We start from the raw sequence: 144,179 nt of genomic DNA on the forward strand, positions 1-144,179 counted from the left end.
TCTTTTCTTGTCGGCCATGGAAAATGGCCGCCGGACCTCATTGTGAAATCATGTGTGATCCGTGATGTCGATTATTTCTGTGAAGAGGAATTAACGCGCTTGCCGCAGGTAGCCTGCCTGGTTTACCGCCCCCGCTCAACTCTACCGAGGCGTTGTTAGAATGGAACAAAAAGCCCTCTGACACTGCATGTAGTCTGACTCAAATGATTCAACCTCCGTCATCCAGAAAATGTGGAAACAAGACGTCTCCAGCTGACTGAGTGCACCCCATCTGCGGACCATCCGTCGTTACACGTTTTCCTGCCCTCTTGACTCTCCTTGAGCGAGAGCAATCATTTCTTAAACCCGTGCTTATGCATTTATTCTGAACTACATCACAAATGCCCCCCCTCCCTTGTGATTTCCATGCTGCACATCTGAAATCTTTATCAGTTCCTCAAAGGAGGCTCTGGTCTCTCATGTGCGATTTTAACATCACCCATGGGAAATGGAGGCAGGATTGAGATCCCCTGGTTATGGATTGTTATCATAAGATTGACTGATTTTAGGTCAACTTTTGGCTTTGTAGGCAACATCAAGAGCACCGGAAGCCTGGAAGAGTCATTGGCCAGGTGCCAGAAACTCCTGTTTTGGCCGTTTGAACCACAGGCCGGGGAGTACATCTGTTCACGGTCCTATTCAGGACTGCCTAATTGCTAAAAGATGTTCACGACGCTGCTCAATATTAGCGGTGGGAAAAAATGTGCCGGAAACAAGGCATATTTGGAGTCGCTTTCCATCTGTGTTTAATCCAGCGGTGCATACACACAACAGCTGGCGAGTCGGAGTGCAGCATGACGTTCTCTTCACACCACAGCTGTCATTTTCACAGCTTCTCCCAAGACGTCAGACACCGTAGGGAGGGTGTGCGGTTTTAGCATGACTGCGAATGGAATCTTATGTTCCAATGCTCTTTTAGTGCGACCAAACCATTACGAAGTGAACTCACCTCAACGCGAGGATTACTAACGCGACTTTGATTCACGATTCACATTCAAGACGCGCTCGCCAGGAACACCCCCGGCCTATGTCTTGGAGACAAAACACACCCTGTCATCATCAACAAGGCGGACTGGCTTGGGCCAACCCGTTCGTAACGCTGTAACCACTCAGCATAACAATGTGGAGGCATGATGCAATGATGAGTTGTATCAGGGCTGTGTTTATATTGCTCTCCAGAATAGAAATTTCTTGTATGGCGTGGCAATTTACTATCCCATCACTCCATTTCCCATCAGCATTTGCTAATGGAGGAAGTGATTAAGAAGCAAAGCATCCCAAGGATCTCGCTAACAAGTGTGCGTTACGCCGGCGTGAGAGATCACAGCCGCGTCGCCTTGTGAATGGTTTCCATGGAAGGAAACAAGTGTGTCTTTGGGAGGTTCTGTGAGACAAACCCTCAATAGAGCTGGAATGGACTGTGGGATGTGTCATGAGCTTTGAAGTGCACACCTGCACCTCTTGTTTGCATAGAGCTGCTACCGTCGGAGCGATGACGAGTCATAAGTGTATGATATACTCACTCCATTCTTTGTCTGTGTCAGCTGATATTCATTGCACTGATTATTTACCTTATTATTTAACAACTTTCCGGCAAACTCAGAGTTAGTTTCCTGTTTTTAATACAGTTGAAAGCTTCAAAGTGAGCATCCGTAATGTTAGACAATTTGGAGGTTAAACTAAAATTTCTGAAAAAAATATTTGTCAAAAACCGTATTTTTTAATGCTTTATTGACCCTTTTAAACACAATTTAACAGTTTATCAAATTCTGTTCAAAAAGTAAACCATTACATATATTGTGTTATCATGATTAAATAAAATTGTCGCAACAAATGACAAATGTAAAAAAATAAATAAAATACACAGTAAAATCGGAAAACTGTCTTTGTATAAATGTAACTGAGGTTTTAAAGGAAAAATGCTTTCAAAAATATCAATATATTGTTGCTTTTTTGTTGTCAATTAATTTAATAGAGTTAAATATGGATTTTAATTCAATCAGGAAAGGGGGGGAAGGGATTTTGAGAATTTCTGTTTGTGAATAAATTCTTTTGCATAAAGAATGATGAAATTAATTAAATATTCAAAATTGTTATCACTTGGATTAGTATGATAGCAAACAATGTCAAAAACCGCATAAAATCTTCCCACGTCCAACTATGATGTCACATGTGACTTCACGACCGCGGATCGACTCACCTTCCGGGCACACGCCGCAACCTTCATTCAGCGTAGAGTTCATGTCAAAGACATCACTGAATGTTTTACTGTACGCAGGTTATCTGATTTTTACAGTTGTTAAAATATCCCCTGACTATTTCATCAAGATTTATATGACGTGAGTTGCATTGTAAACCGTGCATATTAAGGTGTACCTTCCAGGAACGTGATGTATCATAACTATTCAATCTTCAAATGAGGTCAGGAAAAAGGAAATGAGCTGGTTCAAGGATTACACTGCATAAATGCTGAGTTCGCGCTTTGGCTGAGATTTGAAAATGTCAACAAAGCCAGAACAAGATGCCTATTTGTGCACCATGCAGCTCGATAGGCTCTCATTGCTTGACGTCACCTTCCGAGCCTCCTGCTCGTGTGCTTGTATCCGCTCGGACTTTGGCCGTAGGCCGAATATGCATGCAATTTAATAACCTCGTCCTGCTGGGGCAATCAATGCTCTGACCTCCATTGTGAGGAAATCATTTACGCTGATGAGCCAACCAGGCTCCACCCTTCCGCACTGTAGTGCTACTTTTGTCTTTCAATGCCACAAAGGGGAATTCCTTCCTGTGTGTGTGAAAGCAAGTCGGTAACCTTTTTTTAAGTGCTGAAAGAGGCAATGCGTGAGTCACAATTGTCGAAGCTCCTTAAGTCTTCCTTCATGTGCCATCTCGCGCAAGCCTCCCCGTCTCCCTTTATAAGGTGCTTCCTGAGAGTGATTACATCCTGACGCATGCAAGCGGGGGGCTGCAGAAAAAACGAGTGCCAAGCTGTCGTACCTCACTTGCTGTTGTTGGAATATGTTGCGATAACAAGAACAAACTGCACTGTTACAACACTTCCATCTTTTATATCATGAATCACACTTAAAATCGAACATTCATGACTAGACTACAATGCATCCCCTTTCTGGCCTCTGAGGAATCCCAGAAATGTACTCAAAATTAGAAAGGCCCTATGTCAGGGCCCTCAATGTAATGATAAGCCTTTGGGGTTTAGGGGCCCCCCCCTGTGCCCAAGCTGTAAAGCATTTACAAACGTAGACACAAGTACACTCTGTTCTCTCAACACACACACACACACCTCAGCTTTAGGCCACTATTGATTCAACACATGAGGTGATTGTCGCTATTGTTTGGATGTGTTTGAATAGCAAGCGTGTCACTGCGCGGGTTTGTTTAGCCTTGTTCTGTAAGGGCAACATAGTTAATAAACCACTGCGTCACTGTTAAGTAGGCAGCACGACTGTGAACTGACAGTATGGGAGCGTTGCATGTCACGACGGCCACAAGTGAAAGATAGCCATTGAACAAACTGTCTTGAAAGCCTTTATTGATTTTCAAGCTAATATTTTAACATGACTGACTTTCATATAAATTTAAAGGGGAAGTCAAACCCCAAAAATATTCTTCACAATAATATCTTCCATGCTGCCCCACTTGACTAAACACAGTATTCTGATTAATCTTGTGTTTGTGGAATATGAATTAAGCAGCAAAATCCAACCGTATTTATCCATCTCAGAGGCGGCCATTTTGCCACCTGCTGTTGATTGAAAATTACATCACAGCTAAGGTTGAGAATGTCACACAGCCAAACTTTAAAAAACGGGAAACTAATTAGAGCAGCTTTAAGTAAATCTAAGTCGTGGTGCAGGTTTGATTTATTTGCGATAAAATAAAACATGGCATCCAGAGGAAATACACCATTCAAAAAAAATATTTTATTGAACACATTTTCTATTGATGAAAACAAATTATATCAAATTATCGCCCAGATCTTGCCCAGGTGTGGTAACGTAATTTTGGTGCATTTGATCTGAAGATTCTGCACTCCGCCGATACAATATGCATTTCATCGTATTTTCACCATCATTCGAAATATGATAACAGTCTGCAAACCCTCTGAAACATTGTAGAAGTCAACGAATTGAATGCATTATTATCATCTTGAATATACTGTATTTTTAACGCATCCCCCCCTGACCACAGCACAACTATGCGTGTGTTTGTGTTTGGCTATTACACACAGACGCACAATCATAGGTGGAAGGCGATCTCCAGGTGGCCACTTCATAGCAGCCAACTTAACATCATCTGCAAGTGGAACTCTAGTTGCAGTTCCACCAGCACAGATCTACGAGAATACAAAAAGAAAGAAAACTCCACCCTTGCGCACAGTTAGACTTGCGCTGGCAATGAAAATAGAGCCCAGAGTCTTTACTGGGTTAAATCAGTCTGCTAACTTCATTCATGCTATTAAATTTAATAGGATGTGGCGTAACGTTAAATTAGGCCAATAGCGAACAGGATCAGCTCAAGCAAAAGGCTTGGGGCGATCAGATAAGCTGTGCAGCAAAACAATGTCGGCTTTGTGCAGCTGGCAGCACACTGCATGTGTGCAGGTACAATCAGTGTGTGCTTTTGTGGTTGTTTTCATTGTCGCGAAGCCATGTTGGAGGGAAAAGTTATGCATCACATGTAAATCTTGCTCCGAGTGGAGCAAAACAAGCAAGCAAGCCCTGTGTATGCATACTTGGGTGAATAGCATGTGAAAATTAAAATAAATAAATAAAAAGCTACTTGGGTGATTAGCATGAGCAAATGTAAAAAAAAAGAAAAAAAACAAGCTAACGATTCGCCTTTTTTGTTGCGGTCGTCGTCTTGTATAAACGCCACTGAATGGGACGACAATGTTTCACCTTCGGAATTAATATCAGAAGTGGTATTCTTTCTGCGTGAAAGGCAATTCTGCAATGTCGCAAAAGGGGTGTGAAGTTTAACAGCCGACACTCAATCCTCTCGCCCGATTGTCGCTGTCCCTCAAGTATTTTATACGTCACACCCGAACCTGACGCAGACCTTATCTACCTATCTGTTTGCAGGTTGCTATGTGACTGGGTAAAAGCCAAAAAGACAGATAATTGCTTGATCTCTGTGGAGAAAAAAAAGATTATTGGCACTGTTCATCCATTTTCCATGAAGCAGGAAGGTTTAACACAGACTGCATTCTAGTTATAAATGGTTATGATACCGTAGATAATAGGCTCGGCACAGCAGCTTTATATATGTAACACATTTTATACTCATAGACAATTCAACGTGCTTCACACAAGCAAAGACGCAACTTCTACAAGCATTCACAAATACAATTGACAAGTTTCAGAAGCAAAGCGGAGAAAACAAAAGCAGCCTTCAAAAATGTCTTAACGATTTACTTGGACAACACTTAAACACATTAACAGTAAACTTTGAAAACATTTAAAAGTAAAATTACAAAAATAAGTGGAGGTTTGTAAAGTAACTCAAATCAAAGGGAGGGGGGGGGAAACAAAGTGTTTCATCTGAATTTGATAGCATTTTGTTGGCATCTTATTCCATTTGTGTGCAGCATAACAGCTAAATGCAGCTTCACCGTGTTTACTTTGAACTTTGGGCTCCACGAATTGAAGTCTGCAGCTCTCAGAGCCCTACTGGGTTTATATTATTAATATAAACAAATTATTATAATTCATAATTTCTGCCAGGGAACCTAAGCAATATTTGAATTTACATATTCCTAGATTATATTTTTCATCTATTTTAGTCTCATACTCTATTTAAAAATAAATCAGACGTTACTCACTCAACACTTAAAAAGTGTTCTTCTCTGGATAGTTACCCAAGTAATTATTTTACTTGAATCATATTATTCTAAAGTACAAGTACTTTAACTTGCATACAGTTTTTGGCCCAGCTTACAACATTATCAACTGAAGTCATTATCATCTTTTTTTTCCTGCAGCCTCTTGCATAATTTGGCGCCCTGGTGATGTGCTTCAAAAAAAAAAAAAAAAAAAAAAAAAGGACGTGCTGCGCCTTTAAGGGCGAGCGTGCGACAGTGGGGAGGGCCAGGGCGTCTCTCGACTGGAGCTTCTGCCTTGCGGCCTATAAGACGTCAGCTCGCTCCCATTCAACACTTTATCCAAAAGTGTCACATTGTGCAAGGGTGGGAGGGGGGTGCGTCAGCCATTCGTAGGCGTCTGCTGGTTCCCGATGTTAACTCCAAATTATCAGCACGTTGCAAACCAGCCGGAGCCGTTTTAGGAGCCTGACTAGGAGTTTGAACGGAGCGTTACAAAAAAGGCACTTTTTAGGGAGGGGGGCGATCTTGGAGGAGTTTTTCTTGGTGAGTGCTGCAGTTTTGAGTGTGTGCGACTTTGTTTGTTTCACCATGTTCGTGTGAGTGAGCATGTGTATTGATGTCAGGCGTCATCGAGTGATGCTTGTGGGGGGGTTCACAACAACCCCCTCCCTGTTTTAGGTTATAATTATTTTATTTAATTCGCTTTTAATTACGAGCGTCCAACCAAGCCACTTGAACAAACAGCTTCAAAACAACAGTGATGGCAATAATAAGAGATACATTATTACAGCACAGTATGCTAAAACCTCAATTAACCTTACATTTAATCATTTATTCTACAAATGATGCTCCTCAAACCGGCAAGCGATCTTGTATGTGCTATTCATGTTTTATTACAATGTAATTGCTCTCAATTGTGCATCCTCAACGTGTGTGCGTGTAGCCAAATGGCTGAAACGTGTGCGTGTGTTCCGTGGAGTGACTCAGCCCGGCTGCTAGAGGGCTTTTAACCACGATTGTCTCAATCCGGTAAAGTGAGGGGGTGTGCGCTGCTGCGTGCTTGCCTCACAGGTAAAGCGGGTATGGTTGCTCGGAAACCGCTGCAGGGGTGTCGTGCAGCGGGGGCGGCAACTCCCTCTCTCTTTCTACCTCTCTCTCTCTCTCTCTCTCTCTCTCTCTCTCTTTCTGCTAGGCAGAGCGTGCCTGATTTGTGGTCAATAGCTACTAAGAGACAGTGTTCGCCATCCTACTATTACAACTTCGGAATACACCTGTCCGGTAAAAGCAGGTACCCCCTAGAGCTCCTACTTGCAGGGTTTCGTTTTCTAATTTGGACACCACCACTAAATTACTCTAACACACCGAAGTAAAATTAAAAAATCTGTAAATCTGTGCATAAGAAACATTTGCATACCAAAATCAAATAGGGGGGAAACAGTAACGTATTCCTAACGCCACTGCACAAACTAGTAGTTCGCTGTGTGCTGTTCGTAACCTCAAAATATTTTATGTTGGAAATGTTGTATACTGAGTACAAAACAGTCGTAGATGCCAATGATTTCTGAGATTGTACATTTTAAAACCCTTAATCAAGCACCGAAAAGAGTGCCTAGGAGGTAAAAAGTGTAGCACCTAATCCACCATGGTTGCATCATTTAGAGACTGGAACCAAATGACTCACATAACCCCTGTTTCGTCACCATATATGTAGGATAATTTGTACCTAGACCATGTATGGGTACAAGAGCTGCTCTTGTTTTATCTGAAGCCCCAGAAGGCCAGATGATGAACATGCACCTGCATTTGTAAGTAATGTCACACAGATAGAGTATGAGAAAATGCCTCTCAGTATAAGATTTGGTAACAACACCAGAAGACTTCGAACCGCTGTTTCTTCATTTTGTATACTTTTGCCCCTGCGAATGGGTACCTTGGACTTGAATACGAGGCTTTATGAAGTTGAATGTTAGCACTGCAGTATCATAGAGTACAGTTGTACAGTGTAGTTCATTCTTTTTGATCATGTACTGTATGTCTTTGGCCTTGTGGAGGACATATTATGGTTCACTACCCAGGCCTGATGGGATTATTTTAGGGTGAATTGTACTTAGGAGGCCCTTATTCCTTGACTATGTTCTGTACTTTTTTGGTTTTGGAAAATGTACTTTGAACACAATTAACCCAATTTGTGTACCCCAGTTGTACTGAGCATGTCGGGAGAATCGCTATTTTTAAAAAGAATGGAAAACCTTCCTTTTTCAGAAAGCTTTTTCTGCCTGATTTTATCTGTTGAGTGTTTTTATTAATTCAGTCCTCTTATCTGTTGTTCGATTTTATTGCTATTCTGTTTACTGTTGCTTGTACTGAGCACTTTGAGATTGGTGTGCAAATGTAAAGCGCAATAGAAATCAAATTTATCAATTTCTTGATTGCTACCTCATTGGCCCTGGCGAACATGTACTTCCAACCCCAGTAATTATCTTTATGATGTACATTCGGTTACCAACTAGGACACTTGTGGACTTCTTGAACCCTTGTTGCTTGACCGTGTACCTTTTGGGCTCAGGAAAATGTTGCTTACAGTGCAGAGCGGAGACCATGAGCGGGTCTTTGCTGACCATGTATTGTTTTAGCCTCAGAAATAGATACCAGGAAGTCTAGTCATTTCCACAACAAGGTAAAGAGAGATGGATTCTACCCACAATGATGCTAGTGGACTCCTAGAACCCCCTTTTCTGGTAAAAAAAAACACTTGGGAAATGCTACTATGGAGTATACTAATCAGACCTTACGTGGAACGATATGGCTAACAACACCAGAAGACGTTAGTACCTCGAGGAACACAAATCGACTGCATATCACCTCATTCTCTTGCCTAATGATCCGAATGAAGTGCTTCCACACTCTGCATCCCGCTGCCTGTAAGTGCTCCGGTGGTTGAGTGCCAGGATGAACTGTCTTTGCACCTGTTGCAAGAGGAAGCACAAGCCCCTGGGGTTCATTATCAAGGATCAGATTGCTTCCCGTCCCCCCCACACTGGCCCGCCGAAGCTAGTCAACAGACCCAGGGGGGGTGGGGGGGGCAGCCTTGGGTGGATGGCAATGGCGTGCCTCGTTGGCGCAGATTGGCTCGGACCCATGCCCCCGTGCTTCCTGTTGTTTTAGGGCTTTGTTTCCTAGCAGCTGACATTGCTGCGCATAAATATGCCTCACGGGAAACAAGGAATGAGTTTTTACAAGGGGCCGGAGTGTTATTCTCACTCATCACGCCGACTGCTCGTCTGTAGGATGCTACACAGGTGATGCCAAATAAACACATCCACAAAAAGCGCTCTCATTTGCTGCTTTCTGTTTTTTTTTTTTTTTTTACTGATTGTGAAATACTAAACAGGGTAATCCTGTCAAATCGCATCTGGATTTTGGCCTCTGGTGTATTTCGGACCCCCAGTAAAATGGCAGGGGGACAAAACCGATACGCCGCTCGGGTCTCCTTCCCCACTGAATATCGTAGACATAGTTTACTCAGGCCTGACACATACTTGACATGACACAAACATTCAGGTCATTTGACATGAGGAGTTGTTGCAACATCAGGTGCCGTTTTGGTAACAGGAGGAGCCCCCTTCCTCCGCACTTCAGGCCCAGCCGGATTGCAGCAACGGACGCACTCGGCTACTTTTAAAATTCTCTCGCCAGTCATGGCAGGCTGAATAGCGACTTAGTCTTTTTTTTTCATTTGCTAAAGTCAACTCGTATACCACCCTGGTCAATATGATTCAGTATTTCCGATGCATGGACGTGCTTTCCATCCAAACATGTCTTTCCCGCTCTTCACCTACTTTAGCATTCAAGTTTCATTCTTTCCTCTGTCATTTATGTATTTCGGGGCTGTTGCAGGTACAAGAGTGGCAGCCAGCCGGGCCGACGTTCCGAGCGTTTCCTGGCTTTGATGCGACCCGAGTGTGCCTGGAGCATGTCCACAGTGGGCCTGACTGCCCAGGAGACATCTTTTCCCGTAGAACATCCCTTCCTGCGGGGCAGCTACTGTCACAGCATGGCTGGATCGAAGTCATCGTGGAGCTATACCCCCCACGACCTGGACAAGTGAGTACGCTGGGAGATTCCTCCAGAGGACGGAATGTTACGTGGTTGAAGTGGGTGGTAATAATCGCTTTTATCCTTGACAGCTTCTACTTCACAATGAAATCTGCGCACACAGATTACGGCGCTCACGGCCAGCGCACGAGTCCGCCATCGCTAAGTTACGAAAGTAAGAGTCATCCCTTTGTTATCTTCATCCATTCTACCCTCTGTCACACAAATGCGTCTTTGATTTTCTTCTGTCATTGGCTCACTATGCTTGTTTTTTGGAATATTGCCAACATTAAAATTGACTGGTGACAACAATAGGGACAAGTGCTTTATCTAATAAGATCTAAAACAAAAGGTAAGAATGCCCAAAGTATCAGCAAGGTAGTCATGAAACAATGCAGTTGTTATGATTGTGGTTGTAAATTGGCTTTTCATATTTTGGTGACCTTAATGTAGTGACATTATTGGTTAGAAGCACCTCAAGGAATGCAAACAACCACAACCACAATGATTGAAGGGATTTTTTTTCGTGTGTGTGCAATGAAGAACATGGGTCAGAGCGCGTTTTGTTTTCTGTTTGTGGCGAGATCTCAACACAATTCCAAATTGGTATGTAATGTCATTTTCCAATCTTGGTGATGCTCCAATATTTTGCCCACACATATTCATTGAAATTTGGCTTGCATTTGGACCATAGGTGGCACTAGTGTGCGAGATAGCAGACGAGAGTTGGAGTTTATGTAGGAGTAAATCCCACAATCCGGGGTGTAAGTCGGTCTACAATTGCCCAAGTCGTAGACGGCAGATCACATCATCTGCGAGGGGAGATTTTGAGATTTTACTCGTGCGCCTCTGGGCGCCCTGACTTTGATGCAAAAAGGGACACCACTCGGATTGGCTGGAAAAAGACTATTTTCATCCCACAATGGCACAAAAAGGTGCAAAATCTCCGTTAAGACCAATTCTATCACCGCAAACTCTAGCAAAATTCAAAAAGAAATAAAAATCCAACCAATAAAACTGCGCTTTGAAAATGAAAGTAGGGGTAAAGTCTTGATTTCTTTAATTGTCGACAGTAATTCCCTGCATATTCGCTGTTCACTGTTCAGGAATTGAGAGAAAGTGGCAAAATGGCCGCCCCCTGAGATGGATATAAATTATAAGAAATAATTATAAACAATTATAAATATGAATTCTATTCTATTCTATTCTATTATATTGTTGGTTTGTTTGTTAATTGTTCCTGTAATAGCACCTTTTACCATACTGAGCTTTTAAAATGGGGACAATAAACTGTTTTTTTTAACATAGTGTGTGGCATGTTTACAGTTTGAACTACCAATGTAGGCAATCTTTTTTTTTTTTTCAGGGGGAGTCATTAATTATCCATGTTTTCTTTGCTTTATGACTACACAGATTGTATTGTTGTGCATGTGTGTTTCCATGACTAACATTCTAATGTGTCACTGTGGCTCTTTTGCCAGGACATAAACACAGTTCCAGCACCCTGAAATTACCTCCCAAGAAGTCCCGGCCTTCACATCTCTCCCTGTCCTGCAGCGCTGAACCATCCACGCAGAGCCCGGCTGATGGCGACCCGGTGGTCTCCTCATTACAACGGCTCTCGGTGTACGAGTGCAACAGTCCGCCTCAGACTCCCGGCAGATGCTCCAAGCCTCTGCCGCCCATCCCGCTGCGGACTGACATTTCATCCGAGCAGGCCATGGACAACGAGGTGGAGTTCTTCACCAGCACGGACGAGACCTGCTGCCTGGTGTCTCAACAGTGTTCCAAAACCTCTCCATTTCGGACCGGAGTTCCCAGTCGGCGAAGCTACAGGGACTGCGGACAGATTAACCACGCTTACTACGATGGGCCTTTAGGGCCGCAAAGCCCGAGGCAACCCCAACCTCAGCAGCTCCCTGTGCATCCCCCGCAGCGAAAGGAAGTACAAGAGCATCGGCGTCAGGAACGGCAGCGGGACAAAGGTCAGAGGAGACTGTATCGTTCTCACTCTGGACCAGCCGGATCTTTAAACAAGCCTTGCCTGCTGCGCCTCAATCGCTCCGCCTTCAACACAGATCACAAAACGGAGGTTCCTCCGCCGATTCCGCCACGGACAACCAAGACGGCAGATTCTGCACATTATCAGAGAGGTAATCATTCAACATTATGATTATTATAATCGATGTTGCAGGTATGCTTTTGATATTTGTAATAATCATCTCCGTCAAAATTTGAACATTATTGCGGTACGATGTTTGCCGTGCATATTATTCAAAATCTGCAAAAAAAAAAAAAATATATTAGGCCTCCTCACAATGTAGTATAGGACTTAAGACCAAATGCAAGAGCAACTAAGACTCCTCAAATCTGATTTTTAGGGCTGCCTGTCCACACAATTTTGAGCAAGTGTCCAAATTGGATTTGGCCTTGCTCAGACTTCATAGACCCAACTGACAGGTTGCTATAGCAACGACATCAGAACAGAGACGCCCTCCAGCACATGTAGTGTTTGACGTCATATAATTGCGACAGTGGTAACACACAAAATACTTTTATAAATGGACTTGTTTTGACACCTACCCTCGAGCGTTTTCTCCTCTCACCAGGACTGTAGTTTTCATTTTTTTTTTAATTCATATTTTCAAATTTTCCTTTTTTTTTTTTTAATCGGGGCCTTTTTTCAGGCCTTTTTTATCTGACAACATTGTCATTTTTTAAAATTCTGCTGATAGGTTGCTACATGTAATTATGCTGCTAAGCAACACATTCTCAGATGGACACCGTTCAATGCAATAAATAAATAAAGGTGTGTGTGTGGGGGGGATTTCTTGTGCCCCGCTCTGGTTCTGCTGTCTCTGTCTTTAATGAACCCAACATGTATGCCGATACTTGCCAAGAATCACCCCAAATTTTAGTTGTCTACTAATTAAAATGAGTCACTTTCTGACTGAAACAAAATTCTCATTTCATTTTCAATTACAACCAATGTTTACAAATTGCAGTGATGTGCATTTCGAAGGAGGGTTACTAAAAATGGTTGAGGTAGCAGACCAGGATTCGAGTTCATGTGGGAAAAATTTTTTATGCACATTTCATGATTGGCTGCAATGTCTTAATCTGCAGATCTGGTCAATGATGTCATTGATTGCCTTTGCGAAATAAGCCATTCCAACTGCAGTGTTTCCGATATATACATGTCCCTGTGGCGATGAATACATTTTGGCAGCTGCTTGCCGACTTATAAAATGTCACATCAACCTACCAAGCGACTACAAATGGAAATTAGTCAATGGCTATAATCAATAATAAAGTTTTCTGCACTTTTAGAAAACACTCTAAAATGCTGCCCAAGCCTTGTTTAAATAGGAATTGGTGTCAAGGAAGTATGCTGACACTGATAGCTCTTGACAGAGAAATGTGCTTTGTGTCAAGAAGGAGTCTGGTTTGTTAGTGGAAGTTACTGACACACACTTCCAGTGCACCTGGAACTCAAATATTCACATTGCGTTCTTTTTTGCAGACACTCGCCGCTGGTCAGCAGAGGTGTCGTACAGCGAAGAGGACAAACCTCCGAAGTTGCCCCCGAGAGACCCCTTGTCCTTGGGCAGCTCCCGCACCCCAAGCCCCAAGAGCCTCCCGACATACATCAACGGCGTGATGCCCACCACTCAAAGCTTTGCACCGGACCCCAAATACGTCAGTCGGAGTTTACAGAGACAGAACAGCGAGGGCTCACCTTGCATCCTGCCTATCGTGGACAAGGAGGGGAAAAAGGCTAGCAGCACTCATTACTACCTTCTGCCTCACCGGCCCACCTTCGTGGACTCCAAGTCCGTGGAAAAATTCCTGCGGGCCTTGGACAGCCCGGACTCGGACTGGGACTGGGACACCAAGCGGAAAGCACCCGTGGATCTAGTTTGAGGGTCCTTGCCGCGCTCCAAACTGCTGCTTTTAGTTTTGAACCTGTTAGGTATTGAAGGACACAGGGTACGAGCGCACTGTTTCCAGTTACTGCTGACGCGGCTCACCGCAGGTTGCGTTCAACGACGTTGAAAGATTTACAGTCCGGAAGGTGCAAGCGGGCCTTGGACCACCTCACTTTCAGTGTTTTGCGTCTGGATGGTTGACTGTGATGTGTTGGAGTTTTTTTGTTTTTTTTTAAATGCTGCTTTTTATCTCAACCGGGAAAAAAGGTCAGTAATGTAACCATGTGACACTTACTAGGGATGGGCATACGCATCGATTAGTAGCTCGTTAGTTTAAATGACTCAAAAAGGCAAAAATAGAGTGCGCTACTTTGCGGCAAACGACAGGGACGGCGTTCGTTTGGTCTCTCCTGGTTCTGCTGATTAAAGCAGTTGAGCACAAGCTACTTCAGTGATGCTCAAAAACATTTTAAACCACCCCAAAAAATGAATAGCGCTGCACTTACCACCATAATAGCTCAAATTAAAATGCAGTAGCGTAGTAGACGTTCGTCAAAAACAAGGCTGGTTTTATTTTTAAAAAGTATATTTAACTCCATTCAAAGCCACTATATCGTAATACACATTTTAATATTAAGTCTGTACTTAAATATAGGGAATTAAATAAAAAAAAAAAGAGAAACAAAAACCCAATTAAATGGAGTACACACAAGTAAAAATTGTGCTTAAATGAATGATGAAAATAATTGTATTTTACAGTTACAATGCAACTGTACTTAACTGAAACATGATCTCTACTGGATTACAAAAAAAAGTTAAAGCCACTATAACTTTATGCACTGTTTGAACATTTAATTCAGTGATTCATTTACATACCTGCATAATCACTGTTTTTCACAATATGACACAAACATGGAAATAGGAGTTAAGAACATTTATTTGCCCCCAAAAAGTTAATTTCAAGAAAATTCAGCCCATCCCTAAAATTTGACATGATTTTAGGGTCAAATGACGTGTTTTAGCACTCAAGTATCTACTGTATGTAATGATATGATAATCATCATTTTTTTTTTTTTGTTGCTGACGTTTCCTTTTTGTCGTTTCTTTTCCCAACTCGCTCGTCGACTAGCGTGAAAGTCAAGTGAGTGCAGCTTCTGTAGCCTCAAAAACAGCCGTATCAGATCCGTAACAGAACTCTTTGTGTATCGTCTGCCCCTTTTGCTTTTTTTTTTTTTTTTTTCATGCGCAACTTAGCAAACAGAGAAATTTTGCCATCGCTGTGTGATCGCTTTCACATAGAAAATGGTTTGTGTCAGGCGTTAAAACTTTACACGTCCGTGTCCCGCCATTGTGGCAGAATTCATTTTGAGTGGCTATAAAAAGTCTACACACCCCTTGTTCAAGTGCTAGTTTTTTGTGATTTAAAAATATAAGAGTGGGAAAAATCATTTCAAAACAGTGACTTATGACTTACAACGCACCTGAAAAAATTTTTTTTATAGAGGAAACGTAACAAACTGAAATCACTTGTGGGTCAAAAATGGACCAATCATATTCGAACGATGTTAAATGAGAGTCAGCATACACCTGACGCTATTTGGAGTGCTTTTGTTCAACCCCAAATAATTTTCCTGACAGTTTTTTTTTCTGCTTCGAGCAGAAGCCTCAACATTTCTGTGCGACTACGCTATTTGAAATTGAAAATCCTTCTACCTTAACTAAGGCCCCAATTACATCTTCTGAAATGATTTTATCTTTAAAACAAAATCCAAATGTGGTGTGTAGACTTTTCAAATCCACTGCACATTGGCGCTGTTATGGTTCTGATACTACCTCCAAAAGGCAAAAAAATTGCCCATATTGACTCCATCCACCCATTCCATGGGCAGAAAAATCCCGGCAGGAACAACCAGTGTCTGTCGTTCCCTGAGTGTCGTTTGTGTTTTCCTGCAAACATACTTGTTACTGCATTTAATTTTTTTTTTTTTTTTTTTTTTGGAGGTTGCACAGAGAGCGTCGCCTTGAAGCTGGACATACACTGTAAAATAGAGGCACACGTGACACAGTTTAGAAAAGCACATTACCACGTTAGAGTTGTCTTTAGCATTAGCATTCCTAGCCCACCTATGGCCGAAAATGCCTTTTGTTGATTTTGTTTTGACAGTTGGCGATTTACTGACACCCACAGAGCTTAAGCGCTCCAAATGACCCCTTCGATCGTTTGCTTTGACGTTCTATCGCTGCCAATGAACTCAGTGTGAAAGTTGCAATTTCAAATTGACGCTTTGCACAGTGTATGCCCAGCTTTAGTGAATGTATTCTTACTGAAATTCATTTTTTTGTATATTTAGTGGTCAAGCTGTGAGTCATTGTTTGGAACACATTTGCTACCTCCCTCGATACAAATCCTCCATTTCACATTATCCGCTTTTTTGGGGGATGATCTTTTTTTTTTTTGTTGGAACAACTTCAAAGGAGTATTAGGGCCACATGGGAAAATGGAGATGAAAAATAAAGTAGTAGTATCCCCCCCCCATAAAAAAAAAAATCACCTTCAGTTCAAATAAAGTTGAATAGTTGAGAATAAAGTAAGAGTGGGCATCTCGGGTCCTCGACTCTGCATGTTTTAGATGTTTCCCTGGTCCAGCACAGCTGATTTAAATGATCAGATCATCAGCAAGCTCTTTTTTTTTTTTTTTTTTTTTTTTAGCGCAAATGTATTTTAAAGCATTTTAAAAAAACTTTCTTACGATAGTTCTTTTTTTTTTATTTTGGGTTTTATCTCAGAAAAAAATATATTGGAATAAATAGTACTTTAGTCTTGCAAGACATATGACAACTTTTTGTCAAGAAAAAGTATAAGCTTTTTTTGCGGGGGTAATTTGACTTATTTCTTCGAATATTTTGAGGTTTTTTTTGAGGACTTTGGCTTTTGTTTCCTTTTGATTTTTATTTTTTTTTTTACTGATTTTCTGTAAAAAAAGACCTCTGTGTCAGTATCATGATTGAAGTCGCCTTTATTTATTTTTTTACTTTTTCCCCTCATAAAAATATGCCTCTGTTCTCATAATAGGTTTTTTTTTGTTTGTTTTACTTTTTAAACCAAACTTTTCGCCATTATTTTTGTCACCCCCCCCCAAAAAAAACTTGACACAGTAATTTATTTTTTGGGGTATTTTTATTTTTCTTATTCCCCCCCTCCCAATTTTTTAAAATATGTTTTCTAACAGTACTGTATTGTCATTTTGTTTTCCCCATTCCATTGTCACCCTAATACTCCTCGGTAAACCAAAACAACGACAGATGTATGAGGTTCATTGTGTGCATGCGAGTGAAGTGAGGACCTCTGTGAAAATGGAGATGGTCTTAAACACTTTGCAAGAAGACGAGTGTTCAGGGTTTACCTCCAGCGCGTGGACAGTCTTTCCTGTTCTGCTCATGCATTCCTGCCTGACATGATTGCAGTGGGTGTGGCTTGAGAGACTTTGGCTGCTGGCAGCCGACAAAGAGAGAAAAAAAAGAGAGAATTATATCCAGTATATAGATGAGTTTTTTTTTTTTTTTATTGTTCTTGCATTACCCAATGGACACATGAGGATGATATTGTAAATGTAGCACACGTATCGAAGAACACGGTGTTCACTTTGAGGGGGGAAAACTGCTAACTAAGGTCAATCGGTTATTGAAGTATACATGTTTATTTTTATTTTTCTAATTTCTGGTCACAAACACAATGTTGCTTTGACTTCAAAAGTCAGCCCCACCCCTCCTCTGAGAAAAAAAATGTTTACATCATACACTGGTACTATTTAATCTTAAAAGGTATTCAAATGTCTTATAATAGGAAATAATGTAAAAAAAAAAAAAAAACGACAACAACAACTGAAAAGTAAATAATTTCTCTGCTGTGGTGAAGACATGCACTGGGAGAGTTCAGTATGCTGTGTACAGTATTTAACGATTCCATTTGTTTATTATACATAGTTGTTTTTTCAAAGGAAAGCAAAAATAAAACTTTATTTATATGAATTGCTCTGAGTCTGCTTGGCTTGTAATATCACACACACACGCAACACACACCCTGCTGTGCTTCATTGTGTCTGGCTTCCATCCAGAAAGTGACTTATAAAGGTTGACTGACAGGTGTACGACAGCATTGTCATCCACTTCCTGGTTCACGCCCCACCGGATGCACTGCGCACTCACAAGCACGCGCGCACACCCATACACACACACACCCCCACACACATAAATGTGTAAAAAAATAAATAAATAATGATTATGATAATAAAATAAATTCAGTGTGAAGAACCCAATCAGCGCTGGGGATTAATTTAGTTTTGGACCTGCACAGCCTTTTATTTGTTGGCCTCACGAGGATGGAAAATGGTAACAGCTGGCTGGTTACCCTAACAACTTCATAACAAACTCATGTCGCCAACACCGTCTGTGGTTCCCAGCATTGGGGAACCATGATCCTGTATGGCTCCCAGCTCCAGCTCATCCCTTTGCTTTCCAACCCTGGAACCTTCTCTAATCTCGTTGCACACTTGAGTACAATGACAATAAAGGGATTTCTAATTCTAATTTAGCGTTGAGGTTTGGTTGTGGCTCGGTCTTGGCTATTTGGGTGGACATCTCCTCCAACTTTTGGTGGCTGCTGTTTTGGCCCTTGTTTGGAGATCCTAAGTCCTGGACATTGAAAGAATGGTTGGAGCTAGTTTCTGAAACGGCTCTCTTGGGAGTCCATATCCAACGGCTCACAGAGAGGAGGTTATCGTGAGCCCTCTTGTTCTTTTCCACCACCGCATCCATCAGTTAAGCACTACGGGCAGGTTTATAGTTTAGCTGTAGATTATTTAGCTGAAAAATGCTAATAACAATACTAATATATATGTATATATATATATATATATATACATTAGTGCTGTCAAACGATCCGTTTTTTTTAAAACTAATTAATCACAAAAAATGCCATAATTAACAATTAATCACAAATTTGAACTACCATTTTTACGAAGCCTGTAACATATTTACATCTTCACCGGCATAGAAACAATTAAAAAAACGTATACACTACTTTCAGTTCTTCCCACAAGCACCACACTCGAGCAGTGTTGGTTTGGAAGGCTCAGAGGTAACTTCAGCAAGGTGTTTTTTTTCTGAGATGATGTGCTGAAAATGTACAACTAATATGTTACAAGTCCCCCCACATTATTAAAATATAGTGCATGTATTTCTCAACGTGAACGTGCGTGTGTTCAGGTAATATGTCCCTCAGTGATGTCGATGTGGGTTGGACTCAGTTAATATTTAACACGACATAACACTGCAAACTGCAGCTGCCTGGTTAATCATTTCCCTGCCAGGTCAGGAGAGAAAAAGATCATTTGCACGTTCATTAGCACAAAATGCCTCTCATAGTAGCCAACGCCTTAAGGACGCTGACTATCATCATGAAATACAGTCCGTCCAGAATATTTTTCACGGCATTGGATTCAGCTGGAGGTCATCGTTTCAGTGAAGTTATTTTATGGGTCCAGTCTGCCTTCTAGTGATGAAAACGTGTTATGACAGGAGGTGCTGGCACCCACGCCTAATTTAGGACTCCCTAAAGACTCTCTGCGATGTCACAACGCTTTGTAAAAAAGGCTATCAAGCAGGTGTATTCTCTGACTTTTAATCAAGTCGAACATAATATACAATGTACAAAAACAGTCTCAGTGCGCTGCTGTGACATCACAACATCACACTTCCGCCTCCACTTCTTTTTCCGCTTCTGCTTCTGTCCGTGCCACTTGGGCTCGCCGACGCTCCGCTTCCGTCACTGTCATGGGATGGAGGGGGAAGAAGCCCGCTAAACCTGACGGAAGAAAAACGGTGACTTTTAGAATGTCTTAAGAGTCGATCTTAAGAGTCCATCTTGTGTCATATCTTTCAAATGAATGAGTTTTCTCCTTACAGAGGAAGAAGGTCCAATCATGGGTCACAACATTAGGTACGCCTAAAGACTAAGGAGTTGGCATCTGCCTTTAAGAAAGATGCTCAATATTCATTGACAAGGTCAGAAGACTGACTAATGTTTACAACGTAATGTTACAGCTTTTTGGTTTATTTTATTTATTTTTTTGTATTTTATTTTTGACAGTATTTTCACTGTTGTAGTTTTCTAGCACTTTTGTTTCGATGATTTGGTTGTTAGTATAATAGCTTTTTATTTAGAAACGTGTACATTTTATATTATATTGTTTTTTTCCAAACATGTTTATTGTTGCATAACTTATTTACACAATTATTACTTATTATTGTGAACAGGATTTTATCATATTGTAGCTTTTTTTTTTTTTTTTTTTTTTTTTTTTTAAAACATGTTTAAGATATAAGTTTAGCTTCTTCAAGCAAAATATTATTTATTTTAGCAGTTTCTTTTTAATTATAATTAGTTTATTGTTGTATAACATTTAAATTTTGAACACATTTATTATTTTAGAATATCTACATTTTCTTTCTAACAAAATGTTCATTGAATAGCTTTTTCCTTTTAAAATACAAACTTTAAATTTGCATTCTATTTTCTTTATTCAAATTTAAACAATGCAGTTATTACTGTATTAGATCTTTTTGCTTTTTTTTTGTCTTTAATTTTTTTAAAACATTGTGGTTATTGTATAATGCAGTCTAAAGTTAGCATATATTGTTAGCTTTTTGTTTGTTAGCCTTCTTTCATCCGGTCATAAACATCTGGCGGGTTTAAGACAATATAGGATGTATCCTTTATTGATCTGAAAGGCCGTCTCTTGTATGCTCCAGATGCTAACAAATGACTCAACGTAGACGCACCTAAAAGTTTAGCCACTGGCATGGAAGGGTGCGCGCCGCAGCCGATCCAGTACTTGATGCGATCCGAGTTGAAGCTGACCAGCTTCTCGTTGTGCACGTTGGGCAGCGGGTCGTACGTTCCCAGCTGCTCGATGTACTTGCCATCCCTCGCCCGCTTGTTGTACGCCGCCACAATGCGGTAGAAGGGGCGGTTGGCTTGCTTGTGGCCCGCCAGAGCCATGCGGATGACCACATAACCATTGTGGTAACGCTTTAAGAGCTGCGAGGCTGAAACAGGAAATACAGTTTCACATTATTTTTAATACCCCAAGAGGCAAAACACATGTAGGACAAAGAAAACCCGTTTATTGCGGGGAATATGTTCCAGATCAATCTACATTATGTAGGTGAGAATCTTTAAGCTTTAACCATTCGACATGATTTACATGTTTAAACTTAACACACACTTTTTATACGTGTAAATATATATTTATATTTCAACAGACATTAATCTATAAGAAATGGTTTAATAATAGTAAAAGAATGTACAAATGGAAGCCCAAGTTAAGTTAAATACATAAATGCCTCAATGTCTCTAGATGAGGAAATACGGTATTTGTTTTAATAGAGTGATGATGAACTTTATTTTAGTCCACAAAAATAAATGTCGTCCCCAATACAATATTTAGTAGCTATAGTTTCACGCAAACCTGATAAAATTCACGGAGGAGCAGACAAAGGGTTCATTATGTTTTTATGCAATTCACTTATTTGGAATAAAATAAAACAAGTCGAATGGCTTTATATTTGTTATGGCTTTTTAAAAAAATAGTAATTAAAAAACAATTGTAAAATAAAATGACTACAATCAGATATTTTTGTATGACTGAGCCACATAATTAGCATTGGGGATTCATATTATGTGCTTATAACGTTATAATGAATATCGAAAATATTGAACCCTTTATTATTTGATTGTTTTTATTATTGAACTTTTCGTGTACAGCAATTGCTCATTTTTCGCAATACAGGGGGTCCTCGATTTACCAGGCTAGCGACACTAAGGCATCGAGGTTCCGGCTGTTTGATTAAGTTTTATCGAAGTATTTATTACGGTGCATCTGCCTTAGCGTATGCTGCGACCTCCGTACAAAATCGAATTAGTAATGTCACCAGGGGAATTGAACACTGTTGTAAACCGAGGACCCCTCTCCCCTCTGGAGGTTCTTCGAGATTCTACACGTGACGGCAAAATCATTAACATTCATGTACTTAATAGATACGATACTTACAAAGATGGACCATGCTACCTGCTGAATATTTGTAAGAACCTGCAATAGAGGAACAATAAAAAATAAAAATTGCGTTCAAATGCTGTTGTATTGTTTACATCGTCTGTAGCTCTGCCAAGCTAAACATCAAACAAGGCAGTGGAAAATTAAACGGAATACCTCTGAAGTCTTGAATGGGTTGGAGCAGCACAATTTATCCAGGTAAGACGTAGATTTAAAGTTTTCGGCAATATCTACAGCTTGTCTGAGTCTCGTTGTACAAGACGAATGTGACATTTCTCAGGGCGCAGCCATGTTTCAACCGGAAGTTGCGTAGTCCTTTCCGGACAATAGGTATCCAAGGCGGTAGAGGGCAGTGTTGTACTGCTAAACCACATTGGTCGGAGCACGCTTGGAAATAGCCCCAAATGCACACGAATAAGTATATATATTTTTTCAAACTAAGAATTATAAATAATATCATATATATTAGTATATTCATTAATTCAATTATACATTAAGGGAAGAATATCTATATTTTAAATCAGAGTTCCAATTAAACTTTTTTAGTTGAATCTGTTCTTGTTTTTATTTCTCCAGCACGTCAGGTTTTAATAATAACAATAATAATAATAATAATAATAATACGTTTTTTTAATTATTTTAATGGGTACCAAACATATGTTTAGTGGCACGTAAAACCATCGCTGTTTAAAATTTGTTGTTGACCTGCAGTGTCATAGTGAAGGCAGCAGGATGTGCTAGTGGTTAGCACGTCTGTTCTTAGGTTTGAGAGAGGCTCAAACCATTTAGAAGACTGGCGATTTATTTAAATAGGGAGTTTCAAATGGAGATTTGAACGTGAAGTGTAAATATTTTCTTGGAAAAAGGGGAAGAAAAACAACATGTCGATTTCCTTTCTCTGCTTCCTTTCACTGGAATTAAACATACCTGATTTGTTTTTTTATTTAATTATTATTTTTTAATAATGAATCAATCCTACTACATTAAAAAAAATGCATTTTAAGTTTATTGAAGAGTGAAGACTAAGATGTCCTAAGGTGTCGCGTGTGTGAATACGCTATATGTGCCCTCCGAGTGACCGTCGACCAGTCCGGGGTGTATCCCACTTCTCTCACCCAAAGTCACGCGATATGCTCCTGGTCACCGGCAGGCGTGAGAAAATGGATAGCTGTTATTTAAAAAGTGTCTACAGGAGTCCAGAAAGTTCTGCAGCACAAACATAAGAACGTGACATTATATATTAAAGTGTAAATCCCGAACTCCCATCCGACTGAATGTGACCGTGTGCATTCTGCAATGAGACCTCGTTTTCTATTTGTGCCACAAAAACAAGAGCCCGTTGAAAGAGCTAATTAGACAAAAGGCAGGGTGCTGGCAGCCCGTTATTTATTGCGTGCCTGTGAGTGAATCCAAGAAGCAGTGGTGATTAGCAACATATGCACCTGGGGATCAACGCAACACAGTACCAACCGCGCTGCTCCAGCTCATTTCCATACATTAATTCGCTCGTGTACATTTGCTAATTCCGTCCAGCATGTAGCAAAGTGTTGGATCACACCGTGGAAATGTTTCAAAGTGGCCTGTGACACTGAAATAAACACGATTATTAATATCTCAGGATCTCACTGTTTTAACTTACAAATAGATCTTCTCATTTTAACCATGGCACAATGCTAAACCACACCCAAACAGACTGGCCAATCACAGTGCATAATAGAACACCTGACCGCACAACTTTGAATTCAAATTAGTATTATTATTTTTTGCGATTTTGTGATATTTAATTATTGTTAAGAATTCTTCAAGTCGTTTAATGTGTGACGTTTAATTTTCTTATTCTGAAATGCGATTCTTTATTTTGAAGGGTCGCTCCGAATTTCCGTTTCCTGTCTAGCGTTTTCGTTCGTCATTCAGCTCATACCAGTGCAGTAGTCACTGACGATATACGGTATAATTCTGTGTATACATGTACGCACAGCTGCACAGCGAAGCTGATTAAAGTGTTGAGTTCATCTGAAGATTCTATGCTCTTTTACCGGAGCCCCTGCAGTGGTCAAAACATCCAGATAACCAGTTTAGAGGTCAATCCTCAACAGTTATAGTTCAGCGACGTGATGTGCAAATGCAGATTTTGGATTAAGCGATGCAACCAACTGCATAGTCATTTAAATCAGCTAAAAATCTAGACACACCTTTGTCTCATCGGAGGTAAGCTTTGTGTTATCATACACCGTGTATTTCATAGACTACATTTTAATCTAAAAAGACGATATCTGGTGCCAGTAAAATGAGAGTAAATTTTACCCTGTATGAAATTTACTGTGTATATTTTTATTTATGCTATATGTGAAGCCTAGCTACCATGCCAACCTCAGCCAGCTAGTCTGACAAGGGTTGCTCCTCCTTACAAATTCATTTAGGCCTCTTGCTTCATAAATGGTTGGAATAGCTAGCCAGCTTTGTAGAGAAACTGTTGCTCCTTAATATATTCTGTCTCTGTCATCAGGCCCATGCGATGGTTTATTTTACCTTGTGATCTGATTGTGGAACAGTGGTCATCCTGCATGGTCCAAACCTTTGGGTGAGAGTGACGTACGCTGCCCACTGAGCCAGCACAGACAAACTAGCATCTTATGCATTAGGGTGAGCTTCCATCTTTGTTTAACATTATTTATGTGTCCCTGATACATGAATAGAACTTTCAACAGCATAGCTAAAACCTGGAAATGTTATGTGTAGTTATGTAGACACTGGAAGCTCCATTTTGAAAGCTTGTTGCACATGAGTGCATACCAATTATGAACATCATAACCCATTTTTTGAAAAGAGTGAGACGAGTGACGAGAACAAAAAAAATAACCATGTGAGTGACAATCAGTTACATCCTCCCCTATACTAGATGATTTTAGTAGTACCAAGACTGACCCGTAAGAGGCAGCGTGGTACATTTCCACCATCAAACAGGATACTATTTCAGGGACATTCAATTATGACTGAGAAAAAAAATGCTCAAATTACGTGCACCTTACTCTTGCAAAAGTAACTAAGGGGATAAGTATGAGCAAAATGACACCACTCGGAAGCTAAAACCAGCTGACATTGGAAGAAAGGCGGGTCACATCTCTGGACAAATAGTCTGGCAATAACAAAACAAAATTTGCATTGTTGAAAGAACAAACACATACGTTTGTTCTTTGCTTCTCATCAATGGATTTGTTGTTAAGTTCTTAGTTCTCACTCATCTCACACCTGCTTTATTTGGTTTTGCTCCGAAATACCTGAAGGCTTTCTAGAATCAAACCTAGTTTAACGGGTCCCAGAATGTAAAAAAACAACAACACTTTTTAGCGAGGCATGGACAGAAGAGGGAAGAAAATCCTCCCTCCGAAATGAGGGAATTTCACAAATTGCCGTTTTGTCGCAAAGTAATCCTGTTACTATTGCGAAGAATTTGAGACGGTGTAAACATGGAAATAAACTGCTCATGTGGTTGTAGCTTACAAGCAAACACTCTGCTCACTCCAGATATATAATAGCTTGCTGCAATACAGCAAGAGATTACAATTTAAGATTTTGATTATTTTTTTTTTCAACATGCAATTTTCATGAGCCTCTTCTCCAAGAATTTTGTGACAGTTTATACAAAGAAAAAAAGGGGAAAAAAAATCACTTTTGGATTATGCTAAAATACAAATATAAACACATTTGATTTTTTTTTAAATAAAATAGTGACTTTAAATATATTTATTTTGGTATTGCCATACAACCAAACAGAAGAGGGAAGATCGAACATTTGTTTGGAAATTTTTCTTGCTTTGTTGCGCAATACCGATGACCTATTTCTGTTCCCGGCATTCCACAAATAAGACAACAAATATATATATAATACTAAAACATATAAAACCCATCGTAAAACGAAGTGTTTTCAGAAAAAAAATTTGTCAAGTTTTAGCATGGTGGAGGATTGAATTGGAGGACCCAAATGCAGGGAAGCCAGGCAGGGAGGGAGTGGTTAATTACCAAAAGCAAACTAAAAGGCAAACAAAAATCTAGGAAAAACTAAAACATGAAAGTACCTAACCAGGATAAAAGTAACAAAACAAACATTTAAAGCTCTATACACCGGCACTTTCCCCGTTTAAGGACCATTAAAGGTACGGACGAAAACCCACTTCCGGCCTTGCTTCGTCCACCCTTTTGAAAAAATGATCGTCCTTCGTACTCTGTCCAAAAAATAGCCGTCCTTCCCTGAGACAAAATGCCCATCGCTGACGGCAAACATTAAGCAACATTCTCAGTGCAGTTACCTTTTGGTACCTTTTAATTTTCACTCCAACTCACTCCATGTTGTAACATTTGGGAGAATTTCCTCATCTCTGTGCACAAGCTTGATCTTCTTGTCGCTTTCACACCTAGGAAACCACACAATGAGTGACAAGCATATCATCAAGGCTGCATCTTGACGCTAATACCTTCTGTTGCCAAGTGCCCAGGTGACAGCTGGGTTGACTGTCTGGTGAAAGGGGGGGGGCAGACGCAAGTTCGGGAGGGTGGTGACATTGCCGCTGGTGCACCTGGGTTCATGGCGAGACAGACATACGATGGCGCCAGTTGAATGTGTTTGTATACAGTCCGTTCAGACCCAAATCTTTCTGGAAAAATATTCCTCAAAGTTGGGACTGAAATACTCAAAACCTTTGCACTTTTTCAGATTTTTTTTTCAGTGTTATGAGAGCCCGCTAATCATCGTGTAGATGACTCAATTTGTGTTGCTTCTGTTAGGTCATTTTCAGTTCACTCGTCACCATTTGCGTTTTTTCTGTGGAACCTCAGTTGATGGCACAAGAAAGCAGCAAAGACGTGGCTAACATGACAGTAGAAGTCGGTGTCAAGGACGTATGTGGTAGTGATACGTGTTTTTTTTTTTGTAAGAGTCGGGAGGGGCCAAATTCAAGTTTAATGAGAGTCTGATGCCAACTAGAAAATAATCTATAAATCGATAAATCTGTAAATCATTTACTTTTAAACAAACCATTCCAAACAAAAATCTCAATGTGGACTTTTGTTGAAGCACCACGATTATGCAAACGTCCACTAAGTTCACATTTGATTGGTCGTATCCAAGCTGAACCAACAAAAGGAACATTAACATTCATAATCTCGATTCCTTTTCCGCCGCCTGACAAATGACTGTCAGCTGCAGCGGATGTATTACAAACGGAGGCAGCACATGAATGTGTTGTATAAATGATTGCGTATGTGCGTAGCAACACGAAGCCCAATTGCCTTACAGTCATTTCTTGATGCAATAATCTGCCCCCGCCGTACTATTTTACTCCAATGAGTGCTTGTCTCTATTAGGAGCCTTAATGCTTCGTGATGTGGCCTATCTTCAAACAGGAATGCTGATGCTATGGCCCTCAAGCGCTGTGATCGGGCCCAGGCCCGGCCCACTCTGCTGCATAGAGGGCAATAAAGACACAAGGAGGATTAGTGTTGTGTTCCTAACAAAGTGGATGCCAGAGAGCGAGAGGGCCATGCCCATGGGCTCCGGCGTTCAGCCCCTGCACTCTTTGACACCCCCTCTCCGAACGCAGCTACTTGGGTTTCCCCGAGGTCCGCTCTCTCTCGGGGTGCTCTGTGGATGTGCGATAGACTCTCGAGTGGGTGAACTCGTGTCGTCGCTAAAAGAGGCAGCGAGGACGCAGACAGATAATCCACGGCTTAAGCAGGCAGCTCTGCAGCAACTTTCCCCCCTAAAACAAGGGAACATGTGTTAAAATAGTTCAAACTTAATTCAATCACAGAACCGCGCGGCGGGTATCCGCTGCCAAACACTTTCCCACAAGCCGGCAAAAGAAGCTCACACTCTCGACGAGAAGGTGGAAAAATCACATGCGCAAACATCATCGTGTTATTTTTGCCTCCAATTATTGTCCAGCACACACTTAACAGTCCAGCGGAGCAAATATGCAACATGTTAAATTGAACACAATAGGCAAACTTGCCATCTCGATGATGTAGCGACAGGAGCTGCGATTGATTTTCACCGTTTTACAATTCATTTGTGTAAATGTGATCTGTAAAATTACACGGCAGGTTTTGTGTTTCACGACGTGACATTTTAAGCTCAAGCTGCGTCGTAAGAATAAGTTGTCACGCGGTAAAATAAGTCACACTCACTTAAGGCCGTGTTTATTGTCTTTCATTGGATTGTTTGCTCTTCGTAAACTGGAACAGTTTTTTTTATACAAATACTTACTATTATAATGACTTCACAAAATTACAAACGGCTAGCAATGAAATCGTGCGGATTGCGTAGCACCGTAGTAAGTCAGTGCGTGCCATGAGAATTCATGCTCAATTGCCTATGCAATAATTATGTGCTGATAATTATTATTAAAATAATCAGCAAAATTAATAGTCAAAACATTTTATTCATATTTATCCACTTTTTCAACAATATACTTTTCAGAAGGGTCTGCTGTTCATAACCGAAATACGAGGTTTCCAGGCTTGTTTGATTATTTTAGTGTTTTGCCTATAAATAGTAACTGTAATTCTGACTTTGCTACTGCATTCGTGTAGTATTCGTGAATGACTACTGAGCATCATGAACAACAACTCGCTGTGTGATGTCAACAATTCGTGCTGTATTGTCCGATAAAACAACGTGTACAATTGTGCTTTGCGATTATAGGGAAAAAAATACTCCTGAAACAAAATCAGTAAAAGTATAATAATAATATATTAAAATGATAGCTATAAAAAACGATAAATGAAAATATATAGCTGTTGTTCCTGCCATGCGCTCGTTGGCCTTTTGTGGCATTCATGGAGATACACATTGAAAATTAAAAAATAGAGGAATTTTTTTTCAAAGTTTATGAAGAATAATATGCCTGTGACTATTTTTACATTACCCGTGCGTAGATGTTCCTACAGCATTTGCGTATGAATATTCATTATTTGAACGAATATGCCTCCCGGAATTTAATGCTAATTTTCTATTAGCTTGTCAATAGCATTTTCCATTCATTGCTAGCATTAGCATTGGGGATGATTCTAAAAATGCTGTTTGTGTTGTATTTAAGTAGTCAATGTGTGTAATTCTTGTTGTGTGTTGAGTTTTACAATAAACTCCAACTCAATGCTCTGTACTAACTGAAATACATTACTGGGTGAAAAAAAAAAGTAAACAGCTGCTAACCACATTTTGCCTTGGAAAAAAATCTCAGCATGACAGATCGCTGTCTCGGGCTAAACGCCTGTTAAATGCTCCGTTTTATACAGTAGGTAATGGCATTGACACTGCATATGCGCACATATGGAGGCTATTAATGCTCGCTCGCTGTAAGGCCCCATCCCGACTCGTCTGTTGTGGGTTGTCTTCACTCATCGAGTTGCGTGCGGCGGCGGAAGCGTTCGTTCGGGGAACAAAGGCCTCGCTCCGCTAATACTTGGCTAAGTTTACATGTTCATTCACACTTGATTACGACGGGAGGTCCTGACATGCGCAATTGTTTCAGTATGTCAAGTGGTGCTCCATGGAAAGAGGCCTTCAACGCGACTTCAGTGGGATGCGCAGCAGCGCTCAGCGGCGCACTTAACCTCCACTAAGGTGTAACTGTTAAAACAATATGGTGGAGTGTTGAGACTGTGGTTTTTTTTTTTTTTTTTTTTTTTCCCTTGTGTACTATGACAAGAATAAGACGGTAGGCTGTGAATTCCTGCCGCAACTTATAAACGCCATGTTTAAATCCACAACAACTGATCATAACGTGGAGTAAAAAGAGGATGACGTACGGTGATTGCATTGTACCATTTTATTTATTTTTTTATTTTGCTTCTGTGGTTATGTTACATCAACAATTGACAGATCATAACTTGTTTAATTCTTTTTTTTTATTGGAGGAGGGCTGTAGGTGTCAGTTCTGTTGTGACACAAGTCAAAATGTTAAATTGCTTGAACAAAAATTCTTTTTTTAATTGTTTATTTTACTTAATAGATGAGTTTATTTGTGAGCTACCTTTCTACTTTGTTTATGGAAAACAGTATATAATATGAGGATTAGATATGGACCGGACTCATATTTTTCATTTTGGTCCAAAGGGAATAGTTCCATCGTGACCGAAACAGAATGAGGGAAAATTCATTTTTTGTTGATTAGTTAGAACGATTTAAGATACTATTTGTAGAAATTTTTTTTGTCGTGGTGCAGGCTGCATCAAGCAAAACGATTTTTTTAAACATTGTGGAGCAGTGTTGTTTTTTTTTTTCTTTGTTTGTTAGCATTTTTTTTTTCTTCTTTCTGGAGAATTGATTCAAATAACTAGGTGGACGGGACTCGCCTATTTGCAAACCTCTATTATATCTCAATAGAAAACAATTAATTAATGATTTGTGACATATTATTTTTTTGAGGGGGAACATTTCCGTCGAGACCAAAACAGTAAAAAGTAAAAAAAACTAAAAGTGGGAAAATATAAAAGCGCCACATTTGATCCATTTATGGATTGGATAGACATGATTCGCAAAAAGAAACCCAAATTCTCTGATAAACCTTTTTTTTCTGCCCCCCTCACCTATTTGGAGGTACAACAAACAACCATTTAAACAAACTATGGCATATTCTTGAACACGAAACACCGCAGTTATTTCAGCAGAGTACATTTATTCCTATTCATTTTTACTTTCTGGCAACTCAGCAACATTCAAGGTGCAACAAATTATGGAGATGAATTCTCAAAGCTTTCCCCTCCCCCCCGCAGCACCGAGGCGGTAAAAGGCATGCAGGTGTCGTCTATATTTACCTGAGTAAGCCTTTATAGATTAGCACCGTTTAGCAGTCCCTGTGCTCTGCTTTTGCTTTAGCTCAAATCCCAAATTAAGTGCAATGCATTTGCTTAATCCCGTCCTCTTTACAAACGTGTATATACAGACATGCTGAATGTCTACTATATTTTCAAACAATTTTGTTTGAAATATTGGAGTGAAAATGTCCGTTATTGTTGTCCTGGGCGGAGTTAAGAAAAAAAAAGTCAATGTAATCGGAATAGGGCCCATTATTATTATTTTATAATCATCATTAGTCTCCGTCTTCCAAACTATTGGCACACGTTTGATTTGGACTTGAAAAGGGTAGCGTGATGTGTCCCTATGACTAGAAGTGTTCACAGCGCTTCTAGAAGTGGCACTACTGTCCCATGCAGATAAGAGTTGCGAGTGCAATTTGCTCACAGTGTGGCCATTTTTGAGAGAAGCCTTTTTTTTTTTTTCAAATATCAGTGTGGCTGTAACATCAGTGAGGTGACATTCCAGGCCGCCGCCATCAAGATCCAACGGTGGCCATGCTGCTCCCGCAATCAATTATCCATGCATAATACCCCCCGCCAATGCGTGCGACATGAATCGGTCTCCTCCGCCTTGATTCTCAAGAAAAAGACAGACCCTTTCATTTGACCCTTGAGAGGAGTTGATAAGACTCGCAAACATGGAGATATTTACTGAAATCATTCCAGCAGACAATTAAAAAAAGGATGCGTTCTTTGTAACACAGGCTTGACCACAGAGGGAAGAGCTGTGGGTGCGTGCGTGTGCGTGTGCGTGTGCGTGTGCGTGTGCGTGCGTGTGGTGGAGAAGGAGGAGGAGGCGGAGGAGGAAATAGATTTCACAGCACATATTGCTCCTATCAGACTTTGAGACCACTTGAGTTGTTTTATGATTGTTATCATGCTGCAGCACACATACAGGCTCCACACTCGTGTCCCTCGAGGCCTTCCCCAAATCGGGACCAAACGAGCCTAATTTGGATCAGCACCGCGTTGTACACCTAAACCAATGAGACATGATTCCCTAAAAAGGCAGCCTGTAGCTTCTCATCGCCCCCCATTCCGACATCCCAACAGAGTTGGTGCACCCGGCTTCCCTTGTGCATATTCTCCAAAAAATCAAAACGAATAAAATAAAAAAAAAAATTAAAAAAAAGAATAAAGGTGATTTATTTTTTCTTTTTAAATGCAGTAACGCGCTATCAAGGATGTGAATTGCCCTGATCGAATACAGCTAATTAAAATGAGGTTTTCCTCATCAACATTCATTGCTAATAACTTAAGCATATCGACTTCACTGTGTGCGTTCATTCCCGATCTCCTTGCCAATGGTCCATATTGAGTCTTGTGTCCATAATGATGTGGTGGTCGTCAAAGACATGCTCAAATTCCATCATTTCCTTCTTTTTTTTTTTTTTTTTTGACGGGCAGAAAGCTGAGCCAAGTGAAGTGGGTAGAGGGGGGGGGGCATGCCATTTGGAGCGGCATGTTTTGATACGGACCTATGTGGAGTGAGCAGGGAAAGCGGGCCTCTGTCTGGGAGAAAGGGCTGCGGCTCTGCCATGGAGCTTAAGTCTCCATCTCTCCTAATAAAAAACACTTAAGCCAAACAGCCCCCCTCTGCCTGCGTCTGATCCCGCCAGCTACCTGCAGGCCCTCCATACAGCGCATTTAATAAGAATAATAATAGAAGAAGAACGCTGTCCTCCGCCAGCAGTGGTCGCCGCGCCGTATTCCGGGAAGGCTTCTCTGGATTTTTGAGATTTCTTTCTTTATTTTTGAGGCATTCCAACAAACTTCGAGCAACACATTTTGTTTATTTAGTTGGTCCCTTTGTCACCCAGCCTTCTCAAGCTGCCTTCCGCCTGTGTAATCCTCATCTCTGCTTCCACAAAAGCCAGAGCGGGGATGTAATGAAAGACTTTTTGCTTTTTCCACAGGAATATAAAGTGGCATTTTTATTTGTTTTGCTTCGTGTTTGATTCCCAGTAATGCAGACAATCATCAGGCATAGGGGGGAGTTAAGTGCATTATAAATCAGCCAGAGAGAGAGAGAGAGAGCCACCTCGATTCTTCTTCTTCTTCTTCTTGGAGCTCATCCTGATGCCTCTGCCGCTGCCACTTTAGGTTATGTGAGGAGTAAAGTACTTTAGCGGAGAGCGTGGAGCTGCTCCACGGCAGCGCTCCTTTGCATATCAAATAAACGGCGAGGCTGGATGGCGCTGCCAACCAGGACAGCTATATGTGCACTGAAAGGTGCCCTCAAAGAGTGAAAAGAATAGCGATGGTGACGACGTGCGATGCGTGAGAGTCGCTAGCGATTGGAAACATCACAGGTGAATATGCTAATTGCCGCCATTCAGCACTGGCACTGTCGTTTGTGACTTTTCACGTTTTTGATGAATGAATATATTTGACTTGCTTCCTTTATTGGGGGGGGGGGAGCGAGATCTGGATTTTCCAGCGTTTTCAGTCCCCCCCCCCCACAACCCCTTCTTCTGTGTCCTCAATCCACGAGGTAAAAAAATCCACACACCACAAAGCGTCCCAGGGTCCGGCAAACAAACAGTTGTACGGATGTACCATTGATTTCACATTCACACGTCTGGACTTAAAGGGACTATGGGATTGCCCGTAGTGAATCCCCCAATCTTTGTGCGACTCACACTCTGTCAAGTTGACATCCTCTCCCTTCTGTAAACTCGCAAGATTATTCACTCAACAGGATCTCCCTCTGCCTTTCATCCCGCCAACGACAGGCCAATGCGGCCGCTGACAGCCCAGCGATAGCATACACATGGAAATGAGCTGGGGTGTGTGTCGGGGGGGGGGGGCATGTTGGGCGCTATTTGTCAAGAATGCTGGAGGAAGCTTTCGGGGTTCAAGGAGGAGACGGAGGCACCGAGGCATTCTCGTTTCCACTGCGCGGTACCGGCTTGTTTCGGAATCGGCATCGTCGACTCGTTCTAACGCGTGAATATACGACGAGTGAAAAACGCACATTAGCTTAGCTGTGGTATTCTACTCCGCAGTCTCCACTTTGCTGCACATTTCTTGCTGGCATCAGCATCCTGTCAGATTTCGTTAAAGTGGCCACCGCTGGGTGTGTATTGGTTGAGCAGATATGTCGTCATTATATTTGAGGATGCACATCTTGAAATGACAAAAGCAAATTTGCTTTATCACAGTATTGTCCTCACCAACCTCCACTTTGCATGCAGCCTGTTTTCTTGCCCTTTTGAGTCTCCGATCTGAAATTTGGACAATTGCAGGCATTGTGCCGACTTCTCATTGGCAAAAAACTGAGTCTACCAAGTACTATGAGGTACCTTGGTGGTGTATTTGAAGAAATCTAAGAAATGAAAGGAAAAAAACAATCATGTTACACTGTATGTGTTGTAGTCCGCAGTCTCCACTTTACTGCAGTGAAGAGTCCCATTTTTTTGCTGCCCTCTGTGTCCTCTCAAATGAAATTTGGGCTGCCCCTTTTCCACTGCATGGTAACTACTCGGTTCAACGTTCTATTGGCAAAAACAGAAACTCCCAAATACTGAGAGATAATATTTCTAGTACCTTGAAAAGCAGGATTTTGAAGCATGCAGAGTAGATACCAAAGAATTTTGCTCGCTCATAAATTGAGCAGATTTGTCATCATTTAAAATGTTTAATACATGGCAAGAAGTTACAAAAATAAAAACAAGCGCTATACAAGCCGTGCTGCAAGATTATATACTCCACAGTCTCCACTTAGCTGCAGTGGTCCGATTTCTTGCTGCCCACAGTCTCCACTTGGGTAAAATCTGTTGCGTGAACATAGCTAAGACATAATAGACCAACAGACAGCGGCTGCTCGAGCATATTTGTCATTATTGTTTTTGTGTTTAGAGAAGAGATAAATAAACACGTGCTAACTTTAGCTTAGCTAATACAATCCGCAGTCTCCACTTTGCTGCAGTGTCCCACTTTCTTCCTCCCTTTTCAGAGGATATTCTGGCAAGATGTCATCATTATAACGGGTTCATTTTTGCTTGGCACCCGCATCCACTCTCCTCTCAGATTCATTTTGTCAAGATGAGACCATCTCGTCGTTGTTATTTGTTGGAATGTCTCGTTATATATAAATGATGCGTTCAATGCCACGTGTTTTTAACAGTTTACTGCTGTGTATTTGGTAATGGAAATCCAGCATTTCCGAACCAAGATGAGTGCAAAGGAGAAGCTTCAAACGTGACTGACTTGTTTTGACCCCGCCGTTGTCACTGAAAGAAAGAAAAAAAATTGCATTTGACTGGTCATCACTCGTGTGTGGGAACGAGCATCATCTGGCGGCAGGATCACCGACATGGAAGGATGGATTCAGTTGAAAGATCCAGCTGTTAGGCCATCCGAACCCTGGGAAAAGTCTGACGCTGCTTTTTTTTTTTTTTTTTTTAATGTACAACGATCACCTCGTGTTGAACGTCAGGCCGACTTATAAAAGCCTCCTAACATGTCGGAACAGGTGGAAGTGGGGGGTGGGGGTAGCGGTGGATGTGGGGGGGGGGGACTTCTTGGCAAAGGCTGCAAACGTCTCAATGCCAAGGGACTTCTGACTGCCAACATTATGTGTCCGCTTTCAACCCCCATCCTGTCCCCACCACCCATTTTAAACCTCATCTAATGCACTAAAACACGTCATAAAAAATGAATTCACCGTACAGGGAATATTTTAAGTAACATTCATACAAGTGTAAAAAGAAGCTAACTACTTAGTTGTAAATGTCAGCATTGTAAAACATTTGTCTTCACAGGCATGTTTTTTTTTTAAAACAGCATTTCAACATTACTAAGAGGCATGTAAGTGTTAAAAAAAAAACAATAAAAAGTTGATTTTAACTTAAGTTAAAGGGGGAGTTTGCAATCACGACCTTACATTTAGAAATGACTGCAAAAAGTGAACAAAAATGACCAAAGGTGGGGCACAAGAGGGAAAAAAAAGTACTGAGATGTCATTTGAGCAAAAGAATTAGGATACCATAAAGACAAAAGTATTGGGTCGCCATAATGAGTTTTACCGTTTTAAGTCTGATCACTTCATCTTAAAAAAATGACACATTTTAAAATGAAATACAACATTTAAAGACATTTAAAAAAAACGACATTTCAGCTTTAGAAAATTGTAACATTCCGGTGCCTGGGTGTCCAACTCTGGTCCTCGAGGGCCCCTATCCAGCATGCTTTTAGATATCGCCCCCCCCCCCCCCCTCTCCGCCTGATTCAAATAATCATCATCAGCTAGCTTGGAGAAGACCGAAAACGATCATTCGAAGCAGCTGTGTTGGAGAAGGAGCTAGATGGGGGACCTCGAGGACCGGATTCGGACTCCCCTCTTCTTGTGTATTTTCTTTTCAGCTCTTAAAACTGCTTGTTGGAAAACAAAACAAAAAGCAAAACCAGAAGATTTGCTGACACTGCTGCGACCTTAAAAGCAAAAGAACTATTCAAATTTTGAATGGTTTGACTCAATGGAATGGAACTTTTTAGCTTTTTTTTTTTTTATTGTATTAGTTTTGTCACAAGTTCCTTGTGGAAGAGGAGGTGTACTAAAAGTCAAGTTGCAATGCGGCAAAGTGCTTCGGTGGTGCAATGCAGTGGAGGCCATGTACATCAGTGTCTATATTGACTCTTTCTTTTCTGTAATGTTTCAATGAATACAACAAACAGCCGCCGCCTCCATTCCAGTTCTATCCATGACCTCTGAAATGAGACTTTATGTTTCATACAAACGGCATCTTGGTTACATCAATAATCCTGCAAATGAAATCGATTTCCCCTCCTGCTCTTGCAATTCTGATCACAGCTGGGCTCCCCATATGGAGTTTTAATGGGGTGGAGCACCCTGAGCCTGATCTAAAGCTGGAGAATTCTGGGCACACCACAACATCAAATCCCGCTGTAATTACCTTCATGCAAACACGGGGGCCCTCTCCCAGCACAATATGGGCTGAAGAAATGGGATTTGTGCTCATTGTTTTTGAAGCAGGAATTGATCTTGAACATTGTTTGTTGCAATTTAGCCCGACGCTGAGGAAAATGGCGTGTGTTGCGCGTGACACACAAGTGGAGCACAATGCCGCTCGCTTCTGGGTGGCTCATCTCCATTTTTGACAGCAGTGACTCTGCGGCTAATCGCCGCCTTTTCCATACGGCGACGAGATCATAGATCTTGACATGCGTGCGTTGTCGTCACCTCGTCGTCATTCATCTTTCGCAAACGCGTCTTTACACTCGGCTCGTGGTGAATAAGATAGTGTTTTTGTTGTTGTTGTTGTTGTTGAGTAGATTATGCTATCTGACACCAGGCTATTGTCTGAATTCCCTTAAGGGGCTGCGCTGGAGCGCAATGACGGAACATGCAAGGGAGGCCAGGCGCTATCCTGTCTTCCAGATATCCCTATCCCATCATGCACACCCCGGCCTTGCTTCTCCTCCAGCAGGTGGGGGTGGTCATGCACCATGCAACGCGGTTATGGGCTTAAGTCTCAAATCTACATACTGAAATGACTTGGGCTTTGGAGCACAATGCCAAACTTGCTGGAAGTCTGATGAGTTTATTTTATCCATTCCCAGCGCGGATGGAGGGGGAAGCGAAGTAGACGTCGCACGCGGGGAACTTTGACGAGCATCCCCGGCCCGCTGCCCTTCGGTGACTCGCCGTCCATCTGCTGCGGGGTGTCAGGTGTGCTATCTCCCGACGCGCCCCTGGGAACTCCCGGCAGATGAGTTTGTCTATGCCGTTCGCTGGCTCTTGTAAATGACTCGCTAAACAGACCAGGCCTGGATTCCGCATGCGGGAAAAAATCAATTACTTGCCCGCTTTCCTCCCCAAGTCCCCTTCCACCCTCCCCCTTTTACATTTTACAGTCCATTTTCAGCATGCTGGGGCCAATTACGGCCAGCAGAAAGACTACTCTTTACGTCAGTCCCGCGATGACCTCCATCTTAATGCGCCGACGACGAGTGTCAATGCGTCGCTGTCCCCGTGCCGTGAGCCACACACCCAGTGGCGGCGGAGTGTCCGGGGCCTCGCCGCCCCTCGGACGCCGCCCGACGCTTTGACAGGCCCCCCTAATGAAAGCTGATTACCAGGAGGCATCTATTAATTTGTCCCTAATCACGACAAAGAGAGTGTGTGGCTAACAGCTGTGAAATGGCAGCCGCCGCGCGGAAATGAGGCTCGGGGACGAGGGGTTAGGGCCCCCGCGCCGTCATTAAGCGGCCGCCATTGTGCGCGTCGGCTCAGGGCTTAGCCACAGGTAACTCAATAAGATAACACTGGCACTCTCCTTTTGTGCGCAGAGCCACAGCTGTGAATCCCGGCTCGGCCCCGGCCATGAATAGAGGGATATTGCTTTGCATGCTCCGAGCGGGAGGCCGCAGCTCCTGTGATGCAGGTGAGAAGCTGACGGAAACGCTTTTAAGCCTGTGCGCTGCGGGCGTCTTAAAAGGGAAAGTCAATCAAACGCACCGACACCACCATTTTGTACAACCATACATGTCGATTGACATGCAAAAGGGGAACGGTGATAGAAATTCTGCCGTCTTTTTTTTTTTCGATTGACACTGTCACAGAGCGGTTCATTCAACAATATGTTTTGTTATTGTGTTGGGCTGACCAAAGAAATATAAAGACCATAACTGCAATTTTTCACTTTTCATTGTTGATGTACTTTTCCAATTGAAATCAATTGCCTTCCCTGTATGTTTTATATGTCTTGCCTTTCTGCTTTAGAGGTGGTAGTGATATGATTAATTTGTTTGTATTTACATTTGAGACTATGCTAAAAATGTTTTAGAATTATTCACAGGACCATGATATTTCCCATCTAATCACTGATAAAAAAGTTGTAATCAAACAAATGGTTGAGCTATAAAAGCAAGGATTATATTTTCATTTGTACAAAAAAAAAAAAATATATATATATATATTTATCTATTTGTTTATTCGTTCAGGGCTCGATGATGGACTGGTTACCACGTCTGCCCTACAGTGCAGAGGTCGTGGGTTTGAATCCGGTCGCGGCCTTCCTGTGTGGAGTTTGCATGTTCTCCTTGTGCCCGTATGGGTTTTCTCCGGGTACTTCGGTTTCCTCCCACGTTCCAAAAACATGCATGGCAGGTTCATTAAAAATTCTAAATTGCCCCTAGGCGTTATTGCGAGCGCGAGCCACTTTATTCTGCGCTACGATTGGCTGGCAACCAGTTCAGGGTTTGCCCCGCCTACTGCCCGTAGTTTGCTTTGATAGATTTCAGCATGCCCACGACCCTCGTGAGGAGAAGTGATTCAGATTATGGACGGATAAATGTATTCATTCACATTTTGAAATATAAATAAATTATATATTTATAACCTGTACTCGTATGTATCTAAGTTTCCAGAATATACATACAACAAAATTAATTTCATGTTTTCATTATTATTTAAAATTATGTATGTCCAACCATATTATTGCAAATATTCATTTGACTTTATGATTCATTTTGTAATGTATTCGAGTGTAATACATGATACATTTACCCTAAATAATAATAACCTTTTCTATGATAGCAAAAAATGCATTTGACTTATTGACTGGATTAATTCGTGTTACTATATGATCATGTACAGTATGCGTTTCCAAAAACATCCGAGCAAAGATTTGATTCAAATAAAAATAATTACAATTAGGTTTATATGTGTTTATATCGCAATCATGACAAAAACGTAATTAGTCGAGATATTCCCAAGAAATTAATTGCATTCAACAGTAGCATCAAAATGTGTGCCGCCTCTCATCAGTTCAACTTTTTCCTGCACTTTGGATATTACTCATATTCAAACTAACTATTCGCGCATCCAAGATGCATGTGATGGAGCGTCGGAATTGAGCGTTAATGTCACAGTGGTATTTTATCGGGGGGTTGCCGAGTCCAAGAGTGCGCCTGCCCCGGCAAGTTTGTAAAGTCCAATTTGCAGCTAATGTGGAGGTCGCAGCAGCAGGCGCAGAGGGCGTAGTACGACATAATGGCTGTGCGAGTGTAAATATTGCTTTTAGGCAGGGACACAATTGGGGGGTAAGCGGAGAGAAATTTCCATAGAGTAGATCTATATACGCCGGCGCCACTGGAGGCCTTTCGCTGGGGCAGAATAGATTTTCCATTCCGGTGTGTCACATTAGATTTTCGGAGGTGCTCAGTGGCAGGTACATGTCATTAGTAACACTTTAGCGCCGTAATGAACCTTTTTATTTATCCGCCGCTCCTCTCATGAATGAATAAGGAGCTGCTCCCCGACTGTGCCCAGCCGGGAGGAGCGGGCAGAGGCGACGTGGAGCCCCGGGGAACGCAGGGGAGGGTTAAACCGCCATTACTGTGACACACACACACACACATTCACGCTCTCCCCACCTCCGCTCCCTGGGGTCCTGATCTGACACTCTATTTACACACACATTTACACAGTCGACTCCCTCCCTTTATAAAGCTGACAGCCACTTAAGCGCTACATTACTCGCAGGCAGCTACCGGCCATTGGCGGCCTGCCTTGTCCTCGGTAACGGCGGCACAGAGAAGCTGTTAATGGCACAACAACAGATTTAACAGAATCTTAAAAAAGGACAACAACACGTAAATAGGGCAACATTTCAACGGAGAGGTTATAATTCAAATCATACGTGGCATACAGTGGTGACTTAAAGAAAGGAGTTTAGTCATGTCCACTCTCACGCAAATAGAAATGTCACTGTTGACAAACTTAATGGAATCACGTCAAGTCGAGTTTATTTGCATAGCCGTTATTCGCAAGGGTCAACTCAAAGAGCTTCACAGATGCGCAGTGGACAAGGATAGGCCACTTCCTGGGCAACATTTAACATGTAATTTGATGCTTGCAAAATGTTAATTAAAACAGTAATGGAGTCCATTTAATGAAATGAAGAGCTGCAGGTTGACACTTTCGGGAAAGTGGTTCCTCTTCACCATCTGACCTGGTCGGTTGAAGCCTCCATAGCAACGCCTCCGGGGGAATAGTCTACCTCACCTCGAATGCAAGTGGTGAATAAATAAGTCTCTCTCTATATATATATTTAAAAAAAAAATTCATTAGCAGTCTTTGGTTTTGAATTAATAGTTCCGCTATTTTTCAGATTTTCTTTTGTACAATACATAAAGGTATGTTGTCATGCCTTTTTTTTTATTTCACATGTAATTCCACTGCCTACCACTAGATGGTGGTGCACAATTTACTCTGACGCTGTAAATTGGACTCAAGAAGAAGACTGAAAAAGGGCCGTAGCGCATTTCATCTCACACTCGTTTTGCTGAAGACAATTGAATTTCATTCCTCTTCCATCCTGCTTTTTACGCCTAGAGAAGGCAACAACTGCTGGTTTATTTTCGAATGTGCGTCTTTGGGCATGATTATTTTTGTATATTGTGTGACGTGAGTTGTTTGTTAGTCTTGATGTTAGAAGTTTGTTGCTTGGAAGGAAAAAAGAGGATAGTACACTTCCTCTCAACCCGAGAGCGGAACTGAGTCACCAGTATAGAACATTCGTTTCTGTCTTTTACTGCCTTGAGTTAATTAGTCTCTTTTGGCTATCTCAAGCGCAAGGGTCCTTCACAGACGAACAAACTAGTGTTGCTGATCACTGAATGTGAGGAGAGTTTCCACTGTGTCCTTGGTTCAAGTCATCCCTCTCCTGGAGCCAGTTACAGTGTACGTATCCGTCTTGGCTCACTGACTTTGGCCATTGTTACACAGGTGGCAAAAGCTCCGTCTCAGCACCTCCTCCTCCTCGTAGACTCATCTGCGCTCGGTGCAGCGAGGCGGCGAGAGTGGCAATGGCTGGTCAGGGCCCCCGTGTCACCCCCTAGCATCCACAGTGTTCATTTCCCTTTCATCTTGAGTGTGAAATCGCTGCCGGTGCAGCGCTGACCTGAGCATTAAGAGGTCAACTATTGAAATCTGATGTGCGCCTCTCTGGCTGAGAGACTCTGACACACGGAGGGCATAGAGAGGGAAGGGAGGGAGCGGGAGATGGGCATAAAGAGTCATCCCAACTTGTTACAAGTTGTGTTTTACTGACAACTTTTGGGTAAAAATAACAAAGTTGCACAGAATCCATTTCATTTTCCCGGACCTGTAGATGACTATTACCTCCACCGGGGAGGTTTGAGCACCAGCTGTTTGTTTGATTGGGGTGAGGCAATGAACAATTCCAAATGATGCCTGGCAACCAGTTCAGATTTTTACCCCACCAAAGTTAGACGGAATACATTTGAGTTTAGCGATAACTCTGATCAAGATTAAAATAAATGACTGATTGCCTGGTAACCAGTCCAAGTTTTGCTCATGTTGGCTGCTGCAAACTGCCGCTCAACTTTGACTCTGAACGGGCAAAGAGGAAGAAATTCTCATACACAGTCCCCATAATTATTGGCACCCCTGTTTAAAGTGTTTTCTTTAGCTTCTAATACATTTTGTTTTCTCAAATATGGAGGACTAAAATTTCATAGGATGGAATGAAAAAGGGATCTTCGACCATTCCCATTCCTCTTTGCACAATTTCTCTGGATTTGCGTCCTCTCCTCTGCACTCTCCTATTTCGCCCCCTCTACAAGGTTTCAATGGGGTTGAGGTCTGGGGATTGACATGGCCATGGAAGGAGCTTGAGAGTGTGACAAGTTAAACAAGATTCACTATGTGAGTGCTTCTGGAATAAAAATGAATTCATTTTCAGGCTTTGAACACATCTTAACCAATAATTATGGAGGGCACTGTGCACATTGATTGGCGACCACGCCAAATTGTTTCACCCACCAAAATCATCCATATTTGGATACACGTCCACATACATTTTAGTGACAATTGGACATGTTTTGGTTTAGTATGTGGCGAAATGTTGCCTCCCTACAAAGCACACGTGGACATCAACCTTACGACGTGACGATTATCCAAAATATTTTCAGAGAATGATTTTCACATGCCTAGACCTGCGCACATAAATTTTGGTGACAATCACTTCTGTGTTTGCCAATTATGTACGCATTGTCTCTCCGCCCCTTTCTCTGAGGGAGACCATGAGATCTAACAAGAAGAGAGATATCTAAATTATAGGATCACCTGAAGACGCCATCCAACATTTTTATAGCACAACCGGTCAAAAAGTCCGAAATGAACAGTTTAATGTACAGCGCGCGTGATGTCTCGGGAATCGTGTGAAGCGGTCCAAAATGGCTAATAGGGCTGCGTACAGCGTATGTCATTGTTTTGATACTTATTCAGCTTAAAACGTTTTTTTTTCAGGAACTCAGCTGGCATTGATGTTTGCACTTTTTTACCTAATAATACTAATTGACTAAATGAATGCTGTAAATTGAATTTTAACCGTTCTGTTACTTTAAAAGACCGCAAGTCAAAGATGTTAATAAGTTAGCAACTGTCCTAAACTATATATATATATATATATATATATATATATATATAAGTTGTATGAGTGACCCTAAAACATTTCTGCCTAAAATTATCTAATTGTTTATTGTAATTTGGATTAATTAATTGCATGGCAGGGGGACCTTGAAAAAAAAAAATTGCATATTAAATCACCATGATAATATTGAGGGGGAAATGTCATTTTTCAAAATCGTACATCCCAAGTATATACATACTGAGAGGACGTTCTGTGTTATATTGTGAAGAACAGAATGAAGGCAATTTCTCAATCTCAACGTTTAATATAGGTTCGCACGCAGACACGACCAGGATGCAAAGTTTGCTGTGCATCTGTCTTGCAAATGTTCTCCCCACAGCCAGGGCATTTGCATGTCTGCGCTCCCAAAAAAAAAAAAAAAAAGAACTTTTTGGCCGCCTTCCACCCGCATATGTCTCCAACGCCAGGTTGTGCCTTTTAAAGTCGATTCGACACCTCTGCTTGAGCGCGAAGGCATGCGTGATTCGACGGGACTCTTGTCTCATCTCTCCCATGGGCTACACTTTCATCCCTCTTTCTGTTGCGGACCACCCTAAGCCCAAATAAGGTGTTTGTGCCTTCAGTTCTGCCTTCTCGTCTCTGAAGAGTTCAAAATGTGCCAAAACTTTGCACCAACCCCGTCCGCCGCACCCACACACGCCCCTCTACACACACGCACACGCACACGCACGCTTTGACTCAAAGAGTAATCACAAATAAATAGCATTTCTGGCGAGGAGCACAAGGAGCCTATCTCAGGAGCAGATAACTAGTAGATGCGATTCCTTAGATAAGAAGCAGTAATTTGGCTTTTAGAGATCGCCGCGGGGGCCGGCGCTGATTTACTGTGTATACGCGAGCTTGTTTTTTTTTTTTTTTTTACTCACATTTTTTTATCTCTCCTGTTGAAGAGCTTTTCATCTCTGCCTTTTTTTTCTCATATGTATTTTCCCCCCAGAAGGAGGTGAGATCACAAGGCAACACAAGGCGAGAGAGTGGTGCCTTTTAAAAAGCGCGCTGGACAAAATACAAATATTTGAAAATGTATTTCATGGCAATTATGTCAGGTTTCATGGCCTTGGCACAGCACTGAGGCGCAGCCTGGATGCCTTAATTTGTATAGAAATTGTAATCATTTGTTCATTTCAAGGTGAAAATTGCATTTTTTAATTTAAATTGTATCCTGCGTGATAGGCTATTATCTAGAAAAATTGTCTGTGTGTATGGCGCTCTGTGCCCCGCCGTCACGCCTGTTTGGTGCTCACTTCTCCCGAGAAAGGGCTTATACATGCGAATCTCCTGACTGAATGCGCCCAACTCACTCACTTGGCGTCCTCATTTCCATTTGGGTTATTAATATTAATTAGTTGGCGAGCACACAGGCTGCCATTTTGAATAGAAATGGAGCCGACAGAGTTCGGTGAGATTTTTATCTTTGCACTGATTTCTTGGATTTACAACTTTACTTGGACTTTTCATCTGCTGATATGTAAAACGACCACAGGCCATAAATAGTGGAAGTTTGGTTGCTGGTACAGTGCGACATATGTACTAATGGTTTAGTAAATGATATTTCCATTAAGCTATCCAATATATTGCTGGCGTTGGTCGGAATCCTTGTATCTCCAAAATGGTCTGCATCCACAACATGAAGCATTTTCAAAAATGTGCTTTATCTCGTTCACAGTCTGAAGGCTAACTTTTTATTAAGATTATTCTCATAAATTGTGAACAGACACCAAATCCTTGATACCAGTCAGCGGCATATGTATAGAGAATAACACTTTTTACACTTTTCATCTATTTGACATTAGTGGAAAAAAACAAATTCGTTCAGATTTGCAAAACAAAAATAACAGCTATCCAATAGATCCACATTTAGATTGGATCAGCCACCACGCCAACATCTGATGTTGATGTTTAGATATTGAATTGCGATATCAATATTTTAGGATCAACAATTATTAGAATTTTGTGAAATTGTTCAAAAACCACGGATCCCACAGTTTTCTTTATAATAAAAACTATAATAAATGAATTATTATTTTGCCGTTTGACGGAGGGGGCATCAATATTTTTGTGGTATCAATATTTTGGTGTTAAGTATTTTAACCAATTTTTATTTTTTGTTTTTTAGCACAGACAAAAAAAAAAAAAAAAAGATTCCGCAGCATATAATCAAAAGTTTCGAATAAAAATCCACGGTTACTTTGAAGTTGGACAGCGACATTATCAACATGATTTTCAAGACTATATCGCAATATTGATATTTTGATACTTAACATTTTACTCTATTTTTCAAAATGTACAAAATTCCACCCAAGCATCATAATGACAATCAAGCCAATGTGCAAAATGAAATGGCATTAATCTGTGACAATGCCTCACTCTAAGCTTCATCTTTTTTTTTTTTTTTTTTTTACTCTCTACTTTTTACATGACAGATTATCTATGTGTAATACTCCAGAGGGTTAACCTTGAAATTCAAAACAGCCCGAGTGTTTCCCGAAATAAGATTTGCTTGGCCGTATGCAAACGAGAAGCAAGCAGATATATATATGCGCGTCTGCACGGGATCCTCGGAGGTGACGAGCACAAAGCCGAGGCTCAGGTACATGGCATATGCTGGCATAATTACAGGATTTGTGGGGGATTATTATACTGTAAGTGCTTTCATGGCGACAGCTGGGAGCTTTTTTTTTGCTCCCCGCGACACATAATCTCGGAGAATAAAACCAAGACCCCCGGAGCATCTCTTAATCATTTCTTAGCATACCTGCACACGGCTGTAGACTCTCACACTTGGGAAACGAGAATAGAATCAGCAAATACGATAGGTCCGTCTGGGGCAAAACAGAAACATTTTTCTTTGATAGGAAAATGTATCAACATGACACTGAGCTAAAGTTTTAAATTTGTCTACTTCCTGGTTCTTCTTTAGAATTTCAATGAGTCCCATTAAAGCTTATTTGCGTGCATATTTTGACCTTTTGACATTGTTCTCGAACTTTCCGAGGGCCGTTGTGTGGTTGGCACGCTATAATATCGCACGTTATCAAACTGTGCAGTGATGACATCTTTGAAAATTAATCTTAAGAATGAAACAGTTATTGACATTTTTGGTGTGTATCTCTCCGGCGCTAGTATAATCCAGACGTAGACACGCACTCGACAAAGTGTTTCACAACTGACTGGTCATTTTTCGCAAAGGTTAAAGAATATGTGCTCGTGAGTATTATTACGTTGTTGCGCCACCGTTTGTGTTCAAATATCTTTTGGTTTAATGGTTTGACACCACAACACAGACACTATTCGTTAGCCCATCCATGGCATTTTGCTTTTTTTTTGAAAAATTGTTCAAAATGTATCAAATTGCAATGAGTTGAGTTGAGGTCGCTGCCACCCAAAATTTTGCTCGCAAGTCAAAGCAAAAGATAATCGCTTGATAAGTTTGCAAATCGCACAAAACTCAAAAGCCATGTCACTCATATCTCAGGGCTCAACTGGGCTAAGCAGTTCACGTTTTAATGTCTGCACAGTGGTACCTTGAGATTCGAGTGACCCAAATTGCGAGATTTTCACGATACGAGTTGCCAATCAATTTTTTTTTTTTTGCATTGACTCTCAAGTGCGAACTTGAGATACGAGCGCCATTTAGTGCTGCTTGTCTCGCACATATAATTAGTAAATATTCTTCAGATGTGAGGCTTCATGCTGTTTGTTGCCACTCGGTTTAATATTACTGTCAAACTCAAAATAAAACAGAGATTTACGCAAAGTGAATTTAAAGCAACCACTTATCCTCCGTTATCTGAATGCTAGCATGCCACTCCAGATGTGCTCACGCAATTTTGTTTCCCTTTAAGCATTGAATACCTCAAAACAATCCTGACTATTTGGTGACAGAAAGTAGACCCTAATTTTGAAGCAGGTCTAATTTGTGGAGTCACACAAGGTGGAAGGCGGTCTTCAAGCGCATGCTCCACAGTGGCCAACTTTTTGTCATCTGCATCTGTCATCTTCTGACCTTCCTCTTTCTGCACAGAATTTAAATGGAATGAGCTGCTTCAATAGAAAAGAAACATCACTCACGTGCAAAGTTCGACTGCACATTGGTTTGGGCTTAAGCAGGGCACAAAAATTGTGCTCATATTCTTTATCTTCAGCAAAGAATAACTAATATTACCGCTGTTGTGGAGCTTAGCAGACATTATTGTACACCCGTATGGCCCTAATTTTGTCCCCGCACACACTAGAATGAGTAACGCAATTGAGAAAGAGAAAGTGTGAGTAATTTTATTGTAAATAATTATGTCATTACTCTGTTTTTATAATGTATAATGCTATTGAGTGATATTTTCTTTATTTTTTTGGGAAAAACGGTTAATGGCGTTTCTTCATGTTCTGAGTTGTGAGTATGGCCATGGGACAAACTATTTTTTTTTTTACTTTGGCGAAGTACATCTAATAAAACAGCACCAGTGCTGAGCTAATATTTTTGCACAGTGCTTTTTTCCATCCAGACGTGGTCCCGCTTCCTCCCTGCGTGGTTAGTGTCCTCCACGGCATGGCTGTCAAGCAGGCGGCAGGTTACTTATCAAGCGGGACCAGGTTCAGGGGCCCCAAATGAGATGAGAATCACATCTCCCCCTTGCACGGATCATTTCAGAGTAACTATGACCGCGCTGAGTCTCCGAGCGATAGAGCCCTCCTGGCCTTTCCGTCGGGGCTCAGGAATTTTTTTTCAGCCCATATTTCCATCCCTGTGATGTAAACAAACCCATTACCGTCAGGGGCAGCGCACGAGGCCCCCGGACCTGAGGACGCGGCCTGCAGCTAAGCTACCGTGGCACTGAAACACGCGCACACACACACACACACATACTCTACTACATCCCCTCCCTTCCTCAATGGCCGCATGTCCACGTCAAGGCGGTAGAGGAGGAGTCAGGATGCCCGGGCACTTTTATCTAAAACCTCCCTAGAAGAGAGGCGAGGGGAAAAGGGCTCTTGTTGATCCTCAGCTCCTGTAGTCAATCAATTATTGGATCAAAGCGGGCGGTGGGCCAAAGCTCTTCAGCGCAGTGATGCCTGAGCTGCAACCTCGTCCACTTGGAGTGACAGGAGCGCGGAGGAGGAGGGACAAAACTGAAGGGACGCCATACGGCTAATCTGCTCAGGCACGACGCTAACTTTGAGGGGAAGATATGAAGGGTGACACAAGCGACAAACAATACACGGCGCATAGTCAAGGCCAACATTGCGCATCTGCTTTGGACTTGCATCCATCTCATTTCTGTAACGCTTGTCCTCATTCAGGTCGCGGGTGAGCTGGAGATTATGCTAGCTGACTTTGCAGATAAACCCTAGATGCCCGTCAATCACAGGCCTAAAACACACTGGCGGAGCTAGGATTTTTTTTCCTTAGGCGTGGGGGGGGGGCACGGGCAAAGGATAACTCCAGGGGTCTGCACAACGAAAAAATTGTTTTTACAAACCCAAAATATTCAGCAGAAAACTTTGAGAAAATAATCTTCATATGTTTTATATGGGTGATGGGCAGAAATGTAAAAAATAAATACCAAGGGGAAAAAAAATCTGAAAATATCTATCCTAAAGTCAATTATCTTGTCTGGCACATTGCATGTTGTGGAAGTGGACGTTTGAAAATATGAACATTTGCCGAAATTTAGAAATGGGTATATTCCTGTAGTTGATGCAGCGGTTGTTGTGCCCATTGTTCTCTTGTTACTTTTGTTTTGATTCAAGTCTCACAATTTATCAGTTTCCTACCTCATTGCTGATAAGTCATAAGTCATTAACATGATCCGTGTCTTCACATAGATTCATATTACTAATTGTTACTGATAACATAATTAAAAGTATTTTGAGCAAATGTTTTATATTTTATGTATGCATCAAACTCACCCTTAACGACAATCAGTACCCTTTTAGTTTCAAAAAGGTTGGTGACCCCTGCTTCCCCAAAAAAAATAGCCCTGATTAGAATATTCTTTTCAGTTGATGAGTAACAAGGGTTTATTTGGATAAGTGTTTCCCATATTAGATTTCTCATCTCATATAAAGTGTTGAATGATTGCATTTGCTCTCTTCCATTAAAGTGCAAATGAACAACAATACGTGTTGAATTATTTCTCACTACGTAAGCATCTCTCAACCAGCAATCACGACCCGATTTGGGCTAATCAACGCACGATTCTAATCATGATAATTAGATAACGTGGCTCTGAGAGCACTTAAAGGATGATATGTGATGCGGGCGACAAGCTGCGGTGGCGATAAAATAAACACTAAGTGAGCTCAGATGTAGGACATGCAACATAAGACGTGTTGCATTGACAGCATAGCGGACGGATTTGTAGACACCATTCTTGTGGTTACACGCTGATTGACGTGCTACAGCTGCGCCATGTTCTTACGTACGTTGCAACGCACTTATTTCCCGGTCATCATTCATTTCAATGATTCACTTCCGTTGTCACAAAATAAAAGCAACAAATGGGAGAAGTTCAAGTGTGTTTTTCCATATTCTAATTTAGTTTTTGTCACGTTATGAATGAATTCTGACAAAATTATATCATAACTTTATCCGAGTAATGTTGTAATTTTACTCGTGTAAAATGGTCACATTCTAGAACTTTTTTTTCCTATAAATGATGTCTTGGATGCATGATAATTTTATGCTCCTTAAAATTCTGACTTCAAGCGCATCCCAAAAAAATCCTGTCAAGTTTCATTTTATAAAACAGCGTCATTTTAAAAAAATGTTCATCTTTTTCTCAAAACACTTCAACTTACCATTTTTCCCATTGCTAGCTTGAAAAAAAAAAATTCGTTTTTCAATTTTTCATCATTTTTTAATCTATATTATTATTATTGTCATTACTATTATTATTTGTAGTAGTATTATTATCACAATTTGTATGTTAAATGACTGATTTCACTCTCTTTGTTATTGAATTATTTTATGTAGTAAGATGTAAGTTAGATGTAATAAAGTAGTAGTAATAAAGTATTAGTAAATGTCGCAAATTTATGTAAAATCACCTAACTTGTTCCTGTAACAATCTTTCTTGTCACAATTTTTTTTTTTTTAATCAAATTGTGTCTTATCCTCAGACTATTTGAAGAACAGGAAACACGAGCAAACAACGAACATATGTAGCGAAACAACAGAATGAATGCTTTGGTGTTACAGAACACAAAACCAAAGTCAGTTTCTAAAAAGGAAATAACATGCCTGAAAATCAGAAACTAATAAATATTTTAGAGCAAATCCGAAAGCCTATATGCTCAAAAGTATATTTATGTGTAGCATACGGAATATTCGCAAGGTTAATGTGTGTTATAAATTTTAAGCCTAGTCACGTGATTTAATTCATCAGCAACTCCATATATGATGTATGTAATCCCCACTGACCTCCAATGTGACTATACATGTCGAGTCATTATTAAATGCTTACAAAATTAATTTCATGCTTTTCAAAAAAAACCAAACAAATGTTTTGCAACAGTTTACAGTTTGATTTGAACTGGGATCTTTATTTGATGACAGTTACGCCAGTGTTACAGTAAACACACCCACAGGCTGAAGGTCGTAAATACCAATACAAGTTTATCCCACTAGTCTAATATTCATAGAGCAGAATAAATTATACCATGATAATATACACACACACACACACACACATGCCGAACAGAAACTCAGAAAGCAACTAAACTGGTTAATTCAGCTCATCGGGGAGGAATAAGACGCTTTAAATATCCAAATGTTTATTGAGAGTTAGAAATGAGTTTGATACACTAAAGACAATTCTAATTCTTTTTTTCTTGCCTTTTTTTTTCTTCTTTTTTTTTTTTTTTTAAGTATTCACAAGTTCACGGGAGAAGCAGGCGATTCAGTGCGTACAAATCCAACGCCTCTCAGTTTTTGTTGTTGTTGTTGCTGTTGAGCAGAGGGTGCGTAAACATGAAAGTGGTCCAGTCCTGTCTGGCCAGCAGGTAAAAAGCTCCACCAAGTGCTCCCGTCGGGGTCCATACGAGCAGTTTTTGGTCCTTTCATTTGGACCGCATCTCCAGGGGAATTAATTCCAAAGTGTTTACACATTCTGCTTCCCGAAGCGGGATTAAAACGCAATTAAATACAAATTCCAACAAAACCAACAGAAAGCCAGCACACAGTCAAAGTGAAAGGTAAAGTTTTGTTTTAGTATAAAACATAGTCTTTAGAAACAAAGCGACTATGTACACATTTCAAACGTTTGACCCCCGAAAAAAAAAAAAGAAATGAGATGACACATGAGGTGAAAGTTTCGTGTACATCTGGATGTGCGGAGAGTCAACCAGAAAAGTGGCAAATTAGTCACAATAAGAGCTCGTAATGGTTTTTTTTGTGGTTTTTTTTTTGGGGGGGGAGAATTGTGCCTTCATTTTTCATAAAAATTATTTCTTTTTTCTCGTTCTAAGTTGCAATTTTATTTTCGACAAATCGTGATTTAATGTGTCAGAAATTGACGTCCTTTTCTTTTAATAGTTGAACTTTCTTAGTTACAATTTTAGTTGTGTAAAATTGCAATCTCATTTTTGTGAAATTACAACTTCTTCTACCCAAATGACTTTTTCTCTTGTAATATTCCAACTTTACTCTCGTGATTTACATAAACTCAACATTTTATTTGAATAAATTGAGTTGTTTACGTTTGTCAAGCTAATTACAACTATTCTTGTAGAATTCAGTTTTATTTTATTTTAATGTAATGGAACCGGAACGTTAAGCACATGAAGAACACCAGAATTTCAAAAAAGTTGGAAGACTTCAAGAAAAGATAATCATTATTTATTTCGTAAATTACAACTTTTTCTCGAATTTTAAACTTTTTTTCTCATCACATTTTATTTTTTTAATATTTAGGAATCATTTTCAAAATATTATGACTTTATGGTCCCACATTTGAGTATTGTTTTCTCATACTTCAACAATTTTTGGAAATTAAATTTTTACTTTCATCAATTCGAATTTTCAAATTAAATATTTTAAGAATAAAAAAAGAAAAAAAAATATGATGGGGTAATATGTGGAGTAGTATTCCTGAATTTTACCCCCAAAAAATACATGTTCCCAAATGGCAACATTTTTCTCTGAAAATTGTGAACACTTTTCTCTTTTAATTCAAGTAAAATGACACATTTTTCACGTATGTTTTATGAAAAATGACAATGTATTCCTCGTTCATTTTGGTCTTCCTTTGAAATCCGACACTTCATTTTCATCACAATGTTTTTACCCTCGGTTCGACTTAATTTCTGTAAAACTTCATTGTCAAAAAGTGATTTGGGTCAAATTAAACCAATTTTCTCTGACTATTCCACCTTATTCAAAAATATAGATTTTTTTAGTGATCACTGTTTTCTCCTTGTGATAGTCCAAATGAATTCTCCTCAATGATAACCATTTTAGTCATTGCTGACTTCATTGTTGTTTTTCTCTTTTACTTTTTTCATAGCAAGACATGTTGTTGGAATGCTCTTCAGTTATTTTTATTTTATTTTTTTTTAGTGGAATGTTTTGGAAGGAATGCCTGTTTGGTGTGGGGCCATATGAAGGTGCCTAATTTCACATTTGTGTGATGTAATCTGCTTTGCACAATGGCAAACGGGATTTAGCGTAATGTTGTCTGGCTTCCATATTTTCCCCAAAAATACATTAATGTCCCCGATTACTTTTCCCCCAAACAAAGCCCCCCTTCCCCATGGACCGCAGCTAAGGATGTGATGGAGGTTAGAGCGGGACGTGGATTCGAGGGGGGAGGGGGGCTATTGGCCGCCGAAACACTGCTTAAAATTCCCTGCAGATTCCCTCCAGCCAGACTTCCCACAGAGTGGCCAAGTGCTTTTGGAATGTCAAGATGGATATGAAAGCGGGAAGGTCAATTCGCCTCCACCAACCCAAAAAAAGAAAAAAAAAATGGCGCTCAGGGAAAAGAAGAGGAGCTTGAGGGTGTGTGGGGGGGACAATCTTCCTCCTCCTTGTGTTATCAAAGAACAACATATTAACAACATTCATACAGCAACAATAATATTAACAGTATGAAAAAAAGCAGAGAAAGTCGTTGAAATGATATTGTTAACTACTATCAACATCAAAGTCAAAGTGGCTCCAAAGTGTTGGTCCAGCGGCGCGTCGTCCTCAGGAGGCTTCAGTAGGCCTGACCTGTCTCCACCTGCAGCAGTCCCAGAACGGCCGAGTGGTCGGCCAGCTTCATCCTCCTCTGGGTGGACAAACTCACGTTCTTGGCCAGGTAGTCCACGGCAGCTAGCAACGAATAACAAAAAAATTTGCTCCTTTCAGTACATGCAGGGCCTCAGTGGACAAACGGAAATATGAACTTGACTTGGAGAGTTGTTGCAAAATGTAAAATTTGGTATAAATTCTGTAAAATATTTATTTTTTTAAACTATCTGGTAATTTTACTCAATTCTCGCAACTATACAAATCTTTCACATAATAGTACACATTTTTTCTCTTCTAATTTACAATGTTATTTTCGGAAAATTATTAGCTTTTCGCAAAATCATGAGCATATTATGTAAAATGTACTTTAAAAAATATTTTTTGGAAATGTCCAACATTTTTCCTAAAAATAGTAAAATAAATTCATATAAATTTCAATTTTATTTTTTATAAAATTTACTAAATTATTCGTTGCAACTTTTGTAAACAGTTTTAAATATATTTTTTTTAATTTTACCAAACTGTTTTGTAACATTGCAATCAAATTAATGTTTTCCTCAAAGTCTATTTTTTCTTGTATGAAACATCCTTTTTTTTTTTTGTCTCTGTCTCTCCACAAATCTGTGTCAGTCCTGTGATTGACCTGTGCCATGCACGCCAGTCATCAGGGTCATGTGACACACAATTCACTCTCAGTGATTAATGTGAAATAAAGTGTGTCAGTGAGTGAAAGACACTTTTAAAAAAAAATGTTGGCACGCCGCTGGCACAGTGCAAGTGCAGCATGATGGAGCCTCCGTGCTGTCACTCAGCAAGCCCCCCCTACACTCTCCACCCGCACCCCACACTTGAGTGTGCGTGCCAGTCTTCATTACACTTGGCATCTGCGATTTCATGCCCTCCACACTCCACATGGCCGATCATTTTCATCATCCGACGGCGGCTCCCCTTCCATTCATTAGCCGTCCACTGCGCTCAATCAGCGTCTTAATTAACCCGCCATCAGCTCGCATCCGCTTGACGCCACGTGACGCATCCGTGACGCAATGTGCACGCACAGGGAGGTGGGAGAGAGCTCAGAGAGGAAATACAAACAAATGGCGCTCGGGGAGGCGTGCTTGGTTTTACCTTGGTGAATGGCCGCGACAGCATCAGTCAATTATGCTAATCTAATAAAGCTAACTCTTTCCTGCCTCCGGGCGATACTAATGTGTGTGTGGGGGTGCGTGCGTGTGTGTGCGTGTGTGTGTGTGATGAAGGCGAAAGGAAGAGGTGGGCAGGAGGACATGGCGGCCCTGAGGGCGTGCCGCTCTTTGAAGTGGCCCTCTTGCTCTTTCCCATCCGAGTGGAGAGGGATGTGACTAAGGTAAGGTGAGGGGTGAAGGGGCGAGTGGGGGTCTTTATCAAGAGCACGTGTCTCGGCCTCTAAGGTGCAAAGGTCAAGATGGTCTCTGCTCTTTTGTGTTTTACCATGACTGCGTATTTTTGAAAAGCATTTTCCAAGGACATTTTTGTATGAATTAAATATATTATATGTGTTTAGATGTGTTTGCATTATATATATATATTATATATTTTGTGTTATTTCTTTTATCGTAAAATTGTTTACAATTTTTCATATTAGATTGGATATTTTTCATTTTATAATATTTAAAGTATATAATAAATATAATAATTTATAATTATTTTTCTAGTTTTGACATTGAATATTTTTTAGGTATTTAGGCAAAAGTATAGGTAGTTTACTATTTTTATCATATTTTTCATTTTTTTCTCCAAGTAATTTCAAAATTTCAGCAAAGAAATGTGAGTGGTCAGAGAGCGCTTACTCTGGCCATACTGGCTGTACTGGTAGCCAGCGGCAGCGGCGACGGGGTCCACGCTGTAGCTGGTGGCGCTGTAGGTGGGGGGGCAGTAGGACTGCGTGGAGGCCAGGCTGTCGACGCCTTTGATGGGGTCCGAGCGCTGGCTGCAGCTGGCTGAGATGGGGTTGGAGGCGTCCAGGCTGCCGTGCAGCGGCGAGATGGAGAAGTCGTGCTGCGGCTGCGAGGGCACCGCGCTCCCGTTGCTCAGGATGCTCATCACCTGTGGGAACGCCAAAAAAACAAAAACATGCTATTAGGCTAACAATTTGTAATGTATCGAGGGACGTCCTGGGAGCAAAATTTGGTCGATGTGGCAGGTTGTTGAACACATTCATCTATTTTCACTAGCGTTTGCCCTCGTTAGTGTCATGAGTGATCTGCAGCCGATACCAGCTGAGCTTGAGCGAGAGGTAGGGTATGCCCTGGACTGGTCGCCAGGACGGGTCAGTCACTTCCCTTTAGATGTCCCATTTGAAAGCCGTAGTTTCCACTCTGAACTGAGCAAAAAAGAACGAGGCAGCCCATCTTTTTCTTAAGAATGAGTCGGAGGCCGACGGGGGTTGAAGGGAACAAGAGCGACTGTTTCCATTAGCTGGCGCTGTCACCGAGTGTTCCGTTGAGGGACACCGGGGTCCCGGGGCGATAATAGACTCGCCGCCCGCGCCAGACGGCCCCCATCCCGCGGCCTGAGCCGGAGCCGGCGGCACAACAAGCGCAGAGGGAGTCTCTAATCCCTCGCCCCCGAGCTCGCCGTCTCATGAATAGTAATGGACTTGGAACTGGTAAATGATCCCCTCAGATCCCCGCGCGGAGTCGAAGAGGCCCGCTGATACTGCAGGTTAGGGCTCGGCCCCGCAATATGACGGAGCGCGCATTATTCCCACTGCATAAAGCTTCCAATTCAATATTCTAGATTATTGTAATAGCATGTGACATTCGCCAGAGGAAGCGCTCGGAATGTGTTCAAATGGAAGAGATTACCGCCAGTTGTGCTCCACTCAAGCACCTTGTTAAAGAGGCATAAGGAACGAGGCTGGATTTAATAAAAAAAAAAAAAAAGTTTTGCAGTATGTGTCTAATTTTACAAAATATTCATGTAAAAAAATAGCAAAAGTATTTAATATAATTTTTTAAAAATCCTAGAAAATAAAATAATAAAAATAAATTATCATTTAGGATTTTTTTCATTATTTTATTATTTTTTTAAAACTCTATATGCAATTACTAAAAGTGGTACTAAATAAAGGGGGGGGGATTCCACGCAAAATGTATACTTATTAAGCAGTTATTAGTTAAAATGCTAAGAATTAGTAGAAGTAAATCCTTAAAAAAATGCACACTGGAAACATTTTTTTTTTATGGGAATTGAAAACCGTGTTTTTAAACTACAATGGAACCAGTGACAAACGTTCCTTTTCATGAACAATTTGGCTTCCGCACATTTATGTAGAAATAATACCTCTACTTAGCTCCTACTTTTTGAGATACCAACTGTCTCGGCATGGACGAGAGGAGGGATCTACGGTATGCTGACTTTCTTTTCATGTTACCGAACGCAGTGCTGTAAACTGAAAACTAGTTGTATCCCTTTCGAGACGTTCCACCTCTGCATTCTTGACCATCCAATCCCAAATCTAATGCGGTTACGGTTGTGAAAGTATTCTATTAATTTTTAACCCCCCCAGTAGTTAAAAATAAAAACTATAACTTAGTTTGGCAGCTGGAACGGATTAATGGCATTTCCATTCATTTTAATGGGGAATGTTCCCTCAATTTATGAACATTTCACATTACAAATGTGAAATCCTTCCCAAAAATATAAAAAAATGACAAGAAATAGCCTCAAAACAATTCACAGCCGTCACCGTTTGTATTGGGCGAGGGAAGATGATGGTTTAAGAAAAAAAAAAACAGACTTCTGTCCCACACATGGTTCCCTCCTATAGCGAGCAGGTCTTCCTCTCAACATCAGGTTCATGTTGAGTTTGGCTACGCTACGCTGACCTGTGACCCCTCAGCTGCTAAACCAATTAGGCCTTCGCACACACATAGACGAGCGAGCAAACACACGATCGAGACTTCACTACATTCATCACATCCTTTGGAAGCGCTCTCACAAATTGCTGCGTTCATTCCCACATGTGATGCGGAGATTCACAACGAGGGAGCGTCTGTGAGACGCTTGACAAAGCGTCCTGCAGGGAGAGTATATTTTAGCTTTTAATTGAAGCTCGATTGCATCGCTCGCCCCTGATGAAGCGCAATGGCCAACAATCGCTGCAATTAATATCCACGCTCATAAAAGTTCTTCAAAAGAAAATGGATGCCTTATCTCCAGAAATGGCCGCTCTCGCACTTTTTTTTTTTTTTTTGCTATTTAAGTGGATCGGGATGGGTCAGACGGAGCCGCCAGTACTAAAAAATTTGCCTGTAATCGTTTTATTTTTGCTGAAGCAGCAAAGATAAGCACTTTTTTTTTTTACAGTGCCCCCTGGAAATTGTGGTTAAAAATACGAATACATGTAAAGGGCTGAATTTAGTACGTTTTCCAACAAAAAGTCATCAGAACTGTTGTTGTTACTTGAAAAAGCAAATTTGAGCCAAAGTATTAGTTGTGGCTGGTTTCCACAGCCCCCGCGACCCTTGTGAGGAGGAGTGGTACAGATAATGCATGGAAGGTTTCCACAGTTTTGATTTTGACTTACATTTGTGTCCCATGACGGGGGAATTTTGCATGATTTGCAAATTTTGGAGGGTAGTTGAAAATGTGTGTTTTTAAAGTGTTGTAAGTAAGTAATGACTAAATATGTCGTTGATGTGCTTTTGTGTGATTTCCTACTGAAATGTATTTAAGTTAAAAGCTTCAATGTAACTTTTCAACAAAGTTGTGGAAAAATATTCGGTTTTGAGAGTTTACGCCAATACAAAGTTTTTTTTTTTTAGAATTTCGTACTAAATGTGGAGACATTTAAAAAAAAAAAAAAGGTCAAATCAACAATGAGGATTTATAATGATCACGTCTTCAAAATTATTTTCTGCTGACATTTCAGTCAAATATTCAACAAAGGCCCACAATGTACTTCTTGATTTATTTTATGTGCTGCATATTTAGCATAGTTGGACAAAAGAATGACAACCAGATTTGATTTTTTATTTTAGATTTTTTTTTTTGCCATACTCTTCACAGAGCACCCCCAATCTCCTTCCTCTTTCTCAGCCGCTCGTTTGTTGTCGGTACTGGTGCGAGTGCTGCTTGGGGAGATAATGCGAGCCAGGACTTTAGTTTAAAGGACAATGCTCCGGGCTGTTCCCTCTAACCCAACACCCCCCTCCCCCTCCTTCTTCTACAGATAGATTACTTTAAAAATAATAATAAAAAAAAAAAAAAAAGTAATTAATTCTCTCAAGTTGTGAGCCCCGCAGCCTGCGGAGAATTGTAAATTGATACAATGTGCATCCTTTCAGATAAATAAATGGCAGACTTGAGGCACATAAAGAGCTTCTTTCATAGCTCGCGTCTCATGTCTGCAACAGTCACATTGCATTTTTTGTTTTGTCTGCGCGGATGTTTGACGAGTTACTCTTTGTGCCTTGTTGTTGTGCCGTGTGGAAAAGAACGCAAAAAAAAGAAAGACATGCATGAATACCCTTTTAGATACAATTCTAGAGTGAAATCTGTATTAATTTTCACATTTGCAACAGTTTGAGTGTTGCGGAGGTGTGCAGAAGGAGGTCAAGGGTGCTCGAGACGCGAACAGAAAGTGATATTGAAATGAAAAACTTGTGAATTCTGGAGTGAAATCTTCCTCCCATTCAAACACCTGCAGCGGTACGTGCGTAAAAGTAGAGAGAGGAAATGTAAAGGCCGACAGAAGGATGGCAAGGTGTGCTTGAGACGTGAATAGAAAGTGACATTGAAAAGAAAGCCATCCAATAACACAATTTCAAATATAATTCTGCAATGAATGAATGATTTCCTCTCAATCAGCCACCCGCAGCAGTGTGTTGGGTAACCAAAGGAGAGCAGAAATGTCAAATGGCTACAGTCCAAGTCAAGCAATGGCCGAGTGTGAGACTGAAAAGAAAGACTGAGGAATACAAAACGGATTTATGGAGGGAAATCTGTAGCTTTTCTCGCACCGAAAGCAGAAAGTGTAAAGGAAGGGAGGGAGGAAATATGAAGGCCTATAGGTGGAGGGCATACGTAAGAGAAAGTGATATTGAAAGAACACTTTGATTATTATTATTAGAAAAATAATTCTGGAGTGAAATCTGCAACGTACCACCCCCCCATTCAAACACTTGCAACTGGTGTGTGTAAAAAAAAAAAAAAAAATTAATAAATAAAATAACGAGAGCGGGGCTCGAGAAGTGAATCGAAAATGATGCTGAAATGAAAATCCCGCAATGATCCTGTTTCAAATTAAATTCTGGGGTGCAATCTGCAACTTGTCATCCTGTCTCAACACCTGCAGCAGTGTGTGTAAAAAAAAAAAAAAAAAAATAGAGGGAGGGTGCTGAAAATTATATTGAAAAGAAAGGCGTGTATGAATACTGTTAAAAGTTCATTTCTAAAATGAAATCTGCAGCTTTTTTTGAGCAGCTGTTGCAGTGCGTGGATAAAAGAAGGAAGAGTGAAAAAAAGTGACATCCTATTGAAGAAGATTACGGGTGTCCGAGATGGGAATAGAAAAATAATATTGAAAGCAAAATGGTTATTAAAACCGTTAAAAACACAATTCTGGAGTGATTCTTTTTATTTTTTTTTAGAACCTGCAGCACTGTGTAAAGCAAATCTGAAAGCAGAACTGCAAAGGTGGCAGGAGTGCTCAAGATGCGACTAGAAAATGATATTGAAAATAAAGCTGAGCATTAATACTGTTAAAACACAATCCTGCGGCGAAATCTGGCGCTTTTTGTGCGCACCTGCAGCAGGATGTGTCAAGAAACGGAAGAGTGGAAATGTGACAGCCTATTGAAGAAGGGCAGGGGTGCTCGAGACGCGAATAGAAAGTGATATTGAGTGTGAGGGAAGTGGAGGCTTTCGGGGGGAGGGAGGGGGTGGGGGGTGGAGTACAAAGACTCCTGTAGGACTGCGCTGGCCTGAGGGCTCGCCTGCCTGGAGAGCTGATAGCGAGAGCCCCTCTGTTCCATCCAGCACAGCCGCTGCTCCACAAATACTCTTAATCTGCGCAAGACTGGATTAGTTCCTCTGTCACCGATAGCTGCGGCGCTCTGCCCAAATGAAATGCCCCCGAGATGTACCTTTAAGTTAGGCAGAGGTCAAAGGCGGCCAGACGAGAGGTGGGGGAATAAAATGAGCGCTGGCAAAACACGCGGCAGTTATCTGAACGCTGCAGAATGTAGCATTTTAGCACCTTTGCAGATGGAGAGAGATTACTGGAGAACGGCGCAGGTGACGCTTGAATTGTAGATCAATATTGGGAAGGGCCTGTCCTCAGGCGCATCCTAGAAGTGTGTGACTTTGACAAGGGACGGCTAACTATTCCTAAATGCACGCTACACCATCAGGGAAACGCACATCAGGAAGTACAATGTCCTGTCACTCACAAAATGTTCCACTTTTGGAACCTTTTTTTCCTAGTTGGGAAGCATTTTTGGTCCCGGAAGTTGTTATTGAGTCCAATAATGAGACCCATGGGGTAAATTTGTGTCAAATTTGTGGCGTATTTAAATTTAGACTTTTAAAACCTTCCTGCCAATGCTGGATTATGCAAGAAAACTCAAATTTAGGTTTATAATTTTTTTTAAATGATTCATTAAAAAAGTTCATGTAAGACATTCATTATTATTATTATGGTGAAGATGTGAAATGTGCAAAACGGTTTTAAATGTGCAAATTATCTATGTTGGGAGCTAGACTTTTTTGAATAATTAAAATTTTTTTGGGGGAATAATGTTATTTTTTTTTACATTTTTTTTAAACTCAACATTTCACTAACTAATATTATTGCCATTTTCTTGAGTGTTTAGCTCAGAGAAATCCTTATTGTGGTTCAAACATTTTTAAGGAAGTTATCGTACATGGTTAGATGTTCAATAAAATTACATGTATATATTGTTAAAAAAATAAAAATATTCATAATTTGTTCTGTATTTATTTATTGTTGTTTAAATAATTTATTTTTTATTTAATTAATGTACTGTATAATACGTAGATGGCATCCATTATTTACCCAATATGGTTGTGTATCCTATAAAATATATTTATTAAAAAATGAAAAATATTTAAAACATTTAATATTGTTGATATTTTTAATACAGGTCACTGTATAATTTATATAATCTAAAGTTACCATATATGGTTCCTTATCCTATCAAAAAAAAACATTTATATTGTATATTTGTTTACTAGTGTTGTAGAAATTATTCATTTTAAAAAATTATTTAAGATATTACATAATGTATATAATGGAGCAACCATTTTGACTTACATTACCAAATATGGTAATGTAATGGTCGATACAATTGGTTTTCAGTTATTAACGCCGAAATGATCAAATTGAGGCATAGGCAAGCGGTGGATTTCTCCTAGCGTCCTTGCAGTTGTCCCTACTTTCAATAGGAGGCCCAATCGACCTTATCTAATAAGTCCAACTATCGAGGAGTCAACTCCCGCTCCGCCAAGCGTCCCCCCTCCCCCTCCCCTCACACGAGACGAGGAGGCCCAGCCCAGCGGGCAGTCAGGCCCCTCATCTGAGCAGACAAAATGACTATTTAAAAATAACAGCGATTGCATAAATTGAATTAAAGCGTTTTGGTCATGGTGGAGGTGGTGCGGCGCTAGTGGGGGGAGGGGGCAGGGGGGCGGCACGACGGTGGCAGGCAGCAGATGATGGGCTTTGGCCCGCATGCCACCGCCTTAATTGGCCGCGGCACATTAATAACAAGTGAAAAGTGTCTTCCACCAGGAATGAGAGGTAGTGGCATGGGTGGGCTGAGGGTGGTGGGGGTCTTTGAAGAATGCGGTGTTGGTGGTGGGATGCTAATTGTGTTCAATTAAGTGGCTGATTGGCACTGACAGAAAGTGGGCATTGACACGGGAGGCGCAGATGAGGATGATTAGCAGCCGCTGGAACAAGCTGTCACTCTTCGCAACACCTTTCTTGTGCGCTTCGGCTCAACCGCCATCCCCCCCCGCCCCCTTCACACCCATCCCAAAAACACACAAATAGTGCAACTAATTCAAATTCATCTTACATCCATATTTTAATCAGTTACCTTTGAGTCCAGTTTAGTTGATTCTGTTTATACAGTATTTCTTACGTACATTACGGCTGACTATTGCTGTTGCTATCATTTACAACTGTAGTACATAGCAGCTGCTCTTTTTGCGACATACTTACGATTTTTGCAGCTTTTCACATATTCTGAATATATCTTATGCATGTTAAAATGTGGTATTCAACTTGCATATTATAATTCATGCACGCTCTCACGCTAGTGTAATTTTTAGTTCTGTAAAATGCTGCTGACTATTTCTGCCGCTATTCACATTCGCGTTTCTATATGTGGTCTCCTTTTGTTTCTTTCACTCTGAAAAGCTTATATACAGACTCGTTGACCATTTGGATTACACGTGGCTTTGGCAAACCATGGACAACGTTGCTAACTATTTATGCTGCTTTTGTTTATATTAACATCTGTATATATAGTAGAAGATACAATATACTGTCTATGAATTATTTATTCCTATATACTGCTTTACATGTCTTTTTATTAAATATATAAAAAGAAATCACCATCATTATACATTACATATACGATACATAATTTAGTTTATTTTCACTATATGCAGTCATGTCTGAACAATCGGAATAGAAGCGGGAGGAAATTTATTAGCATTTATCACAAAAATATAATAATTTTTTTAATGCCTTTTTAAAAATTTTATGGAAAATTCCAACAGTATTTCTTAAAAAAAAAAAAAAAAAAGACCTACTATTATACGCTAATGCATCAAGCACATACCTGACCCTAAAACATTCAAACTAACACACATCACGCCCCAACCACACATTTTCATCAACTTTACCGTACCGCTGAGCGAGCACAGCTGCCCACTAACCTCTTAAACACACCACAGTACGAGCTCTAAAGTCCCCGCCCCGCACTAACCAGAGGTTAATATGTCGTCTATTGGACTGCAATTGGAGAATGTGTGAGGAGCAGTCGTCTATTCTTTGCTAGTGATATGCTTGAGTAACTATGGGATGGATTCAGCCACTGGGAACAAGAGAGGCCCCCTTTCAAAAGCGTGCTCGCACACACACACACACACAGACTTCTAAATTAAACGGCAGATATTGTGATTCCAGGAGAGTGGTTTTAGTGCGCCTGTGTGTGTGTGTGTGCGTGCGTGTGCGTGTGTGTGTGCGTGAGCGCGCGCAGCAGGAGGAGGAAAGTGAGGCGGATGGAGAAAAGGTTGGAGGAAGACGAGGAGAATGGGGAAAAGGAGGAGGAGGGGTGGTGATGGTTTGTTTGCTAAAACCAGCAGGGGCCAGGCTTGGTGAAAAATGTCAGGTCAAATTGTTCTTGACAGTGTTAATATCTGCACCTCATAGGCATAATTACATGTAAATAAATAGTGAAATAGCGCACAGCTGGAGGCTGAGTGGGGCGCTGCCGCGGGGCAACAAAACCCAGCTGAGCTGTGGCCCAGTCTGCTCGTTTTATTGGCCGGCCCAATGCTTGCGTTTTGAATAAACTTAAGCGCAAAGGGGGGTCGCCGCCATGAAAGTGTAGGTGAGCAAATACGGGGTAAAAAGTCAGGGCGGTGTATCAATCACATCAATGCACCTGTCAGAGTGGTATCTGGAACTAACAGAAAGCACATGATACGTGCGCACACACACACCCACACACACACACACACAAATAACAACCGTGAGCTGGATGGCAGGTTCATAGCAAAAGCAACTGTGGACATCCCCTCAGAGCCCCTTGCTCTCCTGACCTTTGAACCCCCAGAGGAAGAGAAAGGGGTCACCGCCGACGCTTCACCTGTCCGCCAACCAGCACAAGACAAGTGGACGTCATTGGCTCTAGTGCCGAAAGACCTCATACAATTTTTGCGTGACCTCACATTTATCAGTACTTATTAGCTATACATGATATTACTAAAACATTTCAGTTATTGACGATAATTTCAAGTGGTTTAACAACGAGAACGATTGTAGAGGATCACAAGTTGACTTATTTAGCCTCTCGATTTGAACCTATATAGTGCTTTTTTATTGGACTTCCGTGCTCATCGCGGACCACCCTTCATCAACACCAGGGGGCGCATCTGTCAACCGATCACCACCTCGTGGTGTGTTGGCTGCGATGCCGGTCCAACCTGGCAAGCCTAAACGTATTCGGGTCCACTGTCAGAAGCAGCTTCAACTCCCATTTCTGGATGAACGTAACGATGTCCCAGTTGGAAATGTGGGTCATTGAACCCAAGTGGGGTATTTTATATGCCTTAATTGTTGTGGCAGCTGACTGGACCTATAACTGCGCTCCATGCCTGTTTCGGCAACAATGCCCAAACACATGATGGACCGTCAAGCTGAAGAAGTTCTATGAAACCATTTTAGCTAGCAGCACTTTGGAGCTAGCAAGTGGAATACAACTTTGATTGTTGCTGAGGGAAAAACTCAGACTTGGGAGGAGATTGGTGTAGCCATGGAGATCAACTTCCAGACAGCTGCGAGGAAATTCTGATCCAACGTCCGGCGTCTCAGGAGGGGGAAGCAGTGCACCAGTACGGCATAGAGCTGCTGACTTCAACTTGAGACATTGTGAGTCGTTGGGGAGAATACTTCGAAGCCCTTCTCAATTGCATCAACATGCCTTACTTTGAGGAAGCGGACACGGAGGTGGGTTCTCTTATCTCAGAGATTCAAGTCACCATACCCACCTTGGTGGATGAGAGTTGATCAAACACCACAGGAAAACAGGTGTTTATACTCATAAAGTTGTAAAACGGGTCACGTGACGGTAAATTGATGCAAACAAAAGTCACCTTCAAGAGTGCGAACGAATGAGTCCGAGAGCGCGTATTTCAGATAGCATCCAAGTTTGTGCCACCACTGTAATAAAGTCAGCAGTAGCAGGCCTGTGCACCTTAAACGCATCACGAATGCGTGGGACACACAGCATGTGAATCAGTCGCAGTCATTTTGCTCCTTAAATCCCCATCTTCTAGGATTTGCCCAAATTCATATTGGCTGCCTCGGTGAGATAAATGTAAATCACATTCCCCTTATATTTATTATTTATCGGGATGCGGCAGCTCACTTTCAGCGGGAAATATCTCGCACTCGCACACAAACACCCTTGCATTTAAATAGCATTTTTATTGTCCGCCTTAGCCTTTCATCTGGGCGCTGCCTCTCCAGGGGAGAGACGTTTTGGAGCTTGGGAGGAAGGTGGCGGTGGAGGTGGAGGTGGGTGCGTGGTGGTGGTGGTGGGGGGGGGGGGGTAGTGAGCGCGCCATGACATGCAGCCAAATGGAGAGGAAGGGAATGTTGCTCGGTGAGAAATAACAGCATGACTCCGCCAAGCCAACACCGGAATATTTGGGAGAAACGTCTTCACTCGGTTGCCCGGGAGACATGCAGAGAGCTAAAGCTCCTATTATCAAATTATTATAAATACCGCCAATAATCCTCCAGCAAGCACATAACAACACACCAAATGTTTTATGAAGGGATCATGCATAGGTCGAAAAAAAATTAGGATTACAATTTAGTGAGGATCTGGGTAACGGCGCAGGTTCTTGTATTTATTTATTTATTTATTTTTATTGAAAAGATTTTTTTCTGCCATTGTTGAGATCATTCTTATATTTGTACTTATTTTATGAGTTATTCATTTTTATATTTAAAATACAGAGCTACTGGATATTAATGAAAAAAATTCAAATGATGGTTGATGCTGAGATCATAATGAAAAGGTTCTGGATCAAGGTGCATATCCAGGATTTTTGTTTTTAAACATACTTTTTAAAAATTAATTTCTTCCAATTTCACAATGCGAATAACAAAATATCAACAAAAATTAAGATGGAATAATTTGGACAAGCCTCCGGATTTGGGTGCATATCGAGGTTTTGAACATACTGTCATCATTATTTTCTTTAATTTCTATCCATTTCAGAATATACATTTATATTTATTTATTTATTTTTAATATATTTGGTGTTGGTCTAAATTTGTAATGTTGATGCCTTGGCGGAGGGCGACACTGTACTCGGCACCATTCTCGTTAAACGTGCTGCGATTGAGAGGAGCAGATCTCTTTTACATGTTACATCTCTGCAAATGCGAGCATTTCGCAGAGACACACACACACACGCACCCCCCCCCCCACACACACACACGCACATGCCCGCACGCACACCTCTTGTTGTGTAGTACAAGTTAGTGATGTCACAGGCATCGCAGGTTTCCTCAGAGTTCAGAAGTATTGCGCACACAACAGGCAGCAGTAATAATCTGCGCAGAAACAGTATAGCCACTGGATATGATTTACAGTCCCTGGATTTTCTTGGCAGCTGCCAACTGCGAGTGTCTTGTTTAATTTTTATTTATTTTACAGAAAGCCTCTTACGTCTTCTTTTTTTAAATCGTTGCCAAATTGAAACAGCATTTGTTTTAATGGGACTTCTAATTAACCACTATGTACACCCCCCCCCCCCCCCCAGTTTATGCCCCCCCCCTCTCTTGCTGAGCGAGCGGTGGTGCTGTGAATGCAGGCGGGCAATGTGCTCATCCCCTTTGATTTGTTGTCAGCGGCAGCTGCCAGCTGACACAGTGCCCGGTGAGAGGCTTAATGCCCAAGTTTTAATAGTGTGGGGGACTACACCAATCCCCCCCCCATACACACACACACCACCCTGTCTCTCATTGGTATTCAGGTGCAGGGTGTCTTGTTAGAAGTCAGGCAGAATGAAGCAAGATTGTTCCGTATACTTCACCCCCCTCTTCTTCTCTTCTCTCCATTTTTTGGCAGCGACAAGAGCTCTTAAAAATAATTCATCCCGTCTTTTTTTTTTTTTTTTTTTACAGAAGCGTCTTCGTAGGCTAATGGAGGAGAAGCAGCTCAGTTTGGAGTCTCCCCTGGCTTATCTCGCTCAGACAGTTGTGGGGAGTCGCTGGTGAGCACGGTGTCAGCGTGCGTTGGTGCGGTGCAGGCGGGCAGGCGGGCAGGCCCCGGGACACGGATCAAAGGGAGGCAGGGGTGAGAGCCGCATACTGCCTCTGATCCCGTGTACGTGTGTGTGCGTGTGTATGTGTATGTGTGTGAAGGCCCTGCCCACTCACACAGCCCAAAGGCCCTCTCCATACACACGCATACATCCCTGTCATTCCAAAACACTTTCAAAAAACTCGGGAGGGAAAAAAAAAAGTTCCTTTTCGTCAAACTTTGTCAACTTCCTTCATCAAGACTGCAATGAAATCTCGCATCGCTACGGTCAAATGGCGGTGGAGGATACGGAACTAGGAGTCACTGATGGTGGAGTGCAAGGATGCATTTTTCACAAATTATCTTCCCCATTGAAATGAATTGAACTACAATAGGAAATGAAATAAGAAAATACCACTCTATAATGCAATAAAAATGAAAAAGAAAAATTAAACAGTTTGTGCATCAGGATTAATTAATCGCGGCTCCTGCTGTGTGTGACTTGGCTATTGGCGACCACAATATAAAATTAGTTTCACAATTACTCTAAGTGACTCACTAAGATGTGACTCTCGTGTCGTTTCTGAGGAGGATGAAGAATATATGCCCGTGAGTCTCATTAGCTGTCTGTCTGTGTTGCTCCACCATTTGTATTCAACCATCCATTGCTATAGGGGCCAGAACACTATTAGTTTGGCTGCCCATGGTTTTTTTCATGATGTGTTCGCATTAAAGGACTTAATTTTATTTTATTTTTATGTGGTTGTTTTAAAAAACACAACATGGCATTCTCTTTGTTTTATGTTTAGTTTGACAATAAACGTCAACTAGGGGTGGCATCCAACAGCTTGATGCCTCCGTTTTTGAAGAGGTGATAACTGGCTGTCAAATTGCTGCCTATCGTGAAGTGAGTTGAGTTTATTCCCTTCAATTCCCTTCTAATTAATTACCCTTATTTCAAATTTTTGATTGGAAGTCATAGCACCAAAAAAAAAATAAAATCAGACGAATGATGGATTGCAAATATGCAGCAAATGCTTGCTTCCATCTCCCACCAGGTGTCTCTGCCAAGCAAAAATGAGGAATTTACATCCTAGACGCCGCTTCAGAAAATATGAAAAGTAGCCTCTAAAGCACATGTGTCAAACTCAAGGCCCGGGGGCCAGATGTGGCCCGCAAAGAGAAAATCATGTGCTTCAACTTGCTGCTTCTAGCACATTTTCTTCACTTTTAACAACATTGAGATATGAGATATTGCCATTTATTGCTGGCTTCTGATTTCAAAACTAGCTTTGTATCAATGTGTTGTGTGTAAGTGATAATGTAAGGCGATTTATATGAGTTCACAGTCCAGAACCGCGATGTGGCCCGTTCACAAAAATGACTTTGACACCTCTGCTCTAAAGCCAGTGTAAATAAGATTTTGTTGAAACGTTGCTCATTCCCAGCAATTGCAGAAACAACGATGAAGCCAAAATGAACTAGGATTTTGTGTGCGTGTGTGTTTCGCCTGCCGTGCCTCCAAATAACCAAAAAGCAAAACAAGGAAAAGACTTTTGGAGTCTTTGGTGCTGCCCAGCCATGCACAGCCTCCCCTCGAGCAGCCAAACACATCTCCACAATGAAAACGGCCAGCGCTTTCACTTTTTTGGGGGAGATAGCCTTTCCGCTAGCTGTAATGAAAAAATGTCGGGATAGGTTGCGGGATTGGGATAGATGCAGGGCTCCTGTCGGGCCTCGCTAACGCTGCAGGATTCCATTACGGACTTGGCGGCACGCCACCGCAGCCCATTTGCTCGGAAGGCAGAGTTTTTTTTTTTTCTTTTCCAGCAAAGGGCCATATAGCTCACACTTTGTAAGTCACAAGCGTATCTCCTGCCAACAGACGCGACAATACTAAACACTCATTTCCATTGGATTGCTCTTCATGTGTTTACCTCATCAAGAGCTGTAAATCATGACAAATTAACTCAATTTGCAATCTATGAGAATATGCTTAATTGCAAGCCAGCTGCACTAACTGGTGGCACGTTTGTTTGCGCGCTCGGCAGGGCGTCGCAACCGCCGGCGTGAACTTTGATTCCGCTGCCAGTGGGAAGGTTTCGTTCCCATGCTGAGAGACTGATGGGAATGCCGCGCGGCCTTGCACACAAGCGTGGCATGATGCATCAAAACACCTTCCCCAAAAATACACATTTCACCACAGAAACGAAACAAGAATGAAGCTTGGAACCTCCGCCAAGGTCCAAGAAACCAAATTTGAATCAATTTACCCTTAGTTTGGTTAATTAAAAAAAAAAAAAAAAAAAAAAAGGCTACACCTGTTGTCAATCATCAGCTCAAAAAACATATTTTGCTTCTAAAGTTGTCAGTATGTGGTTTAATAAAACAACCTCTTACGATTGCTAATTATGAACCTCTTTGTTTCCTTTTTTCCAAAATTGTGAGGACTCGATTTAATAAAACAGCATAATGACGAATAAAATATCTTGTCAACCATAAACTCAAAATGTTCTCAGTACTTGGTTTGATAAAACAAAGTAAGTTGTCACTCAACAACTAACTAACTAACAAATTAACAATACACAATATATACAGACTAGTTAGTCGGTATTTGGGTTCCTAAAACAAAGTAATGGCTCAGCTTATCTAAAAGTAAAAATAATAATTAAATTGTACGGTGACTTTAAAAAAAATAAATAAATGAATAAATTTAAAAAAATTATATATATATACATATATATATATATATATATATATATATATATATATATATACATATATATATATATATATATATATATATATATATATATATATATATATATATATATATATATATATAAATAAAATACTTTGGTGTTGATGTTGCCTTCCTGCAGGTTTTGCAGTGGGAGCATTAGCAGCCAAAGCCCCCTGCACCACGATTAACAATCAAACACGCTGTGAGCCGCCGTGTTATCCTCCTCCGTTGCTCCAGCAGGAGAGAAAATCTCTTTTTTGTCACAAAATCCTTAAGTCTTTCTTCTTAAAAAAAGAGTAATACCAAAAATCTGCTTTGAGAATTTTTTTTTTTTCCAATGGGGGTGTGGTGAAAAGGGGGGCGGGGGGGGATTCAAATAAAACACACGTGAACGATGGGGGTAATTGTGGACAAATGCGGCATTGAAATTCATTTTCAACTCTTTACGCACCATTTCAATCTTATTTTCTGCTTGTTAACCGCATCTTGTCGGTGAGGGTGGGCAAGGCTGGCCAGTCTTGATGGGTAATTGTGAATAATTCACTGCGTACACACGATTTGCATCATTTACAAATCATTTCTTTTCTACTTTGTGCCGCTTAAAGCTCAACCTCGACCATGGCGCCAGACTAGGTTAACTCCTGGCATTTATTTTTTTTTTTTACCCAGGAAATAAGAGGGCCTGAAATGGATTTTAATAGTAAAAATAGTCCCCAACTTCTCTGCAAGTGCTTGAAAATAAAACAGAAAGGAAAAAGGAAACTAGAGTCTTGCGGCTGCAGACAATTACACCAAGAAGATTACGGGTCTACATTTTTAAGCTTGAGCTAATTATTTCATCTCCATGTGCTCTGGCTGCGACGTGCAGGATTTAGACATCCCAGGAAAGTGGCTGTTTGGAGCGGCTCGAGCGCTCGCCGTCTACTATCAAGATGAATTTTAATTTGTTGATGTTAATCCAATTGTTTTACCAATGTAGCAATTTGGAGTCGCTGAAATAAATCCAGGCGCTTTGGAAGGCTGGCATAAAAGCCCACATTGGTAGTTATACCGCCGAACATTTTAATTGCACTCAAATACAATGACATCAGAATTGTTAACGGAAGAGAGCAGGAGAAACAGGGGAAAAGATGGAGTCGGACTGACCTGCGGGGAAAGCCCGTTGCCGACTGCGTTCATGTGGTTGCCGGACGCCGAAGGGGTCATGAAGGAATCGGTGTAGCTGGAGAAGCTGTGGCGGTTGGATGACAGGCCGTACGCCGAGCTGCTATCAGTCAGGCCCCCCTGGTGCATGGAGGACGGGGGCAAAGGCTGAGGTCTGTGCAAGGTGCTGCCCTCTGACGGGAATACAAAAAAAAAAACATGCACATGTAAGTTGCGATGTGGGAACTTAGTTCATTTAAAACAAAGTGGCGGCTACACCGACAGTATTGTCAACCATCGGTTCAAAACTTTATTTTCAATTGTTTTTAAAACAAAGCAGTCCATTCTTGGGTTTATAATTGCTACAAATTATTGTCATAACTTGTAAATCTCTTCCTACTTCCACCAACAATGTTGGCAAAACCGGTTTAATACACACTTGGTGAGGTCATTGGCAATAAAATCTCAATACGGCACTTACCCTGCGATAATGTGGTGCCGGGGTAGCTCGCCTCCGGGAGTTGGTACGTGGGTAAAGTGGGCATGCCAGTGGGCGGGAAGCCGCCAGGAAGCAGGTGGTTGAAGGCAGCAAGCTGATTGGCCCCAGCCTGTTTGCGCCATCTGGCCCGTCTGTTGCTGAACCACACCTGAAGGAGAGAAAGCGTTGGGATTTGAAAGTGAGGCTTTTTTTCTCTCCACAAAATGATGGCAATACCGTCTGTCAATCAATCATCAGCTCAAAGTTATTCCTTCATTTTCTCAAGTTCTTGGTTTTTGGTTTATTCAAATAAAGTAACGGCTAACTAAACCTTTTGTGATTCCTCATCAAACTTGCTCTTTTCCAAAATTGTTGGCACTCGGGTTGAAAAAAAACAAAGTTAAATTTATGATCTGATAGTCACCTGGACACAACTTTGCATTTATGTTCTAAAATGTTTCTGTATTCGATTCATTCAAACAAAGTCAATAAGCCGCTCAAACTTTTCATTAATTACCAAAGTTATATCTGTTTTTGATTCTCACCACTGGGTTAATAATACAAAATAAAGGCTAATGGCGATTGGGTTTACCAGTAAAACTTGTTACTACGTGGGTTAATACTACAAAGTAAATGTCAAAAAGTGTCTCAAAACCTTGCAATCATTTTTTTTTTTAGTTATTGGTACTGAGTTCATTCAAAGTAATGGCTTGTCAATGATTCCACAGTCTGTCGATCTCTCAACAGACTCCAGAAAGGTGGCAAAAAGTGATATCGGCGATAGAGATAATAATTATGCTTTTTAAAATGTAACCTCTAAAGCGAAAGCCGAAGAGAAGCGTCTCCGGCTCTAGTCTAGACAGACAGCGCTCGTGAAATGAGCCGCGCACAATATCAACTCCCTGAATGAAGAGGCAAAAAAAAAAAAAAAAGTCGCAGTTCTTTAGAAAGATTTACACATTTTAAAAAGGCTTCAGCTTCAACAAAACATGAATATAATCAGGGCTGGTGAAAGGAGCCAGCAACCTGTTCCATTTAGCCGAGACAAGGCCCGGCCTTCGCTGCGTGCTCGGGGGGTTGAAGGACATTGATCTATGCCTCGCACAGGCAATTCATCAGAGTTTAATACACTGTCAGCGCAGTTCATCTACTGTTGTGTTTCAAACGGCCCGGCCCATTGTGAGCTCACATGAAAGAGGGGCACAAAAGCCCCTCCATACGCCAACCAGAACAGTGGGCACAAAGAGGGGGGCGTCCCTTTTTAAACAGTCCTTCAAGAGGGACACTTTCAAGGGGACTTACACTTGCGGCTTTTTTTTTTTTTTTTAAGAGAAGAGGGGGAGCCTCTTTTTGTACACACAAACATACACATAAACTCGTAAAAAAGAAAAAAAGGGGGCTACACGGGATCTTAGCCGCATTTGAATGTGTGAAAAAAGGGACTTTTGGAGTGGGTGAAAGAAAGGAATTCAGTGAAATCTTCTTCTGCTGTTGCCTCAATCAGCGCCTGCAAAACAAATGTGATGTGCGGCTCCAGTCAAGTGGCTCCTTTTGGGATGTAGTGGAGCGTGCTCGCTGGTCTGAACTATCCAAACTCCTACCGGGCCAGACAAACAGCTGCCTCGCCCACCCCTCACTTCCACACACACAACCCTCCCCATGTCCCCATCTCCTTCTTCTTCTTCTTCCCGCGGTGCCATTTCACCTCCGACCTCATCCTCTCACCCCAGCCCTCTTTTACTTCCTTCCCCCTCATCCAAGAAGAGCGAAGCGTTGCATCATTCCAGCCCCAAAAATGCTGAAATGTTTCACTTGTGTTGTTTTTGCCACGAACGTCTTGCGACGATGATGATGAGGACGAGGCGGATGAAGCCTCGATTCAAACTTCTTCTTACATACATATCGAAATGAAAACTAAAACTAAATGAAAGAGCTACAATAACATAATTATACTGTATTTGGGTTTCTCGCACATTTGTTTATTTATTTTAGTTGTATTCATTCATGTTATTTAGTAGTTAACTTGTATTACAGGTAAAATTAAAAAATTAAATTGCACTATGGTGCTGCGTAATAGAAATTATCATTATTATTCACTTACTTTAAGGCTTGGATGAGCTGTAAAATGTTCCGTTAATATTACATTTATGAATTAATATTGTTAAAATAAATGTGTAATCTACAAAAAATTGTGAATTAAATAAAAAATATTGCATGATAAAAACATTTTTTTTTAAATGTACTTATATGTTATAAAATTATTATTATTATAGATTTATCGAGTCGTACATATTATTCTCGTTTTTTTCCCCATTTTTTAAAGAAGATTGGGAGGTGTAAATTTGCTGAGGTCCCGTTAAAACACGACAAAAGTGATCCAATATACTGTAGTTCCTTTTCAGAACTCTCAAAGTTCAACATGCAAAATAACGAGGCCAAAAAGATGAGCATGTGTCACAGACTGAGGCTCTCTGACACCACAAACCCACGCATGCACACACAGCCCCAAGCCGCGGATTTGAGGCTGCTCTCTGGAACCTGATCACAAAGTCACCTTGGACCACAATTTCTGTGCTCGGCTCTCCCCAATCCGGTTTAATTCTCTGCAGCAGCATAGGGAGAGCTCCCTCGCCACTTGCGTATCTACCTGCACGACGGGCCTCCTTCTCAAAGCGCTAAGAGGGTTCCTGGCGTCTTTGCGCTCTGGACAAGGCAAAGACGGAGGATGGCTTCCGAGCTTAGCTCTGCTGCAGGAATCGCAGAGATGGAGGAGGACCAAAGGTGAAGGTTGTATATCGCATGCAAACCACACACGCTTCGGATACAGTGAGAGGATCCCTCACTATTGGATGCAGGGCAAAAGTGCAGGAATCATCTGACACACTGGCTCACTAATAGTGAAAATGAAATAGGTGAACCTTGTTTATAGAAAATGGGGCGAATATTGAATGTTGTTTTGTGCATCATTAATAGCATAAACAAATCAAAGGTAATGGCGATCCGTCAGTTTTTTTTTTTTTTTTTGCAAGCTTACGTACAATACCCTGTGGCATTATAAGAAAAAAAATTTTAAAACTGTTTACTCCGCGTTGGCAGTCTCACGCTTCCATTAATACGATAAACTATATGTAAACACACACACAAAAAAAAAAAAAAACACTGGATCCTGTCATCTTTGGTAGCTTTTGAAGACATTTTGTGTAAATTTTGTGGAAATATTTCTTCCAGCTCCCATGTCATGGGGCTCCGTCATTGAACTGAACCAGAAGGGAGTGCTTAATATGCTGCCTTAATTGAATGAAAAAAAAAAATAATCACTTGAAAGTAATGGATGCCACTTTGTCTGGCATCTTTTTTATGCCTTCACATCACGACATGTCTGAGCCACAAAGGATATATCCATATTAACCCTCTGGTGGTGGCGCAACAATTGGTGCTAGCCAACAGCTAGCTTGCCAGCTAATAGCTAATAATAACCAAGTAACTTGAAAATGGCTCTTAATAACTACAAATTTGAACAAAGGCTCTCATGTTATAGTTGGGAACTGGACGTTCACCAGTTTAGTAAAAAAAAAAACAAACAAACAAAAAAAAAACATCAAATTGAAATGTGGAAAACAGTTGCTATCATGCTCTACTGCCACAGTTCAATACTATATAGTGCTCAATCTTTGCACACGTTTTCAGCAATTATCTTCAAACACATATAATGTATTTAAAAAACTAATCCCTGTACGGGGTCTTTAAAACATTTCTTGTGCAGTTACTAAAGGTTTTATGCTGGTAACAGTGCTCGTGTGGGCATGGCCTTCGCCTCCAATTCAAAGAAAGACATTTGTCTTTCAATCGTCCATTCACCCTCAGCCAAAAGGATCGATTGATGGCAAGCTGCCTCCGTGTCTCCTTTGATATCGTCACTGATCTGAGATCGTCCTCGCGCTGCGCTAGCGAGCCGTTCGTCTTCAATAGACGGATCATGCGTCCTCCCCTGTAAATTCCCCGTTCAGCCGATCCGCCATGAAGGATGCTGTCAAAAGAAGGCAAGTACACGCCGGATGTGTGACGCCTCTCAGGAGCCAATTTGCGACATGTTGCTACAGATGAATAGCAAGAGGCGAGATAATGACAAAAACAAAATATCCAGCCTGCAACACGCGAAGGGGGGGTGACGCAACCAGCATCAACACACAAACACTCCTTCAGTCTCCTACCACGCAATATCACTCTTCCTCACCCGCTTTTCCTCATCCCTCCCGCCCCCTCCCGTCTTCTCTCCCTTCCAGACTGCTGGCACTATGCTAATTAAAGTAGCTAGGAGTGTGAATTTGAGAGGAGAGTGGGATTAACTTGATAAGTATCAGGAGTACAGAAGCACTGTACCAAAGTCATTTAAATTCTAATAATAAGAAAGTGTTAGAACATTCACTCTGACGCGCGGCAACAATTTCTCCAAACCACAATCTACATAAATCCTATTTGTGCCTTTATGAAACATAAACCCCACACTGGCGGGAATACAGTTTGCCTGTTGGGTTCGGCTGCCGCCACTCGGCTCCATTGTGATCGTCTCTCTTTTGCCGCTGGTGGGCGATTGATAGCGAAACAATCGTTACTTTGTTCGACATCCCTCTTGGTTTGTGTTGCGTATGAATTTGCGGTAGGAGTCTGAGCTGCAAAGCTGCATTTTAGGAACAAAAAGGATGGAGACGTACTTATATAATTAATCAATCAAGAGTTGAACTAGACGTCTTGCAAAACCTTCCCTGAAGAGTGGAAGCTGTTACAGCTGAAAAGGGGAAGAAGAACTCACTTTCCTCAATTTACACGTCCTACAGGTGTGATGATGTGATTGTCCCAAAAGCGATTATGGACACGTGAATTGATCAATTGTCCTAATACTAGTTTCTTAATACAGAACTAGGCTGCTGAGAAGCATGTCATGTACAAAAACGGAGGAGCTAAATCACCAGGTGTTCCATTACTTGTTTTTTTTTCTCTGTTGTTTGTACGCACAAGTTCCTGAGTTGTATTATGGACTTTTCTTAATGTCCATTTGTGAGGACAATCGTCACATAACTCCCCCTTGTACGCCCCAACCAGAGACACAGACCAAGTAGTGAGCACGAGGCAGAGATAAAGTGAGAAACTTAGCCAGTCCCCACCTCACAAATTGATTTTCATGCTTCGTAAAAGCCGATGCATATAACTTATTAGATTCCACTAAGTATAATAGCGACACGCGGGATGTTTATTGGTCATGAAAGAGCATCTCATGTGACAAGGCGGAGTTTGCAGAATCGCATGAGTCTGAACTGGTTCGGTCGAAATGGAAGAAAATGTGATTTGCTTCATCGTAACCTCCTCATTGGATGGTATAGAAATGAGTCTTTCTAATTAACATTTGAAGAATGTCATTGATGGATGCTCTCATTCAAAAAGTTTTTTACTCTAATTTCAGCCACTGAAACTTTCATTTTGTGTGGCCTAAAATCCAGAAATCACACTTTCCCCCACTTCTATGCATTTTTCTATTAATTAATTAATTTATTTATTTATTATTATTATTATTATTATTATTATTTTTTACAAGCGTCTTCCAGAATTGAATTTTCCTCAAAACGTTTTCACCTTGCCCAGCCGTATCCAGATGTGTGGCTCCACTACCAAAGGCACTAGACCTGCCCCTTTGACATTGCAAATATGTAAATAAGTAAACAAGCTTGCAGGACAAATTTGTCCTGCTCAACTTCAAGTCAAGTCAAATGTTGGAATGCACGACAAACGGACCCTGTCTTCCTAACTAAATGTAAAGTACGTTTGACATTGTAATTATCCAAGTGGGACTTTACCAGAGCATTTTCAGCGAGCTGGAATTTAGTTTGGCATAACGACCCCCCCCCCGCCCCCCCCCCAAAAAAGAAAATCCACCATTTTGATACTATCCATGTTCATGTAGACATGATAGTTGATATCTGAAAGGGAAGATACTGCAGGAAGAAGAATTCCCTCCCACTGTGGCGGGCCTTCAACGGCTCGCACGGATCATATCCCACAATTTGTCAGTTGAGGTCATAAAATACGCTGGCGAAGGAGCGCTGGTAGCTGCTGCTGAAAGCGACAGCGGAGGCTGATAAAGATGGATGGGAGAGGATAAGGGGGAGGGTTTGGTTGGCTTGGGGGGGGGGGCTTCTTAAAATGACAGGCTGGGGTAGACACAAGGGAGTATGCTCCCGTTTATGAGGTGGTGAGTTTGTGTTGTGAGTCAAAGCCCAGTGTTGGAATCCCAGAATATATTGACAGCTCAGGCCTCCCGAGTCGCAAGTACTTTCTGAGATCATCCGCATATAGTGGTCGGCTGTCAGGGAATGCAAGACCTCAAAAGCACTGATATATTTAACAATTCTAAGAATTGCTTCATGAGATTACAAGAATTTATTCATGAATCTTTTTTTACCATTTTATTTTATTTCTCTTGGTTGATCTGATTCCACTATTTGAGAGCAGAGAGAACTGCTTGAGTTTTCATGTTTGAAAACCTAATTGAATATACTAGCTAATTTTTTCATTTTTTTTTTTTCAAATTTAGCAGGGTTGTAGGCTTCAAGTATGGTTGTTTTTTGCTCATAACAGAACCCAAAACATCTTTGGCGTACAACAACATCTGGAGGATGCGTCATTGCAGCTGTGAAGGAGAAGACTGGCTTTTCGGGCCAAAGGGTCTGCTGTCTTCTCCCATCATTTGGGCATCGTTGCAAAGGCCCAGCTGGTGCCTTGCTTCACGATGAAACACACATGTGCTTTCTATCAAAATTCACATGTTAAACAACCAGAAGCATAGCCTGGAGCAGAACTCAAACCAGGGCTCAGAGACTTCAGTTCCCTTAAGACAATTAGATGTCAAATTTATTGTATTCTATTGAATTAAAATTTCAAATAGAAAATGTACTCATCATTCACACACCCAATGGGAATGTTAGCCTGTGAGGAAAAAAAATACTGGTAAAATATTTGAGGTCAATTTTAATGAACAAGCCTTGGATCAATTTCCTCTACTCTTAAAAAAACAAACCTGTCCTATAAGAATTGTCTGATTGCTATTAAATTTTGAATAGCGCGTACTAAACAATGAACAACGCCAAAACTGTAACACACATGCGTTTTTGTTAGAGCGCGTGGGCGTCGCATGGCAGCGAAGTTTGATGACTCTCCATAAATCGCTTAAGTCTAATAAGTCCACCCCACAAGGCCAACGCAAACCTCGTGTGCGTGATGAAGTTCCACACCCAGAAGACTTCATGAAATGTATGACGTACAGGTGCAGATAAACTCGCATTGTGTCCTCCATTTTATTTATTTATTTATTTTTTTATTTCCAGTGGAGCAGCTGTATCCTGCACATGGACATTATGTCACTGTCACGGCAAAAAAACCCCGCAAAAAGCAACAAATGCCATCTCATGCGATACAACGAGATGGACAAAGACATGTGTGCACGCTGTTATTCCAACGGATGAACACTTAGCGTGCGCTAACACACTTGGAGGGGTTCAGACAGAGTGTGAATGACTCTGGTAAGAGGAGAGGGCTGCCCCACAATGCCCCCCCCCAACCCCCTCACCCCAACCGGTGGCTGATTGATTAATGTTGTTGGGGCAAAAGGGGTCCCAGGAGAGGATGAGGAACCCTGTGTGATATGTGGAAGGTTTTACAAGCAGCGGCGAGCTTGAAAGTGATGGGATGAGATCCCGGCCAAACGGCCGGAATGAGAAATCCATCAGGAATGCGTTGACTTTCTCTCCTCTCAACCCCCACCAACCACTCGCCCCCAACTTTGGGAGAACAGCTGCCGCTATAACTCTACTGTAAATATTTTCCCTCGCTGACACACAGCTGCGTGGCACCCAAGCAGGCAGGCAGGCTTGCAGGCTCTTTATCCAATTGCACTCCCAACACTGGAGGTTGGTCATAAGCATGGGAAAGTCTTTAAAAGCGCTGTGTAACGCAATCTATGGTGCGATGCTGAGTGGGGCGCATATGAACCTGGGGAGTATGCTTTTTTTTCCACCGTACTACAATAAAGTGTAATTGCACATCCTCTCCAGTAGTTGGCAGTGGCGCTGTCCTTTCCCATTGTGCGCAGCGAGTATTAACTCTAAGGCGTTCGTTTGTTTTGCAACAAAAATGCTATTATTTATAGTTGCGGTGGAGAGTGGGTCGGCACAAATTGTTTAGATTTTTTTTTAGATTTTTAGATTTAGAATTTAGATTGCTACAAGATGGTTTTGTATGTATTACATTATCATCAAAAAAACAAAGTGTAACATGGGTGGACAGGTTGGACTCTACCTGCACCCTGGCTTCTGTCAGCTTGGTCCTCTGGGCGAGCTCCTCCCGAGTGTAGATGTCCGGGTAATGCGTCCTCTCAAAGGCTTTCTCCAGCTCCTCCAGCTGCTCGGCGGTGAAGGTGGTGCGACTGCGCCTCTGCTTGCGCTTTAGCGGCAAGTCGGGCTCGGAATCCACGTCGGAGCCATCGTCTGTGCGGCTACCTGAAGAAAAGGGCGCGTGGAGTTCATTGATGCGATCGAGGGAGGCGGGAAAAACACCAGAATGGTAAGCTGATTTAGGCATTGAAAGATATTGCGGATCTTTATAATATACTAGGTCCTGGAAGTGAGTACAGTCACGAGGGAGCTGCTGCCAGCCACGACTCACAGCCAGGCCTTCACATGCAGACTTTCTGCCGTCACAATCCACAGCACCAGGCACATGAATCTACTACTACGCTTTTGTGTGCCCCAAAATTTTTCAATCAACTTGAACTTCAAACCATTTAATGTTATTACATTGTAATTACTTGAGGAATAGTTATTATGGAAGTTCCACTCACTGACGATGATCTGATACATTGTAAGTAAGTGACAGCAGTCTTGTATTTAACGGCGTGCTCAGAGTCGTGTTTGTTTGTTTGTTAAAAGATTATTTTAAAATACCTATGTAGTGATTTGGAATCATCATTGCTATAAAATGATTCCAGTGACTTTTATTGAACGACAATTCCCTATAAATATATATATCTATATATTGTCAATAAAGACTATGCTTATGTCTGAAATATGTTTACAGTGTGTTTAAAAATTGTGTTTTAATCAACATAGATGTGTTTAAAGCATTTGGAAGATTGCAATTTTAAAATAACATTGAAATAAAAAACTAAAAGTATTTTAACAAACTCAACACAAAGTAGCAAACCAAGCCGGGGGATGGACTCATAAACGGGAAGATGACAGGAACAGCACCAGAAACAACAATCCGACAAAGACAGAAAGACACCGAAGAACTAAATAAATGAGAAACACCTGGACAGGACACGAGTGGTTTGCGGGAGCTGATTGGTTGACACAACAGACCCGAGGAAGACTTGAAAAAGGTACACGAGGAAGCTAGATACAACGTGAAAAAAATCCAAATGTTATCTCAACAACACAAACTGATCATGACAAATAGCGACATCATTTGTCTTTATAACAGCGAAGATCGTCTTCTTCCACTTTCCCCCCCGTGTCAAGGTCTGATTTTTGAGCATATCATATTAGTGATCCTCAAATAACTGCTTTCAAAATCGTCATCTTACCAAACAATTCTCTTGATTTTCTTTCGCTGAATGTGAATATGCAGGGGTGGATCTACTCTTGTTTGATACTGGGCCATGACCACCTCCAAAGTCTGAAAAATCCTCAACTATTTCCTTTGTCACCTTGAACAGAATACAATTTCTCAAACCAGTTGTAATATATACAACGATTTTATGGTGATAAAGCCTAAATAAAATTCAGAGAATATCAACATCCTTTATGCGGCCCTAAGTGGAAAAAGTCCTCCCCCATTTCAGGAATTTTCACCTATTGTGGGTGTGTCTGGAATGTATCCCTCGTGATAAACGGGTGTCCACGAAATACAGCTGTGCGAATATTATCTTAATCTGTGACTATTTATTTGATATAGCAGAGGCCCTGATACACAATCCTGCCTCAGAGAGGGGCGGGGCGGGGGGGGGGCGTCGGGAGAGAGGAAGTTAAGGCGGAGTGCCGAAGCAGGAGAGGGGGCGTAGCTGGGTAGTCGGGTTAATCTGCGCGGGCCACCTTGCTGCTCCTCGCCTCTGCTTGGCCCAGGGCACACTGCTTATACACAGCCGCAATGTGTGTGTGTGTTTGCGTGTGTGTGTGTTTGCATGCAGCACAATATCGCGGCAAAGCCATTCAGCCCAACACTTGTGTTTGCGTCTGCTGTCATTAAGTGAATTAGAACACATTTTACACGACTTTTCAGGCATTCAGCTAAGCCGACTTTTTGCTCGAGGAACGGAGATACGGCACAAAGCGGCACAATCCGGGCCCGACAGGGACGTTTTTTGACAGCAAAACGCGCATTACCATCACACATTACCATTAGAACTGAATTTAGAAAATTGCATCATTTTCACCTCCTCTGCACGTCTATTCAGACGACATGGCCCCTTTCATTTCATGTCACAAAATTCTTATTTTCATAATTTCCTCATTGAGACAGTGACAAGGCGGCGCTGACGTGCCAGTGTTGCTGCGGGCCTTGTTGGATTGCATCACGCACAGTCCAGAAAAAGTGTGGGAGAGGGAAAATAAAAGGGAAGATGTGCAAGAGGAACCACCGCATTCCCGCTCATGACACCATTCAGCTCAAATCAAATCCGGAATGGTCACCTAAGCCATTGTTTCCGTTTGCGGTGCTCTTCAGCGGCATCTTTCAGCACAAGTGGACAAAAGAATACTCCAACGTAGCCTCCGAATAACAACTGTGAGAACAAAAGAGCAACAGAGCTGGCGGAGTCTCAAGGCCGACTCCAGAGTTTAATTAAACAAGGAATTAGGGGATTATATGGAGACTATCATCACAGGCCACTCCACCAACATTTTTTTTTGTCCCCCCTGAGCTCGCGCTCGACGATTCTCTGCGGATTACAACGTGGCCGCCGGACATGAGGCCGCATTCATTAAATCAATTCTTCAGTCTTATCCGTTTTAATAAAGATTGATTCTTGGAACGCGCGCCGCCCTTGAACATACAAAAGTTGAATATGTACATACACCGCGTATCCTTTTGTTGGTTTTTATGCGGATGCGTACATCGGTCGGCCCCCCGCTATAAGTTGCCGTGACGACACTTGAGACTGGGCCCGAATCGCTTTCCAAAGTCACCCCTACCGTCGACGCAGACTCGAGGGGACTCGGAGAAAGTCTCCTTCCACGATCGTCTTTTCCTTTGTCCTTTGCGGGACTTTACTTTGCGGGGAACCTGCCGTGGCCCCCGGTGTCACATTCAGCCCGCCACCGGGCTAATGACTGATAACCCTCGACAGCTGATAGCATGTACGCCGGCTCTCCATTAAGCCGTTCAGAGCCAACACATCTGCTCTTAAACATGAAGCACAAGCACAAGGTCAACAGGCCTGCCTGTAATGAGGACGGGGGAAACGGGAACATGCTACACACCCACACACAGCACGCAAGCAGCGCCCAGCTGGGACTGCATGTGAAAGTAAGAACGGGACTCCCAGCCAAGACCGTTGCAATAAAGTGAAAAATATTCCATTGACCAAAATGTCAAAAGTTTTTCCTTTCGAGTTTTGTCCAGTGAAAAAAGACCACCAAAAAATTTGGGGAGTTCTGTCATTGCTTTTGCTTGTTTTTTTTTTCAAAATTTCACAAGCATGCGGTTGTATCTGAAAAACAACACCTATTTTTGTATGCACTCCCAGAGTTCCTTTTGGAAGCAGGATGTATTAAAGTCCAATAAAAAGCACGCTCTAAATGTTATTTGTTGTTTTTTGTTTGTTTTTTTAACCATAAGAACAATGAAAATGTGTTTTTTGTGTGCGATATATGTGAAGCCTTGGTTGGCATCTTTGCTGTGGATTAGCTAAAGTCCCCGTATGCGCTCCTGGACTTATTTTGCTTGTTTTTTGGGGAGCTGTCCACTAAACGCATGTATCTTCATATATTTTTGCAATTTTATCTAAAAAAAAAAAAAACTATGAAAAATATGTTTTGAACGCAGCTCAAATATCAGAATTTGTCGTCAACGCTATTTCACTCCAGTCCTGTAGGAGGCGATAATGTGCAGCACGCTCTATTATTATCATTTGTAATATTGACTCAACCAGCCCATGTCTCAACAATCAATCTCACAAGTTCTTTGAGGGGGGTAACAACAACTTTCAAAGTAAGACAGCGACAATGAGCAGTCTGCTGTTGCAACAAGAAGTCCGCAGGCACAAAGCGACCCTTTCGGTGTGTTTAGCAGCTAATGAAAACATTTTAAAAAACCACGTCTTGTGTTTGGTTTCGTACTCTCTCTCATTAATAATGACATAAACGAGCAAACAACACTCCCACAGGGGTGTCGAGACCAAGCCGTTAATGGTCTGCGGCGCAACAAAAAGGTACATACTGATTAGACCTTCGCATAATACCACCGCTCGAAGGGTTCATGGGATATTGATAAACCTCTCTCGCGTCTTTCCTTACTTACATAAAGTCCAATTAGAGTCTAATTATGCGCCATGCAGTGGGCACGATTACTGCACAGCGCTGTTCCCCGGAGGGGGGCCCCGCAGGCTCCCCCACCCCTCCACCCTCCGCCAAACATTGATTCCAAATCCTGGTCAGCGCTTTGTTTTGCTAAGTGTTTCATTAAGATGGAGAATGGAGTCGAAGCTGCATTGATTAAGAATGTCAGAGGAAGTAGATGTGATGTGATGAATATTTTCCAGCAGGTGTATCAGGATATTGATTAAAAAAAAGTATTACTACTTACAGAAAGTAGTACGTGCATTTTTCTTTGTCGTGTAAGCAAACACTGACAAGCGCTCTCCCCTCCGGGCTTCGAATGTGGCGTTTTTTGCTCATTTTGCTAGCTTGTGGGTTTAATATTAGCATAATGTGACCGAGGCAATTAGTAGCTTGACATGCTGCAAGAGTCCGATGTACGTGAAGAAGTCGGTCACTTCAAAATCAAATTTCTCAGTCTTGAATCATAAATAAACGGGAAGTACTGCAAGTTTTCTTTTTTCTGCATCTCATCTGTGCGGCCCAACGTGGCCTGGTGATTGGGGTCTTCTGCTCTAGACTACGTTCCTCAATCCACATCCATTTATTAAAACACTGCTAACATTGTTGAGGGGGAGGGGAGGTGGGGACATTTTTGTGTCTCGTTTCCCGGTTCCACCGAGAACCGTTCAGCAAAGCTTGTTTAAAAGGATCGTTTCCAGAACTTCAGGCAAAATAAAATGAGGTCGTGGACGTGCGGCGTCCTAATTTTCTGAGCTTAATTAGGATTCCTGCGGACAAAACAGTGAAGAGATACAAGGTCCAACAAAATGTGGACTGCCATGTTTAATTTCAATGTAGCTTTAAAGCACGGTTGGAGTGTTTTTGAACGACTGGGCTTGCTAGTTCATCGAGTTTGAAGGTGAGCTTGAGGTTTAAAGCAGCCCCCGCAGACACAATGTCTCCCCACACTCCAGATGGGATCCTCATCACCGACAATTCCTCAAACTCCAACACACCCTCAGATTTCTCCACCAATTCCGAACAGCTCTCAGTGTGATGTAGTGTAGTTCCCTGATGTGGCGATCAAAAGTGAACATTTTTTCGTAAAGCCAGATTTTATTTTATTTTCATGCCATTACACAAATTAAGAGGCAATGTGTATTTCATCCCGAGGAACAAAGAAACGTCAGATCATCTGATGACGAGAACCTGGGCTAATTCTTTGGTCTACAACCCTAAAAGCAACGGAATCTGATGGCTAGTTGATTTTTTTTTTTTTTTTTAAATAGAAGAGTACCACGCAGTTCATTGAAAATCAGGATAGAACACCTCTGGTTCGAGTCCGTATTGTAAAAACTGGCCTGTTTATCACAGCGATTATGTGACATCGTTCTCTTCCTCTTATTGGTCAGCTTCAAGCGCAAGACACCGGACTAATTATAATATGGGGAATAGTACCGAGAATTTGGTTAAAACGGACCATAGTGACAGGAATTTTTGATCAAATGCACCTTTTCGTGTTTTAGCAATTCTATAATGAGCTTATTTGGTGATCTTAAGGTTGCTATTAAGACCGAAGGAATGTCTCTGAGGGAGAAATGTATTACACATCAAAATGTAACTTTTGTTATTTTAACATTAAGAGCTGAGAAGGAAAAAAAAAAAACTTTCATTAAAATGTGTCTTTTGTTGTTTTAGCAATTTTATAATGACCCTGTTTGATTATTTCATAGTCTTTTTTTTATTAGACTACATTAAATTCAGTAGCAACTTTATGGGACAGATGTTTTGGTTTTTTTTTTACAACTTTTGTTGGACTTCGCAGGTGCATCTGCAATTACGACCTAAATTCAGTTACGCCGAGATGAGAGAACAAAAACAAGAGAAGCATGTTGACATACATGGAAAATAACAAGCCTCTCTCAAATGCTTCATCTCGAATATGCCTGCGAATAAAAAAAACTCCACTCCCGCCGAGCCGCCATGTCCTCGGTCTATCAGCCGCACCTTTCGTGCGCTATCCGAGACGCGGGACAAAAACAGACAGGGCTTTGGCAGCGCGGCATTAGCTCATAATGGCTCATTTTGAAAAGCATATTAGTTCCAGCATAATTACGACGAGGCCTTGCGCTCTGTGTGTGTGTGTGTGTGTGTGTGTGTGTTGCAGGCATTCACAGGACCAGCCTGTGAGCTCCGAGTCACACCAGTTGACTGTGACTGACAGCAGATTTAGCTCCAAATGTTGTTTTCTTCCCCCCTTGTATCCCACAGGACAAAAATAACACGGCGTCTTTTCTCCCCCTTTTTATGTTGACTTGTTTATTTTTGTGCCTACCTTTTGTCGTGCCTGATACCGCAATTATACTTTTTGTCAGTCATGGGGGGGTGAATATCAAAAGGCCTAATTATGCAAACAGGCGCCAGATAAGCGATGGGATCTGCTATCTGTGACATGCATCTGTCTCTGTGCTGTCTCTGCAGCTCCAGGCCTGCATATAAACAGGCTTGCCTGTCCTCGGGACTGCATGCGATTCAGGCGCACAACACTGTGGGATGTTTTGGGGGGCGTGGAGTTGGGGAGGTGGCGTTGGCGGTGGATGGCGGTGGGGGTGTAGCAACATCAAATAACGAGCAACTTCCCCAATTTGCATTTTTGGGAGAACGGCATCGCCGGCGAAGGCACGTCATCCCAAAGGGGGTGTCGAGCGAAGGGGACAGCACGATGCGTCGCAGATAGCGACTTTGCGCGATGGCGACGAGATCGGCGATAAACGCGACACTTTGAAAGGCAATTTCCGCCATGAAGAACCTCCCGCGGTTATCTTTGAGCGGGAGGGAAAACAACAACATAAAAAAAAAAAAACCTCTCTCTACAATGTATTGTATTAAAAGTATTTGAGAGTTAACTTGAAGCAACTTTTTCCTCAAACTGTGAACAAACATACAAATGGTTTTAAGCCAAGATGTAAAGAGACCATATTAAAAAAAAATGATGATTTTTACCCCTCCCATACTGTCACACTTTTAAACTTATTAAAACAAATAAATTGTACAGAAAATACTGCTAAGCTATCTGTGTGTTAGCTATATGCCTTTAAGAGGCGGGGCCTACATACGAGTGCCCGGGCGTGAGTTGTTGCCGATAACAGCTACTCTAGGACTATGCTCATTGTGTTTGTGTTTTCCCGTTTTCAGGACGTTCAGTAAGTGGCGGAAAAGCACATGAGCACAAGCGTCAGGAGAACAGTTACATTTCTGCAGGTCAGCCAATCGCTGAAGCTCTCCAGGGCAGGACCATTATCGCACACATTTGTTCAACATACGACCGAGAAGGTTTTCTGTTGTTTTATGGCGAGGTATCAATCTTTGTCACCATGCCCCGCCCTCATGCAAAAACGGAAAGTAGGACGCAATTTAGCATAACTAATCCGTCTTGTATGTGCAGTTTAAATTTGCAAGTTATCTGACAAAATCACCTAGAAAAAGTATAAATCAGCCCAAAATGAGCCAATATGGCCGACTTCTGAGAATTTTCTCATTTTAGACAACTACCTAAATTTTATTTTGTCAAGTGAAACTTCACTTTGTGGACTGAAATTCAGAGAGACCAGTTTTCCAATGACGAAGAAGCCTGCAGAGGTTTCATGAGACAGTCAGTAGAGAGGAGCCCTCAAAATGGTAAATTATTTGGGAGATGACAAATAACAAGGAAACAAGGCCATTTTAGGCACGCTTGGACCCAGTTTGACAATTATTGGGGATTGTACGCATACTGTACTGTATGACGTAATGTGATTCCACCCACCCTGACAGCACTTTAAACTGTTTAATGACATGCTAGTGGGAATTCACTGGAAAACAAAAGCGAGCAAAATGCTACATGCTAATAGTAAAATCAATGTAAAATCCCATTGACATGCTAACGGGAAATTAATTTTGACTTATGGGAGTTTCCTTTAAAAAACAATATTCACACACAAAATCTGTAGAAACACATAAAGACAAGTAATACAACAATATTCCAAGTCACACACGCTTCTCAATTTTAAGTAAAAAATGAGTAATATTGACAAAGCTCAGTCGTAATTTTCTTCTTCTACTCTTTTATTTCATTGTAAGTGCATGTACTTGATGCGTGCATAGTGCCACACTGCCCCTAAGAGGCCAAGGTGTGTACTGCAGGAACAATTATTATTATTTATTTTTTTTCATTGTATCTATTGTTTAATTATTGCTATTTTTTGTATATTAATGTACATTATTATATATATTATTACTTTTCTACTAATTTAGTTTCTGGTTGTACTGTACATGAAATACAAAACCTGAGGTCCCGGGTTAGCCCAGTAAGTCCCAAGATTTGTAAAAAATAAAAATAGAATATATTGGTTTTGGAAGATTTTAGAGGCCTTTGTGCTAGTTGAACTTTTTTTTTTTTTTTTAATTCCACACAGATGGCAGTCGCTTGTCGCATTTCTTCTGAGCATCCTCGTTTGTTTCCCGGTAGGTTTCAAAGTCCTCTAATCCAGTGTTTTCCAACTTTTATTGAGTCAAGGCACACATCGAAAAGATTTCCTGGCACACCACCTCAAATACTGAAAAATGGTTGAGTGTGAACGGCAACAGGTTGCTACACTGGTAAGTAGTACCTTTTGCTATCTAGTTGAAGAGGATTTCATTGTTCTGTCCGTCACCATAAGTGGCTGGCATAGATAGATGAACAAAGCTACTGTACACCATTTGTAGTGAAGGAATAAAAAATGAGCACAATTTGGACTTTTTGCAGCAGAAATGTCAAGACTTTTCATCTGTGGGACATTCTTCCGTGTGTCTTAACGAAGTAAAGGAAGAACGATGGGAGTCTCTCTAATCTTCTCACAACAAACAATTGAAAAGCCTCCTATTTTTTTTGGGGGGGGGGGTTGGAAGGGGGGCGGGGCGATTGTTGGGAGCGCGAGGAGCAGCCGGAGCGATGCTCTTTTATGGCTCTTGTCAGTGGGAAGAAGGCACGGCGCGTCCGTGAGAGCGCACGCTAGGCCGTTGGGCCCTCAGCCCCCGTCCGCTGGGCCTCCCTGCCTTTTCAGCCCGCAGAGACAAGCTCCTCGGGGGGCCATTAGAGCATGAATAGGTGCCTGACAGGCCTGTGCAGCACCGCGGGGCATCCATAAACGCTGACATATTGACTCCCCATGCCTGGGCGCTGCCCAAGTGTGAAAACGTGACAGCCTCGAAGGGTGGTGGGATTCTCTCTTTCTTTAATTGACGAAGAAAAGTGTTTGAGCATCTCTGCGGAGGAAAATGCTGTTTGTACACAGCGAGGCGATTGGAAGCAACTAAGTCTTTGCTATTGTAAGATAAACACCATAATCACACTGCACTGCGACTTCTTAGTCCTTCTCCATTGTGTTCCACTCACAAAAGTACAGTATGCATCTATTCATGTTTGACTCGTATTTTGCAAATATGTTCATTGTTTAGAAACATTTTAATTCCCCCATTTTCGGATGGATGAATGCGTATTCTACTCTATTCCATAAAGAAAGCATTCCGTTAGCAAGTATTGCATGAATTCAAATCTCAATGTTTGAATTTTTCAGCATGAATGTAAATAAATGCATTATTTGCGAACATCAGCTTACAGGAGGGTATCACATGCAGGCCAAATAGAATAAAAGAGAACAGGACAGCGGTTTTACATTTTGAAGCCGTGCACCCCCTTTAATTTTTTCCACAGAGATGGCGCCCCCCCTCCGCACATCCTCAAAAATAGGAACTACAAAATTTAAAGACGTTATGCACAATCGTAAGTAAAACACTTGAGAAAAATGATGAAAAAAATTGCTGTTACAGATCGGTGCTTTTAGGATACAAGGTATGTTTTTGTGATTAAATTGTAGTTTGTTGCGGGAGAAGAGAATGTTATTTGGTCACTCAATCAAAATAATAAGAATAAAAATTTCTCTGCATGGCCATGGAGTTGGAACAGATCACCTTGAATGGAAGGTGGTCCAGTAAACATGACCAGCTGTACTTTTTGGTTCATGGATTCTATAAAATGACGTAAAATAAAATAAAATTAAATTAATTAATTAAATTACTTCTTTTTTTTTCTTAGCACATTCTGTCATACTTTAAATCTTTTCATAATAAAATTGGCACTTTTATTGAGAAAAAAAGATTTAATTTACCATGACGGCTTTTTGAAATAAAACATTTGTAATTAAATAAACATGACCCAAACATAAATTGATTTTATTTAAAATATAGATACATTAGAATTACATTGTAATGCGCGTTCCTCAAAAGAAAACCATTAAAAAATTGCATTTACTAGAATTTTCCCCAAAAAGGTCTGTTTTTTTTTTTTGTAAGCAGTTTCCCAAAGAACACAGAATGAGTCAGAATTTGTCTTTTCATCTTGAGCATTTTAGTTTGTCTTTAGTCTTATCCATCTATCCATCCTTCTCTATCTTAAAGACTAAGTTTTCTTTTTCTTCTTTCTTCCATTTCAAAGAAAGCCACAGCGCAGGCGCAAAGTCTTTGCTAATTGAGGTCAGAGCAAAAATAATGAAATTAACAGAGGAGAGTTCAAAAGGGGCTGCCTTTGAGCGTTTGAGAATTGCATTCCCCTTGGCAAAAAGATCTTATCTTATGTTCCATTTTTTTTTTTTTTTTAATTTTTTTGTCTCAAGGCTCTGACAATGACAAATGAAGCCAGCACAGTACAGAGGAACGCTCACTGGACCTCTTCTTTTTTTGTCTGTGTGTGTGCCTGAAGAAGTTGTTCTTGTGTTCTGCACAATGATTTTTTTAGGGAAAAAGTTTGAGTCAGAGGAATAAAACTAAGCGTTGAATGCCCATAAAAATAGGAGAGGAAAAAAATGTAAATGAATAGCTTCAAGAGCGATACATCAGGCAAAGGGTATGATTATTCCCAACAAAGAGCTTATTTGCTGGCTGCAAATAAATGTGGCACAGTAAGCGAGCGCCGCGTATTCCCCAGGGAGGCAATGAGTGACGATGCAGAAATAAGCCCATTAGTTTGGGAAAATCGGGGGGACAAAACAGCGCAAAGTTGTTGGACAATTTGAACACATTTGTGATTGGCAACACTCACGAGGGGGGTGCTGAACGTGTTTGCAGGCTTTTTGTAGCGCACGGCCAATTAAAACAAATGGTGGCCCATCAGGAGCATAAAATGGGAAATGTTCTGGCGCTAAGTAGCATAGGCTAATGGGCATTTTTAAAGACTAGCGGAGCATGGTGGCGGTGGTGTGTGTGCTAAACCTAATTATTGTTGCACATTATGCGGCCCACTTCTGGTATTGTAATAAAATTAGCCCCCAAAACGCCTTTTGTCTGGTTTGGAAAGCAGCGCGGCGGTGAGCAGTCAAGACTTTGACAAGCTTCGGCGGCGAGGTGAATCGCTTGCAAAGTGCGCCGTCTTTTCAATAAATTACGTGCCTCCTGACCGGCTCATCTGATTTAACATGGACATCGTAAAAGCCGGCGTGGCGCTGACTAATTTCGCCAAACCTAGCGTTTTGCCGGAATAACGACAGCTTAATCAGCACGACAAACATGCATTTGTGCCAGAGGTCCTGCTTATTATTTTTTTTTTTATTATTACCACGACAGAAGATTCCCTCAGACAGGCGGGGAAATCCAATGCCAGCGTCTTTTGATGTGCATCACGTTACAGCCAAACAGCCGTTTTCACTCGAACAAATGTCGTACAAATTAAATAGACCTCTGTCTGCCAAGCGCTACTCATCATTAAAAGTCAAACATGATACTTCCTGCTTCCTATTTGTTGGAGTCAAAAAGTTTACAGTCATCTTCCCAGCAGGGAAGATCATCTATGCACCTAAAAAAAAAACAAAAAAACAAAAAAAAAAGGGCTTTTGTCATCGCTTGACGTCAACTGTCAGCCACCAAGCGCGTCTGATAAATAACTCGTTGGTCGGGATGACTGTGATTTACGGAATTACACGGTGAATTAAATCATGTTTACAACGGAAATTGCTCGGTTGGCTGCGATGGAAGCGCAGACAAAAGATGGAACACTTTGTGCCTCCTAGCGGGAACGCAAGATAATATTGTATATTTGTCTTCATTTTTTTGTATAATATTTGATGTCGTGAAGGCTCTGTGTTTATAAACAATAGTCACTATTGTCTCGAATGATCATGAGGTCAATCTTTTTTTTTTTTTTTTAATTGCAATCTAATGTATTATGTCCATCAGCTGCTGTTTTGTTGTTTTCATCTCGCAACACTAATGGATCATTTGGGCTCCAACTTAACACTATTATGAAGAAAAAAAAAAAAGTTAGCTTAATGCTAGTTTCCTGTGTTTTTGCATCATGTGAGGAGATAAACATCAAGGTCACAGATGAGCTACAGGCGGTCCAAATGCACGCACTCTTTTAAACAGCTTCACAAAAGCGGCCAATTGACATTTTAGCTTAAATAAAGCCTCATGTAAAGCGAACGAATGAAGTTTTGGTTAAAAGCGTCTTTTAGCTCCAAACCATTCCGCGTAAACGCTCCCTCAGAGTGTTCTCCCTCCAGTTTCCTCCCATTAAAACGCCATCTTCCCTTCACATGTCTCTCCTGGTGAATCAGCCATGAGAGGTAAATAAATGGCCTTTGGGGATGCGGCGGCCTTCTTGTCAAGACACATATCCACTGGAGAGCCGCTCGTTGTCAACTCCTTCCTCTGGGCCATTTCCTGCGCTCACTCCAATCTAATGGAGGAGCGCCTCCGCGATCGCCGTCCAGGTAATGCTCCCCAATCAAGATGCATTACAAGGACAAACGTGTGAGTGTGATGTCCACTGCAAGTGACACAAGACTGAAGAAATAAGCCCGCTCCCTTGCTGCAAATTGGATTGCCAATACGGCCCACAGATGTTGGGAGAAAGTGGAGAGAAAGACAATGGGGCAGAAAATAAGCCACTGTAATGACTCCACTTGGTAAACTAACACGGTATTGATCGCCTTCTCCTTCTTGTTTGTTTAGAAAAGCCTCATCCTCGCTAATAGCTGTCTGAGAGTGTAATCTCTCCCTTGCCCCCCCCCTCCCTCCCCCCCTTCCCCCTCCCCACATTATGTGGCTCTTTTCAGCGCGGAGGTCCAATGTGGCGCTGGGCTGAGAGCGCCCGCCGATTGTTTGCTAATGTTGACACCTGCCAGAGCCGGCTCGCTCTATTCGGGGGCCCGCCGAAGCCTTCGACGGGATGCCCCCACCGCCCCCCCACGACCTCCTCCCTCAAACCGCCTCCCAACACCACTCCGCCACCCCTCTTTAGCCAGATTAAGCGCAGGGTTGCCGGGGTCACAAATCAGCGGACTCCCTCTGAAGTTGGGAGGCACCGAGCCAGAGAGCGAGAGGAGTCAAAGGGAACGTCGCAGAGGGGAGGGACACGGGGAGGGAAGACGGATCAAGACTGACAGTCTATTGTCCACTCAAAAGGACGCGAAGAATGTATGTTCTTGGTTGCTGGCCTCCTTCAAAAGTATATCAACACAGGCGCCCGCTTGAGCACAATACACGTTTCGTAAGGACGTACTTTTTTTTACTTTCTGTTTGTTTTCACGTATATAGAAAAAATACATTACAAAGGAATTGTAGGGACCAATGGATAACACTGGTCACAACACGTTTTGCTGCCAAGATATTTTAAATAGTTTTAGGGTATTTTCATGTTGCTGAATCTGAAAATGTTTTTTTTTTCTCCAAAATTGGCGCTAGTTTTTAAGTTATTCCATATTCTCGTGTAACATTACTAAGAATGCACAAGTTATGACATTGCTATTCACTCACAATTTCGATGAGGCTGCATCTGTTACGCAGTTTTTCATTTTTGATACAATATCATGAAAAATGGCAATCATTATTGCAGAGAGCCTTCTACTGTAATTTGGGTATGCAAATCATGTTTCATGCAAAAAGTAAGCAACACATTTGAAAATTAGGCAATAGTAGTTAATAAAAGATTTTTGCCAAGTAAAAAGTGGTGATATCAAAGATCATCCACCACTTTTGGAATTGTCAACGCACATTAATTAATAAATTATTTAATTGTCAAAAATAGCAATATTTAAAAAAAAAAAAAAAAAAAAAAAAAAACTAGAGCCAATTCAAACAAATGGACAGCAGGACAAAATTACCCAGAAACCATTAAAATATCACTGGCACTTGATAAAAAAATAAATTAATAAATAAACGTTTTTTTTTGTTGGCTAATGTAATAATTCAAAGAACATTTTGCGGATTAACTTGTTCAGATCATGCAAAACCACTTCAACCGAATTTCATGTGCAAACTTTTTTGTGGACTTATGGAAAATCGTCACCGGCTAACATGATTTCAGCAATGAGAATTTTGTCATTTTTTTAGTTTAGCAGGATTACACAAAACTTTCAAATTCGGTAGTTTGTTATATTTTCACTTTAATATAGTGTTATAAAAGAAAAATCTCATTAGATTCTCCTGCATAAAGAAGACAGGTATCATTATCAGCTAACGTCAAGAGGAGAAAAAAAGTTTTTGTGAACAGAAAATACTGTATCATAAAGCATTGTTTGGAATTTAGAGTGCAGAGTAGACAAAAACATTTTTGTCAAAAAAGTGCGTATTTAGTTGAAACTCTTAATGATCATCCAAGGAATGAAATATTAAACTTGGGACGGGAAATGATCTGTCTTTTGTTTGTTTATTATCATTTCCGCTCAAGCTAGTGAGTTGTAACCATTCATTCATCTTTTTAGTGGGGATCCGTTTTGACCAATTACAGACATTTTATGCACAGGTTCAGATTTTAGACTCATGTCGTAACTTTTTACAACAATTTCTACACCTGTCTTGTGGGTTTGGAAATAAGTACACGTGATGAAATATTTGATTGCTATTATGTCACAGTATTTTCTTTCTTATGATATTTAAGCAAACAAAGCAAAAAGAAAAAAAAAAGAAAAAATCAGCGTGGCCATGAGACACAGTGCCCTCCTCCCTGTTGCTCTTCCTTTGCAGATGTACATTAATGCAAAATTTCAACAAAAAAAAAAAGAAAGCGAGAGAAAAATAGAGAGGGTCCTGAGCAAAAGCAGAAGCGGCTTGTGTCTTTTTTTTTTTTTTTTTTGAGTGCTGCTGTCCAGCCTTATCGTGTCAGTTTGAAGGCCCCCATTCAAAAGTATTCATGCATCTGCCTTTGAGGCACAATGGCCGCGAGTTTATAAACTGTCTGCCCGGGCAGCCAAAGGCTTTGGTTCCTATTGTTTTGGCCCCCTTAATAAACTTTTCGGAGGAGTTCATCAACTCGCCTGAATAGCAAGTTTCAAGACAGAAAATAACAGAAAGGCCTTTTCTCTCCTCCCCACCTCTTTCTCTCCTCCCAGCGCGCAACAATGGCGAGAGGAGGCTGTCAGACATCACACAGCCTTTTTTTTTTTCTCGCTCTCTCTTTCCACGCCGCAATACAAGAAAAAAGTATCCACTCACAAAAGGAAAGAGAATGAAACCTCTTGAAATGGAGAAGGAAGACAATGCTACTGCTGTTTTTTTCACACAAACTGCTCAAGAGTGTATCGATTTTTTTTCTCAATGTATGTAAAATGTAAAGAGAATTCAAAATTGCTGCATCGATATGTTTTAGCAAAAAACAGGGTCTCTGATTTATTTTTTTTCATCAGTTTATGACCGTGTGGGGCTGAGTTATTAGAATTTGTAGTTTTAAGGCAAATCACAAAACATCAGGCTCTTGAACAAATGACATTGCAAGCAAGTTTTTCTTTTGTAATCTGTTCCCTTTTAACGTTTACACTGTGCAATATCTCTTCAACCTGCAATAATGGAATTGTCGACGACTTACATTATTGCACATTATATGCTGCACATGTTTTTTTTCCACTAAGTGGACAATTATTGCTACTGCTGAACTCAAATAGTATGTTTTTTTTTAAATTATTCTTACATTGGCTTGCCAACATTTCCTGCAGTATTTACGTTCTTTAAAACTGCACTTTTTTATCTTTTTTTTTTGGACTGGCAAAGTAAGAATTTTGTTGCTCAATGCGACCCTTTTTAAGAGCAAATGTCAAATGTTTGCTGTTAAGCTATCCGTATATAACAAACAATCATCACAATTAAGTGATGGCCCTCAGTTGAGTGGATATACATACTTCCAATTTAATTAGAAAATGGACAAAATCGTGAGGACAAATTCAGTTTTGAGGAAGCCCTGAAAATGGCCAAACTAACAAAAACATTTGCTCTGAATAGAAATGTCTGACTGTCTGTGTCTATCCAGGCATGGCTTCCTTTTTTTTTTGTGGGTCTGCTCATGATAGATAAGCCTACCAAATATCATGTAGCTAAATGAAACAGGCTTTTTTTTTTTTTTTTTTTTTTTAAACATCTGGCCTTAGAATTAGAAGAAAAAAACAAACTCTTAATCTTGCTTTGTCTTTTCAGTATGAAAAAAAAAATGACCAAAAATGACACTTGTTGTCTGCTCCAATGACAGTATGCAATAAAGTGTCATTTTGGCTGTAAGCCATTAATCCTCTGTTACACCTTTAAACTATGTGGCCAATGTTAAAAGTCCTAAATAGACATCTGCTTTAATTAATTTCATAGTCAATTAAAACAAGGCTCCACTGCATGCATGCTGCCCTGTTCGCCCGCTGGCGGCCGGACAGCCGTAATTGATGTAATAGCCGGTAAAGCGGGCGAGAAAAGCTTTGAAATAAAAGCTCACTCTGGTCCAATTCAACAACACCCCCCCTCCCTCCCCTCCCCCCTTCTTCTTGCAGTCCCCTCCACCATCTGACCCAAAAATGCCTTATTGGCTGCCCCCGGACCATGCCGCCTACTGTTTCCCACCGATGCTCCCAGCGCGCTCGAACACCCTAATTAGATGTGACAAGTTCAACGAGCCGCTTTCGCAGGAGGAAAAGCCGCTCAGGTTATGATTTCCGAGTCGGAGCCACAAGGGATCGTGTGGACAGCTGATTCCTGTCAGCCTCATTCATCTTCTCACAGCCAATTAAACATCAACGCTAACAAAGCGGACGACGATTAAACGCCTCCGAGGAGGCGAGATGGAAGGCTTGGCGGCGGGGAAGCGGACTGATTCATACTCAGAGCTGTTTCTCATATGATGTCCCTCTCAAGGGGCCTCCGTAAGCTACCCAAAATATTAGAAACAGATCTCAGTGTGATGCAATCCTCACAAACTGGGACCACAATAACAAACATGTTGATATATTAATAGCTCTCTGACAGTGTCCATGGAAATGGAACGTTATTATCGTGATACGAGTCTTGCATGGTATCTTCGTGGGTAGTGCAAGTGTGTGTGTATTATTTCATCAGTGGCAGATGCATCCACATCGATGAAATACTGTCAAAGGAACATTTAAGGACAAATTCAAGGATTTGCACGCGAGTTAACATAACATTTCATCGATATTGAGCAATATTTACTAAACACTGTGAAAAATATTTCTACCATGACAAAAAGTAAAATGGGTCCTGTTGTATGTAAGAAGTTAGTTGGTTGCCGAAACAAAGGACAACATGCTACTGTATGTTGAGGATTTACACCAAAAGGTTCCCCCTTACCTTCTGGCTTTGAAAATTGGTGTTTTAAAAATATATGCGCACAATTTATTTTGAACATTTGGAGGCCACCATCCCTAAGAGTTACAGGAATTATTTAATTGCAATGTCATTTTAGAATTTTTGTTACTAAATTCCTCCACCTGTTGTATTGCAGAACAGAATCTAGACCAAGCGGTTTGCACGCTTCCCTCACACATTGAGTTTCGGGGTTCGAATCTTGCCTCAGGCCTTCACGTGTGGAGTTTGGATGTTTCCGGGTATGCTCCGACTTCCTCTTTTGTTCCCAAAACATGCATGTTAGGTTCACTGAAGACTCTAAATTGTCCACAGGTGTGAATGCGAGTGGTTGTTTGTTTATTTATGCCCAGCGATTGGCTGGCGGCCAGTCTAGGGCGCACCCTGCCAATTGCGCAAAATCATCTGGGCTCGGCTCTGGCTCACCCGTGACCCTAATGAAGACAAATACCTGAGAGAATGGACGGTTGGACCATGACAAAAAGCAGGTTAGGAAGTTAGTGAAAATTGGAAAGGAAATCAAACACAGGCCCTAATGAAAGACGGCCTACGTTGTTTTGTGACAGGATACCTGGAGGGGGCGTCACTTCCTGTTTAATTGGTCTCACATGGCGTGAAGACCCCAAAGCGCGCTACTCCATCCAGAGTGTGCGAATTGAATTGTGGTCGGTAAATAAAATGATGTTATGAAACATCACAGGCTGGTGACATCACACAAACGCGTTGTGTCGTGCTCTTTGGGAGCAGGAAGTGTTAACCTTCAAGTGCTATGCCGACAATACGCGATCACAAGCCACCTCCCCTCCCCGTCGACGAGGGGAGAAATTGAATCCCTTTAAGTTATTAAGCAGGAAAGGATTATAAAAGGCTCTTTATAGAAATGAGCTAGAAATCCCCATGTCTTCCTCTGTGTACACTTTTTAAATTTCCCACAAGAAGCCAGGGAGGAAAGATTGGCCCTTTTCAAGCGGAGAAACCACAAGAGATGGGGGGGGGGGGACCTTTTTTTTTTTTTCGTCTTCTAGTCGACGTCCCACATGGTAAGCGCGCCACTTTAATTAATAGACAGCCTTGAGAGGTATCACTGTCAGCCGGGATAATGGCGGCAGAGTGTTTGTGCCCCCATGAATATTTGTGATGTGATCAAAGTCAAACGGCAGCGCAGAAGGAATATAAGCCTGCTCCCCCCTTTTATTTATTTTTTAGATATATATTTCTGTCGATGCTTAAGCCGCTGACACTGAAATGTCACTCCGGGTTCGGTGGGCCTATAAAACCACCCCCCTCTCACCAGTGCTCCTTTCATTTTTATGATTTACTGGACCCGACATGCTGCCATTCTTTTTTAAAACAATGTTTTAATAAATAGCTGTCATTACGCATGTGTAGCTGTCACCACAAAATAAAATCCCATCCATTTAAAGCAAGGACAAGCCTATTGTCCCAGGGCTGTATTCTCAATTATAGGACAAAAATATGATGCAACAACCCAATAAATGTTCATTATTATCATGTATTATAAGCATTTGTGGACTTTTTGTAATGTCTGAGATTTTATTTGGTTTGAAAATCATGCGGCTGACCTAACTGAAGCACTCGTGGGCCCTATTTTAGCCCACATGCCCTATCTTGAACTATATATGTGTGTGTGTATATATATATATATATATATATATATATATATATATATATATATATATATATATACTGTGCGTTCGCTTTAATTAACAGGTCGGACAGAGTAAGATCTTATGTAAAAAATGTTTTCAATCAATCCTGGACAGTGCATGTATTTTCATTCCTAAGAGTGTAACAGAACAATGTTTTGAATAAGAAAATCTTTTTTAATTTGACAAACCGAATCGAATTGTTACATTTTAAAATCAATGCATCCTTGAATCGTATCACACCCCATGAATCGAGGATCCATCGAATCGTCTTTAATGGGAGATAAACACCAGGTAAACATTGTTTCTTTGAAGTTAATTAACTCGAATGGTTTGTACTTTGGAGTGCTTTTACAGGGTGTTGCATTTGAATAAACATGACAAATGCAACAGCCGCACTACTTCGAATAACGTAAAGTCACTAAATTGAACCGAATTCCATTGTTAACGTAAACCGTATATCGTATGGAATCGCCTTGTGTGAAGCAATTTGCACCCTTATTATTATTATTATTATCATTATTATTATTATTATGATTATTATTATTATTATTATTATTATTTGGAGTCTGGTGTCGCCGCATGGTGCGACGTAAATTCCAGCGCGAAGTGTCTTGAGTGTGTGCGCGGGGCCAGGGGAGGTTAATCCGAGTTTAATGCAGTGAAGCGCAGCGCGGGGTCTGCGCTATGATGGGTATGTTATCTCTGCCCACCATTTGGGTGCTCTCCCCTCTCCGTTCCCAGCCAAGCCAAATAGCTCGCGCGGATGGAGTTGTGCTCTTTCTCTCTCTCACACACACTCTCTCTCCTTTTTTTCTCCCTCTCTCTTCTGCCGTCTCTCCTTCCTCCGCGCCCGAGGAAAGAAAACGTTATTAATAGCTAAATAACTCGCCCATACTTTCACTGAATCTCTCTCACACACTGTTCCAGATGGATTTGTTTGAAGTGCGCTCAAGTCCCCCCAACCACCCAAACCCCTGCATGTGCCCCCCCCACGTCCCCCACCACACTAACACACACATTTCACCTTCTCCATTCATTCAACGAGGTTTTACAAATGAAATATAGCTAATGTATACATTTATAAAAGGGAAGCTCGAACGCTCAATGTGCGTAAAAAAAGACGACCTGCAATCCAATAATACTTTGTTTGTGCCCACCACCAATTACATTTCAACCATTCTTGTGTGTTCCCCACCCCACGCCACTCCACCCCTCGCACCTCTCTGTCACTTCCCCTCCCTCAAACTGGGAAATAATCCCACCTGGCATCTGTTTAATTAGACTGAGGACCTCTGCTAATCCCGCGATTTGCTCGAGTGTCCATCGCCTGTCGCCGCGTGCGTCACTTGCACGTGTGGCAGATGTGCATCATGAAAAAAAAATACAATGATGATAGATGGTTGCATGCTCCACGACAATGTAACATAATGAACTGCACAAAAATGCCTTGTTATTCGTATATATTTGAGTTTGGTTTCATTTTTATGTGCATTCTTAGAAACATATTGCTTCATGAGAGGCCGCATTTCCGTAAACAATGTAAAAAATGTGTAACACTATCACATTTCAAGTAGTTTGTTTAGTTTTATTTTTCTAAATCAACAAAGAAATTATCAGATATTTCATTTTCAAATATGTAAACAAGATAATTAATATCTCTAAAGACGAAAACATGTTTTTATAACAACAACAAAATAATAATCATGATAACGTTATTCTAATATTGTATTTCATTTTATTTTGTTATTAATTTATGTTTTAATTATTTGTATTGCATTTTTCCATGTACAAAGAAGGTAATCTTTAACCAATATATATATTTTTAAACAATACACGACTACAGCTGTCAGTGCTATAAGACTAATATGTCAATTATTTTGTTTTTTTTTACCCTGACAATCTATCAAATAAGTTTAAAATATTTATGAACAGCCTATGATTTTTTAGAGTTAAATATTAAGTTTAAAGAATTTTGTTATCAATATCCTGCTCCGTTGTGCAATAAATACAACTAAATGCCTCGCATTACAGTGTTTTTATTCTACGATTAAAAAAATTAAGAAAATACAAGCATATGTCAATTTCAAGGAGTTAAACAGGCCTACATCTGTGCTTTGTGTTTGTCTTGTAAAATTGGATATCAGAACATTATGACACTTTAATTCTGCATCGTAAAATGTGTTTGTTTTCTGCATAATGTTATTGTTATTTTGGGAATTCTATTTTGCAAGAACACTCGGTCCTATTAAAAAATGATAATAATTTTTGGGGGGCGTACAAATAGCCTCGAAACTACATTTTGTACGGCCCTGCTCTCCACCCTCTGATCTGTCATTAAAAGAAAGAGACACGACTGTAATGTGGTTAGCAGTTTGAGCAGCCATTTTTAATGAACTCTAGATTAGAGCTGGGATAAATCCGTGATGTAACCTCCCAAAACACACACAATAAACAACTCGATAAATAAATAAGAAGGACTTAAAATCTGGAGACGCCAAAAAAAAAAAAAAAGTGCCGAGCGAGGAGTGGATGAAAAAAAAAGAGCCCTCATGAATGTTTTTTGCCCAGGGCAAGCCACGATGTGAGCTCGGCTCTGAGATGAAAGTGAAAAGAAATAAAAGGCTGCGTTTAATCTGCTTGAAAGCCCCTCTCCGCTCGTATAAGGGGGCCGCGCAACGCCGCGCCGCGCCGAGTCGCGCGCCGCCAGAGTGAGCGGCTGATTGGGGATAAATACATTTGTGAGCGTGCCTGCCAGCTATTACACCCGGTGTGAACACGTAGTCACCTATTCAGGCGAGCCTCGTCTCCGCTGCTCCGCGCTAATAAGTATTAACATTATGATTATTATTTAAAGCCATCTCGTCTTGCCTGCTTTTTATAGCCACTTAATTCTCTCCCTGATTTCAAAACACAAGCACAACGCGGGCAAACAGCAGGCAGAGGAATTGCGGGATGTTTTTTGGGGGGGCAAATACACGTGGTCAAGCGACACTTGGAGCAGATTTTTTTTTTCTTGTGAAGCGTGGCGTGGCAGGCGGGAAAATAAAGACAAATAGAGAGAGCGTTTTCACGCTATCAACTGATTCCACTCCATCGGGGCCATTATATGAAATTACAAAACTATCGAGCAGCGGGGCGTGCTGAATAATTCATTTCCTTTTTTATGGGTCCCCCTTGCCCTTTTGTGCAAAGTTTCCTGGCGTTTGTTGGAAGGAGAATGGACGTGCCATGCAGTGCGGCGTTTCGAGCTGCTCTTGCTTTCCAGGGTTTTGCTTTTGTGGCTCCGTGGAAAAAGAAAAGTGTCAATGGAAGGGAGGTTTGTTGAGGATCATCTTCAAGTTGAAAAAGGGAGTATAGCTGCGTGGCCTAGATTGTTATTTGTAGCAGATTGGAACCCAATCCCTAAACGCGCAGGCTGGCTCGTTTTAGGTTTGCGTTATTACGCACGGGGTGACTAAAGAAGCCGGTTGAAAATGCAAAGACGGCAGGAAATTATTTCACTGTATTAATTTTTTTTCAAAAGTGTATTATATACTCAGTCTATATATTTTTTAAAATTGATCCCTCTAATTACAGCAATTTCAAACACTTTTTAAACTTTTGAAATTATTTAACTATTTTGCCAATTTAGGCTACTTTTTAATACTTTCAATATTTAAATTGCATCCCTATGCTACAGCTATGTTCAAATTTAGGAGGGTTGCGTAAATACGCACAAGTCACCAGCAAACCCTGTCTAAATAATTGAAAATTATGATTTATATTCAGGATATCTTTTCATAAAGCATGTTTATTTCTTTACTGTTGGGCATTTTTTCTCACGTGAATTCACATGCGCATATGTTCCATGTCCAAATGTTGAGTGTTAGTGTAATTATTCCTGCGCAATCAAGAAATTCGGTTGGAATAATTGAATATAGATACGAAATGTTGAATATGTGTAATTAGCATTACGTACAGTAATGCCTATTTTTTGTTTTTAAAATTTTTTCCAACTTATCACAAATATAGCACAGTTATCAATTGCACGGTTGCGATAAATCACCATTCGATTCCAATTGAAGTAAGAAAATATAACAAATCTTTATCCTTTATCTTATAATATAAAGATGCGCACAATTACATTAGAAATAAAGTATCAGTATATATTTGTTGTTGATTTTTATTATTATTACTACTTTTCTCCACAGAATGTATGTGATGAATCTCCCTTCCAATCCATCTTAAATTACAAAATATTCCAATGATTTCCCCGATGCATGGCTAAAAAGTGCATTTGACTGCAAATAGACCAAAAAAATCCACAGAGCAACATTAAAAATAGAAACATTTATCCTGAATTAAACGAGCAACAAACCACACACTCAAAACTAACAAGTGGTGAAAATGTGACCGTGGGTCAGCAGCGGTGGGGGGGCTTTCTTTGCCAGGCGGGGGGTTAGGAAGGGGGTGGGCTGGGGGGGGGGGGGGGGGGGGGTCAAAGCAGCACAACGCGAATGAATGGCTGAACGTGTGACTGAATGAGGCGCAATTGGCCAACACAAATTAATTTCCTGCCGCTAAATACCTTCGTGCCAAGGCTCTCATAAATAATGGAGTGAATGAGCAAAAGGAATCAAGTCCCACGAGGACGCCTCGGAGGAAGTGCATTTGGACATATTTGGGCAAATCTTCCCATCCGAGCCAGGAGGAGGCTGACAAGACATGCAAGTGGTAGATAGAGAAGCCATTAAGGGCCCATAAGGTTGCTAACTTACATTTATCACCGAGGATGCCATCGATGCTATGCTTTGTTTTCTTTTCTCCGTCTTCATCCTTCTTATCACAGTCATCCTCGTCATCTTTTTTGCCAAATCGGGCCCTCAAAACGCGGCTGATGGAGCTCACTAATGGCAACAAGAAGGTAAATGGGTGATTAGCCCTTCCAACCCACAACACAACCATGATCATCTCATTTGAAGAAGGACACTACACAAAAGTCAAGCATATTTTGCAGGCATATTTTTTTCTCCTCTTTTTTTTCTTTCCATCAAGCAGTTATGACGACAAGCGATGCTGCACTTCTAGGCTCCTATGATAAGGTTGTTAAAAGAAGAATTGCAGCTTACCAGATGAAGCCTCACCTGAAGGAACTGTGCTTCTGTCGCACACCCCGTCCTTCAGCAGCTTATCCCGGATCTCCCAGCTGAACATGCCCGGGTTCTCTCGCTTGTACTCCTCGATCCGCTTCTCCACGTCGGGAGTGGCCACCTGCTGCAAGTTGCATGGACAGAAGGGTGGGGGCTATTTAATTGGAGACATTTCATGGTGGGATATGACTTCAGAAACTGCATGAAAAAAAAACACAACTTGTATTTTATGGGGGCTAAAAAAAAGTCATCTCATATAAATGAGTGACATTCATGGTAACTATATAGCAAAACAAAGCAAGCAAGTTGTTAGCTCCAAAACACTTAGTCTGTTGTTTTTGCTTATATATTTATTGTTTGTTGAAAATCTGGGGAAGCATTTTCATATTGGCAAAACTTGAAAAAATCTGTTGAATTACCCTATTTAAAAATTCCATCATAGTTTTTTCCTTGATTCCTTTTTTTTTTTTTTTTTTCTTTTTAACCATTAATGGTCCCGGGTCAAAAACACTTAAGTATTGGTATTTCAGGTAAAATTTCAAAATAATTACTGCAGTATCACTCACTTTTCCTCATGTAAATGAAAAAAATATACATATGTCATAATTACAAAAAAATAAAATAGACATACTTTCAATTTAGAACCACCCTAATTAACTGATGGCCATTATTATTTAATTGTGTTGGTGTCCCTAATGTTGTGACTGGTGACTATTACATGTTATAATAACAACTATTATTATGATTTGTAAATTTTGTTATTGGACCAATATTTATTAACCAAATGAAATTTTAAAATTTGAAAATAAAATTAGCCCATAACGTAGTAAAATATGACCATTTACTGATTGAATCAATATTTTGTAATTAACACACAGTGTCATATTTGATTGTGGAGGTGCACGTAAATGCTATATGGTCAGTTTATGTATGACTAACAACATGTATATTCAGGACCAATTAAAATATATTAGAAACTAAAGCAATTATTATGCAGTAAATATGCCGCCGCTATTGGCTTTTATTGTCACGTGGTGCAAATACACAATGTTATGGGCGTTAAATATTACTAGTTTTATCTTACATAGTCTGGCAGGAAGCCTGCAACAATATTCTTAATATACACACACACACAAACACATTATATATATATATATATATATATATATATATATATATATATATATATGAATTATATATTATATAAATAGTGACGATATTCTGTTGCATGCCTGGTATTCCCTTGGAATGCAGGTGTAGCCTACTTAATTTAAATGTATACGAAAGAATATTTCGATCTTGATATAATTGCATGTTAAGGGCGAATAAATATCTAGCAGTCTACTAAGTGAAATTGTATTGATTCTTGTAAATGCTGTTGTACTGTGCTAGTGTAGCTAATGTTATGGCCCATCTCAACAAACCAATTACACAAGCAAATAAACGGACAAATAGTACCAAACGAGGAGTGGATGTTTAAGTGTTTCCTTAAGTCATTATGGCCATACACCTTTTGATGCTATAGCATTGGCTGCAATTGAAGCGCGCAGGTGTACCTAATATTGTGTCCACACAGTGCACACATTCCTGCATTCGTCGCCCCCACGCACACTCACCCTGGGCTTGCTGCCCCCGATGGCTCCCGGGCGGATGGAGCCGGTCTCCTGGTAGCGGCACAGGATCTTGGACACGCAGCCGTGAGACACGCGCAGTTGTCGCGAGATGACGCACGGCCGGATACCGTGGTGGGCCATCTCCACGATCTTGTGGCGGATGTGGTTGGGCAGGGGCCTCCCGTTGATGAACACGCCGCCCAGCTGGTTGACCCGACCTTGGCCCAGTGGGGTGGACACTGCGTGGGCAACAACACACTCGTGTAAACACAACAACAACAAAACCACCCAGCGTGTTTCATTTCCTTTTTTTTAATTTGATGCGCAGATTCAGCGTGTCGCGCAACACGCATGCACCCGAGCCGACTCCACGCGCTCCAATTCCACGAGTGGAGAGAGCCAGTGAAGAGGCTGACACTTTGCCACCTTGATTATTCCTAGTCATGCTGTCCAAATATTGATGTGATCCTCCAACGTTTCTCCCGTGGCTTATTTGCCATTTGCAGCAGCGGCCCTCTCGAGCAAATCTACAAGCAACTTGCAAAGCCGCGCGCGTGGAGCCAACCCGTTGTGTGCGTGTGTTTTCTTTCGCCACTTGAGCACGAACGCGGCCCTAATGGGAAAACGGTTGCCATAAATGCATGCAAATACAAAAAGTGGTCTTCAGATTCATCCTCCTCATCGTCCCACAGCCGTATGCTGCAGACAGCTTGAGTGTGCGTGGGGAGTTGTCGCCAAATTAACAATTAGATTGCCTCTTTTGGCCGCACCGAGCAGTAATGTGTCTCTTTTATTGTTATTAAAACAGACACTTGTGTTATTGGGGCTTACGACTGAAAAAAAAAGCCAATTTGTGCTCAGATTAAATGTTCTTTTTGGGACGAAATTGATGAACATTACAGGAAATAATGCATAACGTTTTTTTTCATATTTATAAAAAACAAAAGAAGTTTAAAATTACTTACGTGAAACAATAATCCAAATAGTAAATACACGTGACTTTAACGTATATGAAAAAAATGCGTTGATGTGTACAAAAAAAAACACGAAATTGATACTAAAAACCGTTTGGTACTATGATTGCCAAATATTTTTTCATAAATATATTTTTTTTAAATAATAACGAACGAGTCTAAAATTATTTATTTATGTTTGCAAAACGTTAATTTATCTGGAATGAGGTACAGACAAAGGCCTTTATGGTCATGTGATATGGTGAATTTATATCAGCATTAAAGGTATGCTTGAATATAATTGATTTGCGTTTTAAATGTCTTGTTTTAAAAAGAAAACATTAATTGTTCCGTGTTTTCTTTTAATCTTAATATTAATTAAACACGTGACCTTCGTCTTTCTTTCTTTCTTTCTTTCTTTCTTTCTCCAAACAACAAACGTGCAGGTGACATTCACGCAAATGTCTCGAACCCGTCCCATAAAGTTTCCGTGTGCGCTCACCTTCCAAAGGGAAGCCGGTCCGTGGGTAGTTCTGACCCGGCGTGGGACGCATCATCCGAGGCACTGTTCCGGGTAAAGTAGCCATCCTGCAGCTACTCACTCAGGAGCACCACCACACAAAACAAACAACAAGATGGACTCGAAGCTGCTCTCACAAAGTCCAAAATGCAGAGAATGTCTTAGTGGGGGGGGGTTAAAAAAAACTCAAAATGAAAAACTATGCAGCGAAATTCCAATCCCAGGTGCGGTTCAAGCGAGGTTCACGTACGAGGAGGGATGGGGGGCAGTAATTAAAAGTAAAACAGCAGTGATATAATTGCAAACTAATGATCGTGAGTCAAGAAGGCAATTGAGAGTTTGGCAAAAGCAGGCCCTCTTGTCCCCTTGGTGCATTTGGCGTGAGTGTAATGTCTGCTGGCTGCGTGGAAGTAGTTGAAGTGGGCAACTTTGGTGCACACGTCGTGGGAGGAGGCAGCCGCGTGTTCCCATAGGCTGCCGTGGCCTTCTTCTTTTCGCACTCAAAGCTAGTGGGCTCAGCCTGCACACCCGCCGACCAATCACAGGACCGCGTTGGACTTTTTTAATTCACTGCTGCTACCACCATCATCATCATCATCATCCTCATCCTCGTCGTCATCATCATCCCCAGCAGCTTCCTCATCCTCCAGCACAAGAGCCTGCACACAAGAAGCAACTATTCCGTGGAAATGTTATTTTGAAGTGACTATGAATACACTCTTTTCATATGTCTTATGTCATTTCAATTAAATTGACATCTTTATTATTCGCATGAAATGTGTTAAGTGAAAATAATTATGAAGAGGTTTGTAAAAAAAATGTTGCTTGCGAAATACTGAGTATCAAACAGCGAGTTTAGTTCTTTTTGTATTATTTCATATTAAATCCATTCTGAAGAAATTTCATTTAGTGTTTAAAAAAACGTGACTAAAAACACTAGGTAGCACATTATAATTACATCGATAATAGTTTTTATGGTTGATCAATTAAATGTATACAATTTTGTGAAAGTATCTAAAATAAATTAAGTCAGCATTTTCGTGCAATTCAAAATTCGTAAAAATGTCAGTTTTTGAACTGTCAATCATTGAGTACAATTTTGAAATATATTTTTATTCGATAAGTAAATTGATATTTGCAACATTTTGGGAGCTACTATAGACAACAGGTTGACCTTCCCCGGAGAGTAATTACTTCATATTTGAATAAATACATTTATAATTTTGTTTTGTGTGCGTGTGTGTGTGTGTATACGTGAGACACCACGTTGTGTGTGTCAATTGCGTGCACAGGCACTCCTGGTGGAGGGCAAATTTTCACAAAACATTTTTCGCCAGCAACAATTAGGGGAGTGTGCTGGGGGTGAAATGGCGATTTCACATATGCAGATGCAGCGTGAGCCGGGGTGGGGTGGGGTGTGTGTGTGTGTGTGGGGGGGGGTGTTACAAGAGCTCGTCCTGACCCTTCGAATTGCGTTGCCCGAAGAGAGAAGCGGGCAGGGGGGTTCATCCAAGCATCAATCATGTGACAAGCATACAACAGTGCTGTCATGGCAAGTTAATGTTGGTTTTACAAGGAATCAACACTTATATGTTGTAAAACAGATATGTACAGCCTCCTTTTCTTTTTTTTTAAGCTACATGCACTATAGCGCTGACTCGTGTCACTGGTTACAAAGTACAATGCAACTATATAAATCTTGTCATAAAAGTGTAAAAAGAAGCTAACGGCTGTTTGTATTCACCAATGATCACCAGGTGTGTCGTAAAAAAAATATTCCATTTTATTTCAGGGGTCTGAATTTTTTTCTAAATATATATATATATATATATATATTACTTTTATGCCCAGCTCAGCCTAACGGGTGTAGTTTTCTTTTTTTGGTATTTTCACAGACAGGCCCAATTGGAAAGGGGTGTTTGCACAGATGTGGGAGTGAACAAAGCCAACTTGATTTCCAGTCAAAGGAAGCGGCTCCTCTCGTTCCTTTTGAAATCAGCAGCGCTCATGTGCACACGTTAACATTGCAGAAGGAGAAACAGACCCCGGAGTGCATTCAGAAGATTGACACACACGTGCAAAGCATGTCTACAAGAAACAGCAAGCAGACCTTCACACGTGGATGACATTAAGTTGGCCAGGACAATCACAGATCACCACTGTGAAGTGTGCACGGGGGAGAACACCTTCCGACCAGATCATTCGCGTCCACTTGTGAACACTGCACGCCAACAGCTGTGCCACAGCCAAGGCGGATGATTTGAAAAATATAATAAGGATGATACTAATAATAATGATATATTCAATGAATTGATTTGGACAGTAGTTCAGAGGGTTCACGGCACACGATTTATGAGTGAACGACAATGACAACCAGCATACATTCGAGGAGCTCAAAATCTTTCTGTTTGCCCTCACCCAAATTGTCGAACATCACCTACACCACAATTTAAGATCAGATGGACTAAAGATTTATCTACTTTCAATAACCAAATTGTGGGGCACACCCGAGGCATGTAATAGAAAATGTCTTGGATTTGTTGGCAAAATGTGTTTTGCCAAATTCCCAAACACAGTAAACAAGACTTGCCCCACCACAAAAATGAAGATCTGGCAAATTATACGCAATGAGCACATACTCTGTGTTTGAAATTAGATCCCATTAGATTCCTTTGCCATATTGAGCTGAGCAGTCAGAACAGAAATATGTCTGACCAATGAGTTGTTTGGAGCGCACATTTTTGCTTTTTGCCATCACTGTTGCTGGCATCACAAGCAAAAAAACTTGCAAAAAGCCAAAGAAAATGCACAAAATGTAAGCGAATCATTAAAGAACCTGCTAAGGTAAAATAATTGTCTTTGCAATTTGACACACCACAAAGTCTTGTTAACAACCCTGCCAAATGTAAATAAAAAAAATATATCTATATCGAGAAATACAAGCCTTTGTCTCCCCTCTCAAACGCTTTGGGCGTGTCTACTGAATGCATAAAAACCAGGCAGGCCCGGCTAAAATAATAACATGTTTGAGCTACGAAAATCATATGTGGTGCCTTAAATATTTCCAAGCGGATCATTGCGTGGCTTTCCATACTTCAACGAGAGGCGTTAGCCATCACCTAGCATCTGCGCTAACTGCGTCACCGAGCAGCTCAGGTTCTTATGTATTAGAGGAGGGGGGACTCATCGCGGACATCCAAGTGCATCACTGGGCGCCATTTTAGCCACGCCCCAAAAATTCGAATTTAAGAAATGATGAAAAATCTGCTGTCAATCTTTTAACATTTTATCAAATATTTTCACACGTGTAGAGCCTTTTTAGAAACAAATATCGGAATTATTTCAGTGCACATGCCATTGTTTTGACATTTCACCTGTAATGAATTATCTGCACGTTATCTTACAAAAAGGCTTCTTAATGTACATTTATATTTCCACAAGTACATGTTAAAAAATGAGGACACAACTATATCTTCACTTATTTTATACTTACTTGGACCATAGAACAGCCCGTGAGAAAATTTGATCTTTTACACCATCTCATTCTTAAATCCTCAGAGGAAAAAGCCCCAAAACAAAACAAAAAAAGCAGTAAATGCTAATAATATATGATAATTAACATTTTCTTGGTCATATTTTCTCCCGGCCCTGGAAGGACTGATTTCAGATAATTAAGTGTCCAAAAGCGAAAATGTGAAATGTTTTTGTTCCAAGTCTTGATTAGATGCACTCAACAAATTTGGAGAGTCTGTGTTCACATTTCCTGGAATAACGTGTTCAAATGCTAATAATGACTTGAAAAAAATTGGAGTGCTTGCATATAAAGAAGAGGGGAGAAAAAAAGAGCAGCCTTATTATACATTTCACAGCTTGTTAGCCATGTTCCTTTCAAGCTCATCAATTCTTCATGCATTCTTGGGGTTTGGAGCTCCTTGTAGTGGAATTGTGTCCACTAGTGGGCGACTTGAGTTTTTTTTTTTTTTTTTTTTCCTTCCTCTTTTTCATCTTTCTCTGTCATGTGAGCGCACAAACACTCCGCAATCTTATCTCCAACTTCAAACGGCTGCGTCTTCCTATTTGCGTCACAGCAAATTAGCAAAGTTTCTTGTTCTGCTTGTAGGTGTCATGTTTTATCTTCATATTGTTCAGTACAAAGCAAAGTAGAAGAAAGACACGCCATGAAAAGATGTTAAATGGCTTTGTGTCGTTTGTGTGGAGATAAAAAAAAAGAAAAAGGAGGGGGCATTGTTTCAGTTTCTTAACTGTCTGTCATACAAATGGAAAAGGAAGGTAACCGCTGTTGATATGAAAATGGGAAAACTAGAGATCTTATATCCACCATGACGTTTGGCAGAGGGATGATGACTTTAAATGTTTCGTTTTGTGAATCGTCTCAGCATGGATGAGAGGGCGCCTCATATCATTGCTGAGCTTCTCACACTGGCGTAACTCAGTGCAATTGTTGTCTTGTTGTTCTTCATGTTTTTTTTTATTTACTCTTTATTAGTCTTATTGTTACAAAGTTATTGTTGGATGTAAGTCCTCCAGAGCCAGCACATAAAACAGCAAATCTCCTCCGCGGCAGCAAATAGAAAGCCGTTTTGTGTGCGGACAAAAATTCCTCTTACACGCACGCTTCTTCCAATCATAACTCGAACAGCGGCTGCCAGATTTTTGATTGACATGGCAAAAAATAAAATTTTTCCTCGATGTTTTTTTTTTTTTTTCGTGGAAAAAACCCCCAAATCAATTAGTTTGTAGAAAATAGACAGACCAAAGAAAACAAACGACTTTTTCAATGGAGAAGTTGTTGTCTTTTCCCCCTCCTCACTTAAAGCACAATAAGTGTTTGTTTAGTGTGTTATTTTTTTCATAATAAAATATATGTTCACTTGTTTTTATATTGTGCTGCATTTAGTTTCAAACAAAGACTGATTAAGATTTGAAAAAAATATATATATATATCATGAAATTTAACTATAATTTGGATTATGGGACAGATTAATGGAATTCCCATTCATTTCAATGAGAAAACTTAACTTGATTTACAAATAATTTGCGTTTTGTGACTGGTCCCAATTGCAATAAATAGGTAAAACTAGAGGTACCTCTGTATTTAAATTTTATGTGTTTATTTAAAAAATGTTGAGATGTGTTCAGTGCTTAACTGCAGTCCACATTGTTTTGTGAGGCACGAAAAGTTGAAATGAGAATGTCACACAATTGTCTGAATGCTTTTTGCTATCTGATTTATGACTTACTAACTTGTTTGCACCACCATGCTTGTCCAGTAATTTATTTTAAAATTTGTCTGCAGTTAAAACTTTTTAGTAAATTCCCAACTCTAACCAAAGTCAATAAATTTAAAACACGAATGACTTTCATATTCATTCAAGGCTCATTGGCATTTATTTTAGAGTGAGCATAATCAAAGACCCAAACATTTATGTCTAATAAATCTGACATTGTTTTATGGAACACAAATGAATCTATTGTTAGCATGTGCATGTGTTATAGTAAAAAATATGAAAGAGAAGGACTTTGAAAAAAAAATAATAACACATTTTACACATCTTAAATCGCAATTGTAATATTGAGGGAAAAAAGAATTGAACTCGATTCAAAATTGTTCCGAAACACTATGTTGCAATAATTTGTTTAATGTCCATTTTTATGGCATTAGAATAGCACACGAAAAGACCCACCCGCAAAAAAAAATAAAAAAATAAAACTATATCCTTTACATGAGTTGTAGCGTTGTGATATTTGCTTATGCGGTGTAGGTTCAATGTTGATTTGTATATTTCCCCCCAAAATGTAACTCTTTCCAAATAGCATAAACTTTACAAGGTTTACTTTGAAGTCTGAGTTTCCACTTTATCTCAATCAATAGTTGTCCTTCATGGGGGAATTCTATTCATATGAAGAGGATAATTAGCGCTTCACATTTACAAGAAGAGATTGAGATGTGCTTAAAATATCAACTTGTATCATTCCTCTAATATGAGTGCGAACTGTGATAAATTGGCACGCTTAAAGGAGGAAGATAGAATAAGGGGGCGTGTTTTTGGCGCTCTTCCACGAACAAGAACATTAACAACCATGCCATTGCAACGGCCAGACTTGCATGCACATGTTGTGCTTTTAACCATCGCTTCCTCTACATCCTTGTTAACTTGTTGAGACATCTTCACATCTGCTTAGAATTATCCACCACTTCCTTGTTGGAAATATTTGATCGCAACGGAGGGGAGGGGAGGGGAGGCGTAAGAAGGAGAAATGTCACTTTGGGTGGTAATTGAATGAACGAGATATGATGGGAGACGTGCAGGTGTGACCAGCGGCCTAATGAGGAAAGCGATGACACGGACATTCCTCATTTGGAACACGTTAGCCTGGAGCACTTGAGGTCGCTTGGGGTCAAAGCGAGGTTCACTCACACTCCATAGGTATATATTATATACTGGCCAAGCAGCGTATTGCTACCATCTGCGCAATTTAATGACACACAAAAGAGCTTTCTCAATTTCGCTTTCAAGCAGCTAAAACCTTGGTTAATCACAGAGGTCCGTTTCTACAAAAGTGACAGTACGTAGGCTAAGATTGAATACACCGTTAACTTCCATTTACTCAGAAGTAGTCATAATCACAGCAAATATTTGTTAAAAAAAACCCTTCAAGACTGTATACGGTAGTAGCAGGGCCGATACTGATAACCGATATTTCAAGCCGATATTCATTGGTTGAAAAAAGGGGTAAATGGTGACAAAAAATAAAAACTCCAAAACTTGACTTAGTTCTATTAAAAATGTTAGTGATTTACAACATGTTAAAGCTTAATTTAGGTGTTAGAAAATTTGAGAATTAATTTTTTTTAAAGTCGAACAAAAAGTGCATGGAGCTCCCAGGCTCAGCTGCACGTATTATAGTTCAATGAAAACAAACGTCTCTTCAAAGATTATTACGGCAAATAGGGCTGGATGCACAGTAACACCAACCAAGACTCCAAACTAAAGTGAAAGCATAGACTTTTAAAAATGTCCATCTGGATCTTCTACAGCAGGGATGGAAAACTGGTGGTCCACATTCATGCTCCGAGTGACAGGATGATTAAAGAGGTGGGAAAATATAAACATGTTTCCTCTACTACAGCGGACATATGCTCACGGTTCAGCACCTATTTGTAGATATTTAAAAGTATATATTAAAGTATATATTTTTTAATATTATATTTTTGGGGGGAATATTTGTGAATAATAATTGGAAGATAGTTTGTGTTGAATAATTGAATGAATCCGGTTGTTTATATAACATAGGTTCATGATCTGATCAAGAAAACTGGTAGAAACTGAATCAACAGCGCCTCTGGTGGTTGCATCCAAGTCAAGCATTCATTTGGTTCTAAATGACAGCATTCCTAATGAAATGAATATTGTGCTAATACTTAATCATTATTTTTGTCGATACAGTACGTGTGGGTGACATTAACTGGATGGGGGCAGGTGGGCTGGGCCGTGATCAAGGGCAGAGCGGGTGACACATCCTGTCGCTGTTCATTACTTGCGTTCTTGCAGGCCATGCGCACCACCCGGTGACGTGAGATGGAGGATAAAGGGGGTAAATCAAGGCTGATCTGCACTGCGAGGCAGCTGGAACCCAAGATGCTGCTTGGAGCAGCCAATCAGAGTCTGCCAATGCGAGCGTTTGTCTCATGTGGAACCCAGAAGGAACTGGGAGCTAACAAGCAGAAAATACGAGGCACATGACAAAGCACTGATCCAAAAGAGCAACAATACCCTTTTATTCCTCCCCCCAAAAAAAAACAATTTGTGGTCGAACCTGTTTATCTGTGTCGACATTTTCATTACCCCGCAGCATCGCTCACCTGTTCTCTTTTCTCCAGTCAGACAAAAAAGTCTGACCTTTATTCAAAATGTGTTTATATAAGAACGGTCGTGAGAGTCCACTTTGATTCCGAGTCTGATCATGTGTCTTTGATGATTCGCTTCACAAACATTTGAAATGGTGAAGAATGAGTCACAGCCGCTTAGAATGACCCAAAGATAAGACAGCTTCAGCTTAAGTGTCCCCAAAAGAACCGGAAGCCAGTCGGACAAGCGAGCAAATGGGTGTGGCAGCAATAAAATAAACGGCGTATATGGAAAAAAAAATAACCAGATTTTGATCGCAGGTTTAAAATAATTGAGGATTTTTCATTATTGTGTTGTTTTATTTCATTTTGATTTTTGTTTTATTAGGTTAGTTTTGATTATTTTTTTTTTAGAGTTTGCTTGTTTTTTGTTACCAAAATTATTCATTTTAGTATTGTTTTTATTAGTTTTAGTATTAATTTTAGGTTTATATATATATATATATATATATATATATATATATATATATGGATCATTTGTTGAGTGTGACATAAAAAAAACAATGGTGAAAAAGTATTGTGTTATAAAGTAAACAGCAATTCTCAAACGACCGTTTGACCTTCCTTCTTTCGTACGGACACACAGCAATACCGAAATAAATGCATTTAAAAATGAACCTCCAAAGCTCTTCATCCACTGATAGAAAAAAATGATATAAATGAAAACAAGGGACAGTAGTTATTTAAGTGAGTTTTATAAACTTACGATGCAGTTTCAGTTAGTAATTTTTTTAAAGAATATTTGTTTTTTCTTTTATTTATGAAAATGTTTTTCCAATAATAGTTTGTTATTTTGTTCTTGTTTACGATGATAATCTTGGTAGATCACCACTTATCATTAGGTTGAGCAGACTTACCTGTTGTTCACTGAGGTCTGTGATTTTGTGGCACACGGCGTATGATAGAAAAATGGTGATATTCGAACTAAAATTTGGATGTCCGCTAATAGACATTTTATCTTAGTTCAACTGCAAAGAGTAGTATTGATTGAAGGAAACGTGCTGAGGAACCCTTTCACGAGGAAAATCCCTCAACGGGCGCAAGGCTCCTGATTTCATCCTCATTCCCGAGCTAATTTGTGCGATTGCTTCCAAGAAATATGACCAACTGTAAATGTTAAATTTTGGGGTAGTCTAGGATATCAAAAAACAAAAATACTATTATGGACCCACTCTCCACTCATTTGGGATGGCTGGTTTTCCACTTTGAAACAGCACAGCGGAAAACTAAAAAAACCAAAAAGATCACTTGGTACGAAACACACAAAGAAAGAAAAGCTGTGTCGATACGGGAGTCACCTTTTCTTGGATCCTTAGTCTCTTGGAGAACAAATCACAATATGGACATGTAAGTGGCGCTGACTCACACACCAAACGGTGACCTGTGGCCGTCCTCAGGGGTCAGTTTTAAGTCATTTGTTCTTTTTACTTTATGCTCATGAGTTGCGTATGATGTAGAAACCTCCACACTTGGCAGATGACTCAAGTACTGTATTTTATTTTGTGGTGATGGTATGCAGAAATAATTTGGCGTGGTAGAAAAAGAGTGACAAATTTTCAAGGAACGGGTTGTGTCAATTTAAACAAAACTACGAAAATGCATTTTCTTCAAATCGCCCAATCAATGATGAAAGAAAATTAATAATAAAGGATACTGAAATGGAACGTGTGAATGAAATGTGACACAGACATAATCTTAAACTGCTTTTTATACCAACAGCAACGCTTCATTAAGTTTAATCAATGTAGATTTAGGAGTAAGCATAATGACGTCACCCTTTTGAAATAATGGCCCAAGTCGATTTTTCTGTTTTTCTTTATTTATTTAGTTTTTTACAGAAAACACGAAAATCTGAACCAGATCAGAGAATATAAATGCCTAAAGTCATAAAACGTCATCAGTTTTCTCTCAAAACATGTCACGGACATTCACACTCAACACAAACTGACACTTTTGACCATCAAAATTGTTTGGTTTTCCACTTTCACAAAGCGCACATTTCATGAACCCCAATGAAACTAAAACACTGTACAAGATTTGCAAAGAAGCTTTTGACTTGCTCCGGACTTAAGACGCGACAAAATGTGTGACTAACTGCGTCAAAACGGCGGTTTGCAGCGGCGTAGACGTCGTATCCCACAGCTGCAAGGACGCTCGCGAAATAGACTCTCATGGGAAGTGTGTCAAGCGACATCCCGGAACAACCTACATGTGACCACATGAAATAAAATATACCATTCAAGATACAACAAGTGTTGAATAACTTCTGTTATATCACGAACCAAGACGTCAAAAGGCACGGCTTGACTTGTCCACGTCCGTTGTCGAACTTCGCATTCAATGCAAAAGCCCGTTCATTCTTTTCTCATGTAGGGTACATTTGAGGCAAGAAGACATTTTCAAACTTTGTAATTGAAGTGATTTGACATTTTTTGTTTCATAATATAGGTCGCCTTCCCACCTCGTCCCAAAAACACATTAGCTCTTTTCTCATGGCAAAATGGAGCCATGCGTTCCAATTCGAAAGGATTGGAATGACCAAACAAAATGAAAATGCTTCGTATAAACAATCCGAATAAAAAGGCCGAATCCAAATGGAATTTTATTCAGATAGGAGTGGTATATTAATTTTCCCGAACCGAAGCAGCGTCATGTAAACAACTAAATCGAAATAGCCAGGGTATATCCGGTTTCAGTCTGAGTTAAGCAGTAAAATCCACCCGTTTTTTTGTCAGTTTCAGTCGCAACCATTTTGTCGACTGAAAATGACATCACATTTGGTTCGGGCTCAGGTAACGACCAATCATGACTCATACCTAAAAACAGGTGAGCTGCAATTGGTCGTTACCTTGCCCTGAGCAAGTGTGATGTCATTTTCAGTCGACACAAAGAGACAAAATGGCCGCTCCCTGATATGGATAAAAATCGTAGATTTTGCTGCTTCCTATGTACTCCACGATCAGTCGTGTTTAGACAAGTGCAGGCACATCGGACACATTATTGTGAAGAATTTTATTGGGTTGACCTCCCCTTTAAGATGGAGGCGTCTTAACAGAGCTCGTTTGCGACGTGAGAATTTCTTTAAAAGTAGTTACGAAGATGCTGCTTTAACAAAAGTATCAAAACAATCACGAATACTGTGCTAAATATATGAATGAACTCCATCCTGATAAATTACGTGACGTTAACACAGCCGAGGTGAGGCGTGTAAACGGCGCATCGGAAAAGATCTTCACATGTAGGTGACCATTGATTTTCATTCCAAATGATTTCAATCAGAATGACAAAAAAAAAAAAAGTCTCAACTATGTTGGCAGCCATGTTAGTGCAAGTATCGCGTGCGACACCGGGTTGACCAATCACCTCAAATTCACCGATAAAAACTATTAACCACCCTATCAAAAGAAATCCATTGCAGAGTATTTTTAAAGCACAGAATTACGTTTTCAAGCTTTCCAGCAGGCCCGATTCAACCTTAGACCATTCAAAATACGCATTTGTGATTTTTCGATGAAAATGAAAAAGGAAGCCACAATGCTATTGCAACTCTCCAATTTACATGTCAAACGACAAACGTAAAGAAAAATACTTTGCTGAGTTTCACTGGGGCTTGCTGGCAACATTTTATTACAGCAGCTAGTGTAACAATCCATTTTACGCATCCAAGAATGTTCATGTGGGGGTGTGCGTGTGTGTGTGTGTGTCATGTGACAGGACCAAAATGTTTGGGTATCACGCTCTGATGTGCATGCCAAATCCACTTGTCCTCTCACACAAGCTAGCAGTGTACTGCTCGGCTAGCAAAGGTCCAAGCAGAACGCCGCCGGGATGAAGGTCGCAACCTACCGCAGACAGACTTTAGTCCTCTTACTGATTATGCAGTCACTGTGAGTTTCAATTCCACCTCCGTATGCCAAAGTTGAGAATTGCATTATAGAGTTGCAAGTGGGAAAGTCTTGTTATAAAAAAAAAAAAAAAAAAACAGGCTTAGCTATTCGGGTCAAATCAAGAGTTTCAAACCTGAGTGAGGGTTTTAAATCAGGCAAGCCTGAGTTACAATTTCAAACAAGAGTAACTCTTTCAAATTGCAGTTACGAAGAAGGCTGCGGGTTTAAAATGTGGTTTTCAAGTCACAATTAGGGTTTTAGAAAGGTTTACCATTTCTGGGCTTCAAGGTTTCAGCTTTTTGGTCAGGGATCAAGTTAGAAGGTTTTTGAGATTAACATTACAAACGAGTCAGATAAAGGTTTAGGCTTTTAAAAGAAGATCTCAAACTCATGCCAGGGCTTCGAAGTAGAGTATCAAGAATGGGGAACAATTTGAAGCCAATGTTGTGGTTTTCAAGATAAGGTTTGAGTTTCAAATTGGAGTTTTGAGTTACGTATTGCGTTTCAAAATAGGGTTTGAAGCCAAGGTTGGCTGTTCAACTTTGAGATTCCAGCATGGCTGAAGGTTTTAAGGCTTTGTTAGAAAAAAATGGTTGGTGTTTGAAATTAGACTTTTAAGACAGTTATAGTTTCGAGGCACAGTTGAGGTTTCAAAGTAAGGTTCTAAAACAGGGTCATTGTTTCAAGATAGGCTTACCTACATTAAAAATGGTCCAAGGTTTTTTGGTTTTTTTTTTCCTCCTGGATAATCCCACTCTCGTCTACTCCCTTGAGTTTTTTTTTTAATCCTGTACCATCCCAATCCAGTCATTAAAGGTACAATTCCCGTGACCTGAGGGACTCCTGAAAAAAAAACGTTAACCTCTACTCTGTGGCCATATATGCCCCCCCCCCAGCAGCACTGATGTTGGACCCCTCCATTATTTAAGTGGCCTATCGCTAGAATTAAAGCAAAGTAATGCACGATGGTCAGAGCTGCGTGATGTTCTGCCGCCATATTTTTGCCTCTTTGTTGTATCAACTGAGGATTGAGAGCACATGCTTGTCCTTTCCCAAGAAAACAGTGCATTTTTGCTTTAATCCCGCGGCTGCAAGAGCACACAAATTTTAGCGCGAGGGAAAAAGAAGTCTCTTTGTTAATGAAGATAAAAGTAATGCATCCATTTTGCATGCTATTACAATTAGTTGCACCACAACCATCTGAAAGATCCTTCCAGAGAAGGCAGATCACTTGACCGCCCTCCGCCTGTGACCAAATCCCGTTTTTCCATTAGGTGCTCCCTGCGAGCAAAACATCTATCAAGCACTCAAGATGGACATAGACACTTAAAAATAAGAGAGAAAAAAAAAAGCAGAGCGCATCACAAAGAGCTCACAGAAGACGAGTCCCACAGAGCCTGTGATTGAAAGGAGTCATTCTTCTTGGAGAATTATATCGACTATATTTGAGTTTTTCCATTGCTTTAAGTGGACCAGCCCATCTTAATCTTTTTTATTTTATTTTTTTTAATCAAAGTCGTTTTACTGTTTAATGGGACTTTACACGAGCCCCCTGGTACACTCGAATTTTCTCTCATCTCTCTTGCACTTTGTGACACTCATACGACTCTTTTAGTAAATCATGTCAAGGAAGCTGCAGAACCTTGCCGACAAAACTTCAAAATAATACATTGACGCCAATGCAAAAGCATTAATAGACTTTTATTTTGTTTGTTGACCTACGTGTCGGCTCGCCAGAATTGGCCTTTTGACATTTGGGCTTGTCTCATCGCAGTTTTTATTACCATTACATGGTTGCTACCAACATTGCTACCAACATCACTAATTTAGGATGCTAAGAAACCGCTCGTTATTTACGCTGTCATTGTATGATAAAGCACAAGTCTCCACCGTTCTTTATTTATTTCGTATCTATCATCGCCTATATATTAATTAATGAATTAATTAATTACGTTCTAAGTTAATGTTCTGCTGTTACCCACTATCTAATTTGCCTGGCAACAGTCGAATAAGGTGAGGATAAGCGGATCAGATAATGGATATATGATCATACATGTCATCTTTAGGTTTTGTTGGATTCTTTTACTCCATAAAGTTTGAAACGAATATCAGTCATTTGTATAAAATACTCATTGATTTAAACCTTCAAATTCCATTTGATTGCACAATGTGCAGTTTGGAAAATAAGCTCAAAAATAACATTTCTATTTCCAGTGGGACCTTGATTTGACAGACAATGGGGAAAGGGGTCGTTCTCTCGAGGTGATGTTCCATATTGGACAAAATACCTTTTTGATGGCATAAATGCATCCAATACAGTACAGAATTATTGCAAATAAAGATGGAAACTGTTTGAAAAGTTTGACAATTTATCAAAATTCCGATTGTGTCCACGAACCACAACGGTTTTACCCACCCCCCAAAAAAAAAAAACAATTGTGTACAGACGAGTAAATAATAAGGAATTACAAATGTATTTTATATGGGTGTCAATTGATTTGCAAAGGCCACAGTCGTGCCAAAAGGTCCAATTTCATGTAAATGTTAGGTATATTTTTAGTTCGAGTCGTACATTCGAGTTGTTAGATGGCTCACTAACAAATGCTTAGAATATAAAACGAAAAGGTTTATTTAAAAAAAAAAACACACTCTAAGCATACATTCAAAATATTTCCCCCATTTTTGGGTCAAGTCAAAACAAGCATCAAGAAAGAACACATCCGTGTAAACTTGCATCTCCTCTATGCCATGAAAGCATTCAGTGTTCCTCAGTGGGTTTACCAATTCTCCTGTTTGTTAGGCAAATTAATCAATTCAACACATTGTACAATCGATCAGACTATCACGCACAACGACACTCAGTGATGACTTACAGTAAAATACAATTTAACACTCTCTGGCTCGAAAGAGAACAACCCCTTCATTGGTTATTCATGGAGTGCAAGCACCATGCCCACTGATTTGCTTTGATAATGTGCCTTAGAAAATGTGTTTGTTTGGTGTGGTGACAAGCAAGTAGCGTCAATAAATAGCCAATTACCAAGGGAAGTTAATATTAAGGAGGCTGTATGATCTACAATGCTCTAAAAAGTGATTGGTTAGAAAAAACGTCCAATCTAGATGGTTACGCTTATATCGGTTACATTAACCAATACGTTGGTCTGAATTTGACCAATTCGATTAGCCAAACAACCAATGAAATTAGTTACAGAGAGTGCATTTCACAAGCCCGGCTGCATTCATGTGCAGCGTGGAGTAAAGACGTAGAGATCGAGATTATTAATTAATTGTAATTAATACAATTTAATTTACATCATTGTAACTCATACATTTCATTTAATTAACCAAATGAAACTTTGACCCTAACTTGCGAAAAGGATACGTCACACTTTGTACATTGTTGTTTTATTATTCTATTAAATTGTTTATGGCGATGAAGAAAATAAACTGCACTGGAGGTGTAACATTATTTTATTCAATTCTGGTCTGCACGTTGGCCGATTGGTTAGCATGTCTGACTAACAGTGGAGAGGTTGTGCACCAGAATCCGGGCTCGGGCCTTCCTGAGTGGACTGGGCATGTACTCCAAATTGTTAGACAAGCCCCCATCTGAGTCCATTTTTAAAAACTTGTCTTAAATGGGAAATGAATCCCCAAAAATGCACTAGAATATGTTCCATCTGACTTGGCAGCTAGACTGGGTTCCATCTGCCAATTTAATGTGAGGACTGTAGAGAAGCACATTTGTGTGATAGTCAAAAGGTAAGCAGAGCTGCAGCATTAGCTTCTGATAATACATAATCAAATGTTTAAAATTGCATGAGACACAACCATACCCCTAAAACTGAGTCATTGTGACTCAAATATTATAAGTGGATGTTAAGGCGGGAGTTTAGTCATGACTGACATGAGAGCAGTACATTAATAAAACAATCAGTGAAAAAACTAAATCTGCCCTCCATGGCAACATTTGAGCCTCTAATTTAATTTGCTAGAAACCACTGCGCCCGAGGAAATACAACCAATCACATACAGAGGGCGTGACTGACAAGTAGTCAATCCTGTGGCGTGCATTTGCAGACTCACTCGCAGCGAGCACATTCTTGCGCTGATCTGTTGTTACCTTGCGCTGTGCGAGCGTTGCTGAATCTATTGTGGAATAGACATACCTACAAAACTGACATTCATTAAAAAAAGAGAAGGACATGCTGTATTAATATAATTATTAATATAGTATAAGGCTCAATGTGGCCTTCAGATGGAGTTCTAAATGCTGACAAGGAGTACCTTTAAAGGCACAGACAGAGGCATTGAAATGTGACCAATGGCGTATAAGTGGCAAAATCCAATTCTCTTCAGATATACTGTTAGTAGTGTGCCAAGGTTTGACACCATCATTATTGATTCAATTCAATGCTTTCCGGAGCATGTATCATTTTTTATTTGAGTACAGTCAGAAAATACTAAATAAAAAATATACAACGTGTAAGAACTAAAGCTCGTCATTCAAGCAACCAGTTCTGTTAACATTCTGGGCATGTTTTGCTTTAGTTGGCTTTTTCTGGCTTTTTTTTTTTATTCTGTAAGGTGGGCCGAGAGAGATCTCAGCTGTACAAGCACAAAGGTTGAACTTTTTTTTTTTTTGTGAGACCTGAGTTCAGCAAGGATCACTGTGTTAACTCCAATTTTTTCTCATTGTTGTTTGACTCCTTTTTTGGGGAGGGGGGCTTTTGTGGTCTTTTATGTCATTCGAATGAGAGATCGGTTCAGTGAGAATCAAAGGAAAAACCTCAGCTTCCTTCAGCTACACCGATTCCAAAAGATGGGCACTCATGATGGATGACATCATGTGTTGCGTTAGCATATAATGTGAGACCTCTGCCTACCTCATCATACCTCAGTTCAAAAATAGTTCAAAGAATAGTTTGGCCTTTTTGCTTTTTCTTTGGCATCTAACACTAGCTCCATTCAGTGAGCGTCAAAGTTATTTAAGTAAACGAAAATCAACGAAATGACTAAAACTAAAATTGAAAAAAAAAAAAAACATTTACGTAAACAAAATAAAATAAAAACTAAAATGATTTATAAAAACGAAAACTAACAGAAATAAAATAAAAACTTTGGTTTCTGTCAGTTGGCATTTTCTGTGCAACTGTAATCAATTAATATCAGATGGATTACAGATTTTCCAGTCGGGTAAGATGTGCTCAGATGAGCAAAAAAAAAAAGTTGTAGCGTACTGATAAAATTTGGATCCAGTGACAAAGACACAACAGAATGACAAAGTGAAGCAAATACAAGCGCCGAACAAATCAAACATAACTGTGTCCGAAGACAAGCGGAAATGTAATCGACTGTTTAAATGTGAATTCAATGGTAACGCTCGAGTGGTTTGGAACCTTTTGTGTAGGTTGCTCTTAGTCCCGTTCATCCACTTTTGTCATATGGTGTTCCACAAGGTTCTGTTTTGGGACCCTTGCTGTTCTCATTATACTTGCTGCTCTGACCCCTGACATGGAATTTCCTTCGATTGCTATGCAGATGACAGTCAGATCTATGTTTTGTTCAGAAAAAAAAAAAAAAAAAACGCTTTCTCCTTGAGACTACTTTTACCCTGCCTGGAGGAAATCAAAATTTGGATGTCACTTAATTTCTTGAATTTCAGGCTTGCCTTCAATGACGCTTTCACATCAAACATGGACTCATGGACTGGGTATCTCGTTGGACTGAGATCAGCTCCGATGATTTGTGAAAACCACAGTCTCCATCTTTTCCTAGACAAATGTAATGTCTTATCAATCCGGTTCAAAATGACCTTGGCTGACATTTAAAATTCTCGAGTTTCAGATTACAAAGCCATCAAAAGCACCATTCAGGTTGTTATTTCTTATTAAAGTTAATACTAATTTGTTTGTTTTACTGTTTAACTTCTTTTTATGCTTATGCTAGGTTCACACCAAATCTGTTGTGAGCATTTCCGGCGGCATGATTGAGTTGAAGTCGTTGGAGTTCACACGAGACAACAGGGCCAGCTAACACTACAGGGACAAAAAAATTCATAAGCGTGGTACCTGGTATGTTTTATTTTATTTATTTTATTTTATTTTTACAGCGGTTGACCCAAGAGGGCAATATTGTTTACATTAGCTTTAGCACAATGTCGAAATCTTTTTTTCTTTGTTTGCTACCGGAAACGCTGCCTTTGTCACAAAGCAAAGCCCCTCCCCTCCTCCCCGTAAGTGCAAATGAGAGTCTGCGTTGTGAACACGGTCGCAGTGAAACGCCAGAGAATTAAGCGAACGCTCAAACAGATTTGCTGAGAATGGAGCATTACATCTGCACCACAGTGGTTAACTTCTTATTTTTTTCTTTCTTTTTTTCTCAGGCCATTAAGTCTGCTCCTTACTTTAAAAAAAATTGCAACTTTAAAACTTTATTTTATAACTTAATATACATTGTTTCTTTTGGGAAATATTTCAAAATTGGACCAGGAAGGCGGTTGACCAGCATCCCAAATTGTGTTGTTCGTTATGCACATGATGTACGTAAACAAATTTGGACCCAAAGTTTGTGAAACCATCAAAGCAACTCGGTTAAATCATTAAGAGGACAATTTCAGTCTGTAAAAAGTAAATAACTGAGAAGTGTAGTTTTCACAGCTTATTTGACAAAAAGCGTCACTTTGAAACATCAATCTGTCGCAGAAATCTTTTTTTTAAAATAAAAGTAACAAAAGAATATTTTTCCAGACATCAATGACGTGACAGAGCCACAGGGGTTACACCAGGCCCTTTGCTTTTTTCCAAGTAAAATATCTGGTCATCTGAGCGTCCCTAACTGAGCTGTCACAGGCGATTAGCGGAGGAACAACTCGTATTGGTATCCCAAGGAGCATGGGGTACTCACGAGAGAACGTTGGCCACAACTGGAATCAATGTCACCGTTCAGATCATCACGCATTGCAGATTCACCATGTAAGATGCATTCGGTGTGCTGCCTCGCCGTCTAAGGCCTCCATTCATTCGCAGATTGTTTCCACAGAAACTTGCTCAGCCTAATAACGACGCTTTCCTCAGGAAACTTCAGCCCGGCCTTGAGGAGCCTGGAGCGTTGTGTGTGTCACGATGTTCGTCTGGCCGGCCAAAGACATTTGCGTCCATCCAAAACGCTTCACTTTAGTTGAACTTGCTTTGTAATCTTGTTATTCTTTTTGTTAAACGTGTGTGTGAGTTAATGTGTCGAAATAAGGCAATTAGATATTTTCTTAGTAATGTAAAGTGCGGTTTGCAGTGCTGGTCAGTTGTTGTTGTTCTTTATTTCTTGGTTCGTATCGTATTTAGTTGGCCCAGGCTGACTTTTCCGCCCCATAGATCTACAGGAAAATAGGTTAACATCCACATTACTTCACTGGCTGCAATTATCTTCCTCATTTAGTGATGGACAAAGCCCATTTAGACCATAAACTGTAGAACGAGCTATATTTTCACAGCACTTTTGATGTACATCGTGTGCCTTTTAATTTGTTTATTCTTCTTGAGGTTTGAGCAGACGTGGACATAACCGATACCCATCAGAGTTCTACCCACATTTGGAAGAGGTCTGATTCCAATCTGAATGTATCCAATTCAATGTTTTTCTTCTTTTTTTACCCTCGTCGGGCATATCTCCAAATTCTCAATTGAATCACGCAGTGTAAATCCAACATTAAATATAGAAATATATTCCTCCCATTAAATGTTAGGCAAGCCCCCTCTCCGTCCACTTTTAAAACTCATTTGAAGACACATTTTTATTTTTTGGCTTTCAACTCTACATGAGACTGTTGCTGTTCTGCTGGTATCTATTGTATATGTGTTTATGTGTTTTCGTTAACATTTCCTGCTAATTTTATTTATTAATTAATTTATTACACCATATGGAACGTGTTTTGTTACAGCTCCAGCTGCTGTGAAATGTGCTATATATATATATATATATATATATAAATATATATATATATATATATATAAAAAAAAGGTAGTGGCATGCTTGGTCACACATTGTTAGTTACGTAGCTCAAATAATTAATGTTTTTAACTTTTCACGTCAATTATTCATGAAAACCACCACTTTTTTGCCCCCAACGATAAAAATCATCTTAATGACTAAAAATATTCACGAGTGGCGCATGTGCACATGAGCACAATGTCTTATGTCATAAATAACGTGGTTCCATCCCCGCCAGTTGTTCATAACGGCCAACTTGCACAATAGATATAGATTTACTTGTGAAAAAATACATAAAATAAAAAACTATCTCAACTCCGTGTGGCCTTATCGCATTGTGTGAATAGACACCCCCCCCCCCACCGCCACTCGGGTTTCCAAGTTAGTTGACGTTCTTTATTCAGTTTCTAATGCCACACAACACATCTGCAAAGTTGAGAGCGATCGCCGCGTCCGTGAAGTGTTGGGATCATCTTTCTAAAAACAACAAAATGCAAAACAAAGTTTGAGATTTTCCCATCCTGCTTGGCTTTGTTTTTATACATCTCTCACTCCAGACAGCAGGATATTTTCAGAATTACAAAAAAGGCCCCATCTGTGTTTGTATCTTGGGTGACCTCTCCTCACCGAAAACTGAGAGATGCTGAAAAACAAGCTTTACACAACAGGAGTGTGAAATCGGCATGTTCAGGGACTGCAGGGGTAGCTGAGTTAGCGGTGGGCACAAGTGTCGACATCAGGCACGGCGGTGACCCTTCCATTCACCAGCATCGACCTTCTGGAGAATAAAAATAAATAAAAATCAGCCTTTCATTACCACGAGTTCCTTGGAAGAGATTGAAAATAATATGTGCTGGTGATATAAGGCAACACGAGGGGAATGGAAATGACGGAAAGGGTTGATGTTATACATGAAATATATTCCTCCGGGCCAAGTTAATCCACCACACAATGGCAACAACATTAAATCACAAATCCATCTATTTCTTTCTTTCTTCGTATTTGTTTATGTTTCTTCCATGAACACAACAAGTACCACAGACGGCAAGTTTTTCCGTTTCAGTCCACATTGACAATTTACAGGATTTCGCCCCCAACAATTAATAGCTAAAGCAACACAAAAAAAAGAAGAATCGTCTTTATGGTTGTGAATACATGCAGGTACACAAAATTGGATCTTTGCATTTAATTCACGACAATTGTGAACCCAGCAAGCACAGTTTGGGCCACACACTGGAGAAGGGGGCTACTTAAGCACCCGGGAAGCAGTTCTCGTGTCTTACTCCAGGACCCCACAGCCGTAGGTTCGCCACTGAGGAACTCTTTAACCATTTCTGTGACTGCAATAGAAGAGCTTGCTCAGAATCCCCAGACTCTGCTTCCTCAAAGGAAAGCATGTCGGTGGGATTGAGGACATCTTTGGTGGATTCTCCCCGTTTACTCAAATTGAGGTTCATGAGCTGACGTCAGCAGCACCCCCCACTTAATACACTTCTTCCCCCTCCTGAAATGTTGGCTGGTGGACCAGAATTTCTTTCTTCGTTATCCATGGCCTCACTGGACTCCTCCTATGCTTGGGCTCTTGCCTCAGCGTCCAGCAAAACAGTATTCCATTTAGCGTGTCAGTAACCAGCCGCTGCCTCCAGAGTCCCACTGGCAAAAAAATCCCAATAGGGTTTTACTCATCTTGACAGCATACCTCACTGATGAGCGCCACCAAGGGGTATTCTGATCATGGTTTTAGGCTGACAAATCAGATCATCCGTGAGTGAGATCATCTGATTACAATTCCAATACTGATCCTGATCCGATGGATTAGCTGCACATTTTTCAGTTTTAGAGCTTCTCTCTAACACGTATTTTAGTAAGTCATTAATCTGTGACGTTTTGTTTTTTTTGTTTGATTAATTAATGGATCCGATTTTTAAAAAAATTGTAATGTAAATTTCCATTCATTTATCATGAAAAAAAAGAAACTGGACATTATTTCAAACGTGATTAATTACTTAACTGGTTTGGTCTGTAACGTGCTGGAATCTAGATGATCATTTTTTTTTTCTATCTGCAATGAAAGGCATTGATCTACATATGCCGATTAGGTACCTCTCGAATTCGGCTAAAATCACACAATCAGTGGCCAATTGATCATGGCACCTCTAGCTCTACCAACAGGTGTGTGGATTATCGCCACGACAGCGACCAAACACCTTCGTCGGCCTCCTCAACAATGGAGGCAGAGAACATGGCCCAACATGACCCAGTTCAGGCTGGGTCCTTCAAAGTCCGCGTTTTCAGCAACATGACGTCACTTCTGGCATGACCGCAGTGGTGTCCAAATTCACATTAAAGCTGTTCTAATTCGCCATGGTTTACGCGGTCTTCGGAGGCTACATGAGGAGCAACCTTTGAAGGCGTCAAATGACCCAACCTGCAAATTGTCTTTCTACAATTTGGTAACCACGTGAGGTGGGGTCACTCCACGCGGCCATAAAGGCGACCTTGGAGGCACGAACATATCTGGAACGGGCTAACAATAAGCCCCTTGCAGATGAAGCCAGACAGCAGTCATCTTACGTTGCCACTGTTGCTGACAACTTCTGTTACTATTTCGCTAAAAACAATGTTATAAGTGCGCATTTCAGGCTAGGATCCCAGTATGGAGTAATGAGAACCACTTAAAGAACCAGTTTCACTGTGTGCATCAACCATTCAGAGTATATTATCAGTGAATTGTGCCTGACAAAGCATGAAAAAAAACGACATTTTTTTTTGCGCAGTCATTGAACTATAGTCTTTCAAAAAGGTAACACATTTAAGTGGCTAATTATCATTTATAAAGCCTTGAAAATGAAGTATATAGATTGAAAATAACGAATGGCCAAATATGTGGGCAAAAATAATTATTTTTGGTTAACCATGATGTCTGGCTGCTAATCTAATTTACTGGCAAATATGACACTTTGTTTGGCTCATACATTTGTAAAACTGACTAATCTTAATGCCGCACCAGCCATAAAGTTTACTGCCTGTGACTGTATGCTGGTGACTGGTCATTATTGATTTTAAAATAAAAATGCAATTTTGTCTTAACAGATCACCCCCTTAAGAATCATTAAGTAATGCTGCCACCTAGCGAAATAAACTGTGCATCGCAATCGCGTCTGAGAGGACAAACATATCACATTACGGTTACGCCAGCTCGCATTTTCATAATTCATTTTATTTACTCATTAACTGTGATTTAAAAAAAACCTATTTTACAATTGTTTTTTTAACACCGCACAAAAATCAAACGCTACTTCTATGTCAGGACGAAGATAGTCGGTCTCATAGATTTGCTTAAATTACAAAATATTTGTATTTTGCAAGAATATTGTGTACAAAATAAGATCGCTTGGCCAAAATATGATTTTATACAAAGGAAGGTGGGGGCTTTAAAAAAAAAACTATCACATCGTCATGGCACTTGGAGGATAGAGTGACAGAAACTGGCAACCCAACCCAAAGCTAACTGCGCATACATATTAGCTTCCTTCCCCGGCGTCTTCTCTGGTGCACCTGACGTGCTGGAAACTCAGTCATGGCCGGAAAGAGAGCTTTGGTCATCCTGTCCAAGGGCGCGGAGGAGATGGAGACGGTTATCCCGGTGGACATCATGCGAAGAGCCGGGGTTTGTAATTTTGTCCTGAGGCTCCTTTGATTTTTAGCTGTTAGCAAGCACGCACTCGTATTCTGGAAGTTCACTAAGTTATGCATTGGTCGTCAACCAACTATGCACATAATGCACCAATTTGAACGTTTTGTTGCGTCTATCACTTCAACGCGTACATTTTATGATTAAGTGACGGTTTACAGTGTCAAGCGCTTGTTTTAATCGTGCGACGGTCAAGCTGAAAATGTCAAAGGTGACCATTTCCAACTGTCAAAATACGTCTTAAGTTACCATCCCTGTACTGCACTAAGGTAATGCAAATAAACGAATGACTGCCACTTAATGTCACAATGCCAGTGTATGCCAAAGACTGTAGAGTAGGCGTGGGCAAACTACGGCCTGGGGGCCACATGCGGCCCGTTAAACGTTTTAATCCGGCCCGCCAAACTTGAAAACAATTAAATGAATAAACCGTGTTAATGTTTTATTTTCTAAATACTGTGGTGTGTCAACTACATATATATTGTTTTAATGCTTTTGTTCACTTTCATTATTTTTAAATGTATTTTTTTCTCCAGTGAGGTGAGGTTACCAAAACACTCCATCCATCTGCTCCTAGTCCGGCCCCTCCGTCAAATTTTTGAACCCATTGTGGCCCGCCAATCAAAATGTTTGCCCACCCCTGCTGTAGAGTGATGCTGCCATGATGTCATCGTCAGTTCATGCCAAATAAACCCACCATGCCAGTATTTGCTTTAACATCAGCGTATACCACAATGACATGAAACCACCATAGGCCATTTTCTAATAATGCTGAAATAAAATCCTTGCATGAAACCAGTCATATAAAGCCATAAATGCACACTGTAATTGGCAGAAAGCTGATGTGTGCTAAATAGTGTAAAACTAAAGATTTGAAGTGAAGATTTGATGATATTTGCACAATACCGTTGCAGATTACAGTGACGGTGGCAGGGTTGACGGGTAAGGAGCCGGTGCAGTGCAGCAGAAATGTCATCATCTGCCCCGATGCAAGCTTGGAGGATGCCAGAAAACAGGTTGGGCTGAGCAAATTCCTTCAAGTTAAACAAATCTAGAGACTTTGAAAACCCTGATGAGTTCTTTTTTTGACTTTTTTCTCAGGGCCCCTTTGATGTGGTTCTTCTCCCTGGGGGAATGCCAGGGGCGCAAAACCTGGCAGAGGTGAGAAATCTACGGAGCACATTCATATTTTGAGAGCATTTTAGGGAATACATGCAAATTGTGACCTTAAAGTCGACAAAAAAAAAACCCACAAATGAAATAAACCTAACGGCAACACCAAGGATCCACCAGATGGTGCCAAAGTAATAAATGACTGCTTTGGCCTGAGTCCCAAAAACACTGAGCATACCACATTCCCCGAGAATAACGCAGGATAGGTTTTAAAAAAAAAGAAGAAAAATGCAAATTCACAAATGTTGAATTCACCGTACAGCATGTTCTGCCTGTGATTCACTGTGCATGTGCTTCGTCCAATCTTTCATGCGCTCTTTCTCTTCCTCTCTTGCAGTCTCCCGCTGTGAGCGAGGTGCTGAAGGACCAAGATGGCAGGAAAGGCCTTATTGCGGCCATCTGTGCAGGTGCAGTCAACAAAAAACAGACGGAAGTTTCTGTCGCACTAATGCGGTGTACAAGTCCTTATGAAATCTGCTGGTTTGATCACCAAATTAGGTGCATAACTGATGGATCAAATTAATTCATGCAGTCTTCGATTCTAGTTTATGTTCAAGGTTAGGATGAGATTTTTAATTTATTTTTTAAATTTCTTTCAACTCCCCTTTGAACAGGAAAAATGTGTTTCAACGACAACTTGATTAGGGCTGCCAAGATTAGTCGACTAGTCACGACAACATTGATGTTCAAAATCTTCGACAATTAATTTAATAGTCACTGAGTCATTTATTTATGTAATTATTAATTTGCCGCATTGTTTCTCTCTCGAAGCCGCCTCTTTCTTTTTCTTTTGCTCTCTTTCTCTCTCGCTCTCTTTCTCTCTTGCTCTCTTTCTCTCTAACGGAGTGATGAGTTCACGAACTGGGAAGTACCAGCACTCAAAGTAACTGAACATGACATATTAGCCACAAGCCCTTGTCAGCATCACATAACAAAAAACAAATAATTTAGCTAGTTACAATACACTATGTTATAGTGCTTAAACCAAATAAGTACATATTTAAAGATTTTTCTTAGTTCCACATGTTTACCATTTTGAGTGCGTAGATTAATTTACTACTGAATTGGCTTTGGCTAATACAGTTGCGTATATAGGCCTTAAATCAGGATTGGGCTCTTGGACCGGCAATTTAAATTCAGCCTTTTAAAAAAATGCTCATTAGCCTGTAATGGCTGTCCTTAAATATAAAGACCTTTTTAGTTGAGCGAGGACAGTGGAAGGACATCATGACAAGGGACTGCAACGACCAATATGGAAAAGTGGATTGAAGGATGTCCTAGAAAATGGCCGTAACACTCACAGGAACTGGCAGTTTAATGAAGCTGCCCGTAAGAGGGTCCCTTGCCGTCCTGACTTTAAAGATTTTTTTTTTTGTGCGTGACCAATCATATTTGCATGCAAAAAAAAAAAAAAGCACAAGACGTATGTGATCAGTCAAATGATGTGTGCTCTTCTCTGTCTGCCTTTCAGTAAGAGCTTTTGGTTGGGAGAATTAGCCCTAACAAGAGTTGTCTGCAGTCCTGCCAGGAGAAAGTATAATAATTAGACAGCATGGGATGGCCGCCAAAGGGCATAATCAATAACTTTCTATTTATTAACAGTTTTTCAATGAGCTCACTGCAGTACTCGGCCTTTGCCAAACGTAATGCAGCAGGATTCAGTGTCTTCGGCCACTCCTTTTTTCGTCTCCTTTTTTGTTTTTTAAACTGTCTTTTTTATGCTGCATTTACTCAGGGCAGAAACACAATAATAATAATAATAATAACAGAGAAATATATAATGGGTGCCTTTTCATTGTCCTTAAAAAACAAAACAAAAAAAAAAACAATGTGTACATGTGTTGGTGCCAGCGAGTCCGCAGGACACAATAGCTCACCGGCGATGGGACGCTGTGACTTGCTAAGAAATATTCAAACAGAAAAATGTTAACATTTACTGATTACTAAAAAATGTAAAAAGGTAAACTCAAACTATTTTCTCTGGTAAAAGAAGAGCGTATTCTTTCATTTGATAAATTTGATGCAAGAATAATTATAGAACACCATATCCGTGGGCTTGAAAATTAAAAATAAAATTGCTGGCACTCTAGGGTTCCGATAATTGCCAACGGTTGGAATTGAATGAGTGAAAAGCCGCACAGTTAATGGTTTTTAAATTGGAATCGTCTTGGAAGTCAATCAATGTCACAGAATGGATTGTTTTTAATTTGTAGGTTTGACTGTGTTTGAAGCCTTCATTCAGTACTTTCTTATTTCATGTGCTTTGCCTTGCCTGCAAGTTTGTATCCAAAGGGCATTTGGATGAAGCACTGGGCCGATGCACATAACACAAATGGCCGATGAGTCATTTTACGATACAGTACAACATTAATGAACCCTAACAGCTTCTCTTCCCCTCCGCCGCAGGTCCCACAGCTCTTTTGGCGCATGGCATCGGCTACGGCAGCACTGTGACCACACATCCGGCTATGAAGGACAAGATGATGGCTGGAGGTGAGATAAAAATCACCAACAAACCTAATTCCAAATGGTTCGAAAAAGGGTAGTTGGTGGTGTTCATATTTTTGCTGCAGGATCTAATGTTCTGCTCAACAAAACTGGAAAATTGGAATAGTGTTGTTATACCCTCGAAGGCGCAAGTAGATTAGCGTCAACAAGGCGCCATGAACTGACAAGTCACAACAATGGCGGCGCCTACAAAAATGCACCAATGTCACTTTTCCACTGCACAGTGTCTACTTGATTGTTAATCATTTGGTGTGGTTGATCCCCCCCCCCCTTCCCCTTCTTCTGAAGGCATCGGTTGGAAGAGTGCACATTAATGACAACAAAGAAGGATGACCACTTTGTTTACGTCTAGCCATTTGACTATTGGTAAAGACACTGATTTTATTGGAGAAGATGGGCAGCAAGAAAATTGATCCCTGCAGCAAAGTTGACACTGTGGAGTATTAAATAGCACGGTCCAACCTTAAGTCATTTTTGTTATTTGTAAGAGTGGGAGTAGGAGTGGGCTAAAAAAAATATTTTCATTTTGAATTAAAGTGAACAAAAGCATTACAACTATGTGCGTGTGTATGTATGTATATGCATTTGAAAAACCACAGTATTTAGAAAATAAAACATAAACAAAGTTTATTTTAATTTTTTTTTCAAGTTCGGCGGGCCGGATTAAATCGTTTAACGGGCCGCATGTGGCCCCCGGGCCGTAGTTTGCCCACACCTGTTTTAGCCTGTCCTCTGTGGTATTTGATATGGAGCTACCTTGCAGTTTCCTCTTAAACAGGAATCTCACAATCAACTTACATGAGAGCTCCTGGAGATATTCTGGGTGTGTCCTGTACTCTCAAAACCCAATTATGAATGCGGCGTAGTAATAGAGAAACCTTTAAAGAACAGCGGGCGACGCTGCCATACAGGTAGACACTATGGATCCCTCAGCGATGAATGCTGTTGCAGGATTTTGACAGAACGAGTAAGAAATTAGGTCATTTGCTTCGGCATGTGCCCACCCATGTAGTGTGGTGGTCTCCAGGCCTTCTGAGCCTGTTGCACGAGTCACTCCCTTCATTCTCACCCCAAGTATTTCTCATTTTGTCTGTATTTAGATCACTATAAATATTCCGAGGCTCGAGTGCAGAAGGATGGCCATTACATCACCAGCCGTGGGCCCGGAACCAGTTTTGAATTCGCACTGACGATCGTAGAGGAGCTTCTGGGGGCTGAGGTTGCCGCTCAAGTCAAGGCTCCGCTCGTTATGAAAGAATGACTGTAGCCGCTTCACATCCGCTCACGGGCCGCAACTCTCGGCACGCCCGCGCAATCTGGTACAAGCGCTATCATGAAATTCTGTCTTTACGACTACATTCTTCCATCCATTTTCTGTACTACATAACCTGGTCATTGTCATGGGAAGCTGGAGTTTGTCCCAGCTAACATCAGACTAAAGGCAGACTACAACCTGGAGGAATCTTTTGTCAGTCCATTTTTTACAACACGTTCATTACAATAATCCTTTGCATATTCATGGTGCACTATTCGCATATTCACTTTTTCCACATTCTCCTCACCACTGTATTTGCATTTTTGTATGCTTTCTGAATCACCCTATGATGCCACCAATGCACTACCTAAATAGGAATCGGTGGCAAGGAAGTATGCTGAACTAATACATCTTGACTGAGAGAGCCTTGTATTTGGGGAGGAGCTTAGCCTGGGCTGTTGAAGTTGGAAAGAGTCTTTGCCTTGTGTCTATGTACGTGCACACTTCTGGTGCATCATTTTGAAAATCAAATCGGTAAACCATTTATTTTTTTAAGAGTAATGAAAAAGGAATTTGAACTGATATTACACCGTTGTAGTATCACCGTTCCTGGTAAATGTAATAAAAATTGAATGCGTTCAACTAGGATGTCAGTTATTTGCGGGAGATTACTTTACAATCTTAATGTAGAGGAAGTGTTTCAGAAGCTAGAAAGCTTACCCAATGATGTGGGAGGTGAATTGTGTCTGTCCTTGAAGCCAACCTTGATTCTCCTTTCACCATGAACTATAACATGACATGTTTTTTCCCCCTTTTTTTGTGTCCGTATAATCCGTCCATCCATGATCTGTTCCGCTTCTCCTCACAAGAGTTACGTGAGTGCTGAAGCCTATCCCAGCTGTCTTGGGGCAGTAGGCGGGGTACACCTTGAGCAGGTTGCCAGTCAATTGCAGGGCACACGAAGACGAACAACCATCCGCTCTCGAATTGGGCCAATTTAGAGTGTTCAATCAATGCATGTCTTTGGAATGTGGGAGGAAACCCACGCAGGCACGGGGAGAACATGCAAACTCCACACAAGAAGGACGGAATCGGACCAACGACCTCTGCACTGTGAGGCCATCGTGCTCACCAGTCTTCCACCGCCTAAATATAAAAAATTAATTCAGCATTACAAGCCCACATAAAGTTGTTTTGACAGTGTCTCATGGTCAAAATCCCCACCCCCCAATCCGGGCAAAATAAAACTCCAGGAAAACGAATTTTTGGGAAAAAAAAAAAAGAAACCCTGAGAAGGCAACACAGATGGAGGCATCCCCCGACAGAGAGGATGACCAGGCTGGGGAGGATGCCAGCACTGTTGGCAACATTGATCATGTGGAAATCACTCCTACTATAATTAATTTACCAACGCTTTAAACATATGTGTTTGGGTCATGTGTGAGGAGTGTTCCTCCTCAAATCCTGTGCTGGTTGGCTGATACAAAACCCTCCACAGCAGCAGTGACGGTCGCGCAACTATGTTACCACTTATGACTTGGACGTTTTGTTCAGCAACATTAAAGCAATTGCCCTCTGCACACTTAAGGTCACCGCGCCCTGAGTTGCATTTTGCCCGCATTGGCCCACTGGCTGTTGACGCCTAAATATAGGCTGCAGAATGCAACGTATTGTGGGGCACCACTGAGAAACGCGGGAAGCGGAATCCGAATAGACTGACGTGGGAACCCGACCAATAGCGAGCCTCGCTGCGGCTGCAGTCGTTCTCCCAATGGCCAATGACTGCTCGCCCGCAGCCTTAATGGGGCGGGGCTTTTCACAACGCGTGGTAGTTGTGTCAAGAGAGCGACACAGACCAGACGCTCCTCCTCGCAGGAGGCAGAAAGACATAAAGGGAACAATTGTGCGAAAGGTAAACACGTTTAACTATTTTCTACCGTATGCTGTTTGTATTCGCGCCACGTGTGTGCTGTGTGTTTTTGCTCCGTTCTATCGCTGTGTGGGTCATACGCTTGAATTTACGACGCCTTAATCACGGCACCCGAAACAGACACTGTTGGCCAACTGTAAACAAGTAGCACGCGTGTCAAAGCCATTAGAACGACCACTGTTGGGTCAGTGACGCGTTTTTTGTTCCACCATTCCGTGATTAGCTTACCGTGTGCTTTCAAGCGGCCCCATCGTCATGGTTTGACATCCTCTGCTCACATCAGATGTGGGCAGACGGAGCGTAAACGGGAAGCCCGAGGTGGTGTCCACGTCCGTGAAACTAAAGGCGCTCTCGACGCCCCCCACCCTCTTCGCCCCCCGTCCGCCGTGTGTTACCGCGGGGGGGAGAGTTGTCGTGCAGATGCGATCCGACGCGGAGACGTCAGCTTCGGGAGTTGTCCGTTCTCGGGACTGCAGAGAGGCCAGGTGACCAGTTTGAACGTCACCTTGACAACGGCACAACGCCGCATCCACGTTGCGCACCGAAGCATCCTTGCAGAAAATCTCCAGTGTTTCCATAAAACTGGGGATGCATGGTCTTGGATGAATGAGGTTCATGGGGTGTCAGAGAAGTTCCAGGACTGGTGTCACCGAAGATATAAATGGGCTCTTGACCTGGATGTCACTTGTATCACTCTCTTCTATCTCCGGTATTCAAAGCACTTCACACAATTACCTCATCTACCTACCGATGACATGCATTCAGGAGCAACTGGGAGTTCAGTTAATCTTGCCCAAGGATAATTAGACATGGTCACAATTGCCCACAGCCTCTAGGTTGGGAAACTAACACTCTACCACTGAGCCGCACCGCCCTATTGGGACGCTCCTCCTAAATTTAACTAACCAAATTAAATTTCTAGGTATGGGGGGGGGGGGGGGGTTTCCATCGAAGAATGTGAGCAACATGACTTTGACTTTGAACTTTGACTGTCTTGCTCGCTTTGGCCTTGGTTACTTCAGGCCCTTCCATTGAAGGCGCTGGCAATTGGTGTGCTGGTCCTACTTGAACATCCATGACGCATCACTGGTGATGAGTCTTCCAAACAAGTCTGCTCTCATTGGTGCATCATCAGTCACTCTGCTTATTGCTTGGTGACCTAACCTAGTTGTGTACAGAATATATTGTAAAAGAATAAAAAATCACTGGCTTTAGAGTCCTGGGACTTTTCTGTCACTTTTCGTCCTCAATTAGAATGGATATTTATGGTTTGTTCACATCATTGTTTAAATGGCAGCTCACTGTGATGTAAAAATAATGTTTTAAATTTCTAATTTATATCTAATCACGAGCTTTCCAAATGTCGAGCATGTATCTTTATATCAATTCAACAGCTTTGGTTAATATTGCACGACCACCATTTTGTCTTATGTGCACTTAAGACACAGGAATAAGCTCGAGTTGTTATTTTTAACACGCCACTCACAGGAAATGTGAGTTATCTTTTGCGGTTTGAGTTGCTGGAAACCACCCTAGTCACGATGAGTAAAGTTTCGCTGAGGCATTGAGCGGCATTTGCTCAAATGTTAGGTGAGGTAAATTGCTTTGAAAGGAGGTGGGACGTCAGTTGTAATTTAAATTAATTTAAACAAATTTTAAAATGGATCCAGTGGCATTTTGTGACATATAATATGATCACTGAGGGAATGGCTATAGTTATTTTTCGAAAATGTCCGATATTAGCGCTCATAGACGAGCAGTTTCTTTGAAAATGTAAAGCAAAGTGTTGTGGTGGTGTTAAATTTTCTGTGTTATTCTTATTGTTCGATGGTAAACTTCAGCTGAGGATGGCAGTAAAACCCTTGAAGCTTATTTTTTGAAGTATTTTCCATTGTTGTGAAGTGAGTTGAGTTCACTGCGATACGAAGCTTATATCCCAATTCTTTGCTTACAAGTTAAATGAAGAAAAAAAAAGTCTGAATGATGGCTAGTCGGGTCACTCGCAACTGGAGGAAGCACTTTTTTAAGAGACTGAAAGAAAAAAAAAAGTGCCATTTTTGGGGCAGTGCCCCCCTTCCTCCCAATGCAGAGTTGACATTGATATTCTGACTCATTAAATAGTCTCTTAAACACAGACTGTCGTAATGGAAGCTTTATTTAATTTACCGGCCCATGTCTTTTTAGGCAAAACCTAGTCAAGTAGGATATCGTCTTAATCAGATAGCGCTGACTGACGTCATCTAATTATCTACAAAATGCTCGTCACTGGACAGTGACAATTGCTTTCAACACTATAAGGTGGGGGAATCGAGTGCTTGACGTCAATTTCCCGTGTCCCCAGTTCTGCAGGATTCCCTTTGATACACGAGCATCATCCCATCACCTCATTGTAAAAGGGAAAAAAAAAAAGCGTAAAATTGCTGACTATAATTACAGCCAGCGAGTTATACTTAAAACACAGTACCATAGAAAATGGTGTCAAATCTAAATCCTAATGTTCATTAGAAAAAATAGAATAGAAATCCCTTTATTGTCATTGTACTCAAGTGTGCAACGAGATTAGAGGGCTCCCCTCTCCAGTGCAATACAACAATAATACAGACAAATATATAAATTAGATAAAGAAGACAGTTCCAACAGCAGCTCGAGGCCCTACGACGGAGCTGTGCCCCATATTGACAAAAAGTAGAATACTTGTTTTCAGTTGGATATTTCTGGAATATCAACATTTGGCACTGTTGCACACAACATGTTAGATTTATTCTGCTTGAGCAGCCGCACAGGGAAGAGCTTGGAGGCTTGACTCCCTATTTCTGGATGGGGCGGGTCGGGGGGACGGTGTAAAAGTCACTGTGACTGAGTCATGGCTTTAGCTAATGATGCAATTAGAGCAGCACTTGGCGTTTCCTGATTAGATCACCTACTTTCGTAGGCCCGCACACGAGGAAGCGAGGGCTCGCTCCATTCAGCGGCTGCATTTCAAAAGGCAATTGGCAGTTCACAGGCAAATGGGATTTCATCAAACGTCAAACTTTTTATTGTCATCCGCCGCAAATTGGTTACTGACATTTTGCCGCCTTGCCGTTCTCGTATGAGGGTCATGCACTTCCCACGAGGACAAATGCATCGCCGCAACCCGCGTGGCATGTACTCAGCGGCAGTTTTGAGGATAATTCAAAACTGCTTTTTTATGGCTTATAAGCGCAGTCAAGTTGCACTTCTTTAGACGGCAAGCTAATTGAGCCAACTAGTGGACTCCACTGCTACCTAAATTGTGTCAAGACACAAGAATTTGGTGCATTATTAGGATTTGATTATTTAACAATGAATTGTGCCCATTGTGACCTTTTCAGTTTTCTAGCGGTTTACTGCGCGCAAGTAGGCCTGTACTGGCATGATTTTGTTCTTAAGACTTGTGATCCACTTCACACGTCTCTACACAAAAATAATGAAACTCCAACAGATGTCTCTTACCCAACTCCCTACAAACATAAACAGGAGAAAATAATCAAAACAAAATCAATTTAATTCAATACGCCTGGGCCGATTTGATTTTCGATTGATGATTAAACTTTGATTTTTCGATTTTCAGCAAGGCTTTGCAGTACCAATATTACTTTTGTATGGAAGGCATTGTCCCTAGAACCAATTATGCGATGAATGCAAATTAATTTTAATTTATGGAGAAAAAGACATTTTTAAAAGTATCGATTATATAGTTTTATGAATCGATATCGGGCTATGAATAGGAAAATCGATTCAAATCAATATACTAATTGTCTAAACTAAATCAATTATCTAAATCTAAATCCAGACTTGCTTTCTTAAATAACAAATACGGTCTAAACTTATTTCCAACATGTGACTCAGGGGCTGTGGGCTACTCGTGCCTACAGGGCCCAGGTTGGTGACCCGTGTGCTAGACATTATCGCCTTCTTGGATAGTCAAAGCACACGGTTCTTATCTACATTGTACAATATTTTATTAAACAATTTATGCTTGAGATATTTGTGTGCGTTTAAAGATGTTTACAATGTGTGTGAAAAAATGATGTGCATCTCTCGATTGCAGATTGTCACCTATTGGGTGTGGGTCTATACTCAAAATAATAAATGTGTGTTTACTTTGTACTTAATTCTGCCCACCCCTCGTAGAGACAGGGGGAAAAAGTCTTCTGATTTGATGTATTTCCAGTGACCTATTCCTCGCAAAATGGAACCTTGTTGCTATGTTTAGGCAAGACCACAAGCAACCATGTATGCAGGCTAATGCAAATTGTTTTGTCAGTTTGAGAAAAAAAAAATCACTGAACGTTTTCTCCATGTTGTGTCTGCCTAAGGAGTTTTTTTCTTCAATAAACCAAACTGCATGCCAGTAGCAAGTATACTTAATACTTTTATTTGAGCCGAACGTTCAGCTGCAGGGGATCATAATCGTGTTGTTGCGTTGTCCGTGCGAGGGATCAGTCAATGCGGCGATTCTACGAGCAGGTTGACAATGTTGTGGGGTCGGCAAAAATTTGATGCCTTTCTGGGTTGTTCAAGAAATTACAGATGCGTACACCAATCACTTCAATTTGTTTGCCTAATAGCTGTCACTTTCTCTCCATTGTGTACACTAATTTCAGAAGCTGCAAAGACTGCAGTACTAAAAGCATCGTGTCCCCCGTGAGCAATTCCTTACAAGGATCAATGCAGGATTTTGTGAATAAACTGCATTCTTTCTTTTTCTTTTCTTTTTTTTTTTAAGTCCAACAAACAGATCAATAATCTCTTCTCATCAATCACTTGATATTTTAATGCATTCAATTTGAACAAGAGACACATCTTTTAAAACTAATGATTTGATACTGAACTTTGGTTATCGGAAATTCGGGGCTATGGCAGTTTTGAGTAGAGTTAATGCTGAGTTTTGCAATCAAGAAATAAACCGCATACTGCAGCACATTCTCTTTGAACTTGAACTTTGCAGCAATTGTCACGCGTGATCTGCAGAGATTGTGTGTGTGTGTTGTGGCAATGGCGGTTACAACAGCACATGTTGGTATCAATCATACTTAAGGCAAGGCGGTATCTATTTGAGGTGAAGCGTTTTTAGTTATTCAAGTCGACAACACAACCAGTGATTAATTGGTTGTTGGAGAATCAGTCGCTATTACATTTTTTTCATGTACTTTTTTGTGTTTATTATTTAATGTCCAAGAATGTCAAAATGAACAAACTGCTCCTTGAAACATTTCCAGTACAGTTACAGAAGGCTTTACTTTGGCATGAGTTTGACCCTGGAACTTGCCCTTTTTTCCACGTAACCGAATCTGCCCTGATACTGATCCCGCAGATCAGAGCGTACCGAATTGTGTGCGTATCGCTTGCCCACTCATGACCTTGAACAACCTTCGGGCACAAAACCGCGAAAGAGCTTCCTGAAAAACACGTTTATATTTAAAATAACAGTTCTGTCGCTTTAGTAGTCCGGAGGACCTCAACTGCATCTCCGGGCTTCCTTCAGCATCTTTGTGCTGAGTCATGGAGATGGCGTCGTACAGCGAACCATCCCAATAGTTGCAGCGGGGTATTTTGTAAGACTCATTGTTAGAAAATAAACAGTGGTTATTAAAAAAAAAGAAATCGCTTAGCATAATAGAAAGCAATTGTGGATAAAACTTCATTACGCTGGATTATTTTGTA

General features: G+C 40.8%; 5 protein-coding genes and 1 long non-coding RNA gene across 12 annotated transcripts in view; 4 read left to right on the plus strand and 2 right to left on the minus strand.

Annotated features, from left to right (window-relative positions):
* The first annotated feature begins 6,220 nt into the window (after positions 1-6,220).
* Positions 6,221-17,934, plus strand: errfi1a (ERBB receptor feedback inhibitor 1a). Its single transcript, XM_088309784.1, has 5 exons — positions 6,221-6,424; positions 9,779-9,985; positions 10,069-10,151; positions 11,458-12,129; positions 13,500-17,934. The coding sequence occupies exons 2-5, from the start codon at positions 9,831-9,833 to the stop codon at positions 13,898-13,900; spliced, it is 1,311 nt and encodes a 436-aa protein (XP_088165910.1). The 5' UTR covers positions 6,221-6,424; positions 9,779-9,830; the 3' UTR covers positions 13,901-17,934.
* Positions 17,935-19,569: 1,635 nt separating this feature from the next.
* mrps16 (mitochondrial ribosomal protein S16) lies at positions 19,570-22,389 on the minus strand. The gene is made up of 4 exons (XM_088309542.1): positions 22,176-22,389; positions 22,017-22,055; positions 20,746-21,012; positions 19,570-19,768 (listed from the first exon to the last, which is right to left on the minus strand). Exons 2-4 carry the CDS (start codon positions 22,027-22,029, stop codon positions 19,653-19,655), a joined length of 396 nt encoding a protein of 131 aa, XP_088165668.1. The 5' UTR covers positions 22,030-22,055; positions 22,176-22,389; the 3' UTR covers positions 19,570-19,652.
* A 1,507-nt stretch (positions 22,390-23,896) lies between these two features.
* LOC148327290 (uncharacterized) lies at positions 23,897-81,312 on the plus strand. Of its 4 annotated transcripts, none has more exons than XR_015845749.1 (5): positions 23,897-24,227; positions 24,526-24,662; positions 38,190-38,284; positions 54,851-54,957; positions 78,646-81,312. It is a non-coding gene; the product is annotated as an uncharacterized LOC148327290 (long non-coding RNA). The 4 variants fall into 4 exon arrangements; XR_015845747.1 differs by lacking the exon at positions 54,851-54,957 and adding an exon at positions 67,534-67,705; XR_015845748.1 differs by lacking the exon at positions 78,646-81,312 and adding an exon at positions 67,534-68,483.
* Positions 53,167-108,521, minus strand: pax7a (paired box 7a). Of its 3 annotated transcripts, none has more exons than XM_088308182.1 (9): positions 108,111-108,521; positions 106,659-106,894; positions 105,037-105,166; positions 104,671-104,799; positions 80,362-80,561; positions 72,019-72,184; positions 71,541-71,731; positions 55,421-55,676; positions 53,167-53,672 (listed from the first exon to the last, which is right to left on the minus strand). In XM_088308182.1, exons 1-9 carry the CDS (start codon positions 108,193-108,195, stop codon positions 53,557-53,559), a joined length of 1,509 nt encoding a protein of 502 aa, XP_088164308.1. In that variant the 5' UTR covers positions 108,196-108,521; the 3' UTR covers positions 53,167-53,556. The 3 variants fall into 3 exon arrangements, with proteins under 3 accessions (XP_088164308.1, XP_088164307.1, XP_088164309.1); XM_088308181.1 differs by having other exon boundaries at positions 105,022-105,166; XM_088308183.1 differs by lacking the exon at positions 104,671-104,799 and having other exon boundaries at positions 105,022-105,166.
* Positions 108,522-131,406: 22,885 nt separating this feature from the next.
* Positions 131,407-136,764, plus strand: park7 (parkinson protein 7). The gene is made up of 6 exons (XM_088310063.1): positions 131,407-131,601; positions 132,540-132,641; positions 132,727-132,786; positions 133,136-133,205; positions 135,205-135,291; positions 136,407-136,764. Exons 1-6 carry the CDS (start codon positions 131,512-131,514, stop codon positions 136,565-136,567), a joined length of 570 nt encoding a protein of 189 aa, XP_088166189.1. The 5' UTR covers positions 131,407-131,511; the 3' UTR covers positions 136,568-136,764.
* A 1,635-nt stretch (positions 136,765-138,399) lies between these two features.
* Positions 138,400-144,179, plus strand: part of kcnab2a (potassium voltage-gated channel subfamily A regulatory beta subunit 2a) — a 64,467-nt gene continuing 58,687 nt past the window's right edge. For both annotated transcript variants that reach the window (XM_088309152.1, XM_088309155.1), the window contains exon 1: positions 138,400-138,473. The gene's annotated coding sequence lies outside the window, so the exon portion shown is untranslated. The remainder of the gene's footprint in view (positions 138,474-144,179) is intronic.

Source organism: Idiotropiscis lumnitzeri, chromosome 11 (genome assembly GCF_059441095.1).
Source record: "Idiotropiscis lumnitzeri isolate Australia: NSW breed Sydney's pygmy pipehorse chromosome 11, RoL_Ilum_1.0, whole genome shotgun sequence".
NCBI classification, from domain to species: Eukaryota; Metazoa; Chordata; class Actinopteri; order Syngnathiformes; family Syngnathidae; genus Idiotropiscis; species Idiotropiscis lumnitzeri.

Bases quoted from the DNA above. Each gene is read 5' to 3' on its own strand.
- park7 (XM_088310063.1), top strand. From the start codon at position 131,512: ATGGCCGGAAAGAGAGCTTTGGTCATCCTGTCCAAGGGCGCGGAGGAG. The intron at 132,642-132,726 runs GTTGGGCTGAGC...CTTTTTTCTCAG, and splicing joins TGGAGGATGCCAGAAAACAG to GGCCCCTTTGATGTGGTTCT. The intron at 135,292-136,406 runs GTGAGATAAAAA...GTCTGTATTTAG, and splicing joins GGACAAGATGATGGCTGGAG to ATCACTATAAATATTCCGAG.
- pax7a (XM_088308181.1), bottom strand. From the start codon at position 108,195: ATGGCTACTTTACCCGGAACAGTGCCTCGGATGATGCGTCCCACGCCG. The intron at 72,185-80,361 runs GTAGAGTCCAAC...TCTCTCCTTCAG, and splicing joins TGACAGAAGCCAGGGTGCAG to GTGTGGTTCAGCAACAGACG. The intron at 71,732-72,018 runs GTAAGTGCCGTA...TATTCCCGTCAG, and splicing joins CGGCACCACATTATCGCAGG to AGGGCAGCACCTTGCACAGA.
- errfi1a (XM_088309784.1), top strand. From the start codon at position 9,831: ATGCGACCCGAGTGTGCCTGGAGCATGTCCACAGTGGGCCTGACTGCC. The intron at 9,986-10,068 runs GTGAGTACGCTG...TATCCTTGACAG, and splicing joins ACCCCCCACGACCTGGACAA to CTTCTACTTCACAATGAAAT. The intron at 10,152-11,457 runs GTAAGAGTCATC...CTCTTTTGCCAG, and splicing joins GCCATCGCTAAGTTACGAAA to GACATAAACACAGTTCCAGC.
- mrps16 (XM_088309542.1), bottom strand. The intron at 19,769-20,745 runs GTGCGTCTACGT...TTCTTCCGTCAG, and splicing joins GCCAGTGGCTAAACTTTTAG to GTTTAGCGGGCTTCTTCCCC.